This window comes from Thermobia domestica, chromosome 3, assembly GCF_964235325.1.
Source record: "Thermobia domestica chromosome 3, izTheDome1.hap1.1, whole genome shotgun sequence".
Taxonomy (NCBI): Eukaryota; Metazoa; Arthropoda; class Insecta; order Zygentoma; family Lepismatidae; genus Thermobia; species Thermobia domestica.
In genome coordinates this window covers 142,792,098-142,936,276 of record NC_137456.1, presented here as the reverse complement: position 1 = coordinate 142,936,276, position 144,179 = coordinate 142,792,098, and the positions used below count along the sequence as shown (strand labels likewise).

Here is a 144,179-nt window from a genome sequence, read left to right as displayed (position 1 = left end):
GGTTGTAGGTTATGTACCGATCTTTTAACCAAAATCAACTCCCTTAGCCTAACGGGCATAGCGTGGGATATTTAACTGGAAGATTGTTTCTTTACCAAAAACTATTTCAACATTTTTTCTCCCTATTACCTCAATCATATAAAAAAAATCCATCCGCCGAGTCCAAATTCAACGTAGAGCACCCTAAATGTAAAACTACACCCTACGGAACGAACTTGCACAAACTTTAATGCCACGAATAATGTACAGTATGCTTGAAAATATATGAATAACAATTAGTAAACGCAAAACGAACATGGCCGACCGAAGAATTAGGAACAATTCAGCAAACCAGATTGAAGTCCACTGTCATAGTCCGCCTCCTGGTTGAAAAAAAAGTAATCGCACTCTATCCGGTTTCAGTCCGAATACGAAAATGAGCTACACCAGCGACATCAGCCCAAATATCAAGGCTAATCCGAATGTGCGTACCGCCTTTGTAGACGGAGAACTGAAAGCACATGACGGCATTTATTAATGGAGAATAAGTAAATTACAGGTAAATAATAATAATAATAATAACATCTCGAAACTTATCGATTACAAGTAAAGAATACAGAGAAAGGAATCATTACTAATAACGTTGTTATTTGTAATCCGCTACTGTCAAACATTATAACATTAGTATTTGCTGTCTAGAACTAATGCAATGCAAATATCATTTCAGGGAATCACCTTCTAAGCCTCATTCACCTCCAAGAGTAAGGGCGGCTCAAACTCCACCGTTACAGAATCAACGTCAAACCCAGACTAAACTTCAATCTTCTTACCATGAGACGAAACTAAAGAAATAGTAGTTGTACATTTATTCATGCTGAATTAGATCGACGTTCTAGTTACAAAATCCGAAATATGTACCGTGCCTCCTTGTGATCTCACAGTAATTCCGTTTACAGATGTATTGTTTGCTCAATATTTTTGTTTACTCTAACCTGTGTTTTTATCAAATTGTAAATATATTATAGCAGATATGCTTAATAAATACAAGTAACAGCGCCAATGTAGAGAAAAATTGTTGTTTAAAATATTTATTTGGTGTAGGAATTAATTCGTGCGGGTGGACAAGAGATGGCGCAACGAACGGAGCGTCCCACAGTTCCGTGTATCCACACATGTGTTGCAAACCCTTGTCATCGCGTATCGTTCGTAGTATAGGGCAGTGGATTAAAGCGTCAACAACACCAGTTTGTAGTTAAGTGAACATGGCGCAATTTGTGCCTGATAAAGTGTTTTTGCGGGGTGTCCTGCTGCATTACTTTAACATGCAGAAAAGTGCGACTGAAAGTCATCGTATTTTGGTGGAAGTGTATGGTGACCATGCTCTAGCTGAGCGAACGTGTCAGAAGTGGTTTGCACGGTTTAGAAGTGGTGATTTCGGCTTGGCAGACCAAGAGCGAGCTGGACAGCCAAAAAAATTTCAAGACGAAGAATTGACAGCATTGCTCGAGCAGGATTCGTGTCAAACGCAGGAACAACTTGCAGCAGCATTAGGCGTTGATCAAACAACAGTCTCCAAACGCTTGAAAGCCATGGGAATGATTCAAAAGATGTCACATTGGGTTCCACATGAATTGAAAGACAGAGACGTTGAAAGACGAAAAACCATTTGCGAATTGCTGCTTCAACGACAGAGCAGAAAGGGGTTTCTGCATCGAATTATTACGGGTGATGAGAAGTGAATCCATTACGAGAACCCTAAACGAAAAAAGGCCTGGGTGAAACCAGGTGAACCAGGTCCATCACAACCAAAACGAGATATTCACTGTGCAAAGGTTATGCTGTGCATATGGTGGGATATGAAAGGTGTGGTGTACTATGAGCTGCTGCAACCGGGTGAAACTATGAATGGAGAACGTTATCGACGACAATTAATGCGTTTGAAGCAAGCTCTGGCCAGAACACGACCAGAATGGAAGAACAGACATGATAAACTTATTGTTCAACATGATAACGCTCGCCCACATGTCGCAAAACCGGTCAAAACCTATTTAGAAAATGTCGGATGGGAAGTTTTACCCCACCCGCCGTATTCACCAGACGTTGCTGCTTCGGACTACTACTTGTTCGATTGCATGAACAACGATTTGATTGGACAGCGGTTTACTTCTTCAGAAGATATCGAAACATGGGTCTCTGACTGGATCGCTTCCAAGGATGAGGACTTCTTTCGCCACGGAATCCGTACATTGCCTGACAGATGGGCGAAAGTGGTGGCTAGCGATGGACAATATTTTTCTTAAGGTATTTATGCATTTTGTGTTTGTACTACAGCTTCAATGTGTGCGTACCAACCGCACGAATTAATTCCTAGACCAAATAGTAACATAACATTCTTATGGGTGCTGATTCTGCACCGTAAGTCGAATTTAAACACACAACCTGTTCATGACTGAAAATGATTGTACGTTTATTAAACATATTAAGAAATCTATGTAGATTCTGTTGTACAGTACATATGCGACAAGAAATATAATGTTTTTGAATAATGTTGAGAATTTTACGACTCCATGGCGATCATTCAGGATGCTTCCAAGAGAGTGTCACATTTAAAGATGGATATGCTCGAAGGTCAGGGTTTAAATCCTTCTTCCATTATTATTTTTTAAAATTTTATTATCTCAACAATAATCTAACAATGTGTAACATAAATATTTCTATATGAAACAATAGTCTCAAACTAACAAATAGTGTTTAACTGTAGAGTTCAAATTGATATACCTTAGCTCTACAAAATGTATTACATTGTTTCTATTTCATATTCTGTAAAAATATTTTCATTTTTGGGTCATTCCATTCCAAATCATCACAGCGAAAAACCTCACCATCTTAGATTGTGATGAAATTTGATGAAAAGCAAGAGCTTGTGAAGTAAACATCTGGCAAGTTATAAGCTCCAGTGACAAGTATTTGTCAGATAGCAGTGTTGCCAACCTGACCAAAATGTGCAAACATGTTAAATGTAAATAAATCATAACTTCGCTCCTAATTTAGATAGAAACGTCATCGTGGGCTTGTAAAGTTGAAGGAATGCCCTTTCAATAAAAGAAATAGGTACAGACCATTTCTGTTATTTTTTGGGGTCAAGGTCACACACTGTATCCTTTGACCTCAAATATCTGAAAAATGCATTTTTAATTTTCGTCAAAACAACACGTGTAGTGTTATGGTGTCCACCTGTGGTGTAAATTTCATGTTGGGATGGCTATGGGAACAGGAGTTACAAAGTAATGAACCTAGCAGACTTCAATAAGAATGCAATATTGAATGAGTGGATATGATGTAAGAATCTTTCAAGTATGATATAAATCCCCTTGAAACAAGTAAATGTTGCACATTTCAAAATAGTACTCACCTTCAAGTGAAGAGGGTGTTGCTTTATCCTTTGCATTCTCTCTTGTGTGGTAATAATGTCTGTAGTAGGTATATTATATGTGCTACCAGTAGCTATGACGGGTCCACTGAAGCAAAAACATGACATGTCCTATGCACCATGCATCATCATAAACACGTCACAAATCCTTTCGCTCCTTGAGTGGAATTGATTGTCGTAAAATGTTCATGTGGTGCACTACACGTTCTGCTGCTGTAGAATATCTTGTCACAACTAGTTTGTCAACTGGTACTGGTATCAATGCATGAAGCTTTTGTGTTCCTGGTACTGGTCGTGCTGTATCAAATCGTGCACTCAGAACTTTACCTGCAGTAGTAACTTCTTGGAGGGTAACATACGCAAAGTTCATGTTGTGCACATTCTTCTCTGAACAATCTAACAGCTGTGGAGTAATTATTTGGTTTGAAGATATGTACTGCAAACTTGTTCTAGCGGCTAGCCTCTTTATTGCCCCTCCAAGCCCATCATAGATACTCTTGCCATGGGAAGTGGCAAAGGAGTACCACTCAGCATGGATTCCAAAGTCATCGTAGTAGTGTAACAAATTTGTGAAGTTTCTCCTGTTCTTGTATTGTGCACCAGTGCCATCAGAAAAATAATATATCTTAGATACTGCGTTGATGTTTTCTTTCAAAAATGTAATCAGTCTCTTCTGAAACACATGTACAGCAGTGGTGTCATGTTGCATGCAGTCCGAGATAATGATTAGGTTAATGTGTGCTATTCCACGTGCAGGGGTTTCACGGAAATAAACAGCAAATCGATGAACAATGGCTTGTGCATTTTTCCAATGAAAACTTTGGACCTCGTCTTGCAAAATGGATTAATTTTCCGCAAAGTCACATATAACAACTTCACCTAAACTTAACCCATCTTTAGTGTCCTTCACGTACCTTGCCTGTTTTGCTTTGCAATAAACGCATGCCCCTGCAAGAGTGTTAATTTAGAAATAAATAGGTCAATCTATTCGTTAGTTGGCTTCACTAATGCCTCAACGGCACATGTATTAGAAGTAACCCACTGTTTGAAGGTAATAACATGTTCAATTGCATTCTTTTGTAGAACATTATCCGGAATGCCGAGCTCCTTCCTGGCTAAGCGGTTAGCGTACGCACCTTTGGCGTGGGAGACCCGGGTTCGATTCCCGACGGGAGCTTATGTAGTTCGGATTCCACGTTAATCTGTAGATCGCGTTTCATATAGCCTCGCTGCTGAAAGAGACGTTAAACTCATAATCAAAATCAACATTATCCAGAATGCCCCTCACCTTGTCAGCTCCTGAACATTCAGTGTGCTTCTGGAAGAAGCACTGCACTTGAGGTGGGTTGCACATCATAATTGACATACAGTGGTGGTACGTTGACAAGCAGACCTTCGCATTTTCAAACAACTTACCCAGCTTATACACCCAACCTCCTGATTTTCTGACTTCTAATCACTCATGTTTTTGCTTCAGTGACCCGTCATAGCTACTGGTAGCACATATAATATACCTACTACAGACATTATTACCACACAAGAGAGAATGCAAAGGATAAAGCAACACCCTCTTCACTTGAAGGTGAGTACTATTTTGAAATGTGCAACATTTACTTGTTTCAAGGGGATTTATATCATACTTGAAAGATTCTTACATCATATCCACTCATTCAATATTGCATTTTTATTGAAGTCTGCTAGGTTCATTACTTTGTAACTCCTGTTCCCATAGCCATCCCAACATGAAATTTACACCACAGGTGGACACCATAACACTACACAACATGTGTTCTTTGACGAAAATCAAAAATGCATTTTTTTCAGATATTTGAGGTCAAAGGATACCTTGACCCCCAAAATAACAGAAATGGTCTGCACCTATCTTTTATTGAAAGGGCATTCCTTCAGCTTTACAAGCCCATGATGACTAACTATCTATCTAAATTAGGAGCGAAGTTATGATTTATTTTCATTTAACATGTTTGCGAAAAAATGCACATTTTGGTCAGGTTGGCAGCACTGCTATCTGATAACTACTTGTCACTGGAGCTTATAACTTGGCACACTGTGGAGCTTATAATTTTACTCCACAAGCTCTTGGTTTTCACCAAGTTTCATCATAATCTGAAATGGTGAGGTTAAAAAGTCCTTTTTTCTGTGATGATTTGACGTGGATTGACCCTTTTAAAATCAGTTTTGTGGCTTAAAGTAGCCGAAATACCATAGCTTGTTAGTGAATTTTATTGTATAAGGCGAGGAACTCAGAATTACTGTAAACCATTTCAGCATGGTTTATCTTTATATTATCCTCTATATACTTATTGATTAGCTAAAGATACTTTCCCTGAAAACTTCTCAACAAAATGTACAATCTTTATTTACAATCTCAACCTAGATTGCTACCGTATGTAATTTTGCGCAATGTAATTTGGAATTATTTTACAATTATTGTAAATAATTCTTTTGCAATTTTACGTTCGTTCATATGCACATAATGTGATAACTGGAATTTCCCGATACATCCAATACAAAAGTTGGTATATTTTGATAAAAATAGTGAAAGTTTTCTTTAGTTCCCATCATCCATGTTGCTTCATTGCTTGCAGTTGGAATCCGCCAAAAATAAGTTGGTAAAAGAGGTAAGTTCATAAGTTTCGACTTCGACTTCCAAGTTCCCTTATTTGAAAACGAGCAATAGGGTCAGAAATAAAACTTTCACAACCCCCTGTAATGTTGTAGCGTCCTTAGTTTGCAATTCTGAATAATAAATGTGGTCTTATACGTTTTCGCTTAGTATGTAGATTTGAAACATGTATTTAAACTCTGCTGGTAGCATTGCAGAGTATATACAGATGGTGATCAGAAAAATGGAAACACCTGAACGAAATTGCAACTTATCAGATTAATATGGTGTCGGGCCACCTTTCGCCTTCAGAACAGCCTTGATGCGACGTGGGACGGAGGCATAGAGATCGTGAATGGTAGCAAGTGGAATTTTACACCATTCCTCGTGCAGGGCATCGGCCAGTTCTGTGAGAAAGGATGGAGGTGGAAATCGTCGCCGAAGTCGTGTTTCCAAGACGGACCACAGATGTTCAATTATGTTGAGATCTGGGGATTGGACGGGCCAGGGGAGGTGTTGAACTTCATCCCGATATTCCCCAAACCACGCTGCAACAACGCCAGCTGTGTGAATGGGTGCATTATCATCCTGGAAGATGGCGTCATTGTCCGGGAACAACACCCGGACCATAGGATGCAAGTGGTCTCCTAAAATTACGACATAATCGTTGACAGTGTTTCGTCCGCTAAGTGTGACCACAGGACCCAATGAAAACCATGATATGGCGGCCCACAGCATCACCTAGCCGCCGCCATGTTTCACAGTTGGGCCGAGACACTGCAGATCATAAGCTTCTTTGGGCGTTCTCCACACATAAACACGGTCCGTGGTTGGGAATAGGTTGAAGGATGACTCATCCGACCATATCACACGTTTCCAGTCCTCAACGGTCCAAGTTGCATGGTCGCGGCACCATTTGCGGCGTGCAAAAGCGTTATGGTCCCTGATGAGCGGTTTGGCCCGTTCAACACGACCCCGTAAGTTCATGTCATGTAATTCGCGGCGTACTGTGATTGTCGAATCAGGGTTGGGGAGGTGCTGATTGAGTTCCTCCGTCACTTGCTCCGCAGTGGCACGATGGTTCTGCGTGACAATGCGCTTTAATACCCGGCGTGACCTGTCACTCATGATTTTCTTCCGCCCACTGTTCCGCTTCCCCGATGTGGTTTTCCCGTGTATTGTGTAGGCCGTCATCACCTTCGACACTGTACCACGCGACACACCTAACACAGTAGCCACTGCCATCACACTCACTCCACATAACCGCGCACCAACAATTTGCCCTCTTTGAAAATCTGAGAGGTCTCCCACGGGCGCCACGACACTACTGCCAACCCATACATCTGACGTTTTGCCAACTACAGGTGTTTCCATTTTTCTGATCACCATCTGTATATATACGATCACCATCGTATATATATATATATATATATATATATATATATATATATATATATATATATATATATATATATGTGTGTGTGTGTGTGTGTGTGTGTGTGTACTATCTGAAATGTCCGTTCTTTGCACAGGAAAAACAAATAGGTTTATGGAAAATATCTGAACCTGTTTTCCCATTGGAATATGAGTTTCCATGAAAGTGTAATTATAAAAGCTCATAAGATATCCTACTTCGACATAAATTTTGAACCTTCTTAACCCCTCCCACTTCTTAGATATGCCCTTTAGCTAGCTTATCTGATTATTTTTAAAAAAGCCATCCTCTTCACCCCAACTCCATGGGATGAGGGTGAACTTGAACATTATGAAAACTGATACTGTTAAACTCAGTGACCTCCAAAACTATGAATTCAACATTAATATCTGTCATTTTCAATCACTTTTAAAATCTCGCCCTCTCCCTGGGGAGTGGAATATGAACTTGAAGTTGAATTGCATTAAAACTGTCACTATTCACCTCAGCGACCCTGAAAACTATGAATTCAACTCTAATATTAGTCGTTTTCGATTATTTTTAAAATGCACCCTATTATTCTTATGAGGATTTTGCACCCCCATCTCTCAGGTGTGACCTAGGGACCTGGAATGGATCATTTGGATCATTTCTCTGAGAGCTTTAAAATACATTAAAATTTCATGTTTCTATCTATTATCGTTCTCGAGTTGAAAAGCACTACAGACAGACACAAGCTTATTATACGAGGGCAAGTCAAGAAAGACTTGGACTGATTTTTTTTTCCCGGCAGTTCTGTTAACGCTGGAGCTTCATAGTTTGGCATACAAGTAGGGTGGGTCTTGCTGTGCATATATATAAAATGTTGTTAAGGAATCATTGCATGTTTGGTAACCACGACTTTTTATTGCAGGTGATGTTCTGCGCCGCCTCTAGAAGTCGCCTGTAGAAGAAATGGAGTCATTACGAGATGAATAATTTGCAGCTATACGGTTCTGCTATCGCCTGGGGAAAAATGCAACAGAAACTCTAGGAATGTTGAGCAGCCTACAAAGATGACGCTCTGCCACGAAGTACCGTGTTCTGGTGGTTCAAAGAGTTTAAAGAGGGCCGAATGACAATCACGAAAGCTGGTGGACCAGGTGTATCAGCGTCAGCTGTTACTGAGGTGAACATTAACACGGCAGCAGTCATTGTTAGAGAAGATCGCCGCATCAGTATCGACGATCTGGCAGCCGCACTACGCATATCTCATGGCAGTGCCTTCAAAATTTTGCATGACCACCTCCACATGAGCCGAGTGTGTGCGCGATGGATTCCGCGGCTCCTGACACCAGAGCAGAAGGCCGTTCGAGTGGAGATTTGCAGGGAGCTGTTGCAAAGGTTTGAGGATGGTGGAGACGCCTACCGCACCGTGCGACTTTTTTCTATTCCCTGCCCTAAAATCCAGACTGCGTGGACGCCGCTTCTCCGATAATTCCGAGGTTCTGAAGGCATCGGAGGCGGTTTTGAAGGACCTCTCAAAGAATGGCCTGCGACACGTGTTTGAGGACTGGAAGACTCGAATGAAAAAGTGCATTCAAATGGGCGGGGACTACTTTGAAAAGGATCATGTGCCTGTTGCTGAGTAATAATAAATTGCCTAGAAAAAAAATCAGTCCAAGTCTTTCTTGACTAGCCCTCGTAGATGCTTTAAACCTTTACTGACGGTGAATAATAAAACAATTATTTTTTTCTCAATGGATGAGTGGTTAAGCTCGTTGCCTTGTAATCAATGGTCCCGGGTTTGATTCTCGGTGGACACATAAGTGGTTCGGATCCCAAGTTAAGCTGCAGGTCTCGTCCTTAGTACGTAATCATCATCCCTTGAAAGGCAATGGCAGACTATCATGGGTTTACTTTGTCCATAGTCCGGATCAAACACCTACCTTCGGGCAGAACATCGCATCATAATCTTCATTGAGAGAATTAGGGCATTTAAAATTACGTTGTAACTTGTAATACCTCAACTGCTACTCAGCAAGAGCTGGTATACAGAGGTTGTTTCCGATGTATGGTGATGAAATTACACACCTTGTGTAGCACCACCAAGCGGGAAGAGAGGAAAGCTGCCAGTCGTGTGAGTTTCTTGGACCATTGACTCTGCGGGACAGGTGTGGTAAGCGCATATCAGAACACATGCCGCCCAAAATAAGTGCTTATTAAGAAGGCTACATAACTGCCCTTTCCGACGTGAACTACAATTACATTGACGTAGTGACTCCGACGTGAACTACAGTACCATTATCAAACTGTGCAAGGAGCGTGGATTCACTGTGTCCAAAAATGGCATATCACAGGCGTTGAAAGGAGCAGGAAGGCGAGGTGTGGGATGATTCCTGTGTGGCAGAAACAGGCCAACCCTTGGACTGCCACTAACCGCACACAAGCTAAAATTCGGGAAGTCGGGGCTCTGGTCACCAGGGAGACGCCACCCACACAGAGGAGTATCGCGAACCGGCTACAGACATAACTGAAGATAGTGCACACCAAGATTCACCGCGATCTGAGGTTTGTAAAGCAACAGAAGGGGCGTGTTCATAAGCTCTTGCTAAAACACATCCAGGAAAGTCGCAACAATTGTCGATAAGCGGTACTAGGCCTGTGAAAAATGTAAGTTTGTTGTTAGAGATGGAGTGGGTCAGTGGGTCGTGGGTCAACAGCATGTGACCCACCACCCACCGTGACCCACCATCCACCATGACCCACTGTGACCCACTGCAACCCACCATGACCCATTGCGACCCACCGACTCAGTCTGCTCACTGCATTGTAGACAGTATCTTCTGAAGACTGGTAAATTTATCTGCGTTTTACTTTCAAGACCTTCATTTCCCTTCCTTTTCTATTTGTTTCTGTCTACTTACCTGAGGTGAGTATATCTAAGTGAAAAAAGAACTTCGGGCACTTTTGGATATTGATATTTGTAATTGCAATAATAGCAATAGGATTTATATTACTACTTGGCTTTCGAGGCCTGTCAGTTCTTAGAGGAGATAACTACTGGAAAAAATAAAATTTTGAATCACTGTGATATAAAAATTATTATATAAAAAATTGAATGTAACTATGTGTGCCTGACCATCACGGTCAACTTGCAAAGTCAAATGAAATGACTTTTAGTATTAGTTCTTAATCCAAACTGGGATGTGATCATTTCCCTTTCATTATAATACATATCCTAAAGAGGTAGTGACAGGGGCGTAAATAAGGGCCCCGCAGACCTTGCATTGCGGGGGAGCCTCAAGCCATCTGGGGGCCTCAAATTGTGAAGTGGAACTACAGAAGGCCCCACTCCACGCTGTCTGCGGAGAGGCCCTCAAGCCTTTAGTTACGCCATTGGTAGTGAGGATCCGAAATTTTGCGGGGGGAAAATTTAGTATCTCGCAAGCCGTTAAACTTACGAAGCTGAAATTCAGTGTATTAACTCCTTATTCAAAATAAACAGAATATGTCCTAGCATTTTTTTTAAAAAAATCTTTATAGGGGGGGGGGGATTTTATATATGGAAAATTGGTAGTGAGTTGGTTTGTAAAAATGATCGAAAACGATCGATATTAGTTGAGAAAAAATTTCAGAAGCAAAAATACAGTGCCTTGCTTCATATATCCATTGCTTTCTATTATAATAATTGCTGAAGCTTACGTTTATTATATGGAGTTCTTACAGCACAGGGCAATCAACCCATAAAGTTTTGAGAAAAATAGACATAAATTTTGAACTGTAAGTTTAATTACACAGAAATTTTAAGTTTGGATTGTACGCGTAATTATATGGAAAATTTTACACTTTTTTCCCTTTACGTTGGTCTACTTACCTTGATTTGGTACTTTCAAATATCATCCTTTTTCCACTGAAAAGTATCGATAATTGAACAAGGAAATAATTATACTATGATAATTTAATTGAAATTCATATGACAAACAGCAATGTGGTAATTGAAGGGGAAGGAGGGAAATTCCATTCACCTCTGAACACTTCCCCGGAACCTCGTTCCCTTTTGCTTTCTAGGAGGGGGGAGGGAACTTGGTAATTACATCAAACCTTCATGTGTAATTTCAAAACTTAAATTTATAAACCAATAAGAAATCATCAGTTTATCAGGCTTTAATTGATAATTTATGCACAAGATTCCTTATCGAAGGTATGGTAGATGAAGTTACTGTTCTCCATGAGTCGACATTGCCAACTGACATGGTCGATATGGAAAAGATGTTGTATGGTGATAGAGAAGTGATACTTCTTGCTGAGTATTTCAAAACTGACCGAGAAAAATCGTTATCAGACTTAAGTCTAACAAGCAGATTGTCGATGAGAAGTTGCAGAAATCGGGTAGAAGTATTATCAATTTCCATGACAGTACGAACTGGGATTTCCCCTTATGAATTTACAGATGACTGATATTAGAAATAGACTAAGTGCTCAAACATCATCTAACTTGTTGTTCATCAATGTTAATGGTCCAACGCTAGACAAGCACAAAGTAGACGAGTTAGTTAATTCATGGCTGAAGGATGGACATCATTCAGCTGCGGATGATTTACTACGAAAAAGTTCTGGAGGCCAACAGGAAATAAACTCGATTTCAGATTTGTTTTAAGGTGGCAAATTACGAGTTATGGAAAATGTATACTTATATTACTAATTGCTTATTTGTGTTATTCAACTTTGTACCTAATGTTTAATAAATCTCTTCTTTGCTTTTTATAAACTAAAAGGTAAACTACTTTGAATAAATGTTCATTATAATTGCAATTATGCATATTTGTAACTTAAATTTAACGTGGTGTTTTAGTGATTACACAAATTACAATTATGAGCATACTTTATGGAGATGCTCTCACAGAGTGTACCCGAGCGCCTTTATACACTATAAAAAGCTGATTTTTCAAATCTTTTGTGAGAAAAATACTGTGAACTGAGAAATCATAACCTTTTCCATATTGTACAGGGGTATTTTCTTGCGAATAGAAGTTTCTTTTGAAATGCGTTGAGAAATTAACACTTGCAAGAATATTCTCTTAGTACAAGTACATTTTAGGCACACACTAATTTCCCTCCACCTCGAAGAGCTTCACTTTCCTCACTGAAAAACACTATACCATTTTATATCGTATAGGTCAGATTCACCGTTATTGTAACAGAGTGGTGCTTGAGCAATTGACCATAGAAATTCAGACTCCGACTAGTGACAATTTCACAGTCTTCCGTGGATCATGTCAAGAGTTGATGACGATGGATTTTGGTGAGTCAGAGTCGGTCACAGTGGATGAGAGTAGTTCATGGTGGTTGGTGGGTCACAGTGGGTCATGGTGGATCGTGGATCAGAGTGGTCATGGTGGCTGGTGGATTAGTGTGTCATGGGTCACGATGGATGGTGGGTCAGTGCGTCGTGGGTCACCAACTCTGTTTGTTGTAACACTGGACGAGGCATATGTTTACCTGGATGACTGTCAAAAGCCACGTGCAATTTTTTTATCGATCGATAGGTGCGAGGAACTTTCAGAGATGGTTTAGTGAATGTAAGGAAAGTTTTGGCACAGGCTTCATGATCACTGCTGGGTACTTGTATCAGGGCAAGCTGGCCATACATCGTGTAGCCAAAAATACAAAGATGAATTCGGAATATTATTAGGCTAACGTCCTGACACCCGTTTATCGCCATGACATTTCCAATCTCTACGGGAGGGACAATAATCGTGTGTGGGTGCAACAAGACAAGGCGTCAAGTCACACATCTCGCTCAACCCGCGTCGAGCCTTGTTTCACAGGAGACTCCGCACCGTTGAAGGGCTATGGAAAGCCTGTCAGGAGAAGTGATTGCCGCTTGCCATTACTACGTTGCGTGCCAGTTTCCTACAGTGGAAACTTCGCTGTCGGGAAATTGCCCAGATGGAGAGCCACCAATAGAACACTCTCAATAGTGTAGACATGGCTTTCCTTAAGCTAAGTGCAGTTTGAAATCGTCACCATAGATCGGAAACACCCTCTGAATTTGCGAAACCCTCTGAACTAAAAAATATTTTTTCGTTTGTTAGGCCTATTTTCATTATTTTTGGCGGGCTTACTTTTGCACCTAGAAGATTGAAATTTTGCACAAACATTCAGTCCATCGAGTAGTATTTATCAGACTTTTTAAGATCTTGCGTTAACACAAGAGGGTTCCAGAGGGAAAAAGGCTTTTAAAGTGGGATATTTTGTTAACAAAAAATCCCTTTTTCGCTATTCTCACACCTCAGATCAGAGATGTTCACCCTCGCGAGGGTGGCCCTCTCGAGGGCATCCTCACCCTCAAGTTCCCTCGCCCACAGTGACGCGAGGGCGAGGACAAGCTTCGATGACGAGGGTGAGGGTGTGCGAGGGTGAGGAAAAGCTTCGACGAAGAGGGCCAGGGTGCGCGAGGGCAAGTTTCGGCAGCGAGGGTGAGGATGCGCGAGGGCGAGGACAAGCTTCGACGAAGAGGGCGAGGGTGAACGAGGGTGAGGGCCAAGTGTTACTGCGGGAGCGAGGGTGCACGATGGCTAGAGACAACTTCCTTCAGGAGAACGAGGGCACGCGAGGGAGGCGGACAAGCTTCCTTAAAAGCAACTGTTTTGGAGTTTGCTGTTTGACCTCTTTTGGAGAGAGGCAAAATTTAAAATATCTGCCATGTCCCCTAGATGAAAAATTAGTGTCATAGCAAGGTTATACATTAATCGTATTTTTCCTTTCAATTAATTGCAGTAGACAATTTCTCGTGTGTGATTTTTCCCATGAAAGTTTCCGGGTAGAAATAGCGCTACATTAAGAAGTAAGTGTGCCTCCTTGTTGCCCTCCCTGTGTTGGAGACGTTTTAGATAAGAAGTGTCTACTACACTGTCATGTTTAAAGAGTGTTGGTAGACAGACAGACAGTCACTCACGTCATTCAGCAGTAAATGACAAGAGCGCTGATATCTGAACAAACACAATCAATGAGAGAACCATCAGAATGCAGTAGATCAGATGGAGAAAGACTTGATGGAATGACTTTGGTTCATAGATGACCATTTTGCTCTGGACTCTCTCGGACTCGGGCTCATTTTTTTCAACTGGGCTCTCGCTCATTTATTCCTTTGGGAATCGTGCTCGGGCTCACTTCCCTCAGTTGGACTCGCGCTGACTTATTTCATTGGCGCTCGGGGTAGCGCTTAATTATTGAACCCGAGAACGGTTGAGCGCGAATGCCGAGCTAGCGAGCGTTGGGCTCGTAAGTTTGGATGCCCATGAAATGGGCTGATTAATAGCATACATCCTCCTCCAATGTCCACCACTGATGAAGTTGTTACAATTAATCGGAATTTTTAACTTTTCATAGTTTTGTGACAGCCCAAACTATTATCTGAATCGATATTTGTTAAAATAATGTCAGTCACTATTGTATCGATTTTCATTGTGTCTGCTTTTATAATCTACGTGGGTAGAGCTATCATTTAGTTACAAAATAAATATGTTTTTTCTTGTCCTTAAATAGAAATATTGGACACGTTAATACTGAAATTTTGTTAAAAGAGCTGCTTTAACAAAATAAATTTAATAAGTTCCACAAGACATAAGTTGTTTATGCAGCCGAAATTTGCAACTGTTGACTGATTGCCGTTTAGCGTCCTCTTTCGTCGGCGAGGCTATATGAGAAGTGGACCTATAGGTTTAACTCGGAATTTGATCCACTGTCGTTCAATGTTCTCCCACTCGGAATTGTCCCCAGGACCCCATGCACCAAAGGTTCGCGTGCAAGCTAGTGAGATAGGGCTTGTATGTTGTGTTGCTCAATGATTTTTATTAGGAATAAAATACGTTACAGGATGATATACTGATTGTAAATATTATAGTGCAAGTATTGAACGATTGTGTGGTAAAAGGAGAAATAAAAATTTGGACAAATTAAAAATAAGGCCTGAAAAAAACTGTAGGATATATGAAACATATAAAACTTAGGAAAAGCCACTTCAGCAAAACGAGCAGGGTTTTGTTGGGGGTAAACAGTTTAATCATATTATTATTAATTTCGCACAAATGTGCCACGCATCATAGCATGGGCGGCGATTAGGGGGCAAAGGGGGATAGTTACCCCCCCACTCTTTTGAAATGACCCATTAATGTCGCTATATAGTTTCATTTGGAAATATAAAGTTTTTGTATGTATTAAGGTTCATAGAATGAAAATGAGTGTTCTGAAGTATTTTATTTGTTTGATGACGGAGTTTCAAAATTAAGCTCTTTAGATCTTTCCCTTTGAATTTGTTCAAATTCCTCAGTTACGCTACATTCATCAGGGATGGCCAACGTGTTGACTGTCAAATTCTGACAGATAGTCCGCGGCAGTCACTCTACCGCCACTCATCAAACCTTGATTTCACCCTCACCCTCATGAGAGCCGCCCTTGTGTGGCTGAATACATATGCTTGCATCGTAGTTCAAGGAACATTTTGAAGTAAAGGCATTGGATACTGTTGATAACTGATGTAAACGTCACTATCGATCGACATCTCCATTGTAACAGTTGTTCCACTTTAGGTGTTCCACAGTAAGTTATACGATGATATGTTTAGTTTTCTTTCTTTAGGACGTATGTTAAGCAAGGGCGGATCCAGGACGGACTTCTGGTGGGAGTGGTGGGTTGTAATATTGCTACTTAGAGCTACTTTTAAGAGCTCCAAACTCTGGGATGCGTTTTATTTGTACATATAAAATAAAGAAGTTTCCTCTTTTGGGGGGGAGCGATCGTCCCCCCTGGATCCGCCACTGACGATAAGGAAAAAATTCAACAAATAGGTTGAATAATTGATGCTCTGATCTTCACGAAGGTGGCCCTCTCGAGGCCTCCTCACCCTCAATTACCCTTGCCCTCAATGATATGAGGGCGAGGGTGCACGAGGGCGAGGAAAAGTTTTGAGCACGAAGGCGAGGGCGAGGACAAGCTTCGATGGCGAGGGTGAGGGTGCGCGAGGGCGAGGAAAAGCTTCGACGAAGAGGGCAAGGGTGTGCGAGGGCGAGGAGAAGCTTCGACAGCGAGGGCGAGAGTGCGCGAGGACGAGTACAAGCTTCGATGGCGATGGTGAGGGTGCGCGAGGGCGAGGACAAGTTTTGGCCGCGAGGGCGAGGACAAGTTTCGACAGCGAGGGTGAGGGCGCGCGAGGGCGAAGACAAGTTTCGACAGCGAGGGCGAGGCCGCGCGAGGGCGATGGGCAGTTTCATTCGCGAGGGCGAGGGTGAGTGAGGTCGAAGTAAAATGAACATCTATGCCTCAGATACATGATAGAGACAAGTGAATGATACCATCTGAAAGATAGTTCTATTCTGAAGAGAATGGTGGGCGAACCATGATCCTAGAATAATTAGAGATGTCTCAGGAAATTTTTACCCAAGATTCTTCTTTATACGGGAATTTGGGGTATTGAGGGTATATTTTTTTGGCGGGCTTATTTTTGCACCTAGAAGATTGAATTTTGCACAAACATTCAGTCCACCGAATAGTATTTATCAATTCTTTCAGATCTCTGCGTTAAAACAGGGGGGTTCCACAGGGGCACAAAGTTTAAAAATGGGATATTTTAACCATAAAATCCCTTTCTTCGTGATTTTCCCGCCTCAAATACACGATGGATACATGCGAATGGTACCGTTTGAAAGGCAGTTCTATTCTGAAGAGAATGATGGACGAATCATAATTCTAGGATGAATACGGATGTCTCAGGATTTTTTTTTTTTTTTTACATGAGATCAGGGCCTTTGCTGTAATCTGGGGCATTGTGGGGATTATTGATAAATATTTTCCCGCCCTTACTATTCAAGATAGAAGCTTGAAATCTGGTACACACATTTAGTCTACCAAGTAGTATTTATAAGATTTTTACAGATCTCTACGTTCACACAGTGCCGTTCCAGAGGGGCCCAAAATGTGACAAAACATTTCCCGGAAATTTACCCTTTCCCCTCAATATTTCCCTCTCCTGGTATATGGTATGGGCATGTAAGTGGTACCATTTGAAAGTCTGCCCTATTATGAAGATAATGAGATATGAACCATGATCTTAGGATAAATAGTGACGATGCAGTAGCTGCTTGACTGAAAGTCTAAAAATACCCCAAAAACCCAAGATCTTAAAAGATATATTTGAGGTGATTTAGTTTACGGAAAATAAGATCAATGCTAACATTGATAAGCAATGACGAAAGGTGAATCAAGACTATCAGAATGGAAGTTCAATACACCACTCTGCAAAATTTGATATTTATCTTAAGAGGGAGAAGGAGTCAGCCACAGCGGCCGGAATATTGGTGTTCAATTTAACATGGGATCTCAACCATTTTTTAGGGAAATCATGGTTTCATTTCGTTCTTTCGCAAAAATGTCTCAATAGCTCACTCAATATGATGCATCTCATTTTAATGGTGCAATTTGAACTCTGTGCGTGATATTTTCTTCTTATAAATACAGATAATTATAATCCAAATTCCCATAAGAAAATGATCAAAATTAGCGGGAAATTCTTCTGTTTTTTTTACAGTAAGGAAAAGAGCTAAAAACTTCGGACTTTTTTGAGAATGGAGTACTATCTTTGTATTTGTGCGCTACTGTACTATTTTTTCGCTGTTTTCAAATACATCCATTACACAATCGGTGAGAAATTATATCCTTCGTCATTGAATCTACAGAAATCAGAAATCAGATTTTTTCGTGTTCAAGTACTTGGCCGTCTAACTGCTAGATGGCACTATAGTCATTCCTCATCCCAATTTCCTTCTCAGCGGGAGCCAGTCCTTTTGAAAACCTACTTTGAACTTCTTAACAGGGGCGGGAGGAAGGAAATCATTGTGAAGAACGGGAACTTCAAACACGAGGAATGGCAAAATTTATGACCTCTTTAGTTGATGGTTTCTGTTTCAGCAGTACAGTGTATTTCTAGATGGTTTCTATGAGAAGTAATTTAGGAAGTCAACTTTTCGACAAAGATTTGTGAAGAAGAAGCCGAACCAAAGTCTTTGTTTATGTATTCCAAGAAAGAAATGAAAACTTCCTGCAGGACTGAGAATATACATGCAAGAGAAAAGATAAGATACATTATTATAATCTTTAGGATAGATTAATCCCCGAAATATTCTTTATTTACATGTCAAAAAAATCAAGAATAATATAGAGCTCTTTCATCAGCTTCCATCGTACAATACTAGACACATCAAGGCTGGCCTAGGTGGTGCGGGGCCCGATTGGGAACATTTTGTGGGGCACCGGGGTTATAACTAATTTGCACCAAGGTCTGTTGAGCCTATATATAGGGTCTAACTCAAATGTCAATACAGACAGTGAATGAATTTTTAAAATACATGTTTCACCCTTGTGCTTCGCAATTTTTAAAGAAGGTTCTGTACCAGTATTTCATAGTTTTCATCTCTTACAAGTAAACTTATCGATGTCGAAATCTAGTTTCTTGACCAACTTGGCAGAGAAGTGTAGAATATCAAGAAACGAGCGTAAGCAAAATTTAAAGTGCTTCTGTCCAGAAAGATGGCCGCAGTGGCGAAAAACCTGACTGACCAGAACAAGCCATTTCAATGCGTTTTAAATTTGAAAATTTCGTTTTATTTGTAAAACGGGTAAACGGATGAAAACCAAAACCACATTAACCGACACCGGGGGAAGTAGGCATCTATTTGAGGGTATGCTTATTATGGCTGCCATCTTGTATCTCACTTAACTTCTATTTTCTTTTTAATAGGAAGGCGGTTACATGTAATATATCAAATTGGGGTAGACTTTTACGAGAAATACAGTGGTGCAGTCTATGTTTCCATAAGTTTATAATTTGTAAGACATACTGAAATACACATTGATATAAATTGGTTCAAAGATTCCTTAACAGCTGTATCTTTTTGAAAACAATTGAAGTCAGGAAAACCTAATGTACGCTAGTGAGAACATCATAGGTAGCTACTTATGAAGGGTATAATCAGCTTGAAATCGTCATCGACTGTAGACAAAATGAAATGGTGATGAGAGGATTACAAACTTCAAGGAACTGATTACAGATGAATGACATATTTTCCATTGGATTCTTCTAGTTAGAACACAAACCTTCATAAGCAGCCACCTATTCAGTATGCACTAGTATACATTCGCTTTTCCTGACCACTTTTCAAAAGAAAAAAAATCCACGGGATTTTTCGCAGGAGAGGGCAAAGTTTGTCTTATGGTTTTGAATTTTTAATATAAATATAATAAGAAAAAGGATATGCAAAGAGCTCGCACTGAGGCTGATTTATTTGATACCATCTCGGTAGTATCACATGACGTGATCAGTAAAAACGCCATGAACTTTCACTTAGTGGGGTGTTCAAAATAAAAAGGGTATGCACCCAGAATAATGATAAACATTTTTACACAAACTCAAAGAAAACAATATTTTTACGCCCAGGGATGCGTGTAAGGAAATTTAGGGGAGTGTTAAGGTGTGCAAGATACTCCCTAGCATAATAGGCCCTATCTATGTTTACAACAGAAGTTATAAACATAAAAAAACTAAAGAAACTACTGCAGCATTAAATTCAGAAAATATTTGCTTATGCCCGGATACTTAATATAAACTATTCATTTACTTGTTAGGGAGATGCAATACCTTCCCTTGTGGAGTCCATGGATATACCTGTATTGTAATATGCTGTTGTGTGTACTTGATAACCGAGAGTAGCAAAGCAGATTCACTTGACTGGGGGCCTCGTGAACATAATGGCATGTATTAGGAGCAAACTTTACTCATAGGGACCACAACACACTTGTTTGCTTTGAGCCTAATATACTGTTAAAACTGTACTGGAGAGTAGATTAGACTGGACAGTAGAGTAGACGACTCTATCGCGGGCCCGATTGGGAGCAATCGGTCCAAGGCCGGCCTTGATATATATATACAGTGGCGGATCCAGGATATAATCAAGGGAGGAGCTAAACCATAGTTTGCCTCTTTATCCAGAGTAAACAGAATTGAAGCCCATTTTATCCAGTGTATACCTGAGCGTCAAGGGGGGGGGGGGCTATAGCCTCTATAGCCACTCTTGGATCCGCGCCTGTATACTATTTACAGTGCCGGATTTACGTATAAGATAAACAAGCTATAGCTTAGGGCCCCGCTCTCTTGGGGGCTCCAAAATCTAAAGAAAAATTGGATATACATTTCTACAATATAAGAAAATTAAAAAATAAAATTAAATTTAAATATACGTAGCAACAGTGCTTCCTACTGTGTAGCCTACATTCATGGGGCTCCATGTAATTAATGGGGCTCCTTCTGCTAGTCTGCTTCCTAAATTATCTCTAGTTTCTTTATTTTTGTATGTAGGGTGCCTATGTTCATCTGGACACATAAACAGCTTGGGGCCCCACTAAACCTAAATCCGACTCTGACTATCTATTTATGCATGTTTGCTCTCTCTCTTTTCGAAGCAGTGTTTCTTTGATATTGCTTCCAATTCTGGCAGGTTTTACCAAGGGGGGAAGAGTCCTTACTCATTCCAGGCATTCAAACTAGGGACTGGACTACTTGCTTCCAACATTCCGTCCCCTATGTATCCCGGTCTGAATCAATTGTCTAAAGCCCATAAAACATTCAAATTCAAATGTAGATGTTGCTCATCAGTGTCGACACCTAAATATTTCTCAATCAACGGTAGGGGTGTTTGGTACCCTCAATCTGTCTCCCTCTTATTAAACACTCTATATTCGGTAGTAATTCTTTAAAAAAAAGTGCTGTTTAATGTATGTAATAACGCATAGGAAACTAAATTTTAATATACCCTAGTAGTATAGAAACGCATCATACGGTACCTTACCAAAATAAACACCCTATGCCAAGGATGGAAACATTAACAATAATAAAATAGATAATAAACATTTTAAAGAAATTCTTTCATTAATCAAGTCGCACTTAAAAGTAAAAAACAATTTTGTTTATGCATGACTAAAAAAACAAAAAAAATGAGATGCACTCTAACATAGGCTTAAAGTTACTTTATAAATTCTTAAAATGACGCGCCCCATTCTTTATATTTAGTTTTGCATAAACAAAATTATTTTTAACTTTTTAATGCGAATTGATTAACAAAAGAATGTCTTTAAAAGGTGTTTTATCATTTTTTTATTCGTTGGACACATTTTCCAAATCCTAAAGTAATATGCAACCAGGGAAAGCAGAGCTGGTTGAAGACTATTATTTATTTTAGGATAAAGAAGTTGAAAATAAAAAACATATTAAAATCTGCTTTTAAAATAAATAGATATATTGCAAAGTATGAAAGTAACAATGGAATATCGTATTGTCACCGGACTTACGTCGCTCTGCAACAGTTCTTGGTTCTATGACGTTAGGAAATAAGTTCAATTTATACGAACACTTATTCAATGTTTGAAACAAATACCTGTTATGTCATTGTACACTCATGTCCAAAATGATTGTCGCATATCTATAACTGCCTTCTTGTAAGAGTATAATGTAATAATTATTTTGCTGGGTGCTTTTAATACTGATACTATGTGTGCAATTGGGAAATGTATATGTGGTAAATTTCATAGGAAAATATTTATAAATACGAAAATTAGAATGAGTAAAACAAAATGTTGCTAAATGGACACGAAAGTTTTATTTTCGTTTTATTGTTCTTATTTACTGCTCGTTTGACATGAAATTTGCCACATACATGTCTCTGTCGATTGTACACATACTAACATTATAAGAAATACTGGATGAATTCGTTATCAAATTATATTCCTACAACAACATATTTATAGATATGCGACAATAATTTTGGACATGAGTGTACCTTCCTGAAGAAGGTGACATCTTTTAATTCTATTGTTAATGAAGTGGTCTATTTCCCCAAATAAAAATCAACACCAAACAGGTCATATGCTCTCTCCTGTCCTTCTAAGCCGGTCCCCAAGGCTGAATGTAACATTGCGGCCCTTTCCTGTTGTGATAGGAAAAACTCAGGATTGTCGGCCACTGGTATCGAATGTGAAGGTGAGAGGGTAAATCTGGTGGTCATATTTTGGAAAGAAAATAAGGAAATGGATTCCCCTAAAAAAAGTCACATTGTCAATACATTTCAGATCTTTGCCTGGGTTTTCTGCCTTTCAATTCCAAGTTTTTTTTTTTTTAACCACGAAGGCTCTAAATAAATTAGAATATCGACTGTCCCGTGTTTTTTTCTTTAATATTGACATGGTTGTTAATTGTATATCAGACTCTTCCCGCACTATTCTGTTATTTACCATAGGTAGAATCCTTTGAGAAAGAGACAGGCGACAAGTGCTTTAGTTCTCTATGGTATGTTTGTGATCGTTGTAGATATTTGAGTGGCTCTCTAGACACGAGGCTGAGGGCTGATACCATGTTAGTCCCTCTTTATTTTTTCTTCAGTTCTGTTTCTCTTTTAGCCAAAACAAGGAATTTCACTCTTCTGTCTCATTTGCAGCCGTAATCACCCCCTCCTGCGCTGTCCAACTTTGACCACATGCAGGGGAAAAGAAGGAAAAGGAGGGGTGCCATTTGCTTTGACGGCATTTCAGCAACAACCCCATCTGTTGCCAAAATAAGGAAACACTTTGTATTGCAAGGAGAAACTGAGGAAGGCTGATATATTCGATTTGTCAAGGTCACTTGACTCCCGCGGACTCACTATAAAAAATAACAGAATGCGGATTTCAAACTGTATTTTACTAAAATTTCTAATTTTATATCATATTCCGTCCTTATTGTTAATAAAAAACAGTCTTGTGAGTAATGTTAGTTGCAATGAACTTAAGTTCTAGATTTCCTATCACACTGAGAAAAAAAAATGTAGGTGGCATACTTAAAAAGGTATGTTACATGCATAATTCCTGTAGTTTTTGGACTTAACGTACAGCAGACGTATAACTGAAAACGCATGTTTTATAATACTTTTCGTATAAGTATTCTATCTATACGTACTTTCCGAATGAAACAATATAAGTGGTCAGGATCTCACATACAAATGGACGTATATAACATATAACTGAGGAATGTAACATAAGTACCGATATATGCATATGATATACGAAAACTTTTAGATGTCAGACATCCTGCAATGGTATGATGTAACATCTAAGGGCAGTGCCTATGTAGCATACGAATAACGTATGCTCCGTACTGATTTCTGTAGTAAGCAAGAGGTTACCATATATTTGTACAATATACCCGCTGTACGGAGAACGTATTTTTGTCAGTGCATCTAGCGATTTTCATGTACCTGTTAATCTCGATACACAAAAGATTACTTAGTGCCTACATTTTTCTGGGGAATATTATAAAACAACGGAGACCTGAACTCGGTGGCATACGGTGGATCTGTATTATGTACACATTTAACTTTGGGAAAATGCTGAATGCCAACTTTTCCTCGAAAATGCTACTAGGTTAAAGGTTCCAGAGTATTTAAGGAATGACCAAAAAATGCAACAACAGATTGTTATTTTGACCAAGAATTTTAGGAATGATCCAAAAAATGCATCAAAAGATTGCGATTTTGGCCAATAATCTGGATCAGGGGCCACAAAATTTTTGAATGACCCCTATATCGAGTTTTCATTTTTTTTTTTTTTTTTTTTTTTACGGAATAAGCACATCATAGAGTTAAGTGATAGTTTTGATTTGGCTACACTATATAGTCCTCTTGTATTCCTTCGTGGCTATGCGGTTATCGTACGCGCCTTTGACGCGGGAGACCCCGGTTCGACTCCCGGTGGGAGCTCATGTGGTTCGGATTCCATATTAATCAGTAGGCCCCGTCTCATGTAGCCTTGCTGCTGAAAGGGGCGTTAAACTCAAAATCAACTCAACAATATATAGTTCTCCAGATATAAGGCCTACAAAAAAATTTGATTGAATGAAATATATTGGATTTCTTGGATCAAGGGCCACAAAATTTTTGAAAGGCATAAGCACATCATACTGAGTTAAGTGATAGTTTTGGTTTAGCTACACTTTATGTAATTCTCCAGACATAAGGCCTACAAGAAAATATTTTGGCTGAAATATATTGGATATTTTGATCCAAATATATTTAAACTTACAATGGAACATTTTTTTTATTGCTTATAAATTCACACCTTATTCTTGACTGAATATTGATCCCTAATGGCCGTATTCACAGATTATGAACACGCAAAAATTTGTCTTGAATAAAACACAATCTTTGATAAAATTTCCGTCTTGAGACAACTCATTCATACACATGTTTTGTCCATTTCTTAGCGAAAACACATCTTGGTCAACACATTGCTATTCCAGTCTTGTAGAAAATATCTGACCATTCCTCCTGTCAACTTTGACTATGAATTAACGAAATCAAAAGCTTATCTTGAAAAATGTTTATAAATAAAGTTAAAATTTCATTTTCATCAACAACTTCTTATTACAAAATTTATCTCTCACAGTCTTGCCTGAGTGGAATTATGAAATAGCAATTGACTTTTTAAGACAAACCTTGAGAAAAAGTTTCATTAAGATGCATTACGAACCAGGCCGGTAGCCAGTCAAAAAATGTAGGGGGGCCGGTAGAAGTTAAGGAGGCTGATAAGACATTATAAGTTTTAAAAATTTAGGGGCCCTGCCCTCCCTAGACCCCCCTTAGGTACGGCCTGTTACGAACACGGAGTTTTGTTGTAGGTATTATGGGGGACTCAAAGCCCGTACACACCATGATGCATCAAATTTAATAATATTTACAATACATAGCAAGGAACTTAATTAATTTTAAATGGAATTCCTTATTCTTGACTGATTTTAATCTCAAGTAGAAACCTCAAAAGGACGTAATCCCCCCCCCAAAAAAACTTGAAAGTTATCGGGGAACTTCTTTTTAAAATACCAGGGAGCCCTTTCTCGCTCTTGATCAATTCTAACCTCATGCAGTAGAAATGGTTGTTCCTTTAGATAATATTTCCCGTTTATAAAAGTCTTCTCAAATAATCTTCTGGAAAAATAAGTCTAGTTGTTGCTCATATCGCTCCAATTATTAGTTCTATCTGAATGGATCTCTCATAATTGAGCAGCATTCAAAATACAGATGGTGATCAGAAAAATGGAAACACCTGAACGAAATTGCAACTTACCAGATTAATATGGTGTCGGGCCACCTTTCGCCTTCAGAACAGCCTTGATGCGACGTGAGATGGAGGCATAGAGGTCCTGAATGATAGCAAGTGGAATTTTACACCATTCCTCGTGCAGGCCATCGGCCAGTTCTGTGAGAGAGGATGGAGGTGGAAATCGTCGCCGGAGTCGTGTTTCCAAGACGGACCACAGATGATCAATTATGTTGAGATCTGGGAATTGGGCGGGCCAGGGGAGGTGTTCAACTTCATTCCGATGTTCCTCAAACCACGCTGCAACAACGCCAGCTGTGTGAATGGGTGCATTATCATCCTGGAAGATAGCGTCATTGTCCGGGAACAACATCCGGACCATAGGATGTAAGTGGTCTCCTAAAATTACGACATAATCATTGGCAGTGATTTGTCCGCTAAGTGTGACCACAGGACCCAATGAAAACCATGATATGGCGGCCCACAGCATCACCGAGCCGCCGCCATGTTTCACAGTTGGGCGGAGACACTGCAGATCATAAGTTTCTTTGGGCGTTCTCCACACATAAACACGGCCTGTGGTTGAGAATAGGGTGAAGGATGACTCATCCGACCATATCACACGTTTCCAGTCCTCAACGGTCCAAGTTGCATGGTCGCGGCACCATTTGCGGCGTGCGAAAGCGTTATGGTCCCTGATGAGCGGTTTGGCCCGTGCAACACGACCCCGTAAGTTCATGTCATGTAATTCGCGGCGGACTGTGATTGTCGAAACAGGGTGGGGGAGGTGCTGATTGAGTTCCTCCGTCACTTGCTCCGCAGTGGCACGACGGTTCTGCGTGACAATGCGCTTTAATACCCGGCGTGACCTGTCACTCATGATTTTCTTCCGCCCACTGTTTCGCTTCCCCGATGTGGTTTTCCCGTGTGTTGTGTAGGCCGTCATCACCTTCGACACTGTCCCACGCGACACACCTAACACAGTAGCCACTGCCGTCACACTCACTCCACATAACCGCGCACCAACAATTTGCCCTCTTTGAAAATCTGAGAGGTCTCCCATTTTACATTACCTCCGTCTGCTGCAGTCAGTGGACACTGCTGTTCCACTGCGCCTGACGTAGTATGGAGACCGACATAGCACACCACCACCAGCGGTCCGGCGCTGCGGGCGCCACGACACCACTGCCAACTGCCAACCCATACATCTGACGTGTTGCCAACTACACGTGTTTCCATTTTTCTGATAACCATCTGTACCTTCCTTATTAGTGTGTAATTGTACCTGGTCACTACCTTAGATTCTATTGCACTATCCGCTCTTGATGCTGTAGTTATCAGTGGATTCTCTCACTTACTCTTCGAGGGACTAACTATAGTCTTAATTTTTATTTATTTATTTTACCTAGTGCTGAGTCCTAAAAATTTCAGATGGTATACCAAGGATCTTATAAAATAGAGGATCTGACCTTACAACAAAATCTTGAAGCCATACGTCACACTTTCGCCACCCCTACACTGCCCACTCCGCCCAATAGGATCGCAATGTTTTGAGCCAATAATCATGGCGGAAACGAAAGTAGCCAATCAAACGATGACAGAAACGATAGTAGCTGCCAACGAGATACGTGCTGATGCTCAGTTGTTTTTTGAATTCATCGATTTAATAGGATGAAGTTACATATGGGCAGATCCTCTATTTATAACATCCTTGGGGTGTACGCTGTTTTGTGATCATGTATGATTGTCATAAAAGACATAGAAGGCATTTTTTAATGAACAATGTAAAACGCATGTACCGATTAATTCAATTAAAATATAAAGTATACACTACTGTTTTATAGCCTAAAAGCATTTCATGCCATTTTCTTGATGACACTTCTTACTTAAATCACCATTACCCAAGATTCCCAGCAACCATTCACGACACCATTGCATCCGTTCTTGTTGGGTGCGCATGCATTTCACTCCTCCGTTCCATGGCTCTTGGCCCGTGCGTGATCCATTTGTCATAAACCGGTCATCGCAATGTGATCGCAAGGTTGCCATATACGAAAAGCAGTTCATATCCAAGGCTTATTTTTCTACTGTGCTCGATTGGAATTACCGGGTGATCGGCCCGGCACAACCCCCAACCTGGAGGACTAGTGGCTGGTTGCAGTTCCGGATAACTGGGCGATGTGGGTGCCACATCCAGACGCCAAGTTACCATTCAAGTCATGGAATAATTAAATAAATATAAGCGAAACAAAAGTAGAAAATACTATATGATTTGAAGCAGAAGGTACTCTCGAATGACTAAGATTAAGCAGAGGGTATACGGCGTGTACCGCCGTGTACTCTCGACTACAGCCCTGATTTTACCTCTCCTAATGTAAGGAACATGCCACAGAAAATAACGTTGAATAGATTTTTCTTTATATTTTCCGAGCCGTTAGGAAGATCTCATGATTGGCTACACCTCCCTGTTGATGAGTGTACCTTTGGTGCACAAGGTCCCGGGTTCGATTTTCAGTGGGAGTGCATAGAAATTTCAACTTATTATGGTGGTTCGCATTTCATTTTAAAGTCTTCCAGGTTCACGTCTTATGTACGAATGTTCCCTTGGTATTGAATAGAGACAATCATTCCAAACAATCATCTTTGGCTAATGCTCATAATTCTTTTCGTGCTAGGGGCAGGTAAATCTGGCCCCCCTGACATTTTCCTTGAAATTGAGACAATTTTCTTCCTATGCTCCTTTCTTATTTCCGTCTTCTGCGTTGCTTTCAATCTTTAAATATTGAGAAAACTGATATGGAATGAGGCAAGCTTGACGAACACTGTCGACTTCGTACCGGATAATTCGGTGCAACAAGAAATCCTTTATGTATTAATCTGTATATCACTTATATTGACAAATATGTTCTTTAACTTTTTGATTTTATTGTATACTACTTTTTCTACTATAGATTTTTTTTTTACTTTCTTATATATTCGAAACCAAAATATTACACTCCATTGTAGTTATTTTTGGTGATCCGTCTACTACTTACATCTCTGTTACATTTAACACCGGAAGTGATCCAAGTTAACATCCGTCTGTCACAAAAACAGACGCGAGATAAAAAGCAAGGTGGTAGAGATTGTAACAGTTGCTCTTTTACTGAAACGTACGTAAAAAAATTGAGATAATGTATTGAGAATGCGAATATTTAGATTGGGCTTCAGGATAGGGAAAGACAAGAGAATAATAATCCAAAGATTTTGCACAGTGTTAGAATCTTGGCTTTTTATTTCCGTACGTGGTGACAATGGGCGTGTTTTTTTTATTAGTGTTGTTTAATGATTATATAGAAGTGAATCGACAGTGTGCTTTGTTTTAATGTTATTATATATTGTTATAACTGGAGAGTCTTTCAGTTATTAATAAAATCAGTTCATGTGATTATAATTATGTTTTCTAACATACCGAAGTAAAATAATCTCTCAACATTATCATGTGTCAAGTTCTTGCAGATTGTAAATCGGAAGCACAGCTTGATAGTGTAGTGTTGCATTTCCTTGTTGAATTGGTATTCATATTTTGGAATTTTTAAGGATCCAAATTTTGTTCATCTCGTTATTTTGTTACTTTGTTGTGAATTTGGAACTGTGATAATTACAGTGTTTTCGATGAATATATCTACAAATCAGATAACTTATTTATGCAAGAAAAAAATACTGTTCTGATTGATTCTTATATTATCTGGAATGTGAAAGTAAATTACTTTTCTTTTCTTTTTTTTTTTTTTTTGTTTCATTCTATTTAGAATAGTATGAACAATACTTATGTTCAGTAATTGTAATTATTCTGAATTTGGATGTAGGATATATATTCACACTGGTATTATATGTCTGTATTCCAAATACAAACCAAAATGTCTGTTTGACAGTAGACGTCTCAAGTAAGGGTTCGTGCTGTTCCGTTTTGGGTAACTCTTTAGTTTGGGCAAGGCAGTGATATTCCGTCACTGTTAGTATTATTCACAGGTGTAATTGGTTCCTTTCTGTTGCTAGGGATTATTCATAGACTATGTACGACCTTAAAAAGGCAGTAATAAGGGGACTTTAATTTACTACAATATTGCCCATGTACTTAATGCAATCAGTTCCTGTCACTGCCTTGCCTAAACTAAAGATTTGCCCTGTTTTATAGGGCCGTACATGTATATTTATGAAATATATGCTTTTCGTAAGGGGAAATGCACTGCCTAAGGTGTTTCTTAAAAGATTGGCATTAATGAGTTGAGATTGACTTTAGGAAAGCTAGTTGTACGTATAAATGCAGCGTGTAAACATTGTCATGAAAACTATAGTATCGAAAGTATGAACCAACTTGTGCTATATGGGCACTAAGAACGCGAATGCTATTTAACAGTCAGGGCAGGAACGCAACACGGGAGGAAAGCGCGAGGGTACATCTGTAGGGAGCAGGCGCGTTAGCGACGATAGGTACATATTAAACGAGAATATTAGAAAAATACTTCATTTGGCATAAAGACATGCTTTGCGCGCGACGCGGCTTTCCAAAACTTCTTTAATAACTTACACTACCTTACAGCCACGAGTATATATATATATGAAACTATATCCATACACGAAGTGTATGAAGTTACAAAAACAGGCGATACCAAATTCCGATATAACAGACGTGGTCGCGCCAGTCTTATTTGATAGTTCTATCAATGGCATTTTTTCCTTTCAAAATAGGTGTCCGTGGGTTTTCTCGAAGTACTGCTGTTTTCTCCCATATTTTGATTCCACTAATTCTTCCATCATTCATTTCTCTTAATCATCCGCCTCCCTTAGCCTAACAAATATAATCATGGGACGAATCATTTTTCTTTCAAAATAGCTTAGAAAGAATAGAATAATATTCTAAGTTGTTTAATTTTCTAGAGAACACAAAATACTACTTAATCCTTGTCCGGGCAAGATATTTTTGTAACATAGACGGGCAACTGGGCCTAACCAACTCTATTAGCCTTACCAACTGGATATGTTCATGATTTTAACTTCGACTAACGATAGAATAATTCAGAATTTTATGTCATCGAAATATTTATGGTTATTGAGAAATTCGAAAAAATAAAAAAAATGAAGCTACTGGGCTTGGGAGGTCCCACTTGCCCGAATAAGGATTAATAAACTATCCAGTTTTTCGAGACAATCTTCGCGCTTTCAGTTTGCTATTGAAGCCAATAGTTGAATTGAATATATATGCTTTCAGAGAGGAGGCATATGTCAACACAAACTATTCGACTGATTGGTATTTTCCAAGTACTAAGTACAAGTATTACGTAGAGGTAAATCCACACTCCACACATCACGTAGGTAAATGACAAACGACGCCTCGCTCGATGTAACGAGCGTAAACATTGGACGATTGAACAGTGGAAAAATGATGTTGTGTGGAGTGACGAATCACGGTACACAATGTGGCGATCCGATGGCAGGGGTGGGTATGGTGAATGCCCGGTGAACGTCATCTGTCAGCGTGTTTAGTGCCAACAGTAAAATACGGAGGTGGTGGTGTTATGGTGTGGTTGTGTTTTTCTTGGAAGGGGCTTGCACCTGTTGTTGTTTTGCGTGGCACTCTCACAGCGAAGGCCTATATTGATGTTTTAAGCACCTTCTTTCCACTGTTGAAGAGGAATTCGGGGATGGCGATTGCATCTTTCAACACGATCGAGTACCTGTTCATACTGCATGGCCTGTGGCGGAATGGTTACACGACCATAACATCCTTGTAATGGACTGGCCTGCACGGAACCCTGAATTGAATCCTATAGAACATCTTTGGGGTGTTTTGGAACGTCGACTTCGTGGTAGGCCTCACCGACCTACATCGATACCTCTCCTCAGTTCAGCACTCTGTTAAGAATGGGCTGCCATTCCCCAAGAAACCTTCCAGCACCTGATTGAAAGTATGTCTGCGATAGTGGAAGCTGTCATCAAGGCTAAGGGTGGGCCAACACCATATTGAATTCCAACAGTACCGATGGAGGGCGCCACGAACTTGTAAGTCATTTTCAGCCAGATGTCCGGATACTTTTGATCACATAGTATATGTGATAGCTAGACTTTGGATCAATATGCACAGAAAAAGAAAGTAGCATGCACCTATGCACTAAGAATTACGGAAATATGCAATAAAAAGGTAAATTTACAATTCAGAAGTGAAAGGCCAATCATAGTTAACTTTCATTGAACAAGTTTATTGCGGCTGCAAATGTAGATGAGCATATTCAATTATTGTGTCTTTATTTATGTTAAAATTACGATTGGATTCGAAACTTCCGCGAACTTTCTTAAATTTTCGTTATTTTCTGGATAAACTTTTTTTCTTGTTTTTGATAACACACAAAATGTTCGTTCTATATGATAACTTCGTAGAGGTAATATTTCAATTATGAAATGTCACTTGCTGAGAAATTAAGAAATTCTTTATTCACTATTTGTTGAGTCATTTAATGTTCGTCTGATACAAATTTAGCCCCGGATTTTCATTTTTCAACAATTGACTCTCTTTTGGCATAAATGTTTCTCTGATTCATCCTACCCCGGAGAAATCAATACCGGAACCCTGTAATGCGATTATCTGCCTGCGGACCATTATCATATAGCAAAGAGTCATTGGATTCAGTACTAATAATTTGGATCCACGTTACTGAAAGAAAAAAAAATCATAAATATTTGATTTCTTACAATGATTTTACCTGAAAATATAAGATCTATGTAACCTTTTAAGTATTATTCATAAATTAATTTTTAGAGATCAGAATTAATATAATCTCATCACTCTAATTCATGGTCGTAGAAAATCTTGGAAATTCAAAATTATTTTTTCTAGTCACAGCATATTATTCTAATACCTGTCAACATGAAAAGAATAACATATTCTATACGAAAACTTACTACTAAATAATAATAATAATAATTTTGTTCAATCTTGCAGGACTTCAAGGTCTCGTAGTGTTCAAGAGCTTCCAAAGACGTAGGTTCAGGTGGACATTCTGATGAACCCTGATATCGAATCATTCTTTTGCAGAATTTTTCGCAAGTCCGAATTGCCTTACCTCCTTCATTAAGTTGACTAACAGTTGTTCAATATATAAAAGTTGAACTGCTAGTAATTTCTTGGACAAGCTTCTTCATTTCTATTTTACTCTATACATATTGGATTTGAGGGCGGTTTGGTGGATGATTACGTACGTTAGTAAGTCTCGGACTCCCCGTAAAAAGTTATTTTTTCACAATTTTTACTTCCGGTGTTTACAATAGAAATTGAAACGTTATTTCCATAATTTTTGTTTTTCTCTTTTACGGTTGGAGTAATATATCCACACCTGGATGATTTGTTTGCCATATCAATGAACGTTTTATTGTTTACATTTTTTATTTATTTTCACTTTCTAGATGGTCAATTGGCATATTATTATTCCTGCTTCTGTATTAGTGTATGTAATTAAAATGTAAATGGTGCTGCGTTAAGCGAGAACTCCAAAACAAACTTACTGGAAAGGATAGTTTTAACAGATAACCATGTATTGCCTAATTTTCCACTACTTGGTATGTCGGCTAATTTTCCTCCTACTGCTGTCGCCTAAATTTCCATTTACCTTTTCGAAGATATAATATGGAACTAAACTTTCTCTTCTATACTATCTAATTAATGGATTGTAACAATTATATAATGGCGTTCTCTTTACACTGGATTATACAGTTAGCTGATGCTTTTTAAATGTTGCTGTAGTTTCTCTCTCCATTCCATATTTAAGACATACATGCAGAGCAAAATGACACAGAATTTATTAAAATATAGATGTCTTTGTGGAAGACTCCCACACAGAACATGACATTACAATTAAAGTAATTGTATATAGGGAAGTAAGCAGATTTTATTTATTTTGAAAAGTACTAATTTGACCTCAGTTCTTCGTTCTTACTGAAACATTTCAAGGGCTAACACGTTAATAAACTGTTTAGAGTGCTAATTCACGGGTACCCATCTCATTTTCCGCGTTCAAATGTAAAACTAATAGTTTCTAGTATAGTGGGAGATAAAGTCGGGTTAGCTTTACTTTAGCATGCTATTTTATATAGTAGAAACGTTTTAATAATAGATGTAAATAGATTGAGTAAGTGAATTTTAATTAGTTATTGAATTCGCGTACGTACCTGGATAATTCAGTGAAACATCTATATTTTGGAATCTAATATTGTCCCATGATCACGATGATTAAAGAAGAGGATATCGTACATAATATTCATGTTGACTGGCTTCTCACTTCACGTATTGGAAACAAACGATCAAAAGTTTTCTGTCACTGCACATTTGATTTCAATTGCCGAAGAAATAGAAAGTAGTGTTCACTATAAACTTCACTGTCTAAAGTCGCTTTTATATTAGCAAATCCTTAGAAACTTGAATAAGTAGGTATAGTCGGATTCTAAACTAAACGCACAAAAATGAATTTTTTATTTAATGATAACAACTATATAAGAACATATCCCATAACATATCTATCTATCTATCTACATATATATATATATATATAGTTGCATTAACTATATTCACATGTCATAACGCAAGACGCCGACGTAACATTGTACTAATAAGCCGTGGTGAAAAGAGGTACCAGCGTCGGTACCTCCAAATATTTTGCTTGTAAATTTTCGACAAATTTACAAAACTATGAACATTATATATAATTTCTGTTTATATTCCGTAGTGCTTCATTTTTGGATTGTCTGACAGATGTTAGGAAGACGGAAAGCTGTTCATTTTTAATGTTGAATTGTATGTTAATTGGAATTGTGGAAAACACAGCCAGCAAACGATGGTTCTCACTTTGGTGTGGAAGAATCGGGTTTGATCCTTGATGAATACTTGTGTTGTCCGGATTCCATATTAAATTTTAAGTCAATGTATCGTGGCCTCGGAGCTGGTAACATCCCTTATCAGCACAGATGCACGTATGTAATATCTAGCATCAAATCGCTTGCATCTAAAACAAATACTAGTAATAAAACGAAAGTGAAGAGTATTTAGTGCATTACCGTATTTTGCACAAGCTAAAAAGAACTCATGTCGTTCCTCATTCTTTAGAAAGGAACGAATTTCCTCCATTATCATACATTAAGTTAATCATCTTTTTCAGTGCAGTACACTTAACAATAAATACGTAAAACTGTAAACTAATAGTTGGTTCATATGAAAGAATATGTGCAGATTATCATTGTAACAAAATATTTGGGGTCGCTGTGGCTAGAGATAGGGCGATCTCAGCTTCCGCCAAGTGGAATTTTTGGACAAACGCCCTGTACTTGCGTTTTCTCGGGGTTCTCCCGTTTCCTCCCATTTTTATCATTCCACCATATCATCAATCTCATCACAATCTCCCGTAGCTATGCAGAATCGTGAGACTGTAATATTCTCTATTATACCAGCTTTGCCTATTATATACTCTAAACAAATAACTGAGCATAGCAAAGCTATTTTTATTGTAAAACTATTATCGTGTAACAGTTTCGCCAACTAAACATCTTGGCTTCATGAGACACTATAATATTTACTTTGCTCAGCGATTATTTTGTTCTAAACGTTAGACGTTTAAAAATCTATATCAATAAAGTCCTCGATTCTATGAAGAACTCATTTCTTCAACGATTGCAAAGTTACAATCCGGAGCCGCAGTGGCTAAGTCATAGTGCACGGAGTGTCTGGTGCCATCTGAGCTCGCGCCAGATGGACTTTGTTCTGAACAAAAACTGTGTGCATGTGTTTTCTCTGGGTTCCCCTGTTTCGTCCCATTTTTTTCATTCCACCTGTCATTCATTATCATCATCACCGTCTCCTTTAGCTGACAAGACATGACTATGGGACGCAAACTCAAAGATTTCGTTTTCATTCGGAAACCCAAGGTTGAAATATGCATTCAATACGAACAGGAAACTTCTCCATCAAATGTGTGTGTGTGTGTACATTACTACACTACATACGAAAATATGAATTGTTAGAATATATACAACAGCACGTTTGTTAAAATAAGACAGGAACTGCATCTCTGTACAATTTACGTTTCTGCCGACTGTAATGACAACTTGCAGTACAGCTTCCATCGGAGTTGACGACGACATTGTCAGTTCTTAGTCGCTGATTATATAGATAAGTGGTGGCCAGTCGTTTTAGATTTTAGGATCGCGTTTCATATCAGAAATTCCTCGCTATCTACATACGAGTATGTTAATATGGACCAGTGTATACTAGTAACGTGGAAAGCTACAGCTATTAAAAGAAAAAGAAAAAAACTTTTTTTTCGTAAACTGTTTCAGCTCCCCAAACAACAGACATATTCAAGAACTTCACAGATTCACCCTATTGACGCAATCAACAATATGTTCTCTCACAAAAAATTTTATTCTTACTTGAAGCTGTACAAAGTGAGCAATATGTTTTATACGAGAAATTTTTAACGAGAGTTATCCACTGGGATTGCTTGCATTTGAATCGATAGTGTAAGAACAGACCACCGTGACTATCTCTTACGACTTGTTAGTAGGCGGGTTGGCCACTCCTAATGTAGATTACAGTTGTGAACAATTCGTCTTACGATTCCTGTTCTCCGGCTTTCTTGGAGGCGAGATAGTGTAGTGGGGAACGACTGATATGTGATGGTCTGTGCACCCATCCAACTGCACTGAATTTAAGCCTGGTCCTGGTTCGAAGCCCACGTTAGTACGCCCCGTCCTTTCTAACCTTGGTGTTACATAAGAACACAAAATACGAAAACATAACTCAATTCTGGTATTAAAACGGAATCAGTTCAGAAATAAACATGTATATTGTATGAAGCACTAGCAGTTAGATATCAGCATTTCTTAGAAGGGAGAAAATTTAATGAAGCAGTTTTTTTAATGTCTCATAATTTTCGATGTATTTGGTCTAGGAATTAATTCGTGCGGGTGGACAAGAGATGGCGCAACGAACGAAGCGTCCCACAGTTCCGTGTATCCACACATGTGTTGCAAACCCCTGTCATCGCGTATCGTTCGTAGTATAGGGCAGTGGATTAAAGCGTCAACAACACCAGTTTGTAGTTAAGTGAACATGGCGCAATTTGTGCCTGATAAAGTGTTTTTGCGGGGTGTCCTGCTGCATTACTTTAACATGCAGAAAAGTGCGACTGAAAGTCATCGTATTTTGGTGGAAGTGTATGGTGACCATGCTCTAACTGAGCGAACGTGTCAGAAGTGGTTTGCACGGTTTAGAAGTGGTGATTTCGGCTTGGCAGACCAAGAGCGAGCTGGACAGCCAAAAAAAATTTTCAAGACGAAGAATTGACAGCATTGCTCGAGCAGGATTCGTGTCAAACGCAGGAACAACTTGCAGCAGCATTAGGCGTTGATCAAACAACAGTCTCCAAACGCTTGAAAGCCATGGGAATGATTCAAAAGATGTCACATTGGGTTCCACATGAATTGAAAGACAGAGACGTTGAAAGACGAAAAACCATTTGCGAATTGCTGCTTCAACGACAGAGCAGAAAGGGGTTTCTGCATTGAATTATTACGGGTGATGAGAAGTGGATCCATTACGAGAACCCTAAACGAAAAAAGGCCTGGGTGAAACCAGGTGAACCAGGTCCATCACAACCAAAACGAGATATTCACTGTGCAAAGGTTATGCTGTGCATATGGTGGGATATGAAAGGTGTGGTGTACTATGAGCTGCTGCAACCGGGTGAGACTATGAATGGAGAACGTTATCGACGACAATTAATGCGTTTGAAGCAAGCTCTGGCCAGAACACGACCAGAACGGGAGAACAGACATGATAAACTTATTGTTCAACATGATAACGCTCGCCCACATGTCGCAAAACCGGTCAAAACCTATTTAGAAAATGTCGGATGGGAAGTTTTACCCCACCCGCCGTATTCACCAGACGTTGCTCCTTCGGACTACTACTTGTTCGATTGCATGAACAACGATTTGATTGGACAGCGGTTTACTTCTTCAGAAGATATCGAAACATGGGTCTCTGACTGGATCGCTTCCAAGGATGAGGACTTCTTTCGCCACGGAATCCGTACATTGCCTGACAGATGGGCGAAAGTGGTGGCTAGCGATGGACAATATTTTTCTTAAGGTATTTATGTATTTTGTGTTTGTACTCCAGCTTCAATGTGTGCGTACCAACCGCACGAATTAATTCCTAGACCAAATAGTATACGGATTATAGGAAATTATTTAGGGGGCTTCTTAAACAATACAACCTTATATCCGAATCGAATTCTAAAATCTACGGGCATCAACCAATATATACGATTTAATAACATTCAAGATAGTGTTACCACTTACCATCATTAAAACATTGCTTATAATAGGGGATATGATGTTTAAATATGTGGACTTGTAGTAAATTTACTATTAATAAAAATATAAAGGTGTGAAATGTAGTCAGCAGAATAGTGCGCAAAATTTTCGGTCGCCAGGTCGCCATTGGCGACTAGAAATTTAGAGCTGGCGACCAGTGTTCAGTAGAAATGGTTTCTGCCTAAACTTATTGTTTCGCACAAAAATAATTGTCACTGCGTGAGAGAAAACAAGGAACTTGAAATATTAAGATATTTTTTAACATCCTGAATCTGATTGTCTGGTTTTGAAATTTTATGCTTCGATACAATCTCCTTTGTAAGTGTGTGTGTGTGGGGGGGGGGGGTGTCTCATAATTTGTACATGCGAGATACAGGCGACCATCATTTTCGGATTAGTGAGTGCGTCTTGCTTTGAAATTTGGCACCTTTCAACAGAACTGTAGTCTTTGCACCAAATTTCCTACCTCATTGTCTCGCTTTAAGTCAAGCGAGCAGCTATTTATTTATTATTATTTAAAATGGTGTTTGAAATATTGCTGCGTTGTACATGGGATGCCCAGTACTCTTGTCTTTCTGTTCCATTAGTTTGAAACATTGGTCAATACTTGCCACTGTAATGTGGAAAATCCCTTTTTGTTTTAGTAGACTACAATTACGTGCATGTTCGCGTGATATATCACAGTGCTATTGTTACCAGACATATGTATACGAGTATTCGTTATTTCTTTTGAACTTCATATTTCACCCTTCGAAAAGTAGTTATGTTACATAAATTGAATTGAAAATAAAGACGTACACTCATGTCCAATATTATTGTCGCATATCTCCCGTATTTCTTACAATGTTAGTATGTGTATAATCGGCAAAGACACGTATGTGGCAAATTTCATATCAAAAGAGCAGTAAATAAGAACAACAAAACGAAAATAGAATGTCTTGTCCATTTAGCAACATTTTATTTTACTCATAATAATTTTCGTATTTATAGTTCTTTTCACAATGAAATTTACCACAAATATACATTTTCCGATTTATCAGTATTAAAAGTACCCTGCAAAATCATTATCAAATTGTATTCTTCCAAGAAGACAGTTAAATGCGACAATCATTTTGGACATGAGTGTACATGAAGGAGTGAGTTTGTAACTTACATTTTTATTTCTTGTTTTAGCATTGTCTTATGAAAATCCCATTTATTTTGGATAAGTTTGAAAAATGGCCTGGAGGTTCAAAGCATCGAAGTACAAAAACGCCACTCCTATTGTTCCTAAACCAGAAGCCTGCATTAGGGATTTGAATATTGGATCATATCAGACATATGGAAATAACATTGCTGCTTCGGCAGCATTTATGGCATTTAATGTTGATCACAATGGTAAGTAAATATTAAAAGAAAAGTTAGGTTTTCTCATATCTGCAGTTAGTGTCAAGATTACTGTTAACAATTTGTTGCGAAATGATATTTGGAAATATTAAGTTGTGGGATAGGATTTCATAAAGATATCATATGCAATTACGTAGTCGATAATTAATTAGTAGTAAAGATTTTAATGTTCTGCTTACTAGTAAGGACAGATGAGATTGCAGTATATTCCTCATAAATACATCCATAAAACTGTCGAGCTGCCTTATATCAGACATTTTAGCTTTTCTGTAAGTTTTTCTTCATTCACCTTAGGTTAACAATAGAGAGGTACTTTAAACTCATTGGAAACTTGTTTGCTTAAGGTAAAATGAAAAATGCATCAAACCAGTCGAAAGATTTAACAGCCAATGAGAAAGTCTATTCGATAGTCACGGCTACCTTTTTAAAGGAGTTGGGGTTTACCAAAACTCCTTTATGTTCACTCTGTCCATCCGTCCGGGAGGCAAAAACTACTTGATGAATGGATGGATCGCTACCAGATTTGGTCAGTATGTAGGGTTAAAAGTTTGGAATCGAATTCGGGTGGGAAGCCATTTCCATTTCTTGCGTTGATCCCACTATGGAATAAAGTAAGGTAATAGATGACGAGAAACTGTTTTCTACAATCGATTAAGTGTCCTCTAAGTATATATTTTATCTTCATCCTTCACTGTACTAAAACCGGAAATGGTAGAAATTGTCAACTTCTGGTTTCAATACTAAGCTATGTAGAGTATAAGCGATAAGAGGCTTTTTAGAACCAATTTAGCGTTTTTAGAATAGATTCCAGATTATCTCTTAACTCTCTATTCAATCCGGAAATAAACCGCTTCCGATTTTAACGTTGATCGCTATAGAGTAGAAACGCTGTTAGATATCCAGAAGCTATTTTCTGCACTCAATTAAGCGTCCCAAGAACATATATTGAGTCTCCACCCTAATCTTTGTAGGAAAACCAAAAGGCCAGAACTCAGCCACTTCTGGTTTTATTGTTGATTGCTGTAGAAAAAAAAAACGGTAATCGATAGCGAGAAACTTTTTTTTGTCAGTCAATTAAGCGTTCCAAAAATATATTCCATTTCCACTCTAATCTCTCTACCTCTTCCGGTTCCTGTATTGATGGAAATGTACCTCTTCCGGTTTTAATATTGAGAGAATATCACTATTTAAACCGAAATCCTACATGTGGTGTACACGTGATATTACTACTTTTTTATTTATTTAATGAAGATAGCACATTTGGGACGATGCTTTAGGTTCGAATTAAGTTAAAAGGAAATTACGAAGGGCTGCTGAAAAGTTCGTAGCCCAACCCAGAAGTGCACCTGGAATGATGACATTTTACAGTAATTCTACCTACTCCCCGAAGTTCAATACGTTTCCTTGCAGGGTGTTTCAATTTTAGCTGACCAGTTTATATAAACCTAATCACCTCCTTATCAGATCCAAAATGGCGTCCTTTCAAGTGTGGTTTGGGTAATAAGTAATAGTCTGACAGAGATGATGTAGACATTGAAAACCCTAAATCATGCAATATCAACAGCGTTTGCAGTGCTTGATGGATAGGGACATTATCCTCAAGGAACAGAATTCTTTTGTTTTTCTTCAATTTTCCGTAGTGCTACACGTTCAGTTTGTCTATCAGTTTCGTGAGGAATGCAGAGTCTGATCCTTAGGCAGGTAGTCTATAAGTACAACTCCACCTTATCCCAGAAGAATATTGCAAACATTTTCCCAGCCGACTTCGTCTCTTGAACGTATTTGGGTGAGGGGAACTGAGTGCCGCCACTTCAGTGACTATTGTTTCGTTTCAGTATCGTAATAGTACAATCATATTTCGTACATGGTTACTATCCGTGACGGAAATTGGTAGGCATTGCGGTCAAAATGGGAAATGACTTCCCTTGATGTCCTCACTCTTTTGATATGCTGACACATTTGGAAACCCATCTTTCTGAGAGCTTCCGCATGATCAAGTCATTGTGAACTGTGCTACCGATGGGTTCCCGAGAAATGCCACAATTTCTGCCACACATTTTGCTGAAATCTTGTGAGTTTTAAGAATAATATTACTATGAATTTCATCCACGATTCGGGAACAGACATTGTTTTTGGTCTTCCTGCACATGAAGCATCATTATCTGTTGAGAAATAGCTATGTTTAAACTGTGCTACCCGCTTCATCACTGCGTATGACGAAGGAGAGTTCTACAGTGTTTCACTGATTTCTTTATAAATTTGCTTTGGCAACCTTCCTTGGTGCAGCAAAAATTTAATGACCTCTGATCTCGGTGTGCGTGCAGTTCGCTGGTTGGGCATACATGATAACTTTAGGGGTCTGAAAAACGCAATAATTTATTAATGTGAAAATTTGTATTTGTACACACACAAAAAGGTGTTTTTAAAACAGTTTTCATCATTCTACCAGCTCTCCTGGATTAAGTAAAAAATTTTCAGCAGCTCCTCGTATCATTGGAAATTGTGAGTTATTATGTTACGTTTCGTTCCTGATACGTATTACTAGCACAGAGTAACCATATCAAGACTGAAGCCAGATGCAATTTCATTGTAACATTCATGAGTGAAGAATTGCTAGTCCTTGCAATTTTCATAGGATAAGTATTATAGTGGGCAAGTTATCTTTCAGATCAAACAGATTAAGCTTAACTAGTATTTGGACCACGGAATTAAGATTTAGCTAATTTTATGTAAATGTCTCAGTTGTTAGTATATTTTTATTGATTAATTAAACCGTCTCAGTTATTAGTATTTTTGAGGCAAATTATTTCAGAACAAGCATGTTAAGATTAATTCAATTAGTATTCGGACTAATTGAATTAAGATTTTGCTAATTTTATACAAGCGCTTCAGTTATTAGTATCAAACAGGAATTAATAGTATTCCTTGTTCTCTTAAGCTTCAAAGCTGCTACGATTGTAAGGCTTCGAAAAAAAAAAAAGTCTTTTTTACGCTTTGGCCCTTTTTAAACATTTAGATTTTAATGAAGATATAACAGTATGTTCCACCTTTCTTTTCTCATTGTAATATAGAAATACCATTTGATTACTGCACCTTGAAGGAAAAAAAATCATGAATCAAAGAAAATCGGTGATTCGACAGGGAAAAAAAAGGAAGTTCGGTGGATGCAGTATATTAATTCCAATGAATTGTTTGTAGAACTATTAGAGTAATATTCAACGACAAAAATGTTTTATTAAACAAATTCTTTATAAATAGCCGCCTTTTTTGCATTAGTAATCGAGAGTGACCTAGCAGGAGCATAAGAAGTTTCACTATAGTAATTTGGTTTGTTTAATATACCTTCTACGACACCCCATCATGATCATTTCGAAGCGTCGACAAAATATTTTTCTACATCTTGTAAAGGTAATTTTTGACTACTTTTGTCCGAAGCTTTTCCCAAAGAGGAAACGTTGCTTCAGATATCGAGATTTATAGAATTCAATGAACTTATAGAATGAAATATTAGTTTTAGATGATGCCGGCCAGGTTAAAGGAGACGGTGATGATGAGAAGTGAATTAAATGATAGAATGAATAAAGTGAGAGGAAACAGGAGAAAATCCACGGGCACGGTGTTTGTCTACTACAAAGTTCAGTTGGCGCGAGCTGGGATCGAACCAGGGACCCCGCGCACCAGAGGTAAACGCTCTACAACTGAGCCACCGCAGCCTCATAAACTTTCGAAATTTAGTAGGTATGTAATTTGTGGAAATGCGTTACCTCTTTCCGTTGTTCCACAGGTCTTGAAGCATTGAGCAGTTGAATTAGCAAATTAGCTTGGAGAGGGGTTATCTTCCTCGTGTGGCCTAGATTTTAACGGAATTTGTTCTAAATATGGCTTTAATATGTTGATAACATAATGACGGACGTTGTTGTTTACCGTTTTTGGTTGAAAAATCCTGGAGGAACCAATGTACGACATAAATGGGTGGAGGGCAATTGTCCCAATTCCTGCATAAGATAGAAAGGTTGCGGATGGCAGCGATCTTCATGCAGGATTATTCATACCGATAACGTAGATTTCCTATGAATTTCGTAAGTGGTTGTTGACAGGTAATCGTCTAAACATTAGAAAACTCCTCCTGTCATTCAACGATTCTGACATCCCTTGCGATCAACTGCTGCAGATGTTCGATGATTCGTTAACCTCCATACAAAATACCTTTCCTTATGCTACCTCCGAGGTACATGTGCATTTCCATTAGCCGCTCTATCCACTGGGTGCATTTCTGCTAATTGTGTAGTTCTACTTGTCGCTGTTTCCACACGTGCAAAACGGTACGTATTTTCTGTTACATTCAGAAGACAACGCTATGTAAACTGTGTCTCTGTTCACACTATGCGATAGCCTGATACTGTGCTTCTAGTAACGTACACACATGAACTCAAACCAAATAGATGATAGCTCTTTGCTGTTGTCTGTGCACAATGTGAAAAGTTTGCGCCCGCATACTAAATAATTCGTCAGTAGAATACGTCAGTGGTGCATGGAGATGTCGTAGCGTGATAGCCCTATCAAATCTTAGAGACATTAGGAAACTTATAAAAATCAAACTTCACCTTCGGTGTTCGATATCCAGACCTTTTTCCTTGAACACATACTTCATTAGAACACTGAGCTAGAGTTATCGACATCTCTTCTTTGTGTATAACTCAGTGGTAGAGCGTTTACTTTTGGAGCGTGGGGTCTCACATTTGAGTTTTGTGGTGGACAAACATCGTACACATATGATTTTGGGGTTGTCGTCTTTCATCCAATTCTTCATTCAACCACTTCTGTACGCATTCATCACTGTCTCTCTTAATCTCAGTGTGTGAGCATGGGACAATAAGCTTAACTATTGCGTGTCATTTATTGTTCCCTGTATGTTTGTTGGACATTCGACTCAAATAGCGTGTTCGTCCTTTAGACTCTTCCACGATAACTCGCGTAAATTTAACCGATTTTGGTGAAACTTGATATGTACTGTCCTCTAACCTTTCGAAACAATCTTATTGTTTGGAGTTGAAATCGTCAAGAATAAGGGAACAAAAGGGGTAAAAATCGACGTTATTTTGCATATTATCACATATACGAAATGTGATAACAAAATAGTTTCCCAGTAAAATCTATGTAAAAATTGTCGATTTTGATATAGTATAATGTATTTTTTTCTTTAAGGCTTCATGTTCATCCTCATTGCTTATGATTGAAAATGTAGAATAAGTGGGCAAAACGAGTAAGTTCCCCCAAATTTAGAAGTTGTCTCGTTGGGGTAGATTCACTTGTTATACTTATTCCCTTTGTTCCACGGTAACGGATGTGGAAACACCATACAAGTTACAATATTGTGCTATTTTATTTAAACATTTAATTTCTTTGAATAATTGAAAGGTATCAAAAATGTTTTACGAAGTAGATAGGATAATAAGTAAAACTATGTTCGAATACACTATGGCCATTTTTTTTCTTGGTGTCCTCGCCAGACCATCAATCGTATTTTTCTGACGAGGACACCAAGAAAAAAAAAATGACCATAGTGTATTTTGTGCGTACTGATGTTATGGAAAAACGAAAAATCTATTGTTTTTACTTCTATTAATAGGTATTTTGAGTTTCAACATGTAGGTTTTTTAGTATATAAATTGGCACATAACTAGCAAAATTATAAGAAGTGGTAGAACTTCGACAAATTTTATATTTCTTGTATGTTTACGTACCATTTCTTGCATTAAAGCAGTAATAAAGCTCTATAACACTGAATATTGATGCTTCTATTATTACCTTCGTTGTTATCAGTTACAAATCCATGTTGTATTTGTAGGATCAAGTTTAGCAGTTCTTCCTATAGATGACTGTGGTCGTAAGAGTAAGACTATGCCACTTCTTCATGCTCATTCCGACACTGTTACTGACATGGATTTTTCTCCATTCCATGATGGCCTTTTAGCAACAGGATCTCAAGATTGTTTGGTGAGTGCGATCTGTGGTATTCTCTATATAGTGTCCTAGCGAGTGCACTGGTTTTCATAAGCTGTCATAGTTACGTTAGTATAGTTCTAACGTCCTTACCACTGTACTCTTGTCCATTTCGAAAGCAAATTTATGATTCTTTTTTTTAAAAAAACTTATAAGCATATATTAATGCAGGTATACTTAGCATTTTAAAAATATTTGTGTATTAAAATCCCCATAATTTTATTTTAGTATTAATAGATGGAATAATATTACATCAATGTATGCATTTATTTATTAATTATATAAAAGAGAACAACACATTAATTTATATAAAAGAGAACAAAGTCTGGGCCAGAATGGAACTACATCATATGTTATATCAAACAATAAAATTTTTACATGAACGGTTGCTGCACCAAAGTTTTCATAGCATTTGAGTCATTGTACTTCGCAAAATATCCATCTAATGCAGTATAATGGATGTGGAAACACTGTAATTTTAAAATAGGAAGATGGCGGATACATTATTAAAGTGAAAAATTGTTTAGTGCATAGTTACCAATTCTCAGAAGAGGAAAGAAAGGCAGATAAATCTGTTAACCTTCGACCTTAAGTGATGGAGTTATCTTTTTCTGAATGCAAGGGGAAAAAAAAAGAAAAACGAATTAAGAAGTGATTTTAAAAGTAGTCTGGAGATTTGGACGACATGAGTAAGCAAACAATGAGGTTTTTGAAATATTGTAGAAAAATAATGCTCAAAAGGCGGACCACACAGGTAACAATATTTTGCTATTTTATTTAAACATATATTAATTTCTTTTAATAATTGAAGGGTATCAAAAATGTTCTACGAAGTCACGAATGTTCTACGAAAACGTCAGTCCTGGGAGATAAAATGAAAATGCTTGCTTATATAATCTATTATCGTATCTGTGATTCTCATCTGTTGTTTAAGATATGAAGTTCACTTGAATTATTATTATGATATTCAATCTAAGAAAACCACAATTTGAGACAAGACAGTCCGCGAACTGCACATAGAATATCAAACACACCAAAACGCAAAACCTATGTTTGATTCATCAGATCTTAATTTATCCTTTTGGGCAAAAGGAAAACCTTTTCATGAAAAACAGCGTTTGTCTTATTAACTTCTAGAACAAGTCAAATGTACAGGGTGTTACAAAAATGTTTAACAATATTTTGGGAACAGATTCTTCACATCAAAATAAGAACAAAAGTTCCTGTGCTCAAAAGTGGATGTTTCGGAGTTATACAGGGTGAGGCCAAAAGTCTGAATCGGGTTAAATATTTGAGAAACTGTAAATCCAGTCGATCCGAAGTTAATTGGGATCAGTGTTGGTGGTAGGAGGAAAAATTATGACGTGGTTAAGGTTGTCGGCCGCCATATTGGAATCAACTTGTTATATTTTAAATGACAGCATGGTCGTGTGACATATGAAATAACATCCTCGTTCGAAGAAAAATCCAACTGTTTGGTAAAAGTAGTTTTTCCAAAGTTGCAACTGTTTTGAAGTTGTGAATGGATTTAGGATAAGTTATGTTATCTTTTAGACTTAAATTTTGTCTAGATCCGTTGCACTTCGTGGTGGTTCTGATCGAGGTAAATCATCAACATTTCCTATTGCCCTGAATTTGCGGATTAGTTTTCTTACGGCACTGTCTGTCACCGGCTCGTGATTAGGATGTCGCTCATTAAAAGGGCTGCTATTATTGCCGAACTGCGTCCTCCAGCCAAAAGGATAATTTCGATTCGTTCTTCTCGAGCTAACAGCGTGTCCTACCTACAAGAAAAAATAAAGAAACATTCAGTTTCCGTCCATACAGTGCTCCACACACAACAAAATTTAAGTCTAAAAGATAACATAACCTATCCTAAATCCATTCACAACTTCAACACCATTGCAGATTTTGGGAAAATAACTTTACTGTTGGATTTCTTTCCGAACGAGGATGTTATGTAATATGTCACACAACCATGTTGCCATTTAAAATAAACAAGTTGATTCCAATATGGCGGCCGCCAACATTGATCCCAATTGACTTCAGATCGATTGCATTTACAGTTTCCCAAATATTTAGTCCGGTTCAGACTTCTAGCCACATCCTGTATAACTTCAAAACTATCCACTTTTGACCACAGGTCCATATAAACTTTTTTCTTATTTTGATGTGCGGTATCTGTTCCCAAAATATTGTGACACATATTTGTAACACCCTGTATACATATGAAAATGAAACAAATAACCTATCTTCATTTAATACAGTATATGTTTGCGTTTCCGCTTGCAATAAATAACACGTAGTAATAAACGAAAGAAAAAGTGTTAACAAGCTTGACTCAAAATAGGGATGCGATAACTGGAAAAAAGAAATGGCGTCTTGAGAAAGTTACGCAATTGCTTTTCCCTGTGAAATTTTGAGCTTTTGCAAAATTTTCATTTAAGTAAGAATGCGCCAGAATGTTTTTTTTATTATCATTATTATTGTAATACAAGAAAGACATTTGCTGTCATATTCTAAAAGAAGAAGACAAAATGTTTCAAAAATCAAAGAAAGTGGGTCATGCCATAGGAAAGAAGGGAGTAGATTCGTGATTGTAGAAATTCTAGAGTAATATTCAACAGCAAAATAACCTCCTGCTGAATGTGTAACGTTTAAATTGTCCTACAGTAATATTTGCAATTTGTGTGTAAAACTAGTTAGTTACATACGAGGGTCTCTAGAAAAGTTTTGAGACATGCAGCTTTGGGTACACATATTTTGATTTCAACTATTATAATTTTCGAAGTATTCTCACCAACATTCCACACGTCCCAGTCTCCTAAACCAATCTGGAAGCACTCGTGTCACTGGTTTCAAGCACTGCTCCTAACTGATCTTTGTAGGCATTCACAGAATCTTCAGGACTGGAAAACCGCAGGGCTCCCAGCTGTTCTATTTTTTCCTATATTTTTGAAATTTGTGTATATTTGTCCTATATTTTAATCTTGTTCTTTATTTCCTATATTTTTCAGTGATTGAATTATTAAAAATACTTATTAGCGTTTTTTTTCTGAGAGACTAGTCACTAATCCTCAGTATTATTTTTTTAAATTTGCTTTTTCCAATCCTCCCATGTCCATTTTTTTTCTTTGTTTCCTATGTGCTTATTCTTCCTCAATGAAGCTTAGCTGAGGAACCTTGCCATGCTCCAGCTTCTTATAACGCAAGCTGTGTTAGCATTTTCTTTCAGCAGTGTGAGCAGTAGTATTGGTTAGGCATGGAGGTGTATTGGTATTCACCAACATATCCCAACGCCTTCTAATATTGCTGTTACATAATATACAGAGTTCCCACATGCGTCCTGGAAAACCTGGAAATAGAAGTGTGTCGTGGAAACGCACTGGAAAAGTCATGGAAAGCGAAAAAATTGTGAAAATCCTGGAAATTGGAAATGTCCTGAAATTGATGTTGTATAACAGTTATTACAAGTGCATATATATAATTTCCAGAACTATGATGAATGAAATTCTATTACTTTATTTATTACAGAGAAATAAGTTATCAATCTTCTTTTTTCATTAAGAAAATACGAAGTAATGAAAAGTAATGTCAAAATAAAGTTCATCTCTAAATAAAACAACTAGAAGGATAGCAGGAAGGCAGAGAAATAATTAATACTTTTGCGTGCATTAATTGAATTTACGTATTCAAAATTATGTATGAATAACATGTAAGAAATGTTAAATTCCATGATAATCCTATAAATAAGAGTTAACTATTTGTTTTTCTTCTGAGGTAGTGCGAATATGTTCTGAATTCTAACAATATTGGAACTGCATTTTTTAGTGTTTTTACTATTTTCAATGCCTTGTTCAAATTTTGTTTGCACAAAATCATAAAAACAAAAGAAAAAGTAACATGAAAAGTGTAAATCAGAATGTATGGAGAGATGGTATCCTTAAAGAAATAATACTTCCAGTTGCATTACTAATTTGTGTTTGTGCATTGTAGTCAAAATTGATGGTACCCTGGAAAATCTTCAATGAATACTGGAAAAGTCCTGGAAGATTGTCGAGTTAAGGGTGGCTTTTTTTTTCTGTGCTTCAGATCATAATGTTTTATTGTAGAAACCAAACTGTCCTATATTTTTTCAATGTTCTGCTGGGAGGCCTGAAACTGATATACAAACATCCAAATAGATGACTGGCGCTGTGTCTCTGGATCAGATTAGTAAATCCAAGCTTCATCACCCGTCATCATTTGTGAAAACCTCCTAGAGTCCCACTTTGTAATTTCTGAAGTAGGTCTTGACACCATTTACTCTTGTCTGCTTTTGATTTTCAATTTACTCGCTGTAGCACCCACCGAGGTGAACCTTTCTCACACGTAGGTGTTTGTGCAGGATGGTTGAAACACTCGGCACACTAATCCCAAGGACATACTCGATGTCACTGTCTGTCACTTGCGGATCGTTTAATCATCTGCTCCACGGCATTAATGTTTTCCTCTGTCACTGCTCTTGCTGGCTTTCCACTGCACCCCTCGTCTTCTAATGAAGTCCTCCCCGTTTAAGTTCTGAAAAGCAGCGAATCACTCGTGTAAACTTTTCCAGCGACTCCGATTCATTTAATTTACATTTAATGCCGTACAAAATCATGGTTTGAAAATCCCTTTTTCCCAACTGCATGGCAGCGCTGCAAATGGTGGCAACTCAGCCACTGGGCAACACCACTCACCACGTATATGACATGATCGTCGCGAGACTGGGCGAATTAGGTTACAAAGGAAGGGTTTTTCTCATGCAAGCGAAATGTTATTCTTGCAGTGTCTCGTTTGGCTATATCTCAGAACTTTCCTAGTCACCCTCGTATTTCAAAACCTGAAGTCTCATTTTATGCAGAAGGTATATTACATTTGAAAGTCTTTAAAATTTAAGATTTATTTTTACGCCGTTACCGGGGTTTCTATTTCATACGTATTGACATGAAGAAACCCCTGTTTATAACAGAAAAAAAAAAAAGAATAATCTTTTTTACTACGTGCTAGACTTACAACTTACTCAAAAATGTCAGTTTCTATTTCTGTGAAAACAGAGCTCATATTAGACTTAGTATAAAACAAAATCGTGCTTTTGTGTATACTTCTTTGTTTAAGTATTATTGTTTTCTTTGCCTGTTGTAAAAATACGCTATCCAAGAAACTAAGCCAAGTGTATAACCTAAAGATATTGATAAGACTGGTAAGTACCCAGATACTATAAATGACCTGTAGGTTACATAATTTAACCTTGCAGACAAAGCATTGCCATTTAGAAAACAAATCAAGATAGTCTGATCTCGGATGGAACTTGGAATTCTCAAGTACTATACACTGTAAATCTCTTCGTTAATTGTACAATTTATTTCAGAAAAGCAAAGTGAACTGGAAATGAAAAGCTAAAATTTTCTTTAATCCTCTCCATCCAAAAGAAAAATAGGCTTTGTGTGTGGGGGGAGAGGATCTCTATCACCTCGTACCCCCAAAAAGCGACTATTTTGAATCGCTATGACGAAAATCATGTCTTTTCAAGATTGTACGTTGGTGAAAGCATGGAAACATAAATCTTTGTGGTAATCTGGCTCGAGAAAAAAAAGGCCATGAAAGAGTTCGAAAAATCATCTATAAAGTAATGTCCACTCTATTTGAATATTAATAATTCAAAAATCATGCTTTACTATAACGATGATGTCCAATTATCATATGCTTCTGAAGCTTCAATATTCGCGAGAAACACTAATTTTAAATGATTTTTCATGATGTAAATTTTTTAGATGCCATAATTGTAGAGTAGGTTGAATGGAATATTTTTCAATATGACAAATACAATATGAGCTCCGTTGTGTGGCTATATGGTTAGGATATGCATCTTGAGACGGGCTTGATTGCCTGTGGGAGCAAGCTATAGGTTTTATATAGCCTTGGTGCTGAAAATGGAATTATAAAAGAAGAAAAATCTATACGTAAATTGATTTTCTTCCTAATAACGTCACCATTTACAAGTTGTTATTATATAATTTGTATATCAGAAGTTGGGTAATAATGAGACGCGGTAGAGAATTAGTGTATATGCCTTAATTAAATTGTTGGTTAATAAATAATCACATGAGTAATTATTGTAGTGTATCCTAATATTTTTTCCCGTAAACATCCCGTAAGTTTTATTTATGTAACAATCTTGTCACTTTCGGCATTGTTCGTTCATATTTGTATCTAGCTGATAAAAATGGCGAACTTAGTTTTCCTTTTGCTAGTGTAGAGCTACATTGTGGCTATGTGGATAGCGCACGCGCCTTTGGCGCAGAAAACCCGGGTTCGATTCCCAGCAGGAATCATGTGATTCGGATCCCACGTTAAGCTGTAGGTCCACGTCTCATACAGCATCAGTGCTGAATAGGACACTAAACTTAAAAATAAATCAACCTTTTCTGGTGCAGTTATCCCCATAGTAAATGTAGCAATCATAACTATTACATCGTACAATATTAAACGTAACTTAAGAAATGAATTTTTCCTTTCTGCAGCTGAAATTGTGGCACATTCCAGAAAAGGGTTTGGAAGAAAGTCTTTCGAATCCTGAGTGCACGTTTTCTCACAAACAACGACGTGTTGAAACAGTTTCCTTCCACCCTACAGCAGATGGTTTGCTCACTTCGTCGTCCTTTACGACTCTTACGTTATGGGACATTATTTCAGAAAAGGAAGTATATTGTAAGTATTCAGATAGTTGTCTTTTTCATTTTTCCCCTTCATGTGAATATATTTTGTATTTAACCACACATCGTTCTCACTTGTCAGTATATAGTTCAGTAAATGTACAATATGTGGAAAAACACTGGCTTTTGTTAATATAAGCCTCTTGAAGTGCACTTCTATAAATAACTGAAAAGGGGTGCTGCACACTGTGCTCTTGTGTATCCTGTTATGAATTAGTTAAAAAAATAAAAAGATCATAAACATTTACCGTTCTCATACTTTCAAAAGATCATACTTTGTCGAAGTCGAAGAAGTCAAAAGCTCGAAAGTGAAAGTGATATTTAGGAATTACACAAACATGTAAGTAGCAGAAACCACAGTAAAATTCCTGAGCGTGGTTTCATCCATTCTATCCCCAACTACATAGTTTTTCTTACCTGTCTTGACAGTAGTGACAGCAGTCAGCGAAAATTCAGCTTTTATTATCGTTTATTATTTATTTAGCTAATTCGCAACAATATGCAGAGTATTCAAATGTGTACCTTTGGAGTTTTTTTCATATTGGGTTTTCGTAACATGTACTACTTTGCTGTTAATTAGTGTACAAATATTTACTGATTGCCTATTCGTACGTAACAAACTGCAGTGTAATTAGGATATTATTTTATTCTGTATAAATAATTAAGCAGGAGAAGTATGTTAGTGCGTTTTGAACATGTTTATTGCTCATAACAAATTCTGTATATATTTAATGCATATGTATATATCAAATAATGTATTTATAGATAGCATAATGAATATCTACTAACTTAGTAATATTCAATCTTGTACTTGCTGGTAGTTCTTTTTTGCACTGTTACCACCCATTTATAACAATTTTTACTGACTAAATACAGACAAAACTTTTGCTGTATGAAGCAAGAGACGAATAACCATTTATATATTCTTTCCAGCTTTTCGGAACATGTGTTTACATAATTGTCGGTACACTGTAGTATTTATTCATAACAAAATTGACCTGTGGCCCCAAATTTTTGATACTCTTTATATACTGTTTTAGATCGAAAATCACCTATTTCCAAGAACTTTCCTCTCTGTCCATTTTTTCATATTTCAAAAAATAACGTAGTTGTCTTATTGCCCCAAACGTTTGATACATCGGTATATAATGATATAATAGCAGTCTGTGTGACTGCTCAGAGTGTTTACGTGGTATTACAGTGAGTATTGTGTTTTTTTGAACACCATATTTAACATATATGGAATGATATTTTAGCGCCATGTTGGAACCATTATCACCTACTGTCAGCCTTCTTCTTGTGTACCAACTTCGAACCAAATTCACAAATTCCTGCTTCGTGTTCTTAAATGCATTCCACTAAGCGTATAGCAAAGCATTTGATATATATATGTAGAAAGTGCTTTGCTACGAACAGAATTCATGTTTTTGATATGTGGTTGAAATGTTCAATTGTTAGCTAACAGGTACTGGTGGTTTGTAGGCAAAAATTTTGTCTGTAAAATGCAATATGCGAACACATTTTACTTGAGCCATAAATTGCTTCTACATATATATCCCTTCTAATTAATGCTTCTATAATGTAATTATATAACCTCTATCAAATATATTTTTATTTTTTTATTTTGCGCGCATGTAATCACCGGTTTTTAATATTGGTTAAAAATAATTAACTAAATAATTAAAATATGAAATCAATGAGATTAAAATGTTTTAAGTTTAGTTCTAGAAGATAATGAGTGTTTCCGTGTTACGAAATGCATATATAAAAAGATCTTTTCTTCTTCTTCTTTTATATATATAATGGAAGGGGGTGTCAATCTAAATGAAGTAGTAACTTTATTAAGTAAAGCATATGCACAGGGAAGGCTACACATTCCTGTTGGACTAGGTAGCTTTAGGGTGTATACTTTGTTCGTCAGCTTTATTATATTATTAAAATTGAATCTGTCACTATATAACTCACTCAACGTTTAGAAGGAAATCTGAAAAATCATACGTGAGCCTTCATATAGAGATCAAATTTTCTATCCCCTCAAATTGAGGAAGATGATATACTGGTATTTAGACAAGTGTCTTTTGAGCGGACATGCTCAGCAATTTTGTGTGCCTGTTAATTTATGCGTGCCCTCCCCCCCAAAAAAAAGTGTTCCTTTTGTGAAAATTCGGTAGATTATTCTCAAAGTATTTTCACATTTTCAAGCTATCGAAATATAAACAAATACAAGATTTTTTTTTCATTGTAGTGTGGCTAAACGTAAAACTATGTACATAAACAGACAAATAATAATAATATTTTTTAAAAGTAACAGTTCTTTGACGAAAAGTTAGAGTGGCTGCTAGTTACTGGTTTCCTTTTCCTGCAAAACACCAGTTTTTCTTGGGGTATATTTGGTCACGTTTATTGGCTTTTTGCAATTCGAACACTTTGCTTTGCACCTTATTTATGTATACTTGCACTCTCTTGTAATTAAACTGTAACAATTTTGGTAATTATGTTGTTTCAGCAAATTCGGAACATGGTGATGTCATTCAGTCAATAAGCTGGAAGAAGGATGGTACCGTAATCGGTACATCATGTAAGGATAAACAAGTTAGAGTACTTGATCCACGTGCCAACACTTTTACTCATGTAGCAAACAGTCATCAAAACATAAAAGACTCCAGAATAGTTTGGTTAGGAGATACAAATAGAATTTTAACCACAGGGTTTGACGCTGTAAGTACACCTAAATCTCAGTTTTAAGATATTTCTATGATTTGCAGTAACCCTAGACAGTTTGTCTTCTTTCCTATTTTGTCCTTTCTTAAATTTACCTGGCTTTATTTATGAACATTAGGGTGTATGGAACAAAGTTGGAAATAGTTTGTGTGAATAAGTTTAGAATTTTGTACACATTAAAAAAAAAAAAAAAAAAAAAAAAAAAAAAAAAAAAAAAAAAAAAAAAAACAGTATCGTAGTAATAGATTGTCTCAACAAGGTCCCTTCAATGAATTCCGAATCCAAAATTTAAATTCCATCACCATTTTTATTAAGGGTTCAGGCACAATTAACAAGAGCATACATAGAATATTAGAACCAGATCGACAAAATGAGCTGCATTTAAAATATATATATATCGTGTAGATAGTAATGTAATTTGCACAAGACTTAACCTTGGATTGTATTACTTGTATTGGGATGAAAACAGATAAAAGTATGCTCAGTTTTCATCAAGGCACGCTTCGACCTGTTGTTGCATATTCTTCGTCACTTGCCGCAATATTTCTTCGGTGATGTTCCTGATTTCAGTTGAAATGTTATCCTTCAGCTGTTGTAATGTATACTCTGTACTTCATTAAATCCTACAGAATAAATGCCGGACTGCACAGGTGGAGAATCTTGGGAGTTCCAGCCTTTTAGACATGAGTCCCATTTCATGTTTTCAAATTATGATGCCAAGTGTCGGCATAAATGCTGCTGCTTGTCGGACCGTGTACACATCACTCGGATTCCGCACGGCCCACGGATAAATATGTCGTAATTTTGCTCGGTCATATCAATCGATTGTGAAATTATTCGCAGATTTGTTGGGCCGGTTCTTTAGTGACTCAATAGTAGACTCTTTAGTTGGTAGATAGGAGACCAAGGTTAGACCATGAAAGGTTAGCCTTTTGCCGTATGGATTTGAAAATTGTAGTTGTTCGTAAGCCTTCATAGATAATTTTAACCATTTAGTTTAAATGTGTAGAGTATTGGGAAGAGAAGAAATTCATGTTGAGTTACAAGCACAAGCTATTATATTCTAATGTATTAAAAAGGGGGAACGCACACATCAGTCGTAAAGAAGCTTGTTCTTTTCTGTTTCGTTTAAAGAATTCACCAATGTCTTTTTTCTTTCTTTTCCTGAAAGTTTTTTTGAGACATTTTACTGACATATAAGGCCCTATTCTTAGTTCTCTGGTAAAGTTTTTTTTTTTTTTTTTTTTTTTTACTACACATAAAGATAAAAGTTCTCAGGTGAGCTCACCCGATCTTCACCAAACTTAGCAATAGGGGTAGACTTTTACCACCTTAATATGCATGTGAAATATTTTTCTATGCAGACTTTGGTTCCCGATTAATAGGCCGTCAAATTAGGGGATTTTTAAAAACTAATTCTTATGTAGAATAAAGTATATGCAATAAATCTATCACTGTTAAACGTTAAATTGAACCATAAGAAAGAAAAAAAAATGAGATTGATTAGCTCTGTTGTAAATTGGGTGTACTTATAATTAAGATTTGTTGAAATCAATCAAGGACTAACTTCTTCCGCAATTTCGGAAACTTTACTACTTACATCTACATTAGGCTTACAGAAAGTATGAAATTTACTATAGGAATTTTGTTTAGGCAAAAGTCTAGCGTAATTTGGAAATTTGGATCACTAATTTTATCAAACAAACTATTACTATATCGAATCTTCGAATATCAGGACTCGAAGCATAATCCGAAATTTTCGACAAGCTTCATTTGGGACTTTCATCTTGCTACTAACTTAAAAGCCGAAGAGCTTGTTTAAATTGTACTACAATATAGACTTAAAATTACATTATTACTCTTTTGAGTTTCATTCAAGTAGATCTCAGGTGTGAAGTTTACCAGTGACACATAACACGTAAACTCTGGTGATTGTCGAATATTGTTTACTATTTTGTCGGGTATTTTTATACATATATAAACGTTATTGTGTAATATCTTCTTGTGCCTTTTATACTTAATAGGATATTGCTGAGATATAATTGAGATTTTGTTTTTCAGAGTCGTCTCAGACAAGTATATATACGTGATATTAGAAATTTTAGCAATGCCGAGAAATCTCTGGTTCTAGATAGCTCAACTGGGTAAGTGGTATTTTACTTTATTAAGGTTTTTTTCTGACCATGGTCTCCGGTAAAAAAGTAGTAGTTCACTGTAAGTCTTGTGCATCTGAGTCTAGCGGATCTCCTATAATCGTTTGCCCCATATGTTTGTAAGTTAATGGACCTGTACGCTGGTATCATTCAAATAATTTAACAACCGGTTCTCTGATTACGATTTTATGATCAGTATAGTAAGTTGATTTAGTATTAATATTATTACTATTGATTATATTATTATTATTATTATTATTATTATTATTATTATTATTATTATTATTATTATTATTCCAGTCATACTAGAGTAAGTAATATAGCAACTTTATATTTTGTATATGGATTTTCAAAAGTAGTACTAGAGAATTATTATTATCATTATTATTATTATAGTAAGTACGTAAGTACTTGATCTAGATGTAAAGAGACACTTTAACAACCAGTTCTGGCGAACCGGCTGAATGACACCACTGGACCTGCATGATTTAATGGAACCGGTTGTTATATAAGTCCTCAGAAGAGATATCGAGTGCTAATCAAGTCAGCAGTTCAAATTATTGTGGATGATATGTTTTGCAGTAGTTGAATAAATACCAAGAAATTTAGGTCGCTTAATCCAGTGTGCACTTCTCACTGAAAAGCACATTCTTCATATTATGACATCAGAGTCAAGTTTTCAGGAGCGTTAGAAAAAATGTATTTTTTTTTAATTACATTTGGGAACATCTTCTGTAATTAATTCATTAAATTGATACAATCAATAGACAACTACTTAGAAGCGTAGGTGCATAAAAATTTAATCTCTGAGCCCGAAAGTCTTGCCTGTTACTTTCGCGAAGCCACACTGACCTTTTTGCCTTCGAAGTAGGAATCCCGATTTTGTTGCTCAGTAAGATTACCTGCTACTGCGATTTACAGAGAAGTATGGGTTCAAGTACTCTCACATAGCTTCAGTGCTGAAAGGGAACATTAAACTCCAAACAAGTACACATACAAGTAAAATCAAACTTTTAATTTCCTAATGTGTAATTAAGATTGTTTGTAGAAGACTTGATTCTTTCGAAATTGGGGATGTTCAGATAATTAGTAATATTTGATCGTACTTTTTTTTCCACCGTAGGGTTGCAGTTTGAATTAAAGTAGGTAAAATATCTTTTAAACAGAAAGAATTAAATGTTTTACCTACTATTACTGATCTTCAACCCTGTGAAGGAAATTGGAAACGAATAAACAATGATAATGGAATATTTAGTAAAGTGATCAAGTTATTTCTGTCAGATTTCTGGTGATTATTTCTGAAAACTTACTGTTTTATTATTTATTGTGAAAGAAACTGGGTAAAATATACATTTGCTTTTTTAAAATTATTTTTAACGAAATTCTTTCGTGCTTGAGGGGTGGGACTAGCAAGCTCATTATAATAGAATTCGAAGAATATTTTACTTGACTTTGAATTAAAAATAGTAGATTAAACAAGGAATGAGATTTGTCGAGATACACTTTTAATATTTCTGGAGTGCAATATTTCATTTAATACACTGAGTTTCATTAGGTACTTGAAAGGTGAAAGAAAAGCACTGTAAGCATTAGATAAGGAATGAATGGTATCGTTCAGATTTCGTTTTGGTTTGTCTTAATTTCTAATTATCTAGTAGGCTTTAGGTATTAAGTGAAATATTGTGCACTTAACAAGAATTGATAGATGGGCAAGCTAAGCTAGTCAAATTTAAAAACCTTTAATTTTTCAGCGATACAACTTGACTTTCACACAACTGAAAAGACCCATTAATTCTATAAACTCATCATATGCTTGTTTCCTTCAAATAAAGACATGTTCCAACATGTAGGTCATCTTGTTGGGAAGAGTCAGTCCAACATATTGCACCAAATTAACGAAGTTAAAACATTTGTGAGATAGCTATTATTTAATAGAGGTTTAGCTTTTACGAAAGGGCTCCGAGAGCACATATTCTCCAGTTCATTAATTTTCAGGAGCACTGGTGTAGGATACTACCGTACACAATTGCGCAACTATTTCTCATTGGTTTAAGACGGCTTGTTGTGCCTTCATGCGTTGTCACTAACGGTTCGAATCTCACACAGGACGCAGGCTGCGGACAGGTGCTTGAACGTGGAAATATTACTTTTGTGGAGTATGTTTGTACCCTACTGGTTTCGTTGTAGGCTAGTTTTAGGGCTTAAATCTTTTTTTAATCCATCTGGTTTTGTACCAAGAGGATGGCTCTTCTTCGTTGTTGTACCTTTTATCGTGTGAAGTAAGAGCTTAACGAAGTAACTTCATAGTTTTATAGTAGGTTATATTCTACATTAAATGTAAAGTATTCTGGTTGTCCTTCCTGTGAAACATTCCAATATATTAAAAATACGAAGAGCCAAATTTGAAGAACACTAGAATTCCAATATAATAAAGAAACACCAAAGAGCCAACGAAAGCACTTTCACTAATGAACAAGAACCTGTGTGTGGACGATTTATATTTTAGAACCAAGAACGTAGCAACACTATTTCATTGTTAATTGACGTAATAATCCGGAAAAATTATTTGACATTCAATAATAGTATGTACATTATTGATTTTAGAAAGTAATTCGTAATACGTTTTCACTTTCCTTTTAAGTGAGCACAACTACTACTTCAGATACATGCTTGGAATAAAGAAGTCTCGAAGCAGACAGTAAAGACAAGTGATTACTTACCACAAAATTAGTTCTTTTAAGAAAAAATATTGCAAAACGCAAATGATGAAGTTTTTCGTTAACACGTTCGCTGCTGAGGACGCCCATCGGCGTTCAGTACTGAATTTGGCATATGCGTCGGACGCCTCTCGGCGCTTGTCCCTGCAGTTGATTCACTTTACCACCAGCGCTAGTGCAGGTATTGGCGGGAAAGTGAATCAGCTGCAGGGACAAGCGCCAAGTGGCGTCCGGCGCATATGCCAAATTCAGTACTGGATGCCTATGGGCGTCCTCAGCAGCGAACGTGTTAACGCCTTATCAAACTGCCGGAATAGGAAAAAAGAAATGAGCAATAACTGAGGAACGTGTAATTCTTTGCCGTTTAGGCGTTCAGAGTCACGTGAAAGGATTCAGGTTCAAAGCGAAGATAATTCAGTTAAGGGAGTAAAACTCGTGACACGGTCAAGAAAAGTTAGGAAGAGATAATAAAAGCTGAGAAAAAGTGTGTGTATATAACAGTGAAAATGTTTAAAACTCGAATAAACATAAGAAATAATCTCACTCTTTCTTCATCTCGAGAAGGAGCTATTGCAGCCCGCAGAGAATGCGAGAAAAGAAGAAAATATAAAGATGTGCTCGATAGGTACACCTTGTCTCAAAAAGGTTGAGCGCATTCTTTATTGGTATTTTGAGGCAAAAATTTTCTAAGTCCAGCTTCGGGTATCTTCGGGAAAAAGTAAGCCAGGTTCGAACCTCCAAGCCAGCCTTTGCAATCGGGAAAAAGTTTGCAGATGTGTTTTTCTTCTTTTAAATATAATAAGACTTGTTACCAAGTGTTTAAAAAAGCAACATTGATTGAAATACTTAATGATACAATATTTCGAAACCTTTTTTTTTTAATGTTAGCACATGCTTGTTTGTCATTTAGCTCTCCATACGTAATGGAACATTTAAATACGTTAAGGAATCTTTCCATATGTAAAAGAATGCTCAAAGTTAAGAAATAGAACATAATTATCGCCTGAGTACTAAAATAAAAGTCAAAGTAGAACAGAAACAGCGTTTGTAATGGATATGAATGTCATAATTATCTTGAGATCCGTTACACCTCGCTAGAAGGTTGTGTTAGCTCATTGGTAAGCTGTCGGATTTTAAATCATAAGGTTGAGGGTTCGAATCCCGTCTAGGCTAATCCTTTTTTTAAAATTATATTTTCCGCAATGCATGAAAAATTATATAAAATAATTACATTAGAATACATAAGTTGTGTATATATAACATAATCATTGCAGAACATAGTAATTATTATGTTTAAAATATAACATCTGAGATAATTTTCACAGTAGGTCGGTATTATATATGAGGATGTAAATACAAGTTAGGAAAATCATTTAATAGCAATAAATAAGTTATGTAGTGTATTTATTTGCATCTATTTGTCATACAGATGTAACTTCTCAATATTCTCATTACAGCATGTCATTTACATTCGTGAAATACAATATATTCCTACGGATATAGAAAGTGTATAAACAGAGTACCCAAAGTCGTATCCTGCTTCAAGATACATAACTTTTCCCGATCCCCTTAACGTCACGGGAAGAAACACAAATTCTCTTTAGAACGGAATGTCGTTACTTAGAGTCTCATTCGAATACGTTGAATATGCTTTTGTATATTCATCTCTCTCTCTCTCTCTCTCTCTCTCTCTCTCTCTCTCTCTCTCTCTTTCGCTTTGTTTATGTGTCTGTGTATGTGTGTTGCGGAATATCCCAAGTTGAATACAACATTTGCCAAGTATATGAGGATCATTGTCATCGAATACCAGAAATTGAAAATCGTATTTCTTCAGATTGGGTTTGCGTGTTCATGTTAGCTCACTGGTAGAGTACGGACTTGCCAATAAAGAGGTCTTGAGTTCAAAGCCTACAGATAATTATCATTCTTTTGTTGGTAGGATTGCACAGAAATCGGATACAAGGAGTGGTTTACTTCTAGAAATATTTTCAGAAGCGTTTAGGTAGCCCTGAAAAGGGCTGTTTTCGGGAGTTAAGGCTGGGACATTAATATTGTGTCCAAGACCCTTCTGAATTTATTACACGCTCCATTCTTCTGGGCATGGAATCTATTACATGGGTGACAAATCTATCTCCTTCCCCTACCTCCAGCCATGCTTCGGAAACAAGATGCCACAGGTCATCCTGAGTTCTTGGTAGATCTGCCTCAGGTCAACTTTCCCTTAGAGTACGCTTCACTTCTGCCCACATATTTTCCATGAGATTGAGGTCTGCTCCACGAGCGGCCAGTCGATTAAATCAATCTCAGGATGCCCTGCGAACCATTCCTGAATCACACGGGAAGTATGTATTGGCGACTGGTATTGCTGGAACTGAATTACACCATCAGGCTGAAATACTCGTACAGATAGCACCATGATATTACTGATAATGTCTAAGTACTGAGCATTGTCCAGATGTCCTTCAATTCTATGAAGCTGTCCTGCTCCGCGACTGGAAATCCAACCCCAACATAAAATAGATACATGGCCACTGCGATTGCAAGCAGCCACATATCCATGGTCATATCGGGTGCCTCTCGGACGATACACAAAACGGCGTCCCTCCTTTGATGTTGTGAATATGGATTCATCTGAGAAAACTACGTTTTCCCAATTGAGACCCACATTCGCCTGTGCAAACGCGAGACGGTAAATTTTGTGGTCGCCTGAGAGTTTTTCCTTCACGGCAGCAACACGGCCACGTAACCCAGCATGACGAAGCCTTCGCAGAGCTGTATGCTTACTACCAGGAAAGAGAGAAACTTCCCTTAGCTGTCTAGACGTCCTTAGTGGGTCTAACCGGGCTTCGTTTACTAATCTCGCATCTTGGGCTTCGGTTGACACATGCGGACGACCAGGAGATCGTAAATTATCAGTCTGACCTGTAGCACCATATTTCCGAATCCATCGCCTTCCTGTAGAGGCCGGGACACCTACTCGCCTGCTAGCTGCAGTTGCAGAATAACCTTCCAACTCCCATAAAGTAATTACTGCTGTACGTCTATCCATAGTTACCAATGTTCTGAGCTGTGAGAAGGAAGCAATAGGTAAAAGCTAGTACCTGACGTGTGATTGGTTACTTGCACGACACGCCTATTGTGGGGAACAGCGTTGCCAGATCTAGCATAATGATGCTAGATCTAGCATAATTTGCATGTCTCTAGCATCTAGCATCTTGCTTTTAGCATCCTGCCCAAATCTAGCACAATTTCAGCAAGTTTATCAAAAAGCCGTAAAACCTGAAGATGAGAAAGAAGTTGGTCGTGGGAAGAAAAAGAACGGCAGAAATGTATCCTCTTCCATTGATTCATACAGTCGGTAAACCATACAGGCAGTCTTATTTTTCGAAGTAAGTTCGAAACGTCTTTGGGCTTTTTTTGTGGCTCCACCCAGGGTTTTCTAATCCTTTAACTCCGACGCATGGGCGGAGCTATGGGGGCCATTCTCCCCCCAACTTTTTGACAACTTCACCATCTTTATTTCTGACTTCATGATCATATTTATTCCTGAAATGACAGCTCCGAGACCGACCAAAAATCTTCCCCCCCCCCAGCAGACGATTCCCAACTCCGCTTATGCTGCGAAGTAATTTTCTTTCAAAATATGTAAACAAAAACTTTGCATTCATTTATACGACATATACGCCATTGAATCTGGCAACGACTGCATTAATTTAGTTGAGTTAAAATTTTGGTGCGTGAAGTATTGAGTTCTATCCATGCATTCTTGCTCTCTGTGTATTTTAAGTTACGTTATCGTATCTCAACTTCGTTTTTTTAAACTCCTGAATTAGTAATTATGAGGATCTAGCATAATTTGACCGAATCTAGCATAAGTTCGATCAGGTTTTGGAATAATTCCGAGCTGTGAGTCTGGCAACGCTGGTGGGGAACGACTTGGTCAACGACTCGCGAAAGAAATCTGAAAATGGTGCGCCGTAATAATAATATTAAAAACAGTTTTTATAAAGGAATATTAATACATACGAAAAGCTGTTTAAAGAATGAATTGTTATACTGACTTTACACGTATGAAAACATATACCATATACCAAACAGATTGAGCGATATGATGATAGCTGTTTTGAGACAAACACTTTCGAAGTCCAACTTCGGGTATCTTCGGAAAACAGTAAACTAAAGCTGCTGGTTCGAACCTCCAAAGCCAACCTTAGTAATCGGGAAACGATGTACAGATATGTTTTTCCTTCTGTTAAATATAATAAGACATGTTCAAATGGTATTAAGTGTAGAAAAAAGTAACATTGAAATACTTAATGATACAATATTTCGAGACTATGTATTCACACTCTCGTTTCGTCATTGTGATTTCCATACGGAAAAGAGCATTTACGTATGAGCTCAGTTATATTTCAGAAGCAGCTTCCGAAAAGCGGTCATATTAGCTCAGTGGTACACCACCGAGCGCTTAAATCGTGAGTTCGATACCCGTTCAGGTGAAATTCTTTTATGATATTTTACTTTCCTCAATGCATGAAAATTATGTAAAATAGTTACATTACAATTCATCAGTTGTATATATCAGTTGAATATATATATTCATATCATCAGTTGTATATATCAGTTGAATATATATATTCATATCATTTCACGACATAAGTAATTCTTATCTTTAAAATATAACATCTGAGGTATTGACAGAACGTCGGTGTGTTATGTGTGAATATTGAATACAAATTTAAAAAATCGTGTAATAGCAATAAATAAGTTATGTAATGTATTTATTTGCAGCTACTTTCATCGCAGATAACTTCTCAATATTCGCATTACAGCATTTAGGTAGAGCATTTCGAAAATCGGATCGTGGTCCAAGACAAAAAACTAGCTAGCCCCAAACTGTCACGCAAGAAATTCGCGAATCGCAAAAGTAAAGTGAAGAGATTGAGAGCGGCAATTCCTTAATCGCTCTCTCTCAACTCTCTCTTATCTGCATTTATACACATAAAAGTGTATGTATGTATGTTCCAACATAACTCATGCATGCCTAGAGCAGGGTTTCTCAACCTGGGAGTCGCGGCCCCTAGGGGATCGCGAAGATAGGCGGAAGAGATAAATATAGTTAGAATCTAATACCAGAAATTATTTTTAAATATTATTTTTAATTTTGTTCTGATAAGCATACTTTTATTTTTTATACACACTGTAAAGAACAATAAAAAATAAGTCTACTGAACATTTTCAAAGGGTGTAGAATTCGTGTTACTATTCGGTTCAAAGTCTCTTGTCGTCGCGAATTCTGTCGAGAAATTTGAAGCTTAAAATATACAAAACGATAATCATGCCTGTTGTTCTGTATGGTTGCGAAACATGGTCGCTTACTCTGAGGGAAGAACATAGACTGAAAGTATTTGAGAACAAGATCCTTAGACGAATATTCGGACCCAAGAGGAACGGGAATGGGGAATGGCGGAAACTTCATAACGAGGAACTACATAATTTATACGGTTTACCCATTGTTAGGGTCGCCAAGTCTAGAAGGCTTAGGTGGGCAGGTCATGTAGCTAGAATGGAAGAAAGTAGAAACGCTTTCAAAATCTTGACTGGAAGACCAATCGGAAAACGACCATTAGGAAGACCTAGGCGCAGATGGGAGGACAATATTAAGATGGATCTCGCTGAGATAAGAATACAAAGTAGAAGCTGGATCCAATTGGCTAAGGATAGAAGTCAGTGTAGAGCTTTTGTGAACGCGGCATTGAACCTCCGGGTTCCATAGGCCATAGAGTTAGTTAGTTAGTAGAGTTGTTTAAAAATGAATTTAAATCAAAGAGGTATGATATAAAACTAATGAGAACTGTATATAGAAATACTAGAAAAATACACATGCAACAAAACCTGCACATTGAAATACAATTAAAGTTAAAACCTAATGAGATACCTAAGCATGGTGTAATTTCACTAGTGCAGCAATGTCCGGTTCAATCTTCATGACGAACATTATCAAACCATTTTCAACTGATAAGCGATTTCTTATCTTTGTTTTTATGTTTACCATAAAAAAAACACACTTTCGCACAAGTACGATATAGCAAATGGAATTATTACTTTTAAAGCAGCAATCCCCAGACCAGGATATTCTTCTCTCCTCATCAGGCAGAACTTGTCCAAGTCTTCGTTACAAAAAACCAGTTGCAAAGACTTGTAGCATGATCATTCTATTATTTGGTCAAGAAGTTGTGGGCTTAGATCGGATACGTTAATGGCCTCTTCAATGAAGGAGTTTAACATCCATCTTGAACCAGCACCTTCGTCATTGGGAATATAGATATTACAGTTACTGTATCCACTGTCAGTGCGGGGCGCCGAAAAAAGGGGCCACACATTTCGGAGGAAGTGTGTTACTCATGTTAGGAAAGTACATGTGCACATGTGTAAAATAGAAGGAAAAACGTAATAAAATGTGCTCAAAATTAAGGAAAGGTAGGGCTTATTTTGAAAATGTTATTGAGCTTCGTGCCAACCATGGTGGTGCTTCGTAGCTAGTCTGTCGACGTCACTCATATATACGGTGACATCGTACTATACTCTCGCCCCGGGCACTGATTTTCCATGGCACTGTTCACTATAAACAAAAAAATGGATTCTACTATTATAGAAATAGGTATGTTAAAAATCTCACACAAGCTTATTATAAAACAAATTATAAAAGGGTCGCTGGCAAGAGCGTGTGATAAAAGGGGATCGTGATAGGAATTAGATTGAGAACCACTGGTCTAGAGTAATTTTAACCACATTTCTTATAGTTTCAAAAAGATTGCTGTCGGGTTACCTATGGTGAATGGGAGGGGGATACATATAAAAGATTGCTAGAAAATGATCGATATTAGATTCATAGTTTTCGGGGTCGCTTAGATAAATAGTGAGACTTTCAATTTCGCTTAACTCCGATTAAGCTCTCATTAGTAGGGATGGGCACGAACGACTTTTCTTTGAAACTCGACTCGACTCGAAACAGACATCTTTGAGGTCTACTCTTGGACTCGGCGCGAAAAATATCTTCCAACTCGACTCGGATTAGAGTCAAGTCGAACCAAAACGAGCCAAATCCTGTGTGTAGTCCTACCTAGACAATACATAGACAATATTTATTCTATCATCAATTATACTACTGTTACTACAAATAATAATAATAATAATAATAATAATAATAATAATAATAATAATAATAATAATAATAATTATTATTATTATTATTATTATTATTATTATTATTATTATTATTATGACAACACCGTGTACAAACATGAACAATAGATGGTTAGTAAAGGAATATTAAAAGCTAGTTGACTGCCGACGTCGGTAGTCATGAACTCTACAAGGCAAAGATATCGTTCATTACTCTAAGCTGTAAGCGTCGGTGGACTACAGATGGTCAACTATTGACCTCTCGCCAGAAATTGGTGGCCCCGCAGCGACGATCCGTGGTGGCCCAAGTTCCATTTTGAAAACTTTACCACCAGCAGCAGAGACGCGATGAAACGCCAACGAACCACAAAATTACTCTCCCAAAATATGTCAAAATGCCTATATGTGTGATTTGTTTATATTTAGGTGAATCAAAAAAACACAAAACAAATACCCGGGGTGGACGCAAACTATCAATATTACGATTACTAGGCACGTGTTCTCCTGACTTCCCCACGGAAACGATCATAAAAGGCTTGGTTGTTGAAGGATAAATCATTGACGTCTTAATTTAGCCAATCAGACAAACCCCTACATTTCGAGTTCTAGAAGGTGATACCGTGAACCGTTTCAGATTTATTGCTTCCTGGTGGAGTACTATCCATGAGCAAAATTTGAGCATAATAGCCGACATGCATCTTCGGTGCCTCTTATCTTTAGTACAATTTTAACCAGAGATGGTGTGGGTCAATGAAAATTTGATCCACGACCCACCATGACCCACTATCACCCACCACCCAAATGCCCCATTGGCCCACTCTGACCCATCAACCATCGTGATCCACTCTGACCCACCACCAACTATGAACCACTCTGAACCATTGTTACCAACTCCGACCCACCAAAACCCATCGACATCAACTCTGACCGATGGCCCACGTCCTCCTCTCCATTGACTAAAGAGGTTACACTTGTAATAAAACAAGACTGTGAAATTATCACTTATCGGAGTTTGAATTTCTACCGTCAATGGCTCAAGCACCTCTCTGTTACAATACTGGTGGGTCTGACCTTTACGATATATAATGGCAAAGTGTTTCTCATCTTCCAAATTAAAATGAATTTAAATTTATCATATATAATTATTTCTTTGTTGCCTTACAGACACATTTCAGTAGAAAATAGGGTGAAATTTGAAAGTTTCAAATCAATGAAAAGTAGACCAACGTAAAAAAAAAAAAAAAAAAAAAAAAAAAAAAAAAAAAAAAAAAAAGAGAGAGAGAGAGAAACTAATTTTCTATATAATTAAGCATGCCGTACTAATTGAAAATGCCCATGTTACAAATTTTATGGCCATTTTTCTCTAACTTTATGGCTTGATTGCCTTATGCTCGGAACGCTCCATACATTAAACACCAGCTTCAGCAATTATAAATAGAAAGCAGTGGGTATAAAATTCAAAAAGAACTTTAGTATGCATTACTCAATTTGTTTCTCAACTAATATCAATCGTTTTCGATTATTTTTACAAATCAACCCACTACCAATTTCCAATATATAGAAAATGCACCCCCGTCCCCCCGCCCATAAAAGATAATTTTAAAAAATGCCAGGACATATTTTCTTTATTTTTAATAAAGAGTTATATGTTGAATTTCAGCTCTCAGTTGAACGGCTTGTAAGATACTAAATTTTTCGCAAAAATTCGGACTTCTACTCCCCCTAAGGATATGTATTATAATGAAAGTGACACGCGTATGGTAACTTCCCAGTTGGGAATGGAGCCTGATTATATACCAAACGTCAATTCATTTGACTTTGCAATTTGACCGTGATGATTACGCAGACATAGTTACTTTCAATTTTTTATGATACATATCCTTATTTCATATGTTACAGATGATTCAAAAATATTTTTTCAAGCAGTTAGCTCCTCTAGAATCTCACAGGCTGCATCCAGAAATCCAACTCCTACTATCCTATGACAATCCAAAAGTGACTGAACTTTTTTTTATTAGGAACAAATGACAAAAGAAAAATGGAGATCTTGAAAGTAAAATGTAGAAAAGCTCGGTGCCCCCAATAACTACATATTTCTCCACCCCTTCATCCCGAACTTAAAAATAAAACTTAATTCGAATATGGTTAATTAGTGAATTTATTACAGTTAAATTCCACTCACTACATGCTACAGCTACAACTATGTAACAAAAAATAACAACTGTGAAACATGTTCTGAATTACTATTAGATTTCTTACGCTATTATTAAACATATTAGAATAGTAAAAGAGGATTGTTCGTGAAATAGTATATTTGCTCTTGATTTATAACTTTTTCATACGGAAAAAATTAAAATATTGTTCAAGTTTTAAACTTTGCACTCTGCAAATATGTTGCCCTCTAGGCAATGGGACTAATGTGAAATATGGACTAATGTGGACTAATGGGAAATGCTGCACTGTTAGCGGCGCTGAAAACTTACGATTCGATTCTAATATCGAATGATTTCGATATCTTTATGTCGCTACGTAACCACCCTGGGTGCTAATGGAAGCTTAATTGGACTTGAATTGAAAGTAGAACTATTCACCTAAGCGACCACGAAACTATAGATTCGATACTAATATCGACCCGTTTCTAGCATTTTTGATATGTATCCCGACAGTACTCTTTTTCCAGACTGTAAGAAATATAGTTAAAATTGCTCTAGATATATCAGAATTATGTTGAAATACACACATAAATCCACTTTTATATTCTGTATAAATAGAGAGTGAGCGAGCGAGCGAGCGAGCGAGAGAGGCCGACTCAAGGCATCACCACCTCCACATTGCAAAAGCATATATCAGGAATTGAATTGAAAATCTATGTAAAGACTTTCTGCTGTGGCATGCTTCATAAGGGCAATTCCAGTCTGCTCACGTGACCTTTGGGGTTCATGAATTTTTTTTGCGAGCGTTCCGACTTTGGATTCTCTGTTTATACCTTCTGTTTATGCATCGAATAACTTTTCAAGAACATAAATGACATTCTGTATTATGAATGTTGAGAATTACCCTCTATATGACAAATAGCTGCAAATAAATACACTACATGATTTATTTATTGCTATTGAACGAGTTTCTTAACTTGTATTTACATCCTCATATATAATACCGACCTACTGTGAAAATTATCTCAGATGTTATATTTAAAACATAATAATTACTATGTTCTGCAATGATTATGTTATATATACACAACTTATGTATTCTAATGTAATTATTTTATATAATTTTTCATGCATTGCGGAAAATATAATTTAAAAAAAAGGATTAGCCTAGACGGGATTCGAACCCTCAACCTTATGATTTGAAATCCGACAGCTTACCAATGAGCTAACACAACCTTCTAGCGAGGTGTAACGGATCTCAAGATAATTATGACATTCATATCCATTACAAACGCTTTTTCTGTTCTACTTTGACTTTTATTTTAGTACTCAGGCGATAATTATGTTCTATTTCTTAACTTTGAGCATTCTTTTACATATGGAAAGATTCCTTAACGTATTTAAATGTTCCATTACGTATGGAGAGCTAAATGACAAACAAGCATGTGCTAACATTAAAAAAAAAAAAGGTTTCGAAATATTGTATCATTAAGTATTTCAATCAATGTTGCTTTTTTAAACACTTGGTAACAAGTCTTATTATATTTAAAAGAAGAAAAACACATCTGCAAACTTTTTCCCGATTGCAAAGGCTGGCTTGGAGGTTCGAACCTGGCTTACTTTTTCCCGAAGATACCCGAAGCTGGACTTAGAAAATTATTGCCTCAAAACACCAGTAAAGAATGCGCTCAACCTTTTTGAGACAAGGTGTACATGTTCGCGCCCGTAGCCATTGAATCGAACGGCATTTGGGGCCTCGAAGGGCTCAATTTCATCAAAGAAGTAGGCCAACGTATTACACACCTTACTGGTGACAAGCGGGCTACTACTTTTCTGATACAACGTATCAGCATAGCAGTTCAGCGAGGAAATGTGGCTCCCATTTTAGGTACATTACCTCCTGGAAAATTATTAGAAGTTTTCCTTTTATAACTGACTGTTCAGAATTTACTGTTTAAATTATCTTTCGAAAGTATTATTTTGTCTTTGCTGGCTGAGAATAAAATAATTTTCCAAAATTAAAAAAAAAAAAAAAAAAAAAAGTTACAATGTATTAGAATGTAACGTGCAGTTTTACTATACGATCCACACAGAAATTCATAAAAAAAAAACACACTTCTTTCTTTAAAAAAGAAATAATTATTCAAATAAAACAACGTAAATATTATGTAGAAAATAATGAAAAATAATCTAAAATAATAGTAAAAGTAGAAATAGGTACAAGGCAAAATGGGGAAGTGAGGTAAGTTGCACTCGTTATAGACAGTAAGGATTAGGGTTGTTTCGCTAATAGGATGATAGTATATCTTCCCAAGAATTGAGTGAGAACGTTTGAAATCGCTAATTTTATAGTCAAGTATTTTTTTCTTCATAATTAAATTGTTTGCGGGCAGTATAGATGGAACATTCCACGTGGGAGAGTGCTCACGAAAGTTTTTTTTTGGTTTGATTTGAGCTTAGCGTCCCTTTCAGTAGAGAGACTATATGTAACATGGACCTACAGTTTAACATAGGATCCGAACCACATGAGCTCCCGCCGAGAATCGAACCTGAGTCTCCCGCGCCAAAGGCGTGTACGCTATCCACATAGTCACGAGGGAGCTCTGACGAAAGGATTTTAAGGTGAGAGGTTCTTTTAATTGCCAATCCACATTGTAAGAGGCGTTTGATATGGTGAGTGTACATGTACTTGAAACAAAAATATTGTACACAAATGGTAGGTTTGATACGTAAGTCTCGAGACTTCCGTTCTCAAGTCTTGATGTCTAATCAAGAAAGATAACGATTTGTTTAGTGGAGAAGGAACTGATGCCAATGTGAGCCGCTTAAGGAATTGTTTTATAAATTTTTTTTTAAAAAAAGTAGTACTTTCTCTCCTTTAGTGGGTTTTCTCGGATGCTCTCGTTTCCTCCCACATTCTCGTTCCACCAGTTCTTCTGTCATCATTCACTTGCTTTAATCATCGTCTCCCTTACCCTAAAGGACATAATCGTGGACTTAAATTGAAAGATTTCATTTCATTTTCGTTTCTTCTTTAGTGTTAGGAATGTATAGAACAAGCATTAATCGTTGAATTTCTATACACTTCAGTGAGAACATTGTCAAAATACAGGTAAGGAAAATGGGATAGAATGAATGGGAATTTCTTACACAGATTGTAAATACACTAACACATTAAAACTTTCTTATTTATAATATGTGAGTTTATACAATTGTATAATTAATTTATTTTTATTCTTCCCCTTTTTGACGCTACTGCTAAAGCGAAAATTATAATTAATAGTTCTAAGGTCTGTAACTCACTACAGAAGAGCAAAGTAAGTTCTTCCTGAATTTATTTGTAATAGCAGTCGAATTTACCGAAGCACTTTTTACAGTCTGTAGGAATACTTCAACACTGATTGATACATACTAGGAAAATGTGTATGAGTTGAAACCAGATGAGAAATTGAAATGATGATGACCGGAGAGTTAGTTATCTTGGCGTCCCATCGGTAGGTTGACGTAGGAGGGCCATGCGATTGCCCATGACAGAGCGCTTGATTAACAGGAAGTTATTTCCTACTGCGTGTGGCTTATGAGGGGGGAAAGAAGCTAGTGGCTTCGCGAATTGTGATGAGCATGTGAGATTATAAACCAGTATTTAGAAACTCTTCGTGAGTACTGGATTATTGGTGTATTATGAAGTAACAGGGAGCCAGGGCAGTACACGTGTTCAAACGTGATACTACCTGTTTCTGTTATACAGTATATACAGCGTAATATCAAAAATGTTTCATAGACATTAGTAGGTAATATATGTTGAATGATGACACTACACATCGTTACAATAAAGCAAGGAACCCAAACTTTTAGTGGTGGATTTTCCGTATTTTGTTCGCTCATATTTCATATATAAGTATTTAATTAATAACTGCAGTGTGACATAATCAGTTTCTCTATGGGATATTCAGATATGACACTTTCGTTGGTAGGAGTATTTTGTTCGGACAATGTCTTCTGAAATAGTTCGCTATAAGTTTGGTAACATTTCATTGAAAACTCTGCTGAAAGAATTCAGTGTAAGAAATGAAAAAGAAAGTTAGTGTAATGGTCGTGTGATTATAGTTGTGGATGTGCCACAATGTTAGGGAAATAGTATTAACTTCTTGCCATACTTAGTGGTGATCACTTTAACAATAATTGTACGTGTTAGTGATATAATGTAAGTTCTTTTTGCTGTGAAATAATTGTGAACGAATTACCTTAAATTTGATTCTCATCTTCCCGTTGAATGATTGTTAATCTTTATTTTTCTATTTGAACAGGATTTTGATACCTTTATTTGACCCTGATACCAACATGCTCTTCCTTGCTGGCAAAGGTGATACAACTATTTCATACATGGAAGTTACTGATAGGGAACCATATCTTACCGAAGGTATTCGGCACACAGGCGAGCAAACAAAAGGAGCTTGTCTTGTTCCAAAACGAGCCTTGACAATAATGCAGGGAGAAGTTAATCGAGTACTTCAGCTCACTTCAAATGCAGTGATTCCAATTATGTATCAAGTGCCAAGGAAGGTAATAACTGGTTTCTTGACAATATTATAAATATTGTTGGAGTAATAAATATAATATGTAATTATTGTGTAAGCACAAAATGGTGCAAGGTTGCACCATACTCAGTTGGTAAGGTTAAGGGTCAAATAGTCTGTGAAAACAATCTTTAATATAGTTACAGAACGTTTGATATATATATATGTATGTACGTATGTAGATTTAGAGAATCAAAAATGGAAGTTCAGAGGTATTTCATAAGAAGATATTAGGTTATAGGTGCATAGATCATCATTGATGAACGATACATAAGGTGAAATGAGCAGAAGATGGTGTTACAAATAAATATGGAGTCACATTCAGTGCCAATGGTGAACGTAGTTGTGTTGAGGTTACTCTACATAAGAATTCAGAGGATTACTGACCAATAGACCGATTACTACAACCCAAGACTAAGTATATCACTCGGCACAGAACAGCCATAGATTACAACTACCGATTCTACAAGCATTATCCAGTCCTCAAGTTAACAAGTAACAAATATGAAATAGATTATAAAAAGGGTAACTTTCCAATGAAATTTGTTGAATTGCCTTCCTTTATTTTGCTAGGACTTATGTGGTATACCTAGGTATAGGTATATATTTGAACTGTTAGTTTCCAAACAATAAAATTTTCACCCATTACATTTTATACATATTTATATATTACATTTCTTTTAATATATTTTTGTTCTAATGCGAGTAGTTTATTTTATTTTGTATTTAAGACACTTTTTTAAATGGAAAAACAATATAGAAATTTAAACAATATTATTAGGGGTGCAAAGAATAGGGAGTTAATGGTTTCAAGCCTTCAATATCTCTAAGCATAAAATTAAGGGCGTTAAAATTATGTACAAAAGATCTTCAACGATTGGTCGTTTTATCATACATAAGAACAAAAAAATTAAATATGAATAAGGAAAATTTATTAAGTAGTAGGATTCCATTATTAACAGTTTTATTCAGAAATATAAAGTCATCGATAATTTGCGTGGTATTAGATCTTGGGATATACATGTATCCTACTGTTAAAATGTTCCAATTTATTTTGCTTATTTATTTTGTCGTTTCGTTACAGTCTTACCGTGATTTTCATGCCGAATTGTTCCCCGACACAACAGGATGCTCAACTCAGCTTTTAGCTGAGCAGTGGATGAAAGGAACTGATCAAGCTGTGCCAAAAATTAGTTTAGATCCAGCTCAACGAAAAAGTGACACCAGCCAGGTAACACAAAACACAAATAATATTTACTACTTTTTGTTTGTCTTCTTTATTTATACATAGCTATAAGATTATGCGTAAATCTATAGAAGTTGCGATATCTATTAACTTTATTAATCAGCTAAATGGTGAGAGAACGAAACAATTAGTTAGCAGGAAAGATCTTGTTTTATTTTTACGCCATTGATTAGTACCTTTTTTTTTTTTTTTTTTTTTTTTTTTGTAAATCTGAGTCTTAAAAGGATGTAATCGCAAGGCATGTGTAGATAGATGTAGTAATCTCGTATATTTCTTAAATACACTTCATCATAGTTGAATTATGTGAACATGATGTAATACTAAAGAGAGGCAAAATATGAAGAAATAATAAGAAATTACGAAACTCAGAAGTCCAAAATATACGAAAAGAAAAATGAATTATGTGGTTTCTAGATATACGTAAGATTAACAGTTGGTGTTGTTACTATATATTGACCTTAATGATACAGTAACATACAATTAGAGTAAAACAAATATATGCAAGTTTGAGAATGTTCAACATGTATATCCTTATGATAGAAGCAGTATGTGTGTGTGTGGTTTGTCCCACTCCTAAACCGGCGGCCTGCACTAGCAGTTGGGTCAGATAAAGCGCGTTGTGCCTTAATCGTAATCCGAGGTACGCATGTCTGAGATTGTCAGCCCCTCTGGAATTCCAGGGATTCCCAGAAATGTATTAGACTCTGCCGAATTGTGGAATTTGGTACCTTACGGTTTTTGGCACCAAAAGGAGGATATGAGCTTGTCTCAACATTTCGGAGCCGACACTGGAGATGCTGATAGGCTGTTACTCGCTAGAAGAGTTCTCTCTGCCAGTAGATACAATGAGAAATAGGACTGAGACTCACGCAGTGGGCGTATCCAGTGATGTCATTCAGCCGGTTCACCCAAACCGACTGTTAAAATTTGTCAGCATCACAAAACTGGTAGTTAAAATTCTCTCCCCCCTCTGGATCCAGTACTTACGAAAATAGTAATAAGAATTTTCTAGTACAATTTTTGAGAATCTATTATATATTTTTGCTTTTCAGTTTTGAAAAGAGGCAATTAAAATATGCTGCAATTGAGATATGATATGACACTTCCATTCTCTATAGCATCTTGTCAGTGGAAATGTAAACCTGCCGATGTGCAGAAGTAGTTTCTGGAAATGTGTTTAAGATTCCTCTCAGAAACTTAAATTCGGGTTGCGCTGATCAGATCCAAATGGGATTCCAGATGTGGTCCCTGATGTTTCTGTGTTCAGGCGCGCTCACAAGCGACGTTGCTATGTTTCATTGCATAGAATAAAATATATAGTAAAATTAAACACTAACATCAGAAGAAAATGATTTTATTACTTATTACTAGATACATAACCTACTTTTCAAATGTGTACTATCCCTATTGAGACATGTGTTGTAACATGACACCAGCTTTTATATGCTTGTTTCAAATAATTTTGTAGCCAAGGACTAGAGCCAGGGTGTCTCAACCGTCTGCAACTCAGCTGGGTTCTCGAAATATTGATGATCAGAAATCTCCTCGGGTGGAGGAAATCACTGGCCCTACAGCCCCGACCTCGCGTCAAAGGTCACATAAGATACCCATATTTCGTTCTCGGTGACGATATTATGGAGAAACTGGTCACTTTTTCTGGTGGTTACGCAGCAGGTTGGTCACTGAACTCGAGACGCTTCTTGTGCTGCGTTGTCAGTTGTTTGGAACCCATCGTGCACACAATTTGCAAAACTAGACGCAGGGTGACGATCTCATTCAGCAGGGAACGAGAGATTGGAAACTGACATGAAAGTTGATACATCGTGAACCGGCGGTTCTGCAGAATTGCTTGCTTGCACACTTTCCACGAATTGAGGCATGATACAGACAGTCGACCACTGCGGTGTTCAACGTATACATTGGAACAGCCTTCTATGAAGTGTCTGCACCATCTTCTGACCATATATTCACACTTGACATATACTTCACACAACTGCCGGTGGGTATCTGTCGCTGACAGCTTCTTAGCGTGGAGAGACCCGATTACCAAACTGATTTCACGTGACTGTGCTCGCGTCAGGTTACATGTTCCTCTTTTACTCCTGCGTAAACACGTCCTGCTCTAATTACTCGTCCCGTCTTGGAATACTTTGAGACCTTACTTTCTGGACATGCCTCGTATTTTAATTGGCGGAATATTTTGCATTTAATCGGGGAATCACATGACATTGGATGGAAAAGTTGCTGTCACGAGATTGACAACACTGTGATACAATACTTCCATATCTTTACGAACAGTGATCTTCCCGTAATGGTTGTGATTCGTTTCAACTCGTGCAGTATAGTAGACTTAGTAGTCAATACTAAGTCAATTATGCTAATCATAGAATCGAGTGTTAAATGATTTGAATGACACTACTGGGTATATCCCATTATCATACTTGTGATATGGGGATTTGAATTGATTTGACTGTAGCATCCCTTTTAACAGCGAGGCTATATGAGACATGGACCGACAGCTTAACGTGGGATACGAACCACATGAGCTCCTGCCAGGAATCGAATCCGGGTCTCCATTCCAAAGGTGCATACGCTAACCGCATATGGGTGTTACTGACAGCCTTGGAAACTGCGGACACTTCCTTGAGCAATAGTAGTGAGACTGGGAGAAGAATTTTCTGTGCGTACTAAGCTTATCCTCATTATTACTCATTTAATTGGGTTTCTATATTTGAAACTCAAGAATGTATGATCGTGGCAGTTTCGTAGATAGGTGTCTGTGGATTCACAAGGCTATCAAGTGTCCGCCGTAATAAGCCCTGGGGTCAGCTCGGGTAAGGCGCAATTGCTTGCCATTGTCTCAGTCATCTCAGCGATGTCACCCTCTCGGTTCGCCTAATTTTACGTTAGTGAAGCACAGCTCTGTCCTTCGTAGGATATAGTAATGTATTTTTTAAAAAGTTAAATATAATGAGGGTGCAACTAAATCTTATGTTGACGTATTTTTTTAATCATTAAGTAATATGAGTCAAATGTGAAGAGATATCATGCCAGAGGAGAGGTTCGTCCCACTCCTAAATGGGAAGATTACACAAATCATTAATTCTGATAGTGCAGGCGTACCTAAGCCGTAATCTGAGGTGGACAGGGATGAGATTGTAGCCTCTCCGTGGTTTACTAGGAGTTTCCACATCATGGATAGGGCGGCTGGGTTTTGGTCATATGGTTCGATTCGGCACCTTGCAATGTCGGGAAGCTGTAAGATGTAAGGTTGCCTTCACATGTTTCGGCACCAATGCTGGAGATGCTGGTAGAATCCCACTTGCTAGCAGAGTTCCCTCTACAGTATATGTAACTGGAAGATGGGATTCCGCCCATTGCTGTTGATGTAATAAGAATCTTTCCTCCTACAAGGGTCACTGGGTTGAGCGAAGTTATAGATTCTGTTTAGGCATGCGCACTGATTAGAAAGAAATATTAAGAATTTCACTAAATATGAAATTTTTTCAAAATAATATGAATCATAAAAATTTAAAACATGCTATTCCAATCGATATATCAAAAAACAATTAATATTCTTGTTCTCATGAAGCATGATTTAAATTTATGGAATTGCATATTTTGTCTCTCTCTAGTAATAATCCTTTCGTAGTTCATTTATTCATTCCAAATTACAGAGTGAAATTTCTATTTCGTGTTCTAAAATCTTCCAAGTTAATTTTTATATATAAATAGATAATAAAAAATCTATTTATAATCTAAAGTTATTGCTCAATTTTGCTGCAGGGAGGTCAAAAGGTGTTCCAGGATGGATGTACGGAAATAATTTCAGAAATGTGCTGGACAAACTTTAAAAATTTCGTAATGCTAGAATTATGAAAAATAATTCAGTGTAAGATACAGTTCAGACTTTTCGTGGCTGCTGCTTATGTAAAATTATGTAAGGAGGAATGTTCGTTTCTATATACAAAATGCTTGAGTGGCATATTGTTCGTTATGCTAATATGAAACACTTACGTCATAATATGAAAATAAAATTCATAACTTGTTACTGTATAAATAATATACCTACAAGATTAATGGCGTACATTTCTTTCGTGTCTGCTTATAATCATTATAACCCTTTTAAAATTGATGATGTTCGCGACTAATTTTGTGACTGATTTAAGTCTTACTGTGAATTTTATTCTCTGCATGATTGCTTAAAGTTTGAAAATTAATAACCACTTTATTTTCATACGTGTTACTAAGTGCTTTCTAAATAAAGTATTTGTGGATATCAAGAGAATCTTCCACTTAGGACTCCGCATAATTTGCTCTGTGCACAGATACATCAATATGCGTATTCATATTCATTTTGTATTGTATATTTGTAAATTATTTAGTGAATTTTAACAATTCCTTTTAGTATAACTTACACTACATGTCATTGTTTTTAATGAAACTTCTTTATTTCAGTAGAAGATAAATATATTTAGATCATATCATAGATAATTTTAAGTACATTTTGTGTACAAAATGTATTAAATATTTTATTATATGTCTCAGTTTTAAATTGATATTTTGATATTAGATAATCTTATTTAGCAAAGGATTTTTTTCTTTCTTTTTAAAATTCTATGTGCCATATATATGTTAGAAGTGTTTCGAACATACATTTCATATTTAGATGAGATATAAAGTTGTACACACAAAATATGTGTGTGTGTATGATTGAAGATTTAGTAGGGGAATGCTATTGTACTTACAACGGGGAGACTAGTGTTTTGTGTATGTTAAAACAGCGAGGCATGCGTGAACTGATTTTTCTCCGAATACATGCGTCAGATATCCTTCTTATGTGCATACTCCAAATTTTCGTTCGCCCGTCCATTTTCTTACAATCATTTTTCTGTCAGAAAGAAGTGCTTTTTACTCTGTTTTATTTGATGAAACGGGGACAAAATAAAAACTTATAAACAGCTGCAAGTTAAGACTAGAATGTCAATGAATATTCAGGAGCTTTGAGAACAGTCGTAAAAATTCAGAATGTTTTAATTCTTTATAGAAGTAGGAGGATCAGTTTATTTCATACATAAGTCGGCATTAAAAGCATCATATCTGTTTAAAAATATTTTATTTTATAGAATTATCTCTTTCTTCACAGTCTGGCTTTGCTGTCTTTGGAGTTTTTAAACAAATTCATCACTGTTTCTATTGATACATATTTGTTATATGCCCTCTTAAAAGTTCCGTAACTTGACAGTGGTCCATGACTACACGCTGTCACTAACCACTTGGTCACTTTTCTGTAATACGTAGGATCGCACTCATAAAAGGGACGTCAATGGGCCGCAATAAAATTACTTCATGACGTAATAGATGCATATCAAGTAAATCAGATCGAACAATGTTAACCAAAGCACCCAAAAAGCAATTTAACACTAACATTTCAGCGACATGTCACCATCCTCAGTGCCTATCCCTTAAGAAATCTTCGTTGATTGTAGAACTATATATTTGATGTTTTCGTCCGTTATGAAAATAATGTTTATGGTTCGTGAATTATTGCTGTTAAATTTCCTTGTTAGTAACCGATGCTATCTTCTCATTTTGCGTTTATCCAGATTGAAAACAAATAAACATCAAAACAGTAGAAATAATTTTAAAAAAGAAAGTAAATTTAAATAGAAAGATGTCGTTCGGCTTTCTCTTAAACTAATTTGTGTATATCACATTAATCTTATTGTTATATGATGCCATCAATATTGTAAGTACTGATTTCATTTACAGACTGATCGAAGAAGGTGAATTGTCAAATCAAATACAATCACGAGCGGGAAAGGTTGCGACGATATGTGCGAAGGGAAAAACAAACTCTGGCCACAGTAATGTACCTTTCATTTGCTAGATTGTACCACTAGTCTCCTCAGAATATTAAACCTTCCCATTTTGCCTAATTTTTCCCTAGCCTTAGCCAGTAGCGAAAGATGCTCTACAACATTATTGAAGACGGGGAAACATGTTAAATGTAGGAAATGAGTTTAAACACTTTTAAATGATTTTTTTTTTCATTATGATATAGGGTATATTCTTAATATTTATATGCTATGTCTAGTAGTTTTAAGAAAATAATCTTGATGGCCACACTGTGTGAGAATATCGAACGATATTTCACCGTGTAAAATTCATGTTTAGGTGCATAGGGGTTCTCTGAATGACTTAAGAAAAGCAGTTACAGTTACAAAATCAAAATCAAACAAATTAAAAACAAGTGGCGGATCAACTGAAGTGGAAGATGAAAAAATACAAAATGGTAATCATAACCACATCTACGACAAAAAGGACTCCAAGCAAGTTCCCCCAAAACCACTGCCACGATCTCGAGGATCCATATCGGAAAGTAGTGATGAGCCGCCAAAACCTGCTGTGCGACCAAGAACCATGACACCCATTTTCAAGGTCAGCCTGCATGGAAGGATCACACGTAGCGAGTGTTCCATTCTGTGTAGTGGTTGTGTAGTTGGTGAGGCATGTGCACTTGCTTGTGTTTTTAGTGCAGCCTTAAGCGCTATAGGTAGGAAGGCAGAAGTTTTATTTTCAGTTTTTTATTAATTTTTGCTGGTATACTGCACTTGTTTTGTTCTGTTTTGATCAAGTCGTTTATGTAATAGCGGAAATATGTACCACATTTTAGTAGAATATTATTTTGGCATTAGTGGAGTGTAATAATGAGGTGTATGTATGTGAATTAGTTACTTGAAGTATAGAATGAATCAAAATACTATTGTATTAAAACGGAATAAAAATATTTCTGATGTTAACATGTTACTATGCAGGATTATATTATTATATATTAATTTCTTTCGCGTTATTGTCAGTATCGCTAAAACAAAAATCTGTAGAATATTTTAAATAGTCGTAATACACTTATAAGTCTAAATAAATTACAGTTATTCGAGTTATACAAAAGTAATGCTTGGATGTTATTTTGGTTCATTCTGTTTTTGAGTGTGGTAAATTTGTTCTCTGGAATAATAATGTGAAATAGCTTTAGTACAGTTTAATCGTCAAGTGCTGAATTACTGGTGAACGTTCTTGTTTGAACCAGGATACTATTCTTGGTACACCTTTATCACCCAGATTTTCTAATATCTGTCTCACGAGATATAAGATTGAGCCGTTGTCTTCCTTATTTCGTGTTTCGAAAATATTCAGATGAGACACCACATGTAACGATTAAAAAAATATTAGTCTATCATTATTAAAGTCTATCAAAAATTTGAAACTCTTCTTTGGCTCCTAACGAAAACGTATTAACGGATTAAAGCTTTTTATTTATTTACTTTTTTTTTATTTGACTTAACAGTTACGGAAAAAGTAGATGTTGGTTGATTAATTTAGAGTTAATTGAAAAAAAAAAAAAAAAACTTCTTTGCTTAAGCTAGATATGGAAGATGGAATGGTTAGCTAAAACATGTACACAACCATGCATATAACGTGGTTCACAACTTCTGAAGCATTAGACCAATTTTAATATTTTTCTTTCATATAAAGAAAATTTCGAAAATCGTATCTGGATTGTTTCATGCTATCTGAAGTTGTGTATAGAACGTTATGTATAAAGAGCATACTTACATACTTTTGCGGGTAGCTTCTGGCTACTATAAGTTTGGTCTACTTTTTTAAATACCGAAAATGAAATTTCTATTGATACGTCCAACTTAATGCAATGAGAATATAGGAGGAAATGGAAGAAGCCCTTACACAAAGTTGTCCACCACAAATTCACATGGCCTGGAATCGAACTAGACACTCTTTGCTTCAGGTGTGACCGCCATACCACTGAGCCACCGTGCTTCCTCTTGAGGTATCGAGTTACTACTTAAACCTTAAGCTGATATGACAAGAACACCTTCATAAAGAAGTTTCAATAGTTCTCCAAAATTCTTCAATGTATACATGTAATACGAAAAACTTTCTAAATGTCAAAAAAGTATTGTTTCCCACTCGAAGATCGTAAAACTAAACTTAATGTCCTAAACAGATACATATCTGTCATCGAATAGAAAATACATTAAAAGCTTAAATGTTTACAAACATTTATTTACACCTGTGTTGTTCATTTTCAGACAAATGTATCGTAAACGTCAAAAGCAAGTCTTTTAGGATGGTAATTTTTAAATTGAGCTGAATTGAGTTCAGCTTTTGTGTTATATCCTTATGCAACACCGAGATTATGAAGGACAGATCTATTAATGTAGGTTCCGAACCGCGGCAGGGGCTTGAATCCGATTGAGTTAGCGGATGTATAAACCATCATGCAAAACCAGCCCTCACAAATAGGCCATTCCACACCACGCTATTTCTCTCTCCAAGAGAGTTGCGTTACTGGCCATTCTTTTTGTGAAGTATAATGCTCCATTTATGAACTTTAAAAAAAAAATGTCAATCCGTCTTTTGCTTCGAAATTTTTATAGGAGTTCCGTAAGCTTCTGTGCTTTTGCCGCCTTTGTGTTGTAATACTTAATAGAAACGCAAGGTGAATGGAGGGAAAACGAACAATAATAATGTTCAGAAGGAAGAAAGGAAGTAAATGTTGTATTTTGTTTATTTTGGCTTAACTAGGGCAAAGTATTAGTCTCATAGCTTTTAGTCCGTTTCATACGAGAGTGAACGTCCGTGAAATTCCTTTGTTTTAGAACAACGAATGTAATATGCTATTGGTTTAATCGAGAAAGACAGTTTAAATATTAATCCGTTTTAAAGGGCTTTTTATGTGGCAGGCAGTCATGTAAGCATTGTTTGATATACTTTGGTTGTTTTGTGTAGTATTGGGAGGCAATCAATGTTTTGACTGTCGTTTTTCACCGTTTTTGTAATTAAGTGTCGTTCATTTGTTAAAATATTTGTTTTATTTAAAATTTAAAAATGTCTTCTGATCCTTAGAATGGAAACATTTTATTATCTCGAGTCACGATAATATTTTCACCTGTCAAGCCACACACGTTTTCAGTAGCATCTATTTAAAAAAAGAAAAAGGAAAAAAACGAGTAACAGATAACAACGAAATAAAACTCTGAATTTACAGTGTTTCATCTCACCTCATTTTGCCTTTCATTTGTTTCAGAATTACTGCTTCTCTTTTTGTTCAGGATATTCATTTTAATTTTTTAACTGCATGCTTTTATGGTATTCGTCTTTGATTTGAGTCCAGTTCTCATTCAAACTCCCTATTCTTCGTTACTTTAGTAGCCAGTTTGTGATAGTTGCTAAATTGTAAATGTACATAATCTAGAAACAGGAGGATCCAATATCTCTGTCATGCTTTTGATTCTGTTATGTGCTAGCGTTCACATGTTCTAGAAGTTTCGTTCTTAATCCATTGGATACAGCAGCAGTTTATCAAACCATTTGCAGTTTTTCGCAGACTTACATTGAAATAAAAAATAACATTATCGTCGGAAACAAAGAATATGAAAAAGGAGCTAAACATAATGGTTTTCCTTTTGTGGATTATTACATAATAATTTAAGACTAAGCTATCATTGCATATTTGTCTATTAAAGTAATGCAAAAGTTCTATTTCCCTAACAGAAGGCAAGTTCTTAAAACATCTTTCATGAATAAGTAAATAAATAAAGTAATATAAAATAAATACAGATTTAGGTAGTTTGAGAAAATATTGGCTACAAATCATTGACGCATACGCACACAGAAAGGAAAACAAAAACCATTGTCTGGAATCAATTGATCAATGAAAAGAAGCTACTCTAAATACCAAGATAATAAGTACTTTCACCGTATTTATTCGATTATACCAACGCCCTGGAAATAGAAAATGAAAATAGAAGAAAGGAAAAAATTAGTGAACTATACGGAAGTTTTTTTTTTTTTTCGTAAATGCTGATGAATTCTACTAAATTAATAATCTTTTTATGCAAAGAAATTTATTTTTGTTGCTGTTAATACTTAAATGTCTGTTAAATCCAAACATGAGCAATATAACATTTATATTTCTTATTTTAGTAAGAACTAAAATCCACAACAATTAGAATTTAAAAACTTAGAAGAAAACACACTGGCTTGGCAAATATGAGTCTACTCAGCGACAAAATTTACTTGCGTTGGCTTATGGTGATATTTTTTGGAACGTTTTTCTGTTTTGTCAGTAGAAGGTGTCGTCGTCTTTAGTGGCCCTGTTGATATCAATTCTAAGCCGAAGGGCATTTTTTGAACCAAGAAAAGTTTAAAAAAAAATCAACTTATGATTGGATAAATACGGTTAGAAGCAAATGCGATATTAACTGAATTTATAAGAAAACGTTGATGAAACGTTTGTAAATATCAAATTTCACCATCTTTGTATTTGTTACTTTTTTTTTTTATTTCATTAGTTTTACTTGTATTTAAAGTTTTATTGATTTGTTAAAATATTTAATCTTCTTCGGTGATGTGCCATTGAAAGCATCAATAGTTGGACAAATGAAAGTATTGTGGTAATTCGAGATAATCAAAATGTTTCTATATAGGAAATAAATGGATTATTTTCTTACATTTTATTGATCCTTTGCGTATCATACAAAAATATTTATTAGTTTTTCTGATTATGAGAGTTAGCTGTAAGAACTGAAATAGTACCAAACTTTACCTCATACTGTCAATCCGCACACGTGAATTAACGTAATTTTTAAATGTAAAGTTATGAATAAAATATTGTTTCATGTCAAGAGTATTAATTAAACTCCATAGAGTATTTTCACACGTGCCAAATTATTTCAAAAATTCGTAACAAACTTTTGTAACGCAGGTTATTAGTTCTTACAGAATATTAAAATTTACAATACAGTAATCGATGAAGTTCGTCGCCAAAATATATAGTGTTAGAGTTAACTTATAGACATATTACTGGAGAGTTTTGAACTTCTCGAAGTTGTTGCTTGTTATAGATGTGTGAATATTTTTGACTAAACTCTTAGCCAGATTTACAGAACTCTCCTCATTATCTCTGAAAAGCAAAAAATGTATAGATATTTTGTTTCTAAGCTGGCTACAAAGGGATCTTAAAAACAAAACTACATAAATTTAGTTTATCGTTAGGAATCATTTTGGCAAAGCATTCTACAATTATCTACAGTCCAATTCCTGCCAAAGATAAGTTGAACAACTAACTTGTTACATCTTGCTAGTTGTCTCCTTTTTATGAGCTATGAAGTATCCTTTATTTAAAGATAACTTAAAGAAAAGAAGTATCACTTTGAATATCAAACTTCTTGAAAAGAAATGTTTGTAATACACTATAAGTATCAGCATACAGTGGCCAACATCTTACTTCACTCACATTGTTTGCTGGTATTTATAGTATATTACAAAACATTGTTGCTTCTCTTCAACATGGAGGACGTAGAACAACCGTTGTAGTAATATCCTATTTTGGAAACAATCCAGATCCCGGAATTTTACCTCAGGTTTTACAATGGCAGGCAAAGTTCATAAAATTGAGATTAGGTAGTCGTGGTATTATTGCATAGGTCACTTTGTAATTAAATGGAAAGTATTTCCCACAAATGCCATGTTATGATAAAATAAAATCCCCTGTCTGAGACATTACAATCATCCTGTGTAATAAAGATCGAAGATATGTATGAGTAACGTTGTCACGTTAAGATGTTTCCATTTAATACTTAGACAATGGCTGCTTTTTCTCATTTTCATGATTTCATTGAAGTTTATTGAAGCAGCCGTGGCTCTCAATGCAGTTGCTTGAGAAGGACAAATGATACCTCGTTTTAACTTGTATGTTATTTAACACTCTTTGAAATGCTGATACCTTGCGTATTAGTTTTCCGTACCTGTCGGCAGTGACAAAAATATTCAGTAAAATTCCGAGCAAATTATCTCTCCAGCAAGTAAAACTTCTAAAACTTTAGCTGATTGATATACCCAAATTTCAGCTCAGTAGCATCTTCCTTTCCTAATATAAAAATACACTCTTGGAAATATATTTAAGAACATCCAATAGGGGTTAACTTAGCTACCACAAAGTAGATACAGAACAAGATGATAGTGATAATAGGTGTACAAAACACACAAACACACGACACTCATGTTGTAATAGAACATTAAACACTCCAAGCGAGCACACAAGCAGTTTTCCGGGCAGGTAGCCGTGTGAACAGTTGCTTATTACCTATCTAAGATGGGGTATCGCACGCTTGCCTAGCTGATTGAGTCGTTGCCAGAGCCCGGTTGGTGGTCAGAATGCCCTGTCGTCTCCATCATGATCCACACATGGTTGATAGGGTTAAATACAAAGACCTAGCAAGCTAGAAGCTTTCAGTATATATATATATATATACTGAGTAGAGTATATTGGTTTGCCCTATTAGTGCACGTTATCCTGCTCGAAGATGGTATCTCGCAACCCCCAGATGATATCGAAGAACCGGATTGACGATTTCGGCAGTACGATGCACTAATCAACTCCTCCTGACTGAAGATCGGAGGCGAGCTCTTATGTAACGTATTTACATCGTACCAGATATAGGTCCTGTATTGCGATAGATGGACGTCTACAGACACCAACACGACGATGCTCTTCCCGGTCATCTAGTGACTAGCACACACACTAGATACTCCTGCATGCGTCTCCGTGGTATTGAAGCTGGTGTCATGTCTGCTGTGGAAATCCTCTGCTTTCCATCGTGTATATCACTGATGGACCACTGACACTTCACAAATCACGCGAGCGGCAGTTCTGTGAAACGATCACCCGTCATCTCGCAGCTCCACTATACGGTTACGGTAGAAGTCACTGAATTGCATATAGGCTTTTATTTGTCATTCTTGTATTGCAGAAATGAAATGAAATTTCTGGTGTCCATCCCACGGTTATGCCCTTTAGGCTAAAAGGGGTAATTGATTAATGAAAATGAAAGATTGTGAAATTGGTAAAATGAGAATGAGGGGAAACTAAAGAATCCTTAAAAACTCAAACACTATGTTGACCACCCGCATGCTAGGAATGCATTTAAGACTCGTACTGTAATCCAGCTACACTGATTCACACGTACAACTACATTCGTCTTGTTGTGCGACGTCTTTGAAACTACCAGCAACTTACCCTCTATAGTGCCAGGTGTTGAGACCTGTAAACTAAAATCAGTATTCTCTCTACACATACACATTCTATGATTTGAATGTCGAACAACGTATGCGTGTTGTCCGTAAATACGTTTCCATCAGTGTATTATTTGTTTGGAAATTGAGCTAGTATTATTTAGGTTTTTTACAGACAGTGATTGCATAAAATGTTTGAAATGGACGTATTTGTATTCCATACTATATACATAAGGAACAAAAGTATTAGTTTTCCTTGTAGTGAAACACACTTTCAAATGATATTTGTATCAAATTGGTAGTGTTGCGAAGGAAAAATATTAAGAAAGAGAGAAACCACGTGCATTGCAATATTAGCAGAAACACTTAGCTAGATGTGCATTAAAGCTTGCATTTGCAGTTCCCTTTTACTCCCTTCGAAATGCTCACTAGATATCAAAAATATAAATACCATAATTAAAAAGAACTACATAAAATGTTTAAGTAATTGTAATACACTTACTTAACACCATATGTTAAAACCTAACATCTGCAGATTAAATATGAATTATGAACTTTTAAAAAAACATAATTCTTTAAGAAAATATAATTTACAAATGGCATGTTGCGTACGATTTGCATGAATTCTGCAACACAATATGCTCTAATATGGCGAGTGATTGGACTTTGATGCATGGGATAACAGTACACAGTAAGTTGAATGTGCACATGCGTTTATTTAAAGAAAGAATTGGACTGCATCAGGGAACATAAATAGCAGTGCAATTGTTGCATGGCTGGTTTTGTTTTACCACTTTAATAACTTAATCGAGCGAAAAAAGGTAACAAACAACGGCATATTACGGTCGTTTAGGTATGCGTAGTTAGTAGAATGTGTTAACCATGTATGCTATGTTTTTAAAATTTATTTATTTATTGATATTATAATAGATATTTCTTGTAATAACTGTGCGTTCTTGTAATAACTGCGTTGATTCGTTATACATATACCAGAAAATAGAGAATACATAATCATATGCACTGAAGAAGTACACTATAAACATTTTCACTGTATGGATTATCAGATAGGAAGAGGAGGAAGTAGAAAGAAAAGAAATAGCGGTAAAGTAGCTGTGTTTAGTTGGCTGTCATGTCACACTAAACTGCGTCTTTCTTTCCTTCCTATATGACGAAGCGTCTGTCGAAAGCTCTTATAATATACTTTCTTAATGCGTGTGATAATGTTTTCTCTATTTTGCGGTAAGTAGAAAATTGTTGCTTGTCCGATAACATTTCAGATTCCCTTGGTTCCACCCATATATAGTAATATATTAACGGAAAATGTTTCGAATTTTAGGGTTTGTAACATTCCTTATACCCCAGTCAATGAAGAGCAAAACCAGGCCAATGTCGGAAGAAATTTGTAATAGACGAATTATCCACCGACGTTAGTACCGATTTAAAGGTATAATTTCTCAAAAGTCTCCTGATTTCCCCCATGTCTACCTCTACCCCACTTGCCCTCGCAAACAGGGCGGGTGCATAGGTGATGGACAATGGAAGAACTGCAGGGGCCTGAAGTATTTTTCCCCCAAACCAAAGCTGCCAGCGCTTTTTTTTTTTTTTTTTTTTTTTTTTTTTTTTTAATAAGAAGGATAAACCTACTTACATCTATCTATTTTTGAAAGGATATTATAACATCCAAAGATGATATTGTGTTACGAACATTCCTATGGTACTCATTAATTAAATTACAACTGAAAGTGGGACAAGGGTGACGTTAGAAGGGGGGGGAGGGAATACTGTGGCAGACGTCACACTGTGCCGATGTTGTCGGCCCGTGTAACACAGTAAATACAGGTGCTTTCATTTTTTTTTTTTTTTTTTTTTTTTTTTTTTTTTTTTTTGCCAATATGCCAGTTTTAGTTAAATCCTTACTGAATCTTATTTGTAGAAAGTAATCTTAGGATTAAAATAAAATAAAAGAGAAGAAGCAGACTAGGATAATATATGGTAACTAAGATGTGTGATACGTAAATGCTCGCAAAGGAGGGTTAAAAGGGAGCTAGCGGGTTAAGGATGGGGAAAATTCAGGGAACTTTTGAGAAATTATACCTTTAAATGTGTACTAATGACTGGTAGATAATTCAGCTTGTTACACTGTCTTTCGACATTTTCCCTTTATTTACAAAGGTCGTTCAAGGTTGACCGGGATTTTCGTACATAAATAATCCGTGAATAGCCGGATCATGATGAAACTTTCAAGTGACGTAATGTTTTCCTTCTCGAATAACTAGCGCCCGGCATGACGTATTTGGCGCATGCGCAACAGTTGCAGCGAACATGGCGGCAAGCAGTGTGTCTGTGGCTGTGGAGCAGCGGTGTGTAATCAAATTTCTTGTGAAGGAGAAAGTTAAACCAGCTGAGATTTTCAGAAGATTGTAAGCACAGTATGGTGAACAAACGATGTCACAGACAAGAGTGTACGAATGGTGTGAACAGTTTCGCGAAGGACGGTGACAGATGAAGTTCATGGACACATCCGCCCGACTGCAGTCACACCAGTGAATATCACACGTGTTGAGCAAATGCTTCTTGAGGACCGGCCAGTAACAGTGCTGGATATTGCTGCCGAGGTGAATATCAGTGTCGGGGGTGTTGAGACAATCATTCACGGCCACTTACGCTTCCGCGAAATCTGTGCAAGATTTATTCCCCGCCAGCTAACATTTGATCGAAAGTGGACACGCAGAGAAGCTGTTCACATCATCAGAATCGGTTTCGAGCCGAAGGTGATGAATTGTTGCAATCCATCATTACGTGTGATGAAACATGGTTGCACAATTCAACCCCAGAGACCAAAAGAAGCAGCATGGAGTGGCGGCATAAAGGTTCCCTGCCGCCCAAGAAAAGCAAAACGCAGCCGTCCGTTGGAAAGATCATGGCAAGTGTCTTCTGGGACATGAAGGGTGTTATCCATGTGGATTTTTTGGACAAAGCACAATTAATGCCCAGTATTACTCCACATTGTTGAGTGGTGCTCGCAAGAAAAGACCTGGGATGTTGTCTGAAAATGTCATTCTTCTCCATGACAATGCCAACCTTCACACGGCCAATGTGACAACAACAACTCTGGCCGAAATGCGTTGGGAAGATCTGCCCCATATCCCCCCTACAGTCCAGATTTAGTCCCCCAATGATTATCATTTGTTTGCACCTCTTAAACACCATCTGGGAGGGAAGAAGTTCACGACAGATGAAGCACTGCGGAACGATGCCCTCCAGTGGCTACAACAACCAAGTTCTTTCTACGCCAAAGAAATCAGGGATCTGCCACAACGATGACAACAGTGCCTCGACGCGCACGGAGAACACTGTGAAAAGCTGACATAGTTTGGCGCTTCTTGTGCTATCTGTTTCCTAAGTCCCGGTCAACCTTGAACGACCTTTATACTAGGCTGTTAGTAATGATAGTGCTTTGATGTGTAGACATTTGATGGTTATATGAAGCCATTGATGCAGTCATTGATGTTAATGTCACAAAGTATTGGAGCTTAATGTAGACAAGATAATTAATCCATGGAATACTAGTTTGCAATAGCCAGTTTAACAGCTTGCTAGAAGACAAGTAGGTTGATTCTTCAAGTAATGTATTCTATGAAATTGCTGATTTAATAGTGTCACAATTTACTTCCCCAAACGTAACATTTAAAAGGTGACAGGGTAGTTATTTACTTACATTGAGCTGGAAACTAACATTTTTTTTTTTTTTTTTTTTTTTACTTGTGGGTTTATTTGTTACGTAATTCTGTTGTTGAAATATAAAATTGAAAACTGTAAAATATAACACTTTTGTTTGTTCGACGTATTGAATGTTTCGGTTACTCCAAAAGAGAATGCTTAATGCATGATGATATATATAAGCGATGAGTTATAATGTGATATAGGTCTAGCAAGCTTGATAGCTTTACTAAGCAATTCCTCTGATTTTGACTTCTGTATTGTCCTACATCAGCAATCGAGTATAAATTAACTGAATTATTTTATTCAATAAGAATATGTATTTTCTGGTTCTAATTACAACGCTGTATGGTTCACGATATTTTAGTATAAAATAACGAAATCGTGAATTTGTTGTGGCCTCTTAATTTTCGGTCGTTAAAAGAAATATGGGAGGGAACATGAGAACCCCGATAAAATTTATGGACACGATGTTGTTCAACTCTCAGCGTACAAATTCTATGGTCTGGAATCGAACCAGGGTTCCCTCATACGTGAGGTGAACGCTGTTTCAGTGAGTCAGTGTGTCCCCCGTTTCAGTCGTACAATCGCATTATTGAAAATGGGTGTGTGTCAGGGTTGGCAAAAACCATGGTTTTTATTAAAAAAACAAAAAAAAAAAAACGTTTTTTTTGTTTAAACCAGGTTTTTTTTGTTTAAACCAGGTTTTTATGGTTTAAATGATTTGCTCTATATATTCATATAATATATGGACAGAAATAAGTTTGTTTCGCCTTGATGTTATTATGCAACAACCGGGTTATGCTGGAAGGGGTCACATAAGCTTAAAGCGGAATAAAAACCGCTTCTCGAGTTACATCCGAGAGAAATTGTCCTCCATTTGAACTCAGAACCAGGACTAATTGGCCACAAATGCGATACGTCTGCTGACTCACTCACGAAGGAATCATGATAAAAAAAAAAATACGTTGTACTGATCTTTACATGCTTCTTAATATAACTGTCAAGAGTCATTTCAGAAGGACAAAAAGATAAACAGTTGCACAAGTGAAACCATTACACAGAATTACATATGGACAATTTCAAAGTGCTACGGGGTACAGAAGAACTAATTTAGTTCAAGGTAGTTAACAACAACTTTTATTGTTCCAAATTAAAGAAACACACCGACTTAATCTGCATATCAATAAGAAAAGTGAATAAAGATTCGAATTATTTGAGTCCATTTTGGCTCAGACTCATTTATACATAAATAGATACCAAAGATACTTATTTCACTAAATGCCTCTCGTGGGGTCTGTATGACCCCCCCCCCTCCACACACACACACAAAGTACGGCATTTTCGATGTATTTTATCAATAGTAAACATTGAAACGAAACAATATTTAGAATTTTTTCTTCGATTGCAATTACATAACAATAATAACTACAAAAAAATCACAAAATAAACATTTATAAACTTGTAAAAAAAATGTTGCTTTTGTAGTATAATCTTTTTTGAGTAATAAATGGGGAATTTAGGTCTGAATATAATACGAATAATATACGGGAGTGAAACGTGATAATCCACAAATGTATGTTTTTCAAAATTTTACAAACACTTACACTTTTACGAACATTTTTTTGTTTTTTGGTTTAAACCAGTTTTTTTTTTTTTTGGTTGAAAAAACCAGCTGGTTTAAACCTTGGTTTAAACCATGGTTTAAACCAGCCAACCCTGGTGTGTGTATAATCGTTGATTAAGTTCTAAGGGAAATCATCAGTGCAGGCAGGAGAGAGGGTTTAGCTTAAGGGCCACGCGTGACGGTTTTTGAGAATATTTTTGTTTTGCTCTAATAATACAGGATTCCTTTCTTCTGAATTTTAACAGATAGACGCCCTTGGTTGATTTAAATATGTATTAAATCGAATAATTAATTTACTTTATTGGTATTGTGTAGCTGTTACTGTTATCTTTGTGATTTTTATTTTGGAGCAACGAAAAGAGGAGATATCATCGTTTAAAAAAAAAAAAAAATCGAGATTTCCACAAAGAGCCTATCCGGTTGCAGTGATGTGAATAGACTTTGTGGGGGAGATGGCTGAAATTGAGCTCAAATGTAGAAGAGACGATGCAGATTTTATATCCCAGAAACAAATTGTCCTGAAATGGATGAAACATAGCAAAAAAAATCACGAAACATTAATATTAATGGAAAATCCATGAGAAACAAATAACTCCTCCACTTATTTCAAAAACCAAACTAGGGAGATGGCTGAAATTCCGCTCAAATGTAGAAGAGACGATGTAGATTCTATATTGCAAAAGCAAATTGTCATAACATGGATGAAACATAGTCAAAAAGCACAGAACATCAACATTAATGCCAATGGAAAATCAATGAAAAATTAAGTTGTCCACATATCTCAAAAACTATAATAAGGAAATGGCTAATTGAAAACTTATTTGCAAAGATATAATGAAGAGTTTTAAAATGATGTATAGCACGTAAGGTAAATATGGATAGAATATTTTTAAAAGTCAAAAATCAATAATAATGATAAAGTATATGCATCTTCTGCGAATTACCCGAGGCGTCCCACGCGGATGTTACGTGTTTAAAATATCTCACATCTAGAGTTGGAATCTTCAGACTCGATTTAGCACGCAATGTGACATTTGACTTGATCACGTGACACAGTCTGGTCTTTATTTATGGCAAACCGGATAGGCCCTTTACACGTTTCATGACCCGTACATACCGGGAAAGTTATTTTTCGACATATGTCCGTCTGGTCGTTCGTTCGTCCTGATGTACATTCGTCTAAAGGCCATACCGTTCAACGTATCGAGACCAAATTTTAAACGTAAGGTGTTTATATGATTCTCCTGGGGGAGGGTGTTCCAATTTTTTCTCTACCCCTTAAAATAAGGGTAGTTTACTGAAGATTGATAATCAAAAGTTCAGATTTTCTAAAAAAAAAAATCTCTAATGATTTTGTTTATATTTCATAAATCAGTTTTTGAGTAACAGCCCCATACTGCGATATAAAGTCATTTCTCTGGGAAAAATCGAGAAGGGGTAGTTTACTCTTGGTTAGTTTCTTTCGGACGATTTTCGCTGAAACAACTCGAGATATCTTATTCATATTTCATAAATAAATATATATTAGTAACCTGATTTATGTCATAACTCATTTGTCCTTAAAAAACACTACGATGGATAATTTATTCCTGGGGATGATTTTTTTTCCGGGGATTTTCTCAAAAACGATTCAGGTGATTTTGTTCATATTTCCTAAATAAATATTTTATTAATATTCCTATAATGTTGCATAACTTCCATGAGAATATTCGCAACGGGTAGTTTACTCTTGGGGTTAATTTTTGACAGTTTTGTGAAATACGACTTCTGCGATTTTATTATTTTATATACAAATATTTCATTAATAACTGCAGCACAGCATGATTTAGTTTAAGGATTGGAACGAGAAAGTTCAGTTCGATGGTCCGCATCTTTTATTCGGTAACTATATTATAAATTCATCGAACTTGTAAAAATTGTACTTCTCCCAATTTTAAAGAACAGAATATACCAATGAATGAAAATTCTGGAAGCTTTTTGCCTATTGATTTAAAAAAAAAAAAAAAAAACTTCCATACACGTAACACATTTCCAAACCTTCCTGATCAATATAGTTTGAAATCATTTAAAACTATTTGTGCTACATTAACTTACCTCTGTATCTCGTAAATAATATCTGTTAATTTTCATGAATAATTTCGGATCTCGCTGGGTTTTTTCATCACCCTCTACTCTTACAAATGTGAATTTATTTAATTTCGTACGTAGTTACACTGTAAAAATTATAAAAGCACAGAATCATCAGAGAAACAATAACTTCAATATTGCGATTCTTCCACTATTTTCGTTAAGAAGTCGTAGTGGTAAATTTTTTTCCACATCCTCCCATCTCAACGTTGAAAAAAAAAAAAAAAAACTTGGCTGTACTTTTATTAACGGACAACTGTGATCAATCTTCATTATAATTTTTCACAATAAAGTCATCTTTTTTCCAATTAAATAGTAATAAATATATCTAAACGTTTAAGTGATAATTAGGTTTCATATGGATTTGGCAGTATTATCTCGAACGTTAATTTCCCAGAGCATTTGAAAGCATATAACTCTTAAACAATGGGTTCCGGACATAGGTTGATAATGATCTTCTTGCTTTGCTGTAATGAATCTCCCTCTAGTGTTCGTGCTGATTAGATGAAAAACTTGGTGACAAGTTACCTTTTTCAAAGTGCAACACAGTTGATTGAAAAATGAAATGTTCATAATTGGCACGGTATGTTGATTATTTATGTTTGTATTGAAAAACGTTCACAGTTCTTTGTAACGTGCTTTTAATACTCGCAATGGGATTGATTTTTTATGGTAAAAAACTGCCATTGCATCGGTATCAATTTGAATAGTCTACTTTTATAACTTTTCAAGTCGCTTGTACTATAATTACCGCTGAGCACCTCTTTAGTTGGAGAACACAAAAATCCTCTTCCGTAAATCCATTTCTTCAAATGGCTTCAGCTTTTCTCATTTGACTCCTACACTATTTCAGCGTCACCTGCATCAACAGTAAATTTCGTTTTAATAGGAACCTAACCAACACCTATCTTTACATTAGCATCTATAGGTATTCATTGAAGATCATTGAGATATTAGATGGGAACCATATTACTTGACTGGCGTCAACTGGTGGTGCATAACGGGAAGTGCGAAATATTTATGTTATCGTAAAAGTATTACTTAAACTGAAGTACATAGTGAAGCTGGACTGTAAAAGCAAACTGACTGCTCCTTTGTGTGCCCATTATGTGCCTACTGAGACCATATTAGCTTCCAAAGGCAGGGAAGGGCACACATATTATTGTATTCTGTTCTTTCTATTTATTTATTTATTTATTTATTTTACCTCGTGTCGTTATAGTGTGTTCCGTGTTGTAAAGAGAGATTAAACTACAATCAAATAATAAAAAAAAGAGAGTATGCGTACTGTTAAATTAGACTTGTTACTGTATAAAGTTTTTGTTAGAGAATATTTGATGAATGTGAAAACAAGCAAAAAGATTTTAAAAAAGAAAAATTATAAACTCGGAGTTTCCTTAGTTTTGAATTTCAGGTTATTCATATTCTTTTCTACTGAGAATTTTAAAAATACAAATTTTATAAAATATTAATTAAATTGTTAATCACAATCAATAAACAAATGTTTTACATGGTATTATTATTTGCTACAGAGTTTTAGAAGGTAAGCACGATTACGTTGGACGTAGAAAAAAAGATTGTGTATGTGTGTATTGAACATGTTCATTTTGACCATGTAGTTCTATGATTAATGAATTCTGTGCAGTCGCAGGTTTCACACTTCTTTTGCTTCTTCGTTGATTTAATGTTTTCTCATTACTATGTATTTTATTCTTTTGTAGCCATTACTGGGACCAAAACCTTTCACTCCTCCTTCTCAGAGCACCACAGCGTTTTCATTTGATAAAGTTTTTTCTGTGCCTGTCGCCCCTGAAATCAATGGTAGTATATCTTTACACGACAATGAGCAAAAAAGCAGTAAAGTCCAAACAGGAGGATCCGCTGAACGAGAGGAAAGAGTTAAAAGGCCAATACCTCCAAGAAGGGATTCAGTGGAGAAACCTCATTCTGATGCTGCAGACGGTGCGGATATTGATAACGACTTTGGTTGCATTGGTGTAACCGAAAGACGAGAAAGTGACGAAAAGCCTTTGGACAAATTATCCACACTCGAAAGGAAGAAATTGTATGAATCAAAAACTGCTGCAGCTACGCAAGAGGACAAAGATCAAAATAAGGAATCAGATGACCCATTATCCGGAACACCGACAACCGCTGAAAGGAGAAAACTATTTGAAAATAGAATACTTTCTGTTCAAGATCAAGAAACTGGTGTCGAGGACGATGAAAAGCTTGAAGATTTTGAAAGAGCTTCCGTTCAGAGATCAAGCATTGCTGAAAGGCGACGAATGTATGAAAAGAGATCAGCGTCTGTGCAAGAACCCAATGTATCACCACAGCCTGTTCGCAGAAAAGATTCATTGAAATCTTCCAACACAGAGAACCAAGATGAATCTTCCGTGGTGAAATCCGCTACTGTTCATTCTTTCGAACAAAAGTCCACTCCCACTCAGGAGCGACGAATTGAACCAGTATCAACCCCAACGCCGAAGAGGACTTCTACTGTTTTCGGTAACTTTTCTTAATTTTGAATTTATGTATTAGACAACATGTCATGTTGGCACTATTGATTCTACCAGAGAGAGTTTCTGATTGTATGATATACAAAACCATTTCTAGTAGAATAAGTAGTGCCGACATGCACCCGTCAGTACATTTTCCTTGGCAGATAGTCACTAATGTTGAATTTTAAAGCATTGCATTTTTTTCTTTTTTTTTTTAATATAAATGAAACTTTATGTATGTATGAAACTATCCTGTCATTTGGTGTAAGTCCAAAAGTTAAATTCTACACGAAAGTACTTTTTTGAAAAATAACTTGATTTAGCTCAATCTGCTGCAGTGCTTGTGCAATAAATTTACAGTTCGATAATTTGACAGGTTAAGAGTTCTTTTTATATTGCAGGACGAGTATCGAAGTTCCGGCATCTGAAAGGAACTCCTTTGCATAAAAGCACGCACATAGAAAATGTGAGGAATATTAGCCGACAAGTGCCTGGAGAATGCGATGGATTTCATGGTAAGTTATGACAAGACATTTTTTCTGTCTGAGGTACATTATGTAATTTTTTGAAACCTGATACTAAGGATTAAATATTAGGAATTTCGTTCCGATATCTAATGTAAAAATATGCTTATTTTATAATGCGAATGACATATAATCACATGAATTAGGAGGTTGAAATCTTAAAAAGGGATATATCTTCTAAAGGACTGTATGTAGTTTTCGAAAAGCTGAAAGATATATATTGAGTACTTCTGCCTTGAATTTTGATATCAAAAGCATTGTTGTCATATACTGGTAGGTTTTCTGAAGTTCAGATTTGAAATACTATTTCCTGATTTCAAGGCAAATGTCATGTAAAAGTGCGAATTGCAAATAGTATTGGTAGTCATAGTAGTAAACAAAATAGAAAACTTAGTACTCAGAGCAATATATATATATACCTTCGAAACAACATGGACAACGTTTGGGAGGTGATTCCTGACACGAAGATAAGACAAAAAAATATAGACCAATCTGGGTGCACAAATACTTCCTTTCGGAGTAATAGGCTGTCGAAAACATGAAAAAGTGAAGTTTAGATGTCATAGTTCCAAAACTATGCCACCTACAGTAGTCGGACCAAGACTTCACTTAGGAACTAGTAAGTGCCCTATCCAAATATCCATGTTTCAAAATCCTACGGTACTTCTGCAACAATTTTTATAGAGGTAGTTGGTGAGTACTTCGAATTATATGCCCGTAGCCAAACTCCCTCTATAAAAATTGGTGGGTGAGTACCTTAGGATTTTGAAATATGTATTTTTTAACAGTGTATATATTATATTAGTTTCTGAGTGAAGTCTTGACCCGACTACGGTAGGTCCCATCGTTTTGGAGCTATGGACCTTTAAAATTATTTTTTTTCATGTTTTCGGTAGTGTATAACTTCGAAAGGAAGCATTTGTGCACCCAGGTTGGTCTATACTTTGCGTCTTATCTTGGTGTCAGGAATCACCTCCCAAACGTTGTCGGTGTTGTTTTAAAACACCTTGTATAATATAGAACCTTAAGGAACGTTTTCAAGGATCACGGTCCTAATCTCAGCTTCAAAAAGTTTGAAGGTGAAAATTAAGCGTTAAAAAACATGTGGAAAGATGAAGGGATGAAAAGAAAATTCGAAGGAACTGCAAAACTTCGTCACATAACACTTATATTTACCCTTTTCAAACTTTTTGAAGCTGATGATAAGAACCGTGATCCGCGAAAACATTCCTTAGTTTTTATAAATATTTCAGTGAGTACTACGCTTTATTTTTTATTTATTTATTTATTTATTTATTTATTTATTTATTTATTTGCCACTGTCATTTAATTGTGTTTTGATTTTACAACTTGCAACGTAAGTGATGTACACGTATTTGTTAGCGTAAGAAGGTGCCGAGAAGTGAAGTGGCTAGTATATATAATTGTATGTACGCATGGTTATAAATTCGTTTCCCAGTGTAGGTGTGTGCGCTTCGTATTCTACGTTAAGCAGTAGAATTTCGTTTTGATAGCTTCAGTGCTGAATAGGAACATTAAATTCAACTGAACAAAAGCTAATGCGTAACATTTTTGTAGTTGTTAGATGTTTATTTATTTTCAGGTGCATATCTGCCATCTAATACTATATCCCAACTATAGGAAAAAGGAACTTAATAATATTGTTAGGCGCGGATCGACATCAGAAAATTCAAGCTATCTGTAGTTGATTAAAAAAAGAAAGAAAAAAAGAAAGAAGTAGATGGTGTTGGATACTCAACACGGAAGTATATGCTATGGTGTAATGTTAACAAGGGCTAATATGCTAAATGTGGATGTTTGATGTAAAATAGACTTTCCAATACAATTGGGATAGTAAATATATGATATCATAGTTAGTTTCAAATCATTTGCACGATCTACTGATTACCATAGTGATTTGGTTTTCAGAAGTAATCCAGATCCTCGATGTATATCAGCTACTTAGTAATTCTAATGGCCTATCCAGTATATTCTGTCATCTATCTTCGTAATACTTAGCACAAACTTTCTGAACCATACATATATATTTTCATTTGTTACATGCTTATTCTTTATATATATATATATATATATATATATATATATATATATATATATATATATATATATATATATATATATATATATATATATATTTTAAATCTGATTGCCCACTTTTTTTGTCAAGCTCGTAATTTTGAAACCGTACGTAGCGTGGAGAGAGAATGGGCAAACAAGAGTCGTGAGTTCATTTGATTGAAATATACTTGGATGAGAAATCATTGTTTTTCAAAGAGCATCGGATAGCGTTTTTTAAAAATAATTAGACTACATTACATCTGTCTTTATATTAAATGCGCTTCACATTATACCTTTAAATATATATTTCACTTAATATCAAGTGATAAGAAAATAGTGAAGTTAAAAGGGCATTAAACAGATGTATGATGTGAGTGTTCAAAACTTAAGAAGGTATTAAAATGTTACATACGATATCACTAGCAGCAAACAGTATAATGTTGCATTAGTTTCCAATTAACGCTTTAAAAAAGAAAGAAAAAAAAAAAATAGCGGCCTCGGTAAATTCAACTGAAGTTGATCAAGCCCCTTGTTCGTACCAGGAGTTACATTCCAGCATAACAAAGCATGTACTAGATTGAAAAATCACACACAAGAAACGCAAATATAGTGAATACCTAACGTTAGGCCTATCTGGGTATCAATTCAAAAACATACAAGTAATTATATTTTTTTTTTTCCGGATTGAGATTTTGAACTTTGATGCATATTTTATTTTAGAACAAAGAAAAGAAAACTAAATCCCAAGTTGGGGGATAAGATAAAGGTTGTTAGATGACCATTTTACCCGGGCTTTAACTAAAAAAGAGAAAACAAAAGCATATGATTAACAGTAGTATGTAGCTTTAGTATCAGACGGTCATGAATAAAAATTAATTGTTACTTTAAAAGTGTAATTTTATTACACTGAATAAGTTTTGTGAATTTGATTATTCCTTACCCTCAGCATCAGCTTCTCTCTTATTTTTCGGCCTACATTTTGTCTTAGATATAATGTCGTTGATTTTTCCGGATTGTGGACTTCGATAGATATTTCCTTTTAGAACAAAGAAAGTCCCGAATTGTGGCATAAAAGCTGTTAGGTCATCCGAGATCAACTGGAAAAGAGAAAATGGAAACACATGATTAACAGTAATCATACGTAATTTTAATATCAGAAGGTTATGAATAAAAGCTGATTGTTACTTTAAAAGTGTAATTTTACAACATAGAATAATTTTTGTAAATTTGACGATCCCGTAACCTGTGTATCTGTTCCTTTGTTACTTTTTCTTTTCTTTCTTTCTTTCTTAGATAATGCTGGACACTTCGACGAAAAATTTTGTTTTACGCACACATAATTACATACATGAGAAGTTAGAAGATACTTAAAATAAAGTAATTTTGTCCACCTTTGATTGACAAATAGTTGTACTTGTTCCTAATTTAAAAGTAGTAAATGCTCATACTGGTCTTTATTCATTTCGAAAACTAACAATTACGATAAATGCAGATTAATTGATAAGACATGATTTTAAGTATCTATATTTATGTTTTTTCTTTTCTTGCCAGCAAATCCTGAAAGAGTGGCAGTACCTCTAAGTGGACCTGGAGGGAAAATAGCCATTTTTGAGCTGAAAAAGGCTGGGAGGTTGCCGGATGGAGTAATACCGGCTCTTGTACATGGAACAAATGTCATGGACTTCTCGTGGGATCCCTTCGATTATAAGAGGTTGGCAGTTGGTAAGTACTTTTTTTTTTAAGGTAGAACAAATTTTAGTATAAATCCAGTTGGTTTCACATAACCTTTATAAAAGTTTCTATGTAAATGAATTCGTTTTTAGGTCCGTTGTTCTTTTTGATTATTTATTTAAGGTCTTTTTTCCCCTTATATGAGAATTATACTCATTGTTCCCAGGTCTGTTCGGATCAATTAAAATCCTATACAGGGAGCCGCGGTAGCTGAGTGGTAGAGCGTTCATTTCTGGTGCATGGAGTCCTTGGTTCGATCCCAGCTCGCGCCAGGTGAGCTTTGTGGTAAACAAACAGCGTGTACGTAGGTTCTCTCGGGGTTCTTCAGTTTCCTCCTACTTTCTTCATTCAACCATTTCATTCATTTCTCATCATCGCCATCTCTTTTAGCCTAGTCACCAAAGCCCATACGCAGAGTGCTTCGGAGCAGCGTTCTGTAGGTATATTAAAGAACAGACTGAGGTAAATTCATATAATTGTGGAAAGCAATGTTTGTAGAAATACGGAGAAATTTGCTTGAAATGACTTACACTTTTGCCACCTTCTAAAAATACAAGAAAAGCAAAAAAGAGGAAAGAAATCAGTACTTGAGGAGTCATTTGTAGTATATCAGTGGGAGTTCCCCTGACAGTTCATACACGTTCATGTCGCTAGTAAAAAAGATTTTGTCGAAGCCGTCCAGAATGTTCTCTATAGGCACGCATAACATCATAATCGGTGTTGAAGTTACACCTTCCAGCTTCTTTTTGAGGTTTAGGAACAGATAAAAATCACAAAGTACCAAATCGAGTGAATAAGTTAGGTTGACCAATTTGAAGCCAGAGTCATGAGTTGCTGCCATGATGATGACCGATTTGTGGCTGAGAGCATTTTTATGATAGGAAAGGACGCTCTGTGTCAGTTTTGCACAACAATTCTGCCGAATATGATCACGCAGCTTTCATAGGAGGCGTGCACAATAATCCCCAGTTATTGTCTCCCCCTTTGGAAAATAATCTACCATCACCACCCCTTCATCTCAGAAACCAGTAGCCATCATCGTTTCTGTTGAGGGCGCTGACTTGGCCTTGTTTAGAGGTGGATATGAGGGGTTTTATCACTACTTGGAATTTTGTTTTTGCACGGGTTGATGACTGTAGACACTTCTTATCTGTTACTATGAATCGAGCCAGAAAGGGATCTGAATTTTCCCGAAGAAGCGGAAGACCATACCCTATAATGTTGAATTTATTTTTTATTGTTGTTATTTTTTTTCAAAGGTTAAAAGTGTGGGTACTCATCTTGCTGAAACTTCTCTGATTTTGAGGTGCTTGGTGGTAATTCTGTCAACGCTTGCAGTAGACAAGCCCATTGTTTCAACAGTCTGCCTAGTGGTGTGTTGGCAATTATTTAGGCAATTTTTGACTAGCTGAAATGCCCGTTCTTCATAGAGGAGAATAGCTTTATGAAAAGTATTTGACCCCATTTTCCCTTAGGATATGCATGGTAGATGTCCTTAGACTTAAACGGCATCGAATGTATCACAATTTATCTCAGCGTCCCCGAAAACCATGAATTGGATACTAGATCGGTCGTTTTCGATTATTATTACATGTCAACCCCATTCTTCACTCCCCATGCCGATGCTCGATACAAATACAGTTTAATGGATACTTTTATTTTATTTTGAACAGTTCTTTGCTTGTGTTAACAAAAAATAATTCCCACAAATATTTAAGACTTGATTAGCTTTGATTTTTCTGGTACAAATGCATGCAATGCAATGTGAAATGTGAATTATAGAATATGAACAGTGTAAGAAATTTCTGTTTATGTAGGGGCTAGTATTACACTAAATCATTGTATGTTACGATTTGTGTAGAAAGATTATAAATCTATTTTGATTCGAAATGTATATTAACATTGCATGTACAGGAAATAGCAATTTAATATCTGATAAAATATGAGAGTAAACACCTAAGCACAACCGTGTATGAAAATGTGAAATTTATTTTACAGGGTGGTCCATATAAATCTATTTTGATTCGACACGTATATTAACATTGCATGTACAGAAAATAGCAATTTAATATCTGATAAAATATGAGAGTAAACACCTAAGCACAACCGTGTATGAAAATGTGAAATTTATTTTACAGGGTGGTCCATAAGTCTTAGTACAGTGGATTATTTTTGAAACAAACATAATTAAAGTAAATCTGACTAGTGGAGGGCGGACTTGAGTAAAGGAGCTACCGATTGGTACATACGTGGTGAATGGCGGCCATCATGATGGTCGCCATCTTGGATCCAGTTTTTTTTTTTTTCAAATGGGAAGGTAGGCATTTGACACACCAATTAACACTGTTTTTTGCAGGCGAATGCAGTCCCGCAAGGAGAAATGCGTTATCATGTTCCGTTCCAAAGTTATGACGCCCCAAAGTCCCACCTACAGGATGTGCTCCACATGTTGCCTGTCTATTGCAACACGCAACCGGAGTCTCTTAATCCAGTCTTCCTAAGCCCGTAACAACACAGCGGGGGGATGCAATCACAGGCGTTCTGAATACGTCCCTGTAGGTGTGCAACATCCCGAATTTTCTCCTGGTACACCAGGTGTTTTAAGTGTCCTCATAAAAATATCCAAGGAGGTGAGGTCCGGCGACCGGGCTGACCACTTCACAGGGCCTCGGTGACCGATCAAACGTCCAGGAAAATGCAGATCTAAGCATTTCCGCACAGGCAGCGCATAGTGTGGTGGGGCATCATCTTTCTGAAAATATCGCTTCAAGGTGGCATCAGGGCGGAGAAGCAACGGAAGCACTAACTTCTGTAACATGTCCAGATATCGGACACCATTTAGGGTACTAGGAATGAATAAGGGTCCTATGATCGACGTGTTCCATATGCCACACCACACCACGATATGAGCAGGGGTAACGCTCTTGCAGGGATTGATCGCATGTGGGTTTGCATCGGACCAATATCGCATATTCTGGCGATTTACTTCCCCATCCAAATAAAAGTTTGCATCGTCTGGGAAGAGAAAGCTGGCTGGGAAATGCGGATCACGGGAAAGCCCAATTGGCGAATTCCATACGCCGGTCTGGATCATCCTCTGAAAAGTTGTGGACAAGCTGCAGCTTGAAAGGATGCCACTTGTTCTATGGAGAATCCTCATCACGGAATCACATGGTACGCCTCTTATCGCTGATAGTTGTCTTGTGCTGCGCTTTGTACTTTTCACACTCGCAGCAAGGACCATTGTGGATGTCTCATCTTTCACGGTTCACGGGGGACCTGACCGTGGTCTGTCGGTAATATTACCAGTTACACTGAATTTCCTAATGATGTAGCTAACGATGTTGTGGCTAATTGCAAGTCTTTCGGGGTGGCGCGCGTTGAAGTCCTGCGCAGTCACACGACAGCTTCTTTCTTCAGACATTAAGATGATTTCAATTCTTTCCTGCTTCGTCAGTGCCACATGCTCTACCTGCAACGAAAAGAAAACCTGTCAAATTTGGAGTGTCATGTCTTTCTTGCAGCGTGAGTGCCCTGCAGGGAAACAGAAAACCGTCAACTTTAGGGTGTCATAACTTTGGAACGGGACGTGATAAACGCATTTCTGCTTGCGGGACTGCATTCCCCTGCAAAAAACAAGTGTTAATTGATGTGTCACACGCCTACCTTCCTATTTAAAAAAAAAAAATTAATAACCTGGATCCAAGATGGCCGCCCTTCACCATGCATGCATCAATCGGTAGCTCCTTTACCCAAGTGCGCCCTCCGCTAGTCAGATTTGCTTTAATCATGTTTGTTTCCAAAATAATCCACTATACTAAGACTTATGGACCACCCTGTATTTAAAATTTGAGAATTTCATAACTATTGAAAACCGATTATAGCGACGACTGTTATTATTTCTATATTTAGCTAAATAATTTCCTTACATTTTAGAAATTGTTTCGTAAGAATTATTCAGTGTATTTTCAATTATGATTTTTTTTAAAGAAAAACTAATAACGACAATAGGATTCTCATGTGTACAAAGACGAACGTAAAACATATCTTCCGAATTATAATTTGACAGGTTTTTTTATGTCAGATTTGCAGTAGCGAAAGAATAATAATAATTATTTTTTACTTTAAGTAGAATTTTGTTTTTAGCATTTGTAGAGACATATTTCCTAACAGCTGTATATCACGGTCCTATATGAAATACCTAACTTTCATAACTTATTACGTATTATTATTATTATTATTATTATTATTATCAACGCACGTACATTAAGTAAGTAGAGTGTTACGGTTTATAACACAATTCTTCATCATACAGCTGTATTATTGACTCTTCTTTATATACTGCGAAACATTCAATTTATACACAGAACTTATTTTGCAATTAAAAATAATTTAAAGAACTCAAATTCAGTTTACGGTACATAGAGAATACGAGAAGAAGAATTTGCGGTATTTAACTTTTTTGTTTTTTTAATATGCAAATAATGAACCGTTACAACGAAATAAGGGTATACGTGCGATATACCAATGCTCGATCAAATCATTCGATACTAAAGCTGAGACTGAAAAATAATCGAAAATTAGACAGACTGTTCATATTCCTTGTGTTTCACTAATGCAAAAGTCTTGTCAGACACTAGCAATTAAATACTATTAATATCCACAACACTTTATGCGAACTGGTTGGGGTAAATGCTGAAGGCACCGGTATAATCAGCATATCAGAACTTTATAAAACACTAAATAAGAATTTACAAAAATAAATAATAATTGCTAGGTATAGGTGATATTTCAGATAGTAATTGTAAGTAAAAATTGATGCTCATAGTAATGTTGAGATTACTTATTTATGTTGTATGTTCATAATTATTTTTTATATTGTTTAATGTTATTCAATATTATTTTTATTCCATAGCATGCGATGATGGTACGATCCGTTTGTGGCAGATACCTGATGATGGACTACATGAACCAACAAATTCACCGAAGGATGTATTAACCGGCCATTTGGAGAAAATTTATTTTATTAAATTCCATCCTGTTGCTAAAGATGTGCTGGCATCTGGTTCATATGACATGACAATTAGAATATGGGATCTTATTGAAAAACAAACAAAAATTATGTTAGAAGGACACACTGATCAGGTAAGAATAATAAAATAATTACATGATTTGAGGAATAAATGTTAAGGGACAAATAAAAAAAAATAGTATATAAACGGAAATTGAATGAAACAGTATGATCATCTTTGAAGGTTGATTAGATCTGTGCTTGACTCCGTACTCAACAGTTCTATTGTAAATTTTCGGATTCTTCCGATCCAGTCTTTACATGTTTAGTGTGAGCTCATAAGATTAGCACATCATGTAGCATTAATTCATTAAACACATTCTTTTTTTCACAAAATCATATTTCAATACGCTAGATTCATGTTTTATTGCATATTTACAGTTGATATAATAATGGATGATAACTATTTGCTTCCTTGGGATGCAATTTATGTAATTCGTTTAGTATTGTACAGTTGTGTACGTAAATGGTAAAGAAAAAGAATACTATAATTATAGGATAATTACTGTTTGTTGTGTACTTCCGTAATGATTAGGATTTTTATATTGCATCTCGCTAATGCGTTAGAACATCAGTTAATTTGTACTTCGTTTTTTCAGTGTGTTTTGTAAAACTACTTTAAAAAGTGAAATATGAAATAACATCCAAATATAGGTGAAACATTACAGGTACTCCATGGTGGACCTTTTACTTTGCAGATCTTTTCTTTCGCTTGGAGCCCGTGTGGAATATATTGTGCTACCGTGTCCAAAGATTGTAAGCTTCGAGTATATGAACCCCGAGCAAATTCTCAACCTATAGCTGAAGGTAAAGGACCCACTGGTGCTAGAGGGGCGAGAGTAACGTGGGCACTAGATGGAAACTTCATAGTTGTTACTGGTTTTGACAAGTAAGTAATTTCAAAATCATGTGTTAATTCCTTTGTGGAGTAGTCTTACTTACATGAAATGATAAACTTTTTTGCTTTAAGATAACGGGGAATTTTAATTATTTGATTTTATTATTTGTTTCTTCGATTGTTTTTAAATGTGATTTACAACGCAAAAAATTAATTTGTGGTGTGACAATAATATTTATAAACCAAATTTGAATAATATTAAATGTGTGTATATGTAATACAAATTCATACTTTAACACTGATACACTCTTGACACATTTTGTTAAGATTAATTTAACTCGCCTCGTGAGAATCCTAAAAGGATTGTTGAATTCCTACTATGATGTCAGCAATCAGACCTGTTTGCCTTTAACAGCTTGACAATAATGAAGATCTTCGGTTTCATGAATAGATTTTTACATTTTATTCAACTTAATCCTTTTGTTCAAACGTCCAACGCTAAATTTGGACAAAGAAAACTTTGACAAGAACTGGCATTCAGTTACAAACAGCATCATTCAAAAACGCAAATTTCTGTGACTTTTAATTATATAGGTAACAAAGTCTGTATTAATGTATTTTTGTGAATTAAAGAAGAAAGCAACTGAAAGCAAATAAAGTAAAGTTGAATGAAACACACGTAGAGTAATATCGCGGTTTGTTTTTAGTTTGGTAATGCTAGGTTGTGCGTTAGTGTGTAGTGATCTGTAACATTTAAATAACTTATTGCGGATTTGTGTGGGAAAAGAACTAATTGAGTTGAGTTGATTTTGAGTTTAACGTACCGTTCAGCAGCGAGGCTATATGAGACGTGGACCTACTGATTAACGTGGAATCCGAACCACATGAGCTCCCGCCGGGGGAAAAGAACTGAGTTGAATAAAATGTAAAAAGTATTTTTGAAACCGGATCTGTTCATTATTGGCTAGCTGTTGAAGGCAACAGGACTGGTTGCTGAAATCATGCTATGAATATAATTTTACTATTAGTATTCCAAGGCACATTATAGGCGTGTCAGTTAACACATTGACTGCCACACTAGAAAAAAATAATTGGTTATCCTATCGGGAGTTCAGTGAGTTTCATCCTCCAGATGACTTACCCATATGTGCTGCTGTAGACCTATTTGAGCAGACTTATCATCGACGCTGAGCAGCATGCGGAGGCCACAACGCCAAGTTCTATAATGGTGTGCCGAAATCAACTGCTGAAAATTTTCACTCGCATTCTTCTTGCCTATGGTAGTACCTTATGAAATATTTGAATCGCCAAAATTGAAAAAAAGTTACATATTTTAATAGTCGAATCCCTATGAATTCTGTATAACGTTGGGTTCGCTCCATACATGGCCACTGTTCTGCTGCCAGTGTGCCCACTGTATTATCAAACGGAGTTATGCAGGTTAACCTCACATACGTAGCCAGCATATTGGACAGACATTTTTCTTTTATCTCTGACTGCATACTATTCGATCGAGTTTAATCGCCTTCACAATCCCAAAAACAACCCTTGAAATTTCTGTAAGCACCAATATTGAAGTTGGTAGTGTCCCTTCACGACTCTCGAATTAAACTGCACCTTAAGTGAGTTGTCCAACACTGCTCTAGGGATTGGTTATAGTTGTTTAATCACATCTTGTCGGAGCAAACGTTCTTATCTCGATGGCGTGAAGCTCTTGTCCTTTCAGTCTTGAAACCAGAGAAAAGTACAACAGCCATGAGCTACAAATCCATTTCTCTTACTAGCTGTTGCGTCTGTACGTTTCTTAAGCCAAGGTGTTTCCTCTCGACGTTTCTCCCATTGTGCGCTTGTTTCAATGGAGGCACAACCAACCCCTGTTTCCATGTCAAATTTTGCAGATGACCCCCCGTTGGAGATATTCACGATACGCTACTGGTGTCGCTACTATTTTTATTGCATTCTACACATACGATTTGGTAGTTCAGTTGTTTGTTTGACGGCTCTATGTGCATTATTAGCTGAGATAAAGGCCTGCTACGGGTAGTCAGATACGGGTAGATTGCAACAATGCCTCTAGCGGTTAAATGGGAAAGGATATGACAAAGTTTGTCCTCGAAAAGTTGCATGACATTTAATGTCCTTTCAAACGATTCCAACAACAGTTATATCACTTTCCATTGCAAATTTTGAAGTTGACCCCCGTTGGAGGTATTCACAAGACGCCACTGGTCTCGCTACTATTTTTATTGCATTCTACACATACGATTTGGTAATGCAATTTTTTGTTTGAAGGCTCTACGTGCAGTATTAGCTGCGATATAGGCCTGGTACGTTCTTATTGAATCACTCGGTATATATATATATATAATTTATTTAGAAAAGGTTTCACAAAACTTAGTGTTATGAAATTTTAAAAGAGCTATATGACTGGGGCCTTCGTTGCCACATGGCTAAATTCATAAAGAACTTCCTGGATGAACGTTATTTCAAGTTCTGAATGTTAGTCTCTCAGCTATTTTTACAGAGAGACAGTGTCTCCCAAGGCGGTGTTCTCAGTGTTAACACTGTTTAATGTCGCTATAAACAGTGTTCTGTCACAGATCCAGCCTCCTGTGTCTGATCTCCTCTGTGTTGACGATCTTGTTATCTGTTGCCGTTTCAGATACCTACGCGATACTCGACAGCTGCAACTGACATTACATCGTCTTATTCACTGATAGGATTTTGATTTTGTGGCCAAAAAGATGTTGTTTACGCTTCTGCCATCGTTGAACTTGCCTTGTTGATCCGAACTTATCTTAGTTACCCTCGGCTTTCATTTGTTGACATAGTCTGACTTTTAGTTTGACTTTTGGTCGCCACTTAACGCGGGCATCATACTCTCGTAATCTTACGTATCTTTTCTCCGACCTCCGTACTCTTGTCTCCGACTCTTGTGAATTTTCTTCGTGTACTTTCCACTGCATCTGGAATGCTGATCGTAATAATCTGTTACGTTTATATTGTAGTCTACTACGGTTGTATTAGTCAACTGCTTGTTCCTCTGTGCTGAATTAACTTGATGCTGATTAACTTGAACATTAGGCTAGGTACTGTTGCTTTCCGTGCTAGTCCCATTGTTAGACTTGATCCAGAAGCAAACTAACCACCATTAGCCTGTAGTCGTAATAGACTACTTCTAAATTATACAGCCTATGTGCATTGTATTTCTGACCAGCATTGTAACTTTCAGTTGTGTAGTGGTCAAATTTATGACCAATAATGTAGCACGTGTTCGAGCTACACGCCCTGGTACATTTGTACTTATGAGAGTTTGTATGCAGATAAATTTTATGGCCATCTGTTGGTTTGGTATATGCTTGTGTTGTTTCACTTTGGTTGTTGATTCCACCAAGGCTCGTCCTTCAGTTCTCATCACATGCTAAATAACACACCAGTACCCAGGAATTCTACCAAGAATTCGGAGCATTCTAGAAGAGTACCCCAAATATAATGTATTGTCTAAGAATGGTTCATAAACAGAATTTTGTTAGCTTTCGCTACAGACAAGGATAGTTCAAAATTTAATATGCATGACTTGTGTTCAATATTTCGTTCTGAACCAGTAATTGAGCTTGCTCTCCATTACACGTTTCAGACTTCGCTGCGTCGAAAGCGTTATTATAAGCCTGTAGAATGTTTTTAATAAACACTCCGTAGTGCAAGACATTCTTGAGATATCATCAGCTACAACAACAGAACTGTAACGATGTTGTCTACTGGGTGCCAGGAAGAAACGAGCATGCTGACACAGCAGCCAAGAACGTTGCATTGGGAGGAGTTGCTCCGAAGCACCCTCCCGTATTCGAATCTCCGTAGCTATTTTGCTATTTTGTCCAATGGATGCACTCCCGCTGACAAGCAGATAAGAACCATATCAACGAAGTACCTATTTTGGATTCTGTGAAACCTAGTTCGGACAATTAGCAGACGTCGTCGCGTACTAGTCGCTGAGGTGAAGTGATCCTGGCTCGACTCGTATCGGATATCTAGGGGGCACGGTGGCTCTGGTAGAGCATTCACCTCTGGTACTTGGGGTCCCAGGTTCGATCCCAGCTCATGCAGTGTAGTCTTTGTGGTGGACAAACACCGTGCTCGTGGGTTTTCTCGGGGTTCTCCCGTTTCCTCTCACTTTCTTCATTCCACCACTTTCTTCATTACTCATCATCACCGTTTCCTTTAGCCTAACCTGTATAAGCGTTAACCTTGTGATCTATCTGTAAATTTAAAACTATTTTAGTTACAGTTATACAGAAATGGTTATACTATATTTTACTTCTTTAAAAATTTAATATGTTAAATTTTATTTTGTGTTGTGAAAGTCATTTAAAAAATTCGAAGAGCATCAGAAAATTTGAACGCATTATAGTGTTGTGAATTTTACCTTAAACCGTGGGTCTCGTTTCATGTAGCCTCGGTGCTGGAAAGGGGCGCTATACGTTAACAAACAACAAACATATTTTGTCGATGATATTCCTACGAGTTGTTTTAAATTTGATGGTAGATTTCCAGCTATTGCGCTTCAGCTCAATTCTGAAGCTGGATTACAACAATGGTTGCAGTCCATGTCTCCGCAAAACCTTTTAAGAAGCCTCATCCTGTCTTCGTCTTCATAATGCTTTTTAGTCAAAATATTGATGTGAAATTTCCTTACATACAGAGAATGTAGGAAGTTAAACCAAATTGCTTGGTGGAACAACCCATAAAGGGCTATGGCTAATGGTTAACTTTAGATGGCTGATGACTGGGCAGCGCACTATCATGTCTGAATTTCTAGACAGAAGTTTGCTGCTTATGAATACATATAAATCTCCACTTACTCCAAGATTCATTATGATTTCACATTGGGTACTATAACCGAAAATTGAATACAGCAGTTGGCTGAATAATAGTTTTTAAGTGTTTCCGTTTAAACGTGAAAGCATCTTAATTGTTTATTTATCACTTATTTTTTTTTTACAGGGTATCAGAAAGACAAATATCATTGTATAATGCTGATGATGTGTCTAGTCCTCTTGGTACTGTCGGCTTGGATGTCTCTCCAGCTATATTGATTCCGTTCTATGACGAAGACAGTTCGACATTGTTTGTAACAGGCAAGGTTAGTTTTCATATTGTTTCTTCAGAAATAACCTTTGGAAAATCTTTCAAGGTATGCATCATACTCCTTTTTTGACAGCACCAATCTGCTAATTAGATGAACATGCTGTGCTGTATGATATGAAGAGCAATGCAGTATGTATCTTCACGATCAAAAGTACGTTCCCACCTTTGGCCTTTCAAGTATGGACAACTTACGATAGGAAGGCAGGTTGGATAAGAATCTGTGAAAGAGTTGTTCATTTGACTAGAGAAGTAAGGTCTATATAGTTAAGGCTCAGATTCGTAACATCAGTGCAGTACCATCTCCGAAAAGATTTGAATTCTTAGTTTCTCAGTTTCTTGTCTGGTACGTTAAGCTAAGTAGCGCAATATGCATAAGTAATAGTTTAGATATTTTCATTTTTGATATCGACTCTTGCAATCTATTTGTCGGAACATTCATCTCTAGAGATGACGTAGAGAGAAGAGAAAGAAAGAAGAAAAGAGATATAACGTATATAACATCTAATTCATTCATTAAACAACTATATTCAATTTACAATGCTGGTAAAAGAGGAGCAAGGAGATCTAAAAATCTGCACTTTTAAAAACATCCTAGAGAGGCGTAAATATGATTAAAATAGCCAATATAATAATATAACTTCTCTCTGTCTTATCTTCTCTTTTATTATACTTACTCGAGCATCATAAACTCTCCTTCTGACAGTACAAGATAAGCGGAACATAGAAACATCTCTTGTTCAATGCTTTAAAATGAGAAAAATATTTGTGTATTTCCCGACCTGAACTTGCACTACCGTGCAGCTAAACACAACAGCTAACTTGAGATGGTTCAAAAACTAATTTTCTTGAAACGTGTAATGTTGGCTTGTTAGATTTCAGGTCTTTACTCATATAAAAACGACTGTTGACAGTTGAGTTTCTCTGTCTTGAACACTGCTTTTTGGTATTAGTTATAACCATAAATATCCAAATCTAATTAATAGTTTATTTCATGATACATATAAGCTAAACGTTAGTTTGTTTGTTCTCCATTGGTTCTCTCGCTCCCTTCAACATCTCATTCCACCAATTCTTTTATTGACACTGAAATTCAATTCATTAATCAGCCCTTCCGTTTAACCTGAACGGCAGAACTTGGAACGTAAAACTAGAAGTTTCATTTCATTTTTAATCTTTCATTGAAATCCTCACAATTGGTTGATATAATTATAGATGTGCCATTTTTTCTAAGTAACTTCAAAGAAGAGATCGTAAGCTATTAATGATAATTAGAACTAAACTATTATATATATACTATCTGAAATACCTGTTTAAAGCACTTGAAGAATAGCTTTATGGGAAATATTCGAAAGGAATATTTGAAGACCCTTCTATTTTAAGATATTTATCAAGATGAAAAAAAAAAAAAAAAAAAAACTCAGTTCGACCCAAGTGAGAACTACATTCAAAAATGCTTTTCACCGGTGGAGCCTTTATTCTTTGTGATAATTTAAACTTCCATCTTCACTTAGGATAGCGTTTCTGGGCATAGGTCGGGAGTACACAAACAAGAAGCTGTGTCTGATCATGGTATGAAACGCTTTTGTGAATACCAAGTGCTCAGAATCCATTGTGGTGGTCATATTGCGTCAAAGCAGTTTTTGGCGCTAGTGAACTGATTTTGTAGCTAGTGAACTGATTTTGTACTACAAAAACATTATCCACTACCATTAAATTTTTAATGGGAATCTTATTTTTCACTCGAAGTCAAAAGAAACGTGTAAGAGAAAATTGATTTTTTTTTTTTTTTTTAATCAAAGTAGTAAAATTTAACCAAGTAGTACATGGTTTTTGCAACTAGGCTTCCTTGAGCTTAAATTATTAATGTGCTTGCTTTCGGTGGAGGTGGAATATCCGGGTTCGATCATTGGGATTACATGTGATTCAGATCTCAATGAAAGTTTGGGTTGACCTTTCGTATAGCCTCGGTGCTGACAAGAGTAGATAAACTTCAAACAAACAGAAATTGTGAGACAGTTAATTAGGTACATTTTTTTTTAAAAAAAGTAAAAATTATGATCTTTATATTATAAGAATATATATTTTAAATGTTTTGTTCAACAGCATCGTTTGACTTTTTCTTTCTTTTTTCGTAACAGGGTGATTCGACAATATATGCATATGAAGTTACAGAAGAACAGCCATATCTATGTCCGCTTAGCCATCATCGCTGTAATACTTTACATCAAGGTTTATCGTTCTTGACAAAAAATGTTTGTGAAGTGCAGAATGTAGAATTCGCCCGAGCTCTGCGCCTGACAAATAACACAATCGAGCCTTTATCATTTACTGTTCCAAGATTAAAGGTTGGTAATGTTGATTTGCATGTTGAATAAGCTGTTTTTAGTGTGTTTATTATGAGCTGTAATAGTAACATTCTATAGTTACCTTGTTTCTTATATTACCACGAGAGAAAGAATAGTACCGTAGTTGTGAAGTAGGAATCGTATTATTACATTGTTATGAGAAATTTCCTAAAGAGAAAAGCAATGGATGTTTCAAATATAGAAGTGAAGAAAAGAGTAGACGCACTTACAATTTATGACCAACAGAGTAAAATAACACTGCATAACGAATATAGAATATAAAATAAAACACTCAAATAGAAGAAGAAAAAGAACTTGACTGAGGGATAAAGTGCAATGGTAGTTAACAATACGATAACAAAATAAACACAGAAGACTGTATGGTAAGATCTATCGTAAACAGGGAGAGGGAAAGAAAACATTGAAAAAATGAAAAGCATTGTTTTACATTTAAAATTACTTTGTTTTACATTTGGTGTGTTGTTCACTGGTGTGTCATGTGTCATCAGTGGTGTGTTATTCACTGATCAGGACAGGATTGTCGCTGAATTTGGGACCTCATTTTGCCGCTGTCTTAAGTTCTTCCCACTACTAAGTGGAGTTGCTCACTCAGAAACAACGTGCCGAGCGTACATCACTTTGATTCTGTTCTTAGAATACTGAACCTTATAATCTTCGTTTTACCACTGCTTAACTTGGCACTGTTTTCCATTCCACGAAGGGCGCGGCACCTGGGCCGGACAGCATCTATTATGCGATTCTTCGACATCTTCGTGCAAATCTTGAATTGTTTAATCGTATTTGGCTTGAAGACTTTTCCCTGGTGTCTGGCATGAAGCATATATTATTCCCATTTGAAGCCTGCCAAACCTACCACGTCCAGTGGAAACTACGCCTGATCGCCCTGAGTAACTGTCTGTGTAAACTCTTGGAGAAAACTATCAACACTCTCTTAGTCTGGTTTCTTGAACCAGCGGACTTCTTTCCAATTTCTGTGTAGCTTTCAGCGCTTTAGTTGAACTGATCGTCTGGTTCATCTTCACAATACTATCCGCGATGCCTTTTACCATTAGGAACATCTGATAGGTATCTTCTTTGATTTAGAAAAAGCGTGACACCTCTTGGCGTTATGATATTTTGCGCCAACTGCATTTCTGGGGCTTACATGGCCATTTGGCTCTTTTCTTTCAGAACTTTCTCCAAAAGCGCTGTTTACGAGCCAAGCTTAGATCTACTATTTCTGCTCACTTTTCGCAGGGCAATGTGTTTGTGTGTCACTTTGTGTGCTGTGGCGGTAAACAGCGTGATGTCGCAGCTTTTCACCTGTTCATAGGCTACTTTATGGTGAGTTGCTAACTATTTGCTATCTTCTCGTGGAGTGTTAGCATCTTGTTCCTAAGCGACTGACTGCCTGCAGATCTGTCTTTGGTATGCTGCCTAGATGATTCTAAAAGTTTTTTCATTCCTGCAACATGCCCAAGACTTGACTCCTTTATAAGAGTTTTTTTCCCATTTTAATTAACTTATATCTCATCCAGTGTTTATCTGTGTTGTCATGTTGGTTTTATTCTTGTCATAGCATTTACTTTCTTCCTATCTTCTTTTCTATGCTGCATAGTCATAATCATACCCACTACTAATTAAGGAAGGGCTCACATGTGTTTACCAATGGTCAAGCTGCCCTGGCAGAGAAGATTTAACTTGTCTTTGTGTTTGTGTGTTGAGTTTGCACATTTTTTAAATGCTGACATTTTATCTCCTAAATAGAATGACACTTTTTTATTATGATATAGACTACTTTCTGAATTTATAATTTTCCTGTGATATTGTTCTTTTATTCTTTTACCTTGTTGTTTAATATGTCATAGGCAGGGTTGGCTGGTTTAAACCAGCTGCCTCCCCCCCCCGCAAAAAAAAAAAAAAAAAAAAAACTAAAATTGCTTTAAATCGTGTGAACTTCATAGTGACATTTCCACATATCAAACCAACTGCATTAGTTTTATCTCCTTTTCACCTTTTAATCAAGGTATCCCATGTTCAATTCTCGGTTGAACCACAACCCTTCTTTCAAGTGTAAACCATGTAGTAGTTAGGATGTCACTTTAAGCGGAAGTCTTCTTGATAACCTCGGTATTACATAAAACTATATGCCTGAACATACGAAACGAAACCAAACTGTATATTTCTGCTTGCCTGAATGCCTGTTGTTTTATAAAGAAGCAAAGGTTGCTTAAATGTATTGATAGATATTGGCAAAATTTGTCGACTGCCTACGTAGCTTCCAACATTAGCTTGGATTGGACTTTGTTTCAATTTTATTGATCATTCAATTCAATTGAATGATATCTACATACTAAATTTGTAATATAATACCTCAGTTTTAGCGTACTGATTATGATACGTTGACCATAAAAATTTTACATGCCAAGAAATAGCGGGATTTGCTTGCATTTAAAGTAATAACAGGATTTTTCCAATGCCTAAGGCGGGAGTTTCCCGATTTATATGCAATTCTGTATAATGGTTTCACTTGTGCAACTGTTTATCTTTTTGTCTTTCTGAAATGCCTCTTAACGATTATATTAACAAGTACGTAAAGATCAGTACAACGTCTCTTATCAGGAGTTTTTCATGAGTGAGTCGGCAGACTCATCGCATTTGTAGCCAATTAGTCCCGGTTTCGAGTCCATGGAGGACAATTTCTCTCGGATGTAAGCCGAGAGCAGTTTGAATTCCGCTTTAAGTTTATGTGATCTCTTCCAGCATAATCCTGTTGTTGCATAATAAGACAAAGGCGAAACAAACTTATTTCTACTTATTTCTGTCCATATGTGATATAAATACACAGAGCAAGTTATTTAAACAAACAAATAAAAAAAAAAACTGGTTTAAACCAGAAAAAATGGGTTTAAACCCAAAAAACCCGGTTTTTTGGTTTTTTCAATAAAAACCATGGTTTTTGCCAACTCTAGTCATAGGAGAGTGCAAAAGACTTCGCTGTTGACTCGCCTTGCCATACACTTTGAAGTCAATCAATCCATCAATCAATAGCTGAATTTTGTTTACAAGATTTTTGTTTACATTATGCTGGAAACTAGTGACTGCTTATCATAGAAATATCTTTGAAAGAGATTTGGAGATGTACTATCATTCAATTCTTGCTGAACAGAAGAAAAAAAAAATAAAAATGCTTGGGAGAATTTGTTCAAGATGATACAAACTTGGATAATCAAACTATTTTTTAGCACTAATATTCTTTTCTTATTTTTTATAGAGTGAACTTTTCCAAGATGATCTGTTTCCTCCGACTAAAGTGACCTGGAAACCAACGATGGAAAGTCGAGAATGGTTTAAAGGAATAAATAGAGCTCCATCACGCATAAGCTTGAAACCAGAAGGAATGGATACCTGTAAGTGTTTAAATATGACCCAATTTGAATCTACATAATCAGTGATGAAAAAAAAAAAAAAAATGAAGGATATAAGAAATGTAACTTTTAGGGATAGAGTAAGTCCAAAAATAAAACATAGTTCTAAAAATCAAACTGGTAAAAGTGAATAAATTAAGTGTTGAGCAATCAAATATAAAAATCTAGTTTATATTTACATTTTTAAAATCCGTATATGCATCTGAATTTATGTCCTTATGGTAAAATGGAACCACTCAGCAGTGTAAGAGATGATTACCGGTATACGAAAAGTTAGACTTATTTAAAATGAAATGAAATTTCTAGTTTAATATCGGGGGCGCGGTGGCTCAGTGGTAGAGCGTTTACCTCCGGTGCTTGGGGTCCCTGGTTCGATCCCAGCTCGCGCCGTGTGGACTTTGTGGTGGACAAACACCGTGCTCGTGGGTTTTCTCGGGGTTCTCCTGTTTCCTCCCACTTTCTTCATTCCACCATTTCATTCATTTCTCATAATCACCGTCTCCTTTAGCCTAACCGGCATAACCGTGGAACGTAAAACTCAAAGATTTCATTTCATTTTTTTCTAGTTTAATATCCCACAATTATGCACTGAGGCTAAAGGAAACGGTGATGATGATAATGAATATAAAGTAGGATGAAACGGAAGAACTTTGAGAAAACACATACACCCGGTGTATTCTACCACAAAGTTCACGTGTCACGTTGTATTTAATTATTTGAGGTGGTGTAGATTGTAATAGATTATAGTACATAATACCGGTCAGGGTGGAAAAAAATCATGATTTTTTTTAAAAAAATCATTTTTGTTGATTTTTTTGATTTAAATCGATTTTTTTGATTTAAATCAAATCTTTTTCTTCGTATAATGCAAGTTGCGAACTGAAGAAAAAACATTAGGAATTAGTATTAAATGTTAATTATCCCATTTAAGTGAAAGTATTGGGTTTTAATTTTGAATTAATTCCCAATCGTTAACCTATTTCAATCCCAAACAATGTTTCTTAAGCATTAAGGAAAAGGTACAGCAATGTATATCAACATGACACTTTTCTTTTCACGAGAGTTACTAATATTTGGCAGCGGCATATTTTTAAATAATTGGAACTAGCTAGCGGCACGAAATACATATAAAGTACATAAATTTCGCCTAAAATTAACTAACTCACTCTATGACCTGTGGAACCCGGAGGTTCAAGCCATGTTCACAAAAGCTCTCCTGACTTCTATCCTTAGTCAACTGAATCCAGTTTCTATTTTGTATTCTTATTTCTGCGAGATCCATCTTAATATTGTCCTCCCATCTGCGCCTAGGTCTTCTAATGGTCGTTTTCCGATTGGACTTCCAGTTAAAACTTTGAAAGCGTTCCTACTTTCTTCCATTCTCGCTACATGTCCTGCCCACCTGAGCCTCCAAGATTTGATGACCCTAACAATGTTTGGTGAATGGTATAAATTATGCAGTTCCTCATCATGAAGTTTTCGCCATTCCTCATTTCCGTTCCTTTGGGTTCCGAATATTCGTTTCAGAATTTTATTCTCAAATACTTTCAGTCTGCGTTCTTCCCTTAGCGTAGCGTAAGCGACCATGTTTAACAACCATACAGCACAACAGGCATAATTATCGTTTTATATATTTTAAAGCTTGAAATTCCTCGACAGAATTCGTGACGATAAGAGATTTTGAACTGAATAATAACACGAATTCCCTGCTTTTAGTCGATATTTGATTTCTTCGTGAATATCGTTTTCTCCGATGGCAGAGCTTTCTTTGTCTTTATGCGATGAGCTTTTGTAAGTCAAAAATTTTCTGCAGGAATTCCAAAATAAAAAAAATCAAGATCAGTTCCAGCGAAAGAAACACTTGTGATTGTTAAAAATATGCTTTATGTGACGTGAAAAACAGTTCGAATGCGAGTTGTCCGTGCATTTAAGACATCTATACATAGCAGGCACGTTTTCATACTTTTCTGTTGGCTATTTTATTTCCTCTGACAATTTTTCCTGCACAGGCACGGCAAATTTTCTGCGATCACATCGCAGATCGCGGCATGTTCTGCAATGGGGTAAAGTATCCACTTTATCAAAAGTATTATTCGATATTTTAACGCATCCAAAATTTGTCGTATTACGATCCCGAGGAACTTCTATGTATTTAGTACATAAATTTCGCCCAAAATTTTAATTTTTTTTTTTGTTGTTTAGGAAAGGGGATCGGACCCCTCTAAATACGCCCCTATTATCTGGGAATAAACAAATAAACATGGACACAAAAGAGTTTTTATCTTAAATGTCCATGGTGATTTCCCCGTTGGAATAGAAATTTTAAAAGCCTGTGTTACAAAGAGAAGAAAGCAGGGTTCACCCGTAACACGTTCAAACGGGATTTTCCCTGATCGTTCCCTACATAATACTCGTTTTCATACTGTGCTTACATACATTTGAGTCTCATTGCATTATGATTATTATCCTCCATAATCGAAATAACAGAAGAGAAACGGGATTTTACTTACTTTCACTTTAAATTAATTCATTTCGGAATTTGATTTAAATCAACGATTTTTATTAAAAAAATCAAGTGATTTAAATCTTGATTAAAATCGTGATTTAAATCAGACTGATTTAAATCAATCCACCCTGATACCGGTATTAATAGATTTACTTTTTATTTTACTTTTCGGTCTGCGCCATGGCGATATTAGGTGAATATTGTGTTAGACATCAATATTCATGTAGAATTAATTACAATCAGCAGTTTTATACTAGTAACACGTGGTAGCAAAACTGTCAATAATTCACTTAATTATATTAGACCATGTTACGTGGAAAGTGTTAAGATTCGTTAATTCTGCACTAGTAGTTAATAATATATACCAGAAACATATTCACGTAAGCATTCTGACATTAAATCAAGCAGATCTCTCAACAAGAAATACCATATATGGACCAATCCATGTCAAATTACATAGTTCTAGATCAATCAATACAGATTACAACAGATTACAGGGATATTTTATATTCTGACGACCACTGACATCAGTGTGTGAAGCAAACGGAAAGCTCAAGTTGATTTGTGAACCAATTTAGAAATTCGAATCGGGTCCGGAAAGTTCTCGTAATTTACCAAAAACTTTTGTGACATCTTTGACAGGCAGGATGTGAAGTCAGCCTATTGGGGTCATAGGTTTCACCTTACACAATACATGCACAAACAAGAATCTAGACAACATTTGACTTCTCTGGCTCCTGTCATATTCAAGTCCGGCAAAGTCTCTATTGGGGAAGTAAACACAGTTGCGTTATCAGATTCAGATCCTGTAGCATCTGTTATTGAGCACTGACCCACCTCGTTTCCAACTGTCAAATATTTTGGATATCTTCAGCATTTCCGGCATAAATACATGCAACCATTGTGAATTCCAATTCTTTTTTTGACGCAGCTGTAATTGACTTTATTAAATGGATTGAAAGGTGTAATTGTCTTACACCTTGCACTTTTCCCCATTTCTGTTCTTTTGTATTGTTCACACAAACACTAATTTTTCACAAAATCCAAAGATACACAAGGCACAGGTTTTTTAAAGCCGTGTACTAATCACAACACAGCATAAAGTACTCAATCATACGTAAAACATTACTGTAATACCAAACACATTTAGTCTCTTCCATCTCTGCTGGACAACTGACTCCAGTACCTCGGTGCTAATAGGTCAAAACATATTTGAATATGCCTTCGAATGCATCTGCATAAGTCGCCAAGTTGAGTTCTGCTCTCACATATAAACAAACCATGTGTATTCTACCATGTCTATCAGCATTTGCATACTTCTTGCAGTTTCTGGAAAAGCACAGAAATTATTTCGATCCATTTTACAAGAAGAACGTAAATTGACGGGATTTTCAACTCTCGTTTGGAAATGGAACTCTTGCAACAAATGATTCCATGCTGATCCCAAAATAAAACTTTGGAGATATACACACATTGTGTGTTCATAAGTTTTTTATTATTATTATTATTATTTTTATTTTTAATTTTCAACATATGGCATTTTGTGAAAATAAATTAAAAAAATAAATTAAAATAAATTAAAAAATTTTTTTTCTTTTCAATTTTTTTTAAAAGTTATATGGTGTTGAATGCTCTATTCGTAACATTGAAAACACCTTAACATCCTAGATCCTTCAGGTTAGTTGCAAATACCAATCGATTAAATGTCACTCACGCAGTTTTTGGTAAATTTTGAGAACTTTGCAAATTGTAATTGCAAAACCAGTTTACATACCAACCTGTAATATCAGAGTTTCCTATTTTCCAGTTGTTCAGGGAACTGTGTGAAATTCTCCAAAATCTGGCAAGGTAAGATAGAATTTGTTTTAGAATTGTGTTGGTTTGACGTGGATTAGCTCATATAGGACATTTCATAGATCAGTTTGCCGAAAGAAAATTTAGGTAAGTCTTAACGAGAACACAATTTTCGTAACGATTGACTACAACATTAGTGTGCTACAAATTCCAGTTAAATTGGCTCAAAGCCAAACTTCGGGTGATGAGCCTAGGTCGCCTGGAATTCAAAACACAACCAAATATGAAACTGGTAAGTTATCATCAGAATGTTAATAGGGATTTAGCAATAAAATAATTAATATAAATATACCTGAGAAATGATTATACACTAGTCCACAACAATATATTTAATATTACTCAAATTACTTAGTCTGGATTGGCCTTCTTAATTTAATGACACAAGGCTTTTAACATTGTAGATATCCCAATAGAGCAAAGACAATGTAAGATATCAGTGGCGATGACTCGCAATTTCATTTTAAGCTCTTTCTATTACATACCAAATCCCGACTTCCAGAGCTAACTTCAAATACCTACTAAAGCTGTCTCCTCTCCTCCCAAGATTCTTAACTTATTACTACGTAGTGCTTACTTGAGTCTATATTATGAAACATCTTGCTGTATAGAAGTACATATTGTACTTGTGGCATGATGTCCGTTAATAAAAGCAAGATGTTTATAGTTTGACTCTTGTACATTGTCAAAATAAATTAAAGAATAATTATGGATTGAGTTTGGATACTTAATAGTATTTATTGTGCTTGGTCACATAGCTCTGCTTCCTTATTTTAAGTAGTCATTATCTTCAAGTGTGCATTATGGGAGCGGTCCAATCGTAAATTAACGAAATAACATTCCGTTTTCTTTAATATTGAGGGCATGGTGGTTGGATGGTAGCATGGGATCCCTGGTTCAATTCCTGGCAAAATTTGCGGTAGACAACGTGTCCGCGAGTTTTCTCGGGGTACTCCCGTTTCCTCCTACAGTATCATTCCACCAATTCTTCCATCATTATTCATTTGCCTTCATCATCCGTCTCCCTTAGCCTAACGGGCATAATCATGGGATGTTGAACTGAAAGTCTTTTTCTTAATGTTGATGAAAGTCAAGTAAAAATAGCGACAGTGTTGAAATATTTGGAGAAAATTTTTCTGAGACTCCACGCGTATTCAAGAACCAGTCCACAATTTCATTTAACAATGTGCGATAACTGGTAGTGTTCGTTAGTTACCAAAGAAGTGGAAGGCCTTTGTTTTCATTAACGGAGGAAAACGTAATAGAGAAAAAAGTGATTTCACTAAACTGAACTCTGGCACGAAATCATGAAGGGAGCTAACTAGCTGGCGATTTGTAGTTGGGAAATATTTAATTAACACATTGTGAGTTATATCACTGTTGCTGGGTTTTTTTAAACATCCGCGAAGTAGCTTCCCAGCAGTTCGTAGACACTGGGTAAATGCTCCATTGCCTACTATCTATCTGGTTCTCCTAAAAGATAACCTAATCAGCTGGCCAGACTCATACTGTTTGACTTAGGGATCCCATGCGAATCACTGGACCAAAACGGCTAGGACGTTTGCAGTGTTCCAAGGCATAGTACAAATTCCTACAAAATACACAAAAAAGGCATTTGTATTTTTTATTACTATTATTTTATTTGATATTAAATTTCACGTACTTTTGGTAAACTGACTTATGGAGCGTGTCGTACATTGTTTTGTAGGACAGACATTGTATTATTTCTATGCAATTTATGTTCATAAGTTACGTTGTTTAGTGCTATATATTGAAGAAAAATCACATAGTATTCCACACAAACGTTCTGGAATGTTGGGTCTGGTATTATTTCACTTCATGTTAACACTAGGTTATTGTTTTCTACACTACAAAATATTCTCACGCTATTTGTGTAGAAAGTGTGAAATTTCATCTTCCGATCTCCTTAACGCCACTATCACTTTTTTCCAACATACTTCCACGTCCTTTTTTTTTTTTTTTCTCCCTTAAAGTCGTTTAAAAAAAATACAACTAGACGCTACACAAATATATTTTTACATAAAACGTATTTAAAAGTTTGTTTCCTGACACAATAAAGAAATTGTTTCGAGGAGCAGTTCGTAGTTGGTTCATTTGGAGTTCAAGTTCATTTTCAGCATGGAAGCTATATGAAACATAGCTCTACATTTAAACGTGGGATCTAGCTCCCACCAGAAATCGAACTGTGATCTCCTCGACGTGTAATAGTTCATAATTAATTGAACAGTATCATAGGTAGGTAAACTTTACAAAGTTATACTTAAGTGCGTGTATCATTGCATGTATGGTAATTAACGAAAATATGCCTCGTTTGCGCGCAGTAAAATACTTGCATCATATTTAAACGTTTTCATATTTCGATTGGTGTTGGGTAAAGAAAAATGAAATGAAATCTTTGAGTTTAACGTCCCACGGTTATGCCAGTTAGGCTAAAGGAGACGGTGGTGATGAGCGATGAATGAAATAGTGGAATGAAGAAAGTGGGAGGAAACGGGAGAACCCCGAGAAAACCCACGCACACGCGTTGGGTAAAGAGCTGTAAGGCATAAAATCATAGACTTATTCGTCTCAGAAAGAATATATCTTTCCAGTAATCACATCGTGATTGTAGGGAGTGATAATGTAAGAAATTGGGAGAACTGTTTACATGTCTCAAGTCTGGAACCTCTCTGATCAGTGTTCCATGAGCATATATGTTGCAAATTGTTAGCTAAAGAAAGCTCTTTCTTTCCATTGTTGGGAAATTTCCTTCACAGATTTACAGTTAAAGTTAATTTTGTTCATTTCGGAAGTCTATAAAAATTTATATATTTGTACTATTTTATTTTTTGTTCCTTTTTAAATAACATCACTTTAATGTTAGTCTTGAGTATTTCCGCAATAGTGACTTAATCAGCGTCGGCATGCAGGGACAGCATTGATTTGGCTAAAAATAAAATAAAATATTAATAATACACAAGAAGTTTTCGTCTATGATTCACCAATACATTAAGAAATTCCAGGATGTAGCAGGACAGACTGAAATAGAAACTTACGTCAAAAGAACTTAGTATGACTTCGTTGGTAAATTATGTGGGCGATGGAACGAGTAATATCTTATATAATTGTGAATTCAACTAAGAAGTACTTTAGCATATTGTAATAGGTAAATTTAATGTAGTACTTTCCTTTCCTTTCGTAGTATCAGAAGTACAGGGTACTGGAGGAAACCAAGGAAATTTAACTCCTACTCAGAGCGGCGACAGAAGTAATAAATTTGGATCATCAATCCCATACAAAATAGGTTGGAGCCCAGAGGTGAATGCATCAGTCAAAGAAAAGCAGGAGCAGGTAAGTTTCTGGTAGTAAAAATATTTACACTAGTATAGTAATTTCATGTTAGTTTATAGTAGAAGTAGAAACAAAATGTAAGCCCTGTTCTATGAATATGATTTATTTAAAAAAAAAAAAAAAAATAGTTATGCGATGTACAAAATGTCAGTTTTTCTTAGTAATTTCTGGGGTAGGGAAGGTTGTTATTTGAACATTTTGAGGCAAGAACCTGTCGTCACATGTGCTTAAATTGATAAGCGTATATTTTCCTAAGTTTGCTATTCCATTATGCAACATTATGTGAATCAAGATATCACAAGGTGTCTACTGTAGTGGAAGTCCTTGAATTATACTGGATTTTGTTTTACATAATAGAAATACTGGAATTTCAAAATTATAAAAACTGAATTAACAATTAAATTTTGTAATTTTAAGTTTCAACGAAAGTTAAGTGTGCTTTTTATTTGATAAATTTTCAAGCCAAATGTAAGTCGACCAGACTACATATGATTGACTGCATTACATACATAGTGAGCCTATTCCATTAAAAAACTTAAAGCAGGCCTTCTACTGTAGTTACGCAATAAGTGTGAATGTCAAACACATTTCTAGTGGCTAAATGACCAATATATGTACACTTAACTATTATTTTTCACTTTGAAATCGTTTTTTTTTTTTTTTTTCACCACTTTCTTTAATGCAGATTAAATGCTTACAATGGGACGAAAAAAATGTGTGTTAAGTTTTGATTTTTATATTGGAATGTTAATAAAAAAAGTGATACCAGAAATACTGCATACTACAGTTCCTAAACTCAATGTGTTAGACATCCTGTATGTGAAATATGTCTTAGACACCATGTATGCAAAGTATCTTTCCCTCAACTCGATTAGGATATAGGATTTTTAGATTTCTGGGCTCTCGGCATCTAAGGCCATTTAGCCCGTCACGTTTGAGGGAGCACACTATCCGGGGAAAGGGAAGGAAGAAAGGATTGGGGAAGGAAGGAAGCGGCCTGGACCTATAAATTAGGTACCACCCCGGCATTTGCCTGATGTGAATGAAGAAAACTCAGGAAAACCTCATTCAGGGTAGCTGGCCTGAAAGAGCGTGTTACACTTTTTCGACCGAGTGCCCCCACCGGGAATAGCAATATGTTTTATTTAACATTAAGAAAATAATTAACAGTTCGTCTGATTCCTTCATTTCCTAGCTTTCTTATATATCACAAAAATTAGATCAACATTAGATCAGAAGTACAAGAATCGTGAACAAGCGAAAAATCAATCCATGACGAGGTTAGGCAACAAATGCCACAAACGCATTAAACTATTTAATTTAGATGAATAAATAAGATAGAGATAGAAAATATACAGATAAATGAGGTGACATAAAGATAGAAGTGTAGGAAATGTATATATCTTGATTGGCGCTTAGATTTCAGTGCCTAGCTTACTTTATATGTCGTAAATTGTGATTTTTACTATGTACCTCGCGCCCAAACGTCTGGCGCCTAAACGGCTTTGCGCCCAAACGTCCGGCGCCCAAACGGCAGCGCCAAAACGTCCGCGCCCAAATGGCGGCGCCCAAACGTCCTGTCCCGGTTCAGAGGGGCTGAAGGGTAAAAAGGGATATTTCTTGACCAAAAACCGCACTTTCGCGGTTATTGCTCCGCTCAGGTACATGATAGGGACATCTGAGTGGTCCTTTCTGAAAGCCTATTTTGAACAAAACGACGTATGAATCATCATTCTACGATAATTAGGATCGTGTCAGGGATTTTTTACATAATCTCCTTTTTGTTACTACTGTAATTTGGAGCGCTTTGCGCGCTTTTGCCACATGAGAAAATATTTTTCCCGCCCTCAGTATTAAAGATAGGAGATTGGTATTTGTCGCAAGTAATTAGTACCATAAGTATTATTTTTGCAAGTGATTTCCAGATTTATATGTTTATCCCGTGCCGCACCAGAGGACCCCAAAATGGGAAAAAAGGGATTCACAAAAATCCCTATTTTCCTCAATTTTCCCTCCTTAGGGGCGTACAAGGGACATGTGAGTGGTAATGTCTGAAAGCTTACTCTATTCTGAAGAGAACGACGTATGAATTATCATCCCACAATTATTAGGGACGTGTCAGGAAATGTTTAAAGTTTCTATGAGATCTTTGGCAAAATTCTGGGGATATTCGCAGAAGAGGGAAATATTTTTTCCGGCCCTTAGTGTTGAAGATAGCAGATTGGTACTTGTCACAAGGAATTGGTATCACAAGTACTATTTTTGCAAGTGATTTCCAAATCTGTATGTTTACCCAGGACCGTGCTAGACGGCCTCAAAATGAGGGGAAAGGGTCCAGGACCCCAAACTTTGAAGTTTTTTTTTTTTGTCAAAAATCCCGATTTCCCTTCAAAAAATCCCCACAGGTTCATGATAGGGACATGTGAGTGGTACTGTCTGAAAGCCTACTCTATTCTGAACAAAACGACGTATGAACCATAATCATACGATAATTAGGGATGATGCTGTACCTTCTTGATTGAAAGTCAACAAAAACACCTAAAAAAAAACATATCTTAAAAGGGTTAATAAGGTAATAGCCTCACAGTACCATTGCTTAATAAGATAATAGCCTCACAGTACCCAGCACTATCAATTTTGGTTAAGTTGTTGCTTCGTTGGATTTCAGGGATTTTTTTTTCTTTTCTAAAGCTCAGTTTAACTGAAGACCACTATACAATTAATTTGGTTATGAGCAATCACAAATGTCCTCTGGTAGTATTGTACTAAATCAAATAATAATCATTTATCAGATTTTCCTGTGAGGATTTTGAGCTCACTGCTTCTTTGTAAATTATTCTTTACTACAATTTATTGTAAATCTTCAGCGACTGACTCCGAAAGTCAGCTATCAGCGCCTATTGAAGGACTAAATTACATCAATGACAAAGATGTCTGTCTATTGCAGTTCACTCGTTTGTGATATCATATTCATACCGTTGACAAAAGTGTCATTGATCTACAAAAACAATTTACCCATGCAAAGACTGTTCCAGGCTCATTACAACTCTAAGATGCTCTGCTAGTATCTCAATACGAAGCAAGAACGAATAAAATATGCTAGAATGGAACATTCATTTTTTTACTTTCGATCGGCCATAGAAGTAATACGATAATGTCTTACGATTGCGAAAAAGTCGAGATTTTAAAGGATTTATACGTTCTTGTATGCCAAAAGGGAAAATTCCAAAAGGAATAGTAATAGTTTATTATATAAGTTCTTTTGGATCAATTTCTCGAAGGCGCTGAGGCGCTTTTGTTCTTATTTCATAAATAAATATTTCACTGGTAATTCTGCAATATGACACAAGTTAGTATTCTTGTAAAAATCCCGAAATGGGGCACATTTTTTCGTACAATTTTCACAACAATAGCTCTGGCGATTTCGTTCACATTTGAATTATAAATATGTTCATAAGAACCGTACAATCTAGTATAAGCTATTTCTCTTGTAACTTTAGGAGTAATTTGGTTATCATCTACTAAACTTTTTTTTTTTTTTTTTTTGTATATCCTGATCAGTATCACAATCACGTGAGCGTACATTTCAATACGGCGACCAATTGAACGCATCAGAGCTTCTTTATTCCTTATTTTCCTTTTCCTTTCTTTTCCTCCTCCCTGTCCGATTAAGCACTTATCGATATTGTATAAAGTGTTTTTGTAGTGTGTGTGTGATTATGCTTTCACTATAGTGCGTATATATAGTCGGAACAAAGGAATTCCGAAGTGGAAATAATAGACGAATTACTAGAAAATAATGAAAACATAATCTAAAATAGTGTACTATGGTGGAATGTAGTCACGTCATAGTGTTAATCAAGTTGTAAGTAGATAATTTTAGTGAAGGGAGAGAAAACTAATGGGACTGCTTAGAAAAAGAAGATAAGATAATATAATATAGAATTTAAAAAAAAATGATACGTAACGATGAGAAATAATTTCTGCGAAGCATAAGTCTTCTGTAGATTATTGTTTTTTTAATTGTGGGGCGTTATGAAGAAATATATAATACTTTTTGTAAATAAATGTTAAGAAGAAATATAAATAATTTTTAATGTAATTTAAAGTTCTCAGCTATGCTGTCCATATCTCATCTCATGAAGTTTTAAAGGAACTTTGCTAAGCTCTCCACCACATTATTAAATCAAAGACGATAAAGGGTATTTAAACAATAAAGAAAATCACCTATATGTATCTTCAAAATGTTACCAAATGAACTAAAATTCTTTGGAGGCTAGAAATACCCTTCGAACTAAGAATGCAGTTTATGATGTTATAATTGTCAGTATTTCGTACTTTTGCACTACATGGGAGGTCTTGGAAATAGCCATTAGTTTATTTAACAGCATTTTATAAATATTGGATAGCATACTTTTTAAAATTGCAGTGCTATTCGCAAGAAATAATGCTAAAAATCTTAATTAAGACCTAGAAACCATGGCCCCACGGGAATGAAATTTTGTACACTTTACACGTACATGATAATGCACACTGGATCCTATATCTATTGACAGAATATACAGGGTGTGTTAAAAAATATGCCAGTCCGTTGTATACTTATTTTCCAGCTTCTGTGCAGCCTGCACTCTTATACAATTCTTCGACCTGGTGTCCCAGTTTGTCAAGGTTTGTCGCCGGGGTTGCAGACTGGACCAGACGCCGTCAAGTTGAGTCTTACGCAGTGTGTACTGATCTGATGATAGTGCAGGCAAGGGAAATGACACGCGTTTGAGAGTGCAGTAACTTGGTTGTATGAGCGGTGATTGTTAGTTGAAATACATTTCCCTAATGGTGTAGGAACGACAAAACGGCTTGAGTAAAGTTCTGAATGTACACTGCAGTGATCAGTGTTCCCCATAAAAAGCAGAAGTGAACGATTGTAGATCCTCACATGATACCTGACATTAGTTCTGTGTGTCGCTGCCGTATACGCTGAAAGATGTTGCTTAGACGGTCGGTACCACATTTGCAAACATCACTAGCTCCGAGGCTGAATCGGCTCTCATCACTAAACAATGATGCGCCGTTCATTCCTCCAATTGCTTTACGCCACCGCTGGAAACGAGCTGCATCATAGGTAGAGGAAGTCTGGCTAGTAGAACCCGTGATAGTAGTGAAACGGTTGCAGATGGTTCTAGCTGACAACCAGGTGCTATATTGATCATAATCTGCGATGCGGTCAATGTGCGATCCGCAGTGTAACAGCTTACTTGAGAACAAATCCTATACCGTTCGGAAACAGGACTAACGTGCGCGTCAGTCCTCAGTTCAGTGGTGCCTACATTAAAGTCAGTAAGCACTTGTGCAAAGTGTTACGCGATTCTGCGGAATGATCACCGGCGGCCTTCTGCAGTACCCTAACTTAGAATCCGTTACTGTGTTAACTCGAGCTCGCCTCCAGTTCTAGCATGTCTCCATATCTCCAATATTCACGACCAATGTGACGCACAATGCGGTGTGAGAAAGTCTTAACAACTCTTTTTGTAGGCCACCAACACGTGCTATAAACTCAATTTTTACGACCAGTACTCACTTCCATAACTGCGGCAATAATTATCATTTCGTATACATCTATGGATCTAACTGTAACTCACAAAAATTCTTTTGCGTCATTTCCGTCTGAATATTATTATTATTATTTATTTATTTACCAGTGTAGATCATGTTCTGATTCAGAGTAAGACATTGAAGAAAAAAATCCTTTTTCCAGATTCAGCGGTCTGTTAGCAGTAGATTAGAAGTTAACATGAAGCTAGAACAAGATGATATGGAAGGAGTAGATGAACATGAATGGGTAAGTAAGCTGTTCGCTTTGGGCTATTAATATTGACGTTTGGAAAAATTAAAATTAAGTTGTGAATGAGCATCCAGATAATGAATATTAGGCAATTCATGATACAGTTCTCCCAATTCAAAGAAGTAAATGACAAAATTTTCAAACCAGGTCATTGTTACGTCTGTCTAGGGATATCATAACTCCAGAGTAGCTGAAAGATTAGTTTCTTGCTTCTGGTCCATGTTAGCTTCAGGTATTTAATTCAGCTTGACGTCCAGATTTTCTTTTAAAACACTAAAGAGATAACTTTAATTGACATGTAGGGAATTCCGGTTAAGAAAACCAGAATTAATGGTTTTGGGAAGAAACCATTTACAAATTATACTTGAGTGAATTAAGATATTTCCTAAGCTGATCGGTTGTCCTTGTAACGTAGATTCTAATCGGTATGTAATTTATATTTAATATTTCTTTCCTTTGCGTGGAAAATTATCAAAAGAAAGGTAAATTATATAATTTAAAAAGTATTTTTGTTTGATTGAATTATGCCTGCTCCCAGCATCGAAAAAGCTATATTAGACAGAACCTTTGCTTAAAGAGGAATCCGAACCATTACTCAAAAGGAAGTAGAATTCGCCAGCACCAGATATTTGGTTTAAACAGTTATGTCTAATAGTTGTGACTTCACGGAATGACCAGGTGCTTTTCTTTCCCACATGCAGCGAAAGGAACTTAATCGTTGATATGCAATAAACTTCAACGTATGTCCCAGAGGCTATAGGAGGCCCACAGAGCTCTTTGCCGTGACCCACACCCATTTCAAAAATGTAATACTTAACATCACGAAAACCTGGTTAGAAACAATTCTAAATACCATAGTATAGCTTAACAGCCCCAAGCGTAATTGAATTTTCAATGTGGACCGAACTATTTGACAAGTTGAAGACCCCTGATGTAGAATATTTCGATCATCTTTATATTAATTCATATTTTAGGAGGATACTTAGTGTACATGTTGAATAACTAGTTTGAAAAGGATAAATTAAAGCTAATATTTCCGAACTGTTCACGTAAGAAGATCCGAAATTATTCTAGTTTAATTGCTACAAGGCATGATTTTGTGGCTGATGTACGTAATTGCAGATTAAAAGATAGAAAGAAAAAAAAAGTCAGCTAAAATTGTGTAAATTCCACTTGTAGAAACATGGCAAGTTTTAATTATTATTGTGTATCAAAACATATGTATGTATCGGTGAATGTATTAGTCTAGGTTTATATTGCCGTGTAGTGTACACTATTCTACTTTTTTTTTTTCTGATCCTGGATGAACATTAGCTGTGATTGCAGAATGATGTAACCTTATAGTACTTCCACAGCCTTTAGGGTGAGTTTTACCATTTATATTGTCACTTTTGTCCTGTATAATAGAATAGAAACTTCATTTAGCTTAAATATGTAACAGTAGGTGAAAATGGTAGTTCTTTTACGAATCGATTCTGCAGATGTGCATACTGCAGAGTGAAATATTAGCTGCTTTCGGAGATGATAATCGTTACGCTAGGACACAATTGACCTTTCACATTCATTTCCAATTTTGAACAAATTAGGAGGTCAGGATGAAAAGTTACTTCGAGTTTGGCCGTAGCCAGATCATGAAACTAAGTTGAAACTAAACGTAACGACGATATATAGGCTGAAGTAATTATTATGTAATGAATAAATAACTATGTATAGCTTTAAAAAAAAAAAAAAAAACCGACTGATTTACAGTAGGAGAAATAATATAAAAAGAGAAAAATATCTGCTGATTAATAGAAATAGATTTCGTTTGGGAAATAATGCGCAAGACTGAAGGTGTATGAAAATTAATTGGAAAGCTCTTTGCCACAAAGAAGATGGGGAATGAATATAAAACTGGACATTAGGAAAGGGGGTAATAATAATTCTGAGCAGATTTACATAACATAGGATACGAGCTTCAGGTGAACTTGTGATAAATTGGATGGATGTATTAGTGGATGATGTATTAATGAATGGATCATTTCATATTATAATATTATATCTGTTTGTTCGTGCTCTCTCTATATTTGAATAGACAAGGGTCTGAAAATTTTCGTATACAAGACACCTTCCCGTGGGTTTCATTCCAATTATATTCAGAGATGTCGTACAAGTTAAGGAAAATAGCTAAAACGTACTTTCTTAGTTTTAAGCTACCAACAAACATGGAAAGGTCTTCAAGTTATTATAAAAATGATTTCGTGGATAAACACAGTTTAAGTGGCATATACTTTATCATATCGGATCTTTTGTCCTTGTGACACTACTTATATAGGAATGTTCAAAAGAAAAATTGGCACCAGATTAAAAGAATACACAAAGGAGTCCCGTAGGTATGAAGAAGCTGTTTCAGGGTTGTCATGATCTTCAAACTACAAAACATACAGTTCAGAAGGTAGAAATTTCATCGCATCGTGGCACTTCTAATATTGAAAGGAACGTATTTATTATGTAAGGACAATAAACCCACTTTTTAACACTTAAAAAAGGAAACCTAGAGCAGGACTGGGATACCATCATTACCAACTATATCAATAAAAAATGTAATTTAATATTGTAAAAACTTTATTATATACATCTTTTAGGCCATACAAAAAGTAACAAAAAAAGAATGAATTTGAACATTGTCGGTTGGGAGACAAGAATAGTTATCGTAGAAGTTTACAAAGATAAAATTCCTAAAAAATAAAAAAACATATTTAATTGTTAGTGCACTAACCAAATTATAAACATTTTTATATGCACACCACTGTTGTTATGGACAATGTGAAGACAACATGGAAAAAATTCTAAGCCTAAGTTCTGAAAACTGTGTGCCCGCGGGAAGCAATCGGCTATAAAACGTATGAAAGGAACATTATTTAGATGAGTTAGAAGTGTAGCCACCAATCAGATTGAAAAGTGAACAAACGAGCCATAATGGCTTATCAAGAAATGCCGTAATGGCGTGGACCTACAACTTAATTTATGATCCAGACCACATAAACTCCGACCGGAAATCAAACCTTGGTCTCCCGCGCGCATGCTAATCGTATAGTTACGAAGGAGCTTATAAAAGCTGTTGAACTGTCTCTATGTGTAAATATATTGATATTTTTAAAGATATTTGATTTTGTGTGTGTTTGATATACCTCAAAGTTCTAAGTGATAAGAAAAAATGGGATGATTTGCCGTTACGTTTTCCATTTCTTAATTTATTCTTTTCCTGTAGAAATTAGCTATGTAGTGAGTAGGAGAAGCATGTGAAATCTATATTACTTGTATATATTGACAGATTGTATTCATATATGGTAGAAATGAACTAAAAAGTATGAGAAGAATGTAATAAATAAAGATGAGTTAATAAAGTTTTTGAAAAAGTTTAAAAAAAAAAAAAAAATACAGAAGTAGAAAACAACTCAGAATAGAAGTGCATATTTCCGTACAGAGCTGCATAACAATCTAAGTTCTAACGAACCAGAATTCCACTCGTAATTCACAGAAACGTATATTAATGCTTTAAAGACACGATATCTTCATAATTTTACAGCAAAGTAATTGCAATATGGTTTTCAAATCATTAAAAGACTCTTCATGTGTAGTTTGATTGCGTGGTTCGTTCAGGTCACACTTTATCACACTTACAGTATTTACTGCGATAGAAGTTTCGGTAAGAATGCACTTTGTGTAGAACATCCATAGGAACCGATACAATAAATAGCAATATGAGCAATTACACACTATTAATTTTAACAAAATGGGTCAAAACTTACCTAACCCGACTGTACCCTACTTGTTCCTACCTTGCATCATGTCAACAATGTGACAAAATCACTTGTTCTGCACAAAGTGTACTCTTGCCGAAGTTCCTATTGTTTCCATAGGCCACTCAGATTTTCAGAATTCGTTGTGAACGCAATAGTATGTGCTATCATAATACTTGTAAGAAAAGCAAACTTACTTTCCTTACTATGAAAAGTACTCAGCATTTTTGTTTTATTATTTGTATTTTGTAAAGGATATTTCCACTTATTAATTTTGGTAGCGTAAGTACTGCTACCTTCTATGGAGCAGTATGGTTTTGATTGAGGTTATAGAAAGGTAAAATAAAATAGAAGAATTCCTCAGTAATCTTAAATTCTAAAGAAACAAGCGGAACGTGCCACTATCGAAGGAGAAAATTATATATTGAATTACATATCATTCACAGAATCGTTGCTAATTGACGTACTCTCGTTGCTGTAGTAACGATAGAAACAGTGCCTTTAAAGTAGCGGGAATGGAAAGTGCCAGAAATTCCTCTGTGTAATACTCCACATAATAATACGATAACGATACACTCTTAACAGCTAATCAGCGGTGTGCCTACAACATAATCACAGAATTAATAATTGATCATTTCTCGTTGCCATGATAATTATAGCAACAATACATATAAAGGCCGCAACATAGGCAAAGTTACCAACAGTGGAAATTACAAGAAATTCCTATGCACATAATACCATGCACGTATTTATAGGATACTTAGCGATGAGCCTACAATTTCCACTAATCCGAATTTCATATTACAGACTGATATGAATGACGAGCAATAGAAGTGAATTCGCTCCTTAAAAATCCTGAAATTTACCTGATCTTTAAACCAAAACCTGTCCTTTTGTGTTGTTCTGTAGAAGGTAGCATCTCTTAGGCAACCGATTAATCAGCAGAATTATAAAATAGAACATTTGATGCATACCTTCCATAGTCTTCTCTGACATCCAGTTTTGTAGATCTAAGTGATAGGTGTCATATATAATAGTAGAATTAATAGCTGCCGCAATTATAAACTACTCTCACTATTACAGTGTTATTTTAGTTCCATATTTTGAGCCGATGGGTATTAACGAACTTTACTTTTGTCTTTATAGGATGAATAAGAGTTCTGCACCGAGCTATGGAAGAAAGTATAGTTGAAACAAAAAGCGATACTCTTTTAGTGCTAGTCAGAATGCAAGAAATATAATTCACATTCCGAGCACACTATGACATGTCACAAAATATTATCTATGTAATACTCTTGACCACAGTTTATGTTGCGTTGAAAGGTTAGCAACCTTGCAAATGAAAGTTTGAATGTTCTTTAACCCAGTGGAGCATTTAGCTTTTTTTTTCTTTTCTTGATTCTCTTGTATAAACATTATACAATGTACAAATCAATGCGAATCGTATGCTTTATTATGGTATAATTTATTTATTATACATTTAAGGGAAAGATGGCAATCATCGTGACACTTGTGATTGTGTGTGTACATGTGTGTTGTTTACGTTGCTTTTAACCCTCTCTTGATTGCAACACTCTTTTGACATAACGTATCGATCGATATGAAGGGAGAGGCGAATATATGTGTATGGATTTCAATATTTATTACATATTGAATATTTGACAATGATAAGATTTTTTGACAAAGATTTGATACTGGTAAGATAAAGATTTGACAAGATTTGTAATTTTTTACAAAGTAGAATTTTTCTATTCTATAAGTAGAAAAAAAAATGTGTAGATTGATTCCGTTATTTTATATATAATTTATTGACAGGGATATACTACCTTGACGTTTTGTCTGTAACATAGTGGTATTTTTTGTACATATTTTCGTTCTTTCATAGTTGAAGAAAAAATGGGCCAGTATATTAATGGCATATATTATTAAAGTTCTGTTATTTTGATGGTGATTGTTTAAAAATGAAGTGTTCTGTTGAATAATGATGGATCACTGTCAACTAAGATTATACTTGTCACAAGTGGAAAGATATATTCTCAGATAGCCAGTTTTATTGTAGGTAATAGATGTCATATATAATAGTAGAATTAATAGTTGCCACAGTTATGAACTGTCATCATTTTGTTACCGTGTTATTTCATTGATAGTTTCGTAATTTATGTCACCTGTATTTTACTAGGAACTCATATGTTACTGTTACTACGAACTTATACGTTTACTAGTAATATACGTTACTGTATTTGTAAGATAAAAGTGTTTTACTAAGTTCTCGACAGCATTATACTTAATTACTGCTCGACTAAAGGTTTTCCAAAGTGATTTTTTTTAATTCTTCATTGAAACCATTGTGTATATGGCCTCATAAAGAAGTTGTACATAATGGTAATAATATAGTGGGAAGGTGGTTACGTAGTCGGTAAGGTTCGCATGATTCGAAAGTTCATATTTCATTAGTAAAACTAGGTAGGTTTGACGATTACTTATTGTTTTTACATCTCTTACATATTCAATAGTAGGCTCCTGAAAGAGATTAAAGAACTCATTATTTGTCAAAGAAATAAACAAACATATCTCTTATGTACGAAAGAGTAATGATTAAATTAGCATTAATTGAACAAAATAAATACTGCGGTGTCAGATAAGAAATTCAATGAAATAATATGGTGACGAATACGTGTGGCAGTATATATTTGGCGAGTTATTAACAAGTCTGAAATATTTATTTGTAGCCTGTCCAGTTATAATCCCATAACAATTGTTAAGTTCCTGGTAAAATGAAGTTAGATTTTTTTTTTTAAATTTTTTATCTAGCAACACATAAAGTAGTCTTCTGCTGATGAGAATGTTTCTATTTGTGGCATTAACTATATTGAAATTCTTTTTTGTAACGATTGTGTTTTTTGTTAGCCTACATTGTTGTTTGAAAACTAGTCTTCTTCTTCAGGTAAGCAGTGGATGCAATCAGAAGTGCCATTATTTATTACAATTACCATATTTGTAGGCCTATTACATATGCCAGTGTTATCTTTCTAATTATGTTTGCCAAAAGAATAAATAAATAAATAAATATTCAGTACATACGTATATTAACTAAAGAGAAAGCAACATTTTGTATAAATAGTTACGTAGATGCTTGTGTAACATTTCCAGTTATGTGACATTCCACTTCAATACTACTATTGCTTTTTCAGTCTTTCATTGTAACAAAAAAGATTCAAATAAATGATGGTACAAAAATATTGTCTGCATCTTCTTGTGAATTTTCAATAAATAAATAAATAAATAAATAAAATATCCAATTTGACTATATTTTTTAAGGCATGATATATATATTATAATGCATATTTACCATTTTATTGCAAGCGTCAAGATACAAGGTGTGATCAAAAAGTACGGTGAATGTAGTTGCACAGTGCCATCTATTAATGTATCCACTTCAACTAGAAAGACCAGTATCCTTAACCTTTGGCACAGTCAATGTCGAGTTTGAACGAGTTGTGACATAGTAATTGGCTTCCAGAGGCAGAAGAGTGAGAACGTGTTAAGAGTGTCTGTCGAGCGCCAAAATTAAATTTTGTTCTAAGCTACAAAAAAGTGTCAAAGAAGCTCACGAAATGTCAAAATCAGTGTATGACGATAAAGTGGTGGCATTGAAGACTGTTTACAAGTGATATAAGTGATTCAAAAACGGTCTATGACGCCAAAAACAGATGAAAACGTGCAAGTCGTGGTACAAATGATTTATTCAAACAGGCGAATGACTATTCCAGAGCTTTCCAAAGAACTAAGCATCTAATATGGATCCGTGAAAAGCATTTTAACCGCCAATGAAATGGACAAATGACTTCCTTCTTCACCACGAAAACGCGCCGTGCCACATTTGTTTTTGATCTGCGAGTTTGTGGCCGAAAAAGATGTTCCTGTCTGTCCACGTCCGCCTTACCAGATTTAGCAGCATGCGACTTCTGGCTCTTTCCAAAAATTAAAACCATGCTTAAAGGAAAACGTTTTGGCATCACTACTGACATTGAGAGGGACACGACAGAACAGTTGAACGCCCTCTCAAAAGAAGTCTTCCAGAAAGACACCCAGTCATGGATTCAACATTGGAAGGAATGCATTGCTTGCCGAAGGCAGTACTTCGAAGGAGATTAAGTCAAATTCCATGTAAGCGTATTACTTTGTTTCTAACAAAATTATTCACTTTTTGATCACACTTCGTAATTTTTTTTAATGTAGATTTGCATTAATAGTAATGAGGTGAATGTATATATAAACATAAAATTATAAGGATTATGTGAATAAATCATTTATAATCGTACTGTAATATGTAATGTCAGTACCTGTACCTGTAAGTCTTCCTGTTTAAAAGCCTTTTCAGTATGGCACGAAATAGGCTGGGGTGGAGAAATGGTTCCTTATTGAGATGACTTCTTTAACGATTACCTACTTACATTTTAATGTATTAGCTGAGAAGAAGAAAAAAAGATACATGGTTACATTATTATGTAAGCGAATTATTATTGTTGATTTGACTATAAAGGGATGTTACTAGATTTGAGATACCTGTCTGTATAATTAGTTGCGGAAGTAACAATAAAAGTCATAAAATAGGCAAAAAGTATTCTCTGAGCCATTATTTAACTTTACATAGTTGATGTTTAAGGACAAGGAATAATATACAACAACACAAGGTAATTTATTGAAATAAAATTGGTAGGTTATAATTCAGTTGTATCTGCATAATGAGATTTCTAATATATGCTAAGTTTTAGTAACGATTATTTGCAAATAATTCTTGATCTGAGATATTTTATTTATTTATGAAGGATTTAAAAAAAAAAAAATCAAATGAACCATAAAAATGCTCATACATAATGACTTTTAAGTGTTTATCTACACAGATTTTTTAATGGTCAAATCATCCATAACATTTCGCTTCATAATATAACAGATGCTTTACCGTCTTTTTCTCCAACTGGTATATCAAAATGAAAGCACTTTTCACCAAGTAAGTAATCGCTAAAATTTAGGAGATGGATAATTGAGTACGGCTAATAATGTGAGTGGATAACTTTTTGTTGAAACACTTCCTCTTTTGTTGTTTTATTTTTCCTGTTAAGTGAGTCAATACTGGAAGTAACTTAGTTTTTTCTTCCTCCGACCAATTTCGTCCTTAATTTGTAAGAAGTTTGGATTTTAAAGCAATTGTGGATATGGGTGCAATAATGCTTTAACCAACATCCACATGTCTAGGCCCACAACATAAATAAATAAATTTAAAAAAAATGCAAAATAAATTTCAGCTTCTAGCTAGTACAAATCTACAGTGCAGCATACAGGTTGAGAGTTTCGTTGTGTTAATTGCCAAATATAAGCTCTAAAATAATTTTTAGAAAATGGAAAATTTGAAGACTGTGTTTCTCATTTCTTAATTATTGTTGATAACACCACTATTGCATCCAGGTCCACAATTATGGTTACAACCCATGGCATAATCCATATCTTACGAAGGTCTAGAAAGAGTAGTCTGGTAAGGAGAGTGAGTTTCTTCTTTGACGATTTTTTCGAAAATTTTACTCTCATTTCATAAATATAAATATATACTTTATTAACAACCTTACAGAATGGCATGACTTTTGACTCAGTATATAAAAAATAAAAAAAAATTTAAAAAATCGAGGTAGCATGTATGTATGATGTGACATGATATTAAACATGTCGAATGGCGAAGCATCACTAAAATTGTTATGCGTAAATTGAGGTAAATTAATAACATTTTCGTCCAGTAGAAAAATTCTGGGGGGGCGGTGCCCCCTGGCCTCCCTCTAGTTCCACCTATGATAATATGTCGGAAAAATAATGGAACTTTTTTTCTTTACAGATAACCACTAGCGCCATCTATTGAAACATCGGAAAGCTGGATATCTGTTCAATAAAACGACACCACAATCAGAACCGATTAACGGAGTGTCAAGTTATAGCAAGAAACGCAAGTGTATCTGGCGTCATCTCGTCACAAAAACACGATGCAGCAAAGAGCCAATATTAAGTTTTGTTTCAAACTAGGTAAAACATTTACACAAACATTGGAAATGATGAAAGAAGTGCATGGTGATGAGTGTTTATCTTGTACACGTGTGTTCGAGTAGTATACGCGATTCCGAGACGGTCGGGAGCCTTGGAAGACGATCAAAAGTCAGGCAAACCGAAAAATCAAAACGCGATGAATTGGTGGAACAAGTGCGTGAAATGATCGCCCACGACGCGAATTCGAATGAGAGATGGATGGCGGAGGAAATAAATATGACCAAAGACATGACATGATTGAAAATCTGTGTTCGATTTGTTCCACACACCTTAACAAACGACCAAGAAATTGCTGGAATTCAACATTGCAAGGACCTAATTAAAACGGGCAGACGGACCAGAACATTCCTGGAATCGATTGTAACTGGTAATAAGACTTGGTGTTTCAAGTAGGGTAGGGTAGGGTGGGGACGATTTTCCGTTCAGATTTTTTTTTAAACAGGACCGTGCCGTGGAAAATCGACCCCCCCTCCCCCCACGGCACGGCCCTGCATATGAAAGATTGATCCTTTGGGAACAGTCCACATTTTTTGGAGATCAACAGAAAAATATTTCATTAAAAATTCTTAGTGCATTTTGTCACATTTGTCCACATTGGCAGGTCAATTGGGACGCCTATTGGGGTCAACTGGGACAAAGTAATATATATGTAAATAATTGGGAGTTTACATTAAATGATCAACATTACACGGCAAACCAGTATCAGTTTTAAATATTTGACTATATAAACAAGAAACATCATACTTAGGAACTATTTTTAATCACTGTTCTTAGTGATCAAAATTGTAAAAGTAACCTTTAGACTTATCGGCAAAAATTATGAGAAAAATTTTGAAAATGTTTCTAACTTTTATTGGTATTAGTTCTAATTTGAAAACTATGTGAACATGAAGCATCCAATAAGTAGGAAGTAGGTTGATTAAACCAGTCACAAGGCGATGAACATAAAGCATGGTAATGTGAAGTAGATTATTAATGGAAGACAATGCCTGTAATACAGTCCCCACGAGTAACTGCCATTAGGTTTACAAAAACAGAATATATTCAGTGGGGACAACCATGGGCGTCTCTAGCATGTTAAAATTGGGGGGAGGAACGGGGACGCCTAGAATATTAGTAGACCCCAACTAAAGTTACGTCAAAACGTATATTATCTACCTTTTTGTTCTTCATCTCGCTGTATGTTTTTGAATTTATCCAACGAACCATCCTCGTTTACTTCGTTTTCCGTTTTAAAGTCTAAAATGTATGGTTTATTCTTGCTGTCATCCGACTCTAATGTGTTCTTTCCATCTTCCTCAAACTCAATTCGCTCATTAAACACTCATTTCTAGCTTTAGTTTCTATATTGTCATACTAGTTGTCCCTTGCTACCTTTCTACAGTATTCGCATGAAATTTACCCTTATATGTAATATTCAAATTTCTCTATCTTTTTAAATTCCTCTTGTCACTTTCGTTTCTATTGTATACTTCCCTGTCTTTATAGATTCCCCTTCTTAATTCGTAGATATACACCCTTTTCTTCCCTTCTCCAGTCTTCCTTCGTCATGGAAACCAATTGTTGCTGGGTAAGCAACGAAAAAATAGTGCGCCTGCAGACGAGACTACTTTGACTAACCAAGAAATGTATTTTTAAAAATAT

The 144,179-nt window shown here is 36.2% G+C and overlaps 2 protein-coding genes across 6 annotated transcripts in view; both read left to right on the top strand.

Moving 5' to 3' along the window:
- LOC145680777 (uncharacterized) overlaps positions 1–1,072 on the top strand; it is a 55,934-nt gene extending 54,862 nt beyond the window's left edge. For both annotated transcript variants that reach the window (XM_081751774.1, XM_081751775.1), the window contains exon 7: positions 707–1,072. In XM_081751774.1, the coding sequence (XP_081607900.1) occupies positions 707–833 (127 nt within the window). In that variant the 3' untranslated portion in view covers positions 834–1,072. The remainder of the gene's footprint in view (positions 1–706) is intronic.
- A 27,529-nt stretch (positions 1,073–28,601) lies between these two features.
- pod1 (coronin) lies at positions 28,602–140,772 on the top strand. 4 transcript variants are annotated; one of them, XM_081751771.1, is made up of 21 exons: positions 28,602–28,751; positions 39,175–39,378; positions 45,236–45,384; positions 51,936–52,122; positions 54,634–54,845; positions 56,910–56,992; positions 73,364–73,619; positions 74,718–74,864; positions 81,057–81,320; positions 97,173–97,962; positions 98,357–98,470; positions 102,110–102,280; positions 107,205–107,434; positions 108,059–108,249; positions 113,200–113,338; positions 115,482–115,688; positions 118,963–119,098; positions 126,676–126,824; positions 132,577–132,660; positions 133,978–134,026; positions 137,592–140,772. In XM_081751771.1, exons 2-20 carry the CDS (start codon positions 39,219–39,221, stop codon positions 133,981–133,983), a joined length of 3,675 nt encoding a protein of 1,224 aa, XP_081607897.1. In that variant the 5' UTR covers positions 28,602–28,751; positions 39,175–39,218; the 3' UTR covers positions 133,984–134,026; positions 137,592–140,772. The 4 variants fall into 4 exon arrangements, with proteins under 4 accessions (XP_081607897.1, XP_081607895.1, XP_081607898.1 ...); XM_081751769.1 differs by lacking the exon at positions 133,978–134,026; XM_081751770.1 differs by lacking the exons at positions 28,602–28,751; positions 133,978–134,026 and adding an exon at positions 28,773–28,879.
- Positions 140,773–144,179: the final 3,407 nt, after the last annotated feature.

Bases quoted from the DNA above. Each gene is read 5' to 3' on its own strand.
- pod1 (XM_081751769.1), top strand. From the start codon at position 39,219: ATGGCCTGGAGGTTCAAAGCATCGAAGTACAAAAACGCCACTCCTATT. The intron at 52,123-54,633 runs GTAAGTATTCAG...ATGTTGTTTCAG, and splicing joins TTCAGAAAAGGAAGTATATT to CAAATTCGGAACATGGTGAT. The intron at 108,250-113,199 runs GTAAGTAATTTC...TTTTTTTTACAG, and splicing joins GTTGTTACTGGTTTTGACAA to GGTATCAGAAAGACAAATAT.